This window comes from Heterodontus francisci, chromosome 33, assembly GCF_036365525.1.
Source record: "Heterodontus francisci isolate sHetFra1 chromosome 33, sHetFra1.hap1, whole genome shotgun sequence".
NCBI classification, from domain to species: domain Eukaryota; kingdom Metazoa; phylum Chordata; class Chondrichthyes; order Heterodontiformes; family Heterodontidae; genus Heterodontus; species Heterodontus francisci.
In genome coordinates, this window is record NC_090403.1 from 41,742,768 (window position 1) to 41,886,946 (window position 144,179).

The 144,179-nt window shown below is 43.1% G+C and overlaps 1 protein-coding gene across 3 annotated transcripts; it reads left to right on the forward strand.

The window, feature by feature from the left end:
- The first annotated feature begins 13,595 nt into the window (after positions 1–13,595).
- Positions 13,596–117,100, forward strand: etv4 (ETS variant transcription factor 4). 3 transcript variants are annotated; one of them, XM_068013355.1, is made up of 13 exons: positions 13,596–13,856; positions 30,032–30,144; positions 30,477–30,564; positions 30,675–30,722; positions 35,360–35,413; positions 64,780–64,906; positions 68,689–68,868; positions 70,462–70,715; positions 89,605–89,673; positions 95,589–95,657; positions 101,236–101,405; positions 112,415–112,516; positions 114,087–117,100. In XM_068013355.1, exons 2-13 carry the CDS (start codon positions 30,088–30,090, stop codon positions 114,306–114,308), a joined length of 1,440 nt encoding a protein of 479 aa, XP_067869456.1. In that variant the 5' UTR covers positions 13,596–13,856; positions 30,032–30,087; the 3' UTR covers positions 114,309–117,100. The 3 variants fall into 3 exon arrangements, with proteins under 3 accessions (XP_067869456.1, XP_067869457.1, XP_067869458.1); XM_068013356.1 differs by lacking the exon at positions 89,605–89,673; XM_068013357.1 differs by lacking the exons at positions 13,596–13,856; positions 30,032–30,144; positions 30,477–30,564; ... (3 more) ...; positions 68,689–68,868; positions 70,462–70,715 and adding an exon at positions 71,313–71,705.
- Positions 117,101–144,179: the final 27,079 nt, after the last annotated feature.

Consider the following 144,179-nt stretch of genomic DNA (forward strand, 5'->3'; position numbering starts at 1 on the left):
GGGCGGGCCGCATAGCTTGTTAGTTGTATGAAGGTAGAAATGTAGCCGGATCCCACGTTGAGCCGATACCTGAGGGAGGCAAGCAGGCCGCAGTAATTTTGTGAAGCTAGGATGAGCAGTCCTGCTCCTCCCGGCCCCGTAATAATAAAAGAAAAAGAGGTTTCGGGCCCCCTTGTGCAGCAGCCACCAGTGATCCCTTAAGGGCGACTGGTTAAGCAGTCCACCTATTTGTACTCAAAATGGCAGTCAGGGTCCTAGAAGGATATACAGCAACCTGGTGCATATTTAAATAGCCTCCCATCGAAAACAGGCTAGTGTGCTGTGCTCCCATTTACAGGCCAACCCGAAAATTGCATCAGACAGGCTTGGCATTCATGGAGTTGCCAAGATTACCCACCCTTCTGATTTTGCTCTGCCAGTCCCTTGTTTTCAAAGAAAAATTGGACTTGTAGCAGTTGAAAATCGCTGCCTCATCTTTCTGTGCTCACCTGCATTTAAGACAAAGCTGTATGCATAAAAGGTCCAAAATGTTGAATAATAATAGCTTGTATGGAAACACAATAACAATGATAAAGGAAATGTTGAGTGATCAAAAGTACAATAAAATAGAAGGTATTATGAAACATCACGCATGTATGGAGAATAAAGCCTCAAACCCTACCATTGAACCTGACAATAGGCTAATGAAATGGGCAACAAAGATCGGTCGAAGAAATGAACCTTCAAACAAGGAGAAAAAGTAATTCCCAAATCCCTAAAATAAAGGTAAGTCTCATCTAAGTATAGTGCAGAGATGTGGATTATGAGGCACTCAACGGCACAGTTAATGGTATTTAATAATGTTGGGAGGATATTCTTGTGAGATTGTTATAAGTACCATTTACACTGTGGGATATTTAACATGGTCACAAATACAAATGATGTCTTGAACCACTGAAAAGAATTAATTCAGCAGTGCAAATGGTTGACATTTCAGTCTTTCAAGTGGTTACTTTTATTTGGGTCGCCATGGGATCTTTGCTGATCTATATTAAGTGAATCTGGAATGTCACATTGCTTATTTAAGCCAATGAGTAAGCGTGACACTTGATTCTTTTCTGCTACATAGATTTGTTATGCCAACCTACAGATTTAATGCGCAATGTGCAAAACAAGGGACTCTTAACTTCAAAGATCTGAATGCAAGACTCATAATAGAACAACTATATTAAAAAGAAACTTTCTGAGGTCATAGGTCTTGGGATCTGACTAAAGATCTAACCAGTGAACAGGAACTGACTGCGGAGGAAGCGAATGCTGGCGTCAGGCTGAGAGTGATAGCACAGGAGTAGACTGGCTGGCACTCTGTTACAACATCTAATTGAAATGATATCATGCTGCGTGGCCTGTATTAGGTATTAGACCAGATTACTTTGTAGTTTCATATTGGCCAGTGCAGCATTTTATACAGATTAACAAATTAAAACTTCAAACAATAGAACAAGGGATGAATATTGAACAGTTTGAATTTTACTGATCAGTGTCATTATTTAATGCTGCTTAAAAAGGTCTCAGTCCTACTGCAAAAGTGCACCAAGAAAAATATTCATTTATTCCTTTACTGAGAGGCCAGTGAAATCACAAAATGATTGTTTCCTGTTTTCATTTTATTTGAAAAATGGTTATTTCTGGCATAGCCCCCTTTCCGCTAATCAATCTTCTTCTATTCCTGCGTGCCCCACTTCAAAAATCATTGTGAAGAATTAAGTGCAGCCTCTAGTGGCACCTACTCCTTCAGATTAATCATCTTCAGCAGCTCCTGTTCCTTCATTTTCATAATCATTTTCAAGAATGCAGTCTTGATGAGTTTGACATTGTTTTGCCATATGGGCCTGGGCTTTGGTTGTTCTTTCACATCAAATGACACAGTGCAGGGGTGTGCAGGGAGGCCAGAGTTTGCCAGCTTGACTGGAGCTACATCAGAATAATTAAGCCATTTTGCATTTCAAACAAAATAAGAGAACCAAGCTTGAACGAATACGAGATTGTGCCACATGCACAGTATGATCAACATACAATGCACACAGACTTATTTTTTAAAAATAACTGGACTCGTTTCCAGCTCCAGTAATGGGGAATGCATTCAAAATCTCAGAAACCCAGTGAGATAATGTAGGATTGGTGCAGAAGCAAAATTGTTTTGGTTGTAACTTTCTTTCATGTCATAGAATGTACTGCGTTTAGCCATTGATATTTTTTATACTGCATATTTTTTAATCATTGATTTTTCCCAGCAGTTCGGCCAACATGAAGAAAGTTGCCTCCTTTCTTACTGTCAGACTGACCTGCTATTCAGAAACCTGTCATTGGAAAGCTTCATTTCCTGTGCTGTCCAGGGGGCTCATCTTTCACCACAGCAGTGCTCCTTGAAGACTGCTCCGCTCACGAAAATCACTTTCCCTCCTTCGTTCAAAGGTGCTGGAAGACATTAGGAGGGGAAGCGGCATAAAACCCGGCGACGTTGCAAGCATAGCTCGTCAAAAAGTAATATTACTGGTACCTGTTTTCTGCAGCAAGACAATAAAATCTGAGGATTGCCAGGGACTTCCTGTTGGCAAGCAAAGAAAAACCAACAAGAGCAAAAAAATCCTCTCCACAAACAAACAGAGGTGGTGGTGGAATGTCTTCCATTCCCACCCATCCCGGTCCCAGCTACCCCTGACCATTGCGGGAAATAGATTTCAGGAGCGATGTGGTAGCTTAACTTTCATTGAGTTGTTTCTCAGAAAGATCCATTATTTGAAGAATGCAAAAATCAAAATTTTTAATAATGCAGCTTGCTGACATTGCTGTGGTTTTTGGCAGTTATGCAATTTACATGAAAATATGCAGTGACAGCTTACCATCAACCAGTCTGTCCAGTACTTTATTTACTTTACTGAGCAATGTGATGACAGTCGGTAATTTATTTGCTGATTAATTATCAGAATAGTTAGACGGAGAAATTCAGGAAATAAAATACTTAAACTTTCAAAAGGTAAAGGCAAAATGCTGCAGGTGCTGGAAATCTGAATTATAAATGGAAAATGCTGAAAATACTCAACAGGTCAGGCAGCATCTGTGGAGAGAGAAACAGAGTTAACGTTTCAGATCTTCGACCTTTTGTCAAAACTGGAAAATGTTACAGATGTAACAAGCAGAGATGCAGGAAAGCAGGGAGCGAAGGGTGAAGAGCCAAACAGAAGGTCTGGGGTTAGGGTTAAAGGTTGAGTGATTTAAATGACAAAAGGGATTTTAGTGCAAGGTCAAAGGGGGTGGTTATAGGACTTTCAAAAATGAACCAGATAGATAATTGATAACGAAAGGAGGTTTGCAGGGCAATGGAGAAATAATAGGAGGTGTGAGACTTAGAGGGCACAATTTGCAGATGACATAAAACTTGCAAGACTTCAAGAGGGTATAGACTGGCTGATAGAATGAGCAGACAAATGGCAGATGAAATTTAATGCAGAGAAAGTGAAATGATACATTTTGGTAGGAACAACAAGGAGATGAAATATAAACTGGAGGATACAATTCTAAAGGGGGTGTAGAACAAAGACACCTGGAGGTATTTGTGCACAAATCGTGAAGGTGGCAGAGCAGGTTGAGAAATTGGTTAAAAAGGCATAGGGGATCATAGGTTTTATAAATAGAGACATCGGCTGGAATTTTACGGTAGGCGAACGGGAGCAGGCCACCGATTGAAAAGTTGGTGGCGAACCCGCTTTCGCCCCACCTGGGGATCCAACCCGTATTTTGTGGGACCCTGGGCTTCAATTGGTGTGAGATGGGACTTCCACCTGCTTGAGGTAGGAAGTCCCGCCTAATAGAGCTGCTGGCCAATCAGCGGGCTGGCAGCTCTTAGTTCCAGCAGCGCCACTGGGAGCGGTGGCTACTGCTGGGACTGCAGCCCAGCATGAAGAGAAGATGCCTGGGAGCCGGGAAGGCAGGTAAGTTTTGGTTGCCTCACGGAGGGTAATCGGACAGGCCCCGGTGAGGCAAGGGTGGTCGATTGCGGGGAAGGGGGGAGTGTTGGTGTTGAGGGTGGTTGGGGTAGTGGGGGCGGCCCTCCATTGGGCACAGGGTGCCAGAACATGAGGGCACCCCCCGGGACATTTGAGAGCCGCCAGGTTGTTAGGCGGCTTCTCTTGGCTCCATAACGCCCGCTTGCCATGTGTAAAATCCATGTGGAGGTAGGCGAAGACCCTTAAGTGGTCGTTAAGTGGCCACTTAAAGACCTTGATTGGCCTGGGGTGGATGGGCCGTTTTTCGCTGCCACCGCCCTGCGTAAAGTGGCAGCTTAGGTGGGAGTGAGTCAGGAAGGTCTCCCAGTGCCTCCCGCTCCTTTTTACGCCACCCCCCGCTACCTTCCCACTCATCAGGGTGGCGTAAAATTCCAGCCATAGAGTACAAAAACAAGGAAGTTATGATGAACCTTTATAAAACACTGGTTCAGCCTTAACTAGAGTATTGTGTCCAATTCTGAGCACTGCACTTTAAGAAGGATGTGTAGGCTAGAGAGGGTGCAGGAAAGATTTACGAGAATGGTTTCAGGGATGAGGGACTTCAGTTACGTGGATGGATTGGAGAAACTGGGGCTGTTATCCTTAGAGAAGGTTGAGAGGGTATGTGATAGAGGTGTTCAAAATCATGAGGATCTAGACAGAGTAGATAGACACAAGCTGTTCCCTTTGGCAGAGGGAGCGAGAACCAGAGGACATAGATTTAAGGTGATTGGTAAAAGAACCAAAGACAATATGAGGAAAAATTTGTTTAGGCAGCGAGTGGGTAGGATCTGGAATGCACTGCCTGAGAGTGTAGTGCAGGCATATTCAATTGTGACTTTCAAGAGGGAATTGGAAGAGCACTTGAAGAGGAAAAAAAAATTTGCAGGGTTACGGGGAAAGGGCAGGCTGAATTGCTCTTGAAGAGAGCCAGTGCAGATTCGATGGACCAAATGGTCTCCTTCTGTGCTGTAACCATTCTGTGATTCTATGATTCCAATTGGATAGCTCTTTCATAAAGCTAGTCTCCTTCTGTCCTGTAAGATTCTATGCAGGCGCTGGCATTAAGCCCTTAGCAAAGATTTAAATTTTTAAAGGTACAGTATGCTTTTTTTATTAAACAGATAATTATGATATAGAGGACCTTCCCCAACCCCCCCAATGGTCATTTCATTGCCCAATATTAATAAAACTTGCCTTATTCCTACCCAAACTTTCCTCCCCAACCTTCTAACTTTGGCCCTTCAACCCCTTCCCACCATCCCCACAGCCAATAAAGTGTTTACCCTGCTCCCCTACCCCTCCCACCCTGAAAATGTTATTCCTCCCCCCTTCCTACCAGGTTCTCACCTCGGAACTCCGTATGGAGGTCCAAAGGCGCGTAAGCTGTGTCCGGCAGCCGTAAAATTGGCGAGGGACGGCTGCAGCCTGCAGGTATGCTCATTTACATCTATTTAAGGTTAATTTAAATATTTAGATGAAGGCCCCGCCACCATGTGGCGGGGGTGGGGGGGAGGGGGGGGGGCGCAGTGAGGTCCCCCCGCTGCCGATAATACGCGGCATGCCCTTCATGACTTGGGGGTCTCCCCGCAGAATTTTACCGGCCCCCCCGCCATGATCCAAGGTGTCGAGGGGCCAGTAAGATTCAGCCCTATGACTTGCAACTCTCCCATGGATCAACAAATCATGGAAACTGGTCAATAAGGTGATCAAACAATCTATTTACTACAGTAAGAATAGGCAAGTTTCACAGCAGGCAGAAGCTGGAATATTCCTGTATTCTTAGTAGTATTCTTCAAATCGTTCATAGTAAAAGCAAGAGCAGGAGGGAGCAGAATATAAAAGCATATTGGAGCGCTGGGAGGAAAGAGACTCAAAATAAATTGCCGGCTTGGAAAGATACTTGGAACAATATTTGGGAGTTGAAGAATAGAAACCCAGGAGCACATAGAGGGGACTCAGAGCTACATCATGTGGGTGGCTTAACTACTGTGGGAGGGAAAACTTGGAAATACATTGAGGGGGGAAACCAGGCTTCAGTTTTATTGTAATAGGTAAATGAAAAGCAGTATTTTATTCCTGTGTGCTTCTCTTTAGCTGCATCTATATTGTGCTTGTTTAATTTGGATTCTGAGAGAGTGGTCTCTATGAGTTAGCTCCCAATAGTTACAATATAATGTACAACTCTCTTATGATGGCAACATAATATTTGAACCCCAGTTTTCCTGGAACTATTATTTCACCACCAAGATAAGGAAGCCAGATTCAGTAGTGTAAAGGCTGGTAGCCAGTCCAAAGACGCTGGTCTCCTGAATTCTTACCGAAATAAGTAGCACTATAAAAGGAGTTTCACAGTTTCTACCTGTCTTCTAGCCTTGTGCATGATCCTTATAATCAGTTCCCACCAGTCTGCACTAATTTCCCCTCTATTTGCACTCACTGACTACTCTTTCCCCTCATGGCCATTTCTTACATAACACATTACCGACCAACGGCGTTTGTCAGAACTAGATAATTCCATATCTTCTTACTAAGAAGTAGCCTGAGAAATGCTCTCTTTCTCACAATTGCTGTTATAATTTCAGACTTTTCAAGCTATAGTTAGTCTCCTGAATGCTGACCATCCTTTATTGTTCTGTGCCTCAGGATTCCTATCAGAGTTTCTTTTCCTTTGCATCAATGCTATCCTGGAAGACAGAAAGACAGACTGCCTTGCATTTACATAGCATCTTATCGGGTCTCAGAAACGTTTCAAAGTGCTTCACATAAATTACCTTTGAAGTTCAATCACAGGTTGTTGTTCAGGCAACAAGATCCTACAAGGAGCAATGAGCTGAATGACTGGTTAATCTGTTTTTGGCAGTATTGGTTGTGGGGTGAATGTTGACACCAGAGACCTTCTTTGAATAGTTACATGGGGCCTTTGATGTCCACCTGAGCACGGCCTTAATTTTAATATTTTGTCTGAGGGACAGCACTTCTGAAGTGCAGCACATCATTAGTATTGCACTGAAGTATGGTTGTCCCAGCTGAATAAATAGGAACCTCATATTGTTACCACAATAAATATCTCATCCTCTCTATCTCTCCATGTTTTCTTCCTCCTAACACCACTCCTCCATCATCCACCTTTGTGGGACAACGCTGGCTTGATTCCATTCTGACTTGGAAGGGCGCTAGCTATGAAGAGAGGTTGAGTAGATTAGGATTATTTTCATTAGAAAGACGGAGGTTGAGGGGGGACCTGATTGAGGTGTACAAAATCATGAGAGGTATAGACAGGGTGGATAGCAAGAAGCTTTTTCCCAGAGTGGGGGATTCAATTACAAGGGGACACGAGTTCAAAGTGAAAGGGGAAAAGTTTAGGGGGGATATGCGTGGAAAGTTCTTTACGCAGAGGGTGGTGGGTGCATGGAACGCATTACCAGCGGAGGTGGTAGACGCGGGCACGATAGCGTCTTTTAAGATGTATCTAGACAGATACATGAATGGGCAGGATATAAAGAGATACAGACCCTTAGAAAATAGGCGACAGGTTTAGATAGAGGATTTGGATCGGCGTAGGCTTGGAGGGCCGAAGGGCCTGTTCCTATGCTGTAATTTTCTTTGTTCTTTGTTTGACTTATCCAAAAGTGGTCACTGGATCTCTGGCAATGGCCTTTCCTACGTCCTTCATACTGACATTTCACGGTCTGCCAAGGTCCTAACCTTAGCTCTTATCATCTACATGTTGCAGTTTGGTATCATCTATAGGCATGGGGTTAGCTTTCCAATGTATGCTGATGATACGCAGATCCGCTTCTCCACTACCCACCTCGATCCCTGAACTGCCTCCATGCTGTCAGACTGTTTGCTGAATATTCAGACTTGGATAAGTTACAACTTCCTCCAGCTCAACATGGGGAAGACCGAAGCCTTAAGCTTCAAGCCCTATCACACTCCTTTGCCACAGAATCTATTTCCCTCCCTGTCAATATCTTAGGTTCAATCAGATCATTTGTAATCTAGGGAGGTTAAATTGGATAGCCCTGAAAATGGGCGTGGGGATCGCGATGAGCGATGGACCTGCTCCCGTTGATTGCAATACAGGCAGCATGCTCACTTGGTGCTGTCTGTTCATTTGAATGATCTCCATGTCCAACCAGCTCCAACTGCACTGTTCATTGGTTGGCTGCATCAGCAGGGGACCAATATCATGAGTTGCTAGCACCACTTAAAGGGAGCCTGCACCTCTTATTGAAGAGGTGCATTGTGGTTGGAGCCGGTGCTGGGGTTGTGGTTGAAGAGAATCTGACCTGGACAACAGTGAGGAATGGCACACTAGGGAAAAGAGTGGGCTCCAAGATTTTCGGGCACCGCACTGGAGGTCATGATGGAGGAGATGGAAATGAAGAGCAATGTCCTGTAGGAAGTAAGTCGACCCTCCAGACTCATGGTCAGTGGGAGCAGATAGCCGTGGAGGTCAATGCCTGGAGTCAAGCCCTGAGTACTTGGATGCAGTGCCTCAAAATGTTCAATGACCTCACACGAGTGGTCCAGGCCAGTGAATGCTTCTTCAAATGTCATATCCCCCCAACTGCCCCAGTAGGCCTCAGCCACTGCTCAATCATCACACCTCCATCACTCACCTGCCAAGAATCTCTACCAATCAGTCCTCATACCTAATATTCATATGCTCCACTTTACCCTTACACACTTAACACTGCTGCAAGCCTCACACCTACATCTCACAGCTTGCACAAGATGCTAGCTATTCAACCATGACAGCCAAACCACACAAACAGATTACAGATTAGTGAGGGGATCCCTATGGAAGCACAAACATCTCACACATTGTTCCTCACTGAGGTTCATTAGGAGAATTGCTCCTGAACATCCTGGTCGAATATGACCTCTTGCTAGGAGCCCTTCTCTCCCAACTCCTCCCCCCTCTTCCAGTAGCTTGTTTTGCTCTGCATGCCCTTTGTTCATTCTCCAAGTCATGCTGCATTCCAAGGGGAAATGCCTGCTAATGCACCCATGTCTGGGAGCATCTGGTTTATGCTGAAGCCTTGAACTCAGCAAAAAGTCCTTCAGCACCTTTCACACCACTCCCTATAGACTGTTGCAATTTTAAACAACTATAGAGAGCACTAAACGCTTGTAGAATTGTAGCAACGGCCAGAAGAAATCAACCAGCAACTAACCTGTAAGTAGCTGATGATCTCATAAAATAGCACTGTGGGGCTCCTTCCCGTTGCTGAACACATGTTCAGCTGTGTGAAGTCAAGAGGACTTTGGCTGGAGCATTGAGCTGCAAAATGGCATCACTAGTGTCAAGTCAGAGTTGCATGCTGATTGATGTCATGATCTGCCTGCTCTGCATACTTCTGGTCGACAGTCACTGCTCGCAACCTAGTGCCTCCACCAAAATGGCAACCGGCACAATTCTCCCCACCTGTGTGCACCTGTGCCACGGACAGCCTTTTGGAGCTCTCAGGGCACCCACAGTGCTAAAAATTGCTGCTAATGAGCTCAATGTCTTGCCCTAGGTGTCCTATTCAACTGTGAGCTTAATTTCAGCCTGTCCCATATTAAGTCCTGTTGCCTGTCAACATGTACTCACTGACCTATGGTGGCTCCATATTTCCCAAGTACTAAATTTAAAATACTAATCCTCATTTTTAAATCACTCCACTGTTGTGTCCTACTCAATCTCTGCAATCTCCTCCAGTCAAAACTCTGGCCTCTAATTTTGATCTTTTGTGTGTTCCTCCCCCATCGCCTCAACTTTGATGGTGTATTCCTGAGCTGCCTAGCTCCGAATCTCTGAATTTCCCATCCTAAACCTCTTCACCTCTCTCTCTCTTTCTCTCTCTCAAGCTCATTTAATTATCGTCTCAAAACCTCACTCTTCAACCAAGTTTTTGGTTACCCTTCCTCAACCCCCTTCCCCGTATTTGTTTTCCTTAAAGCTCTCTGTGAAGAGCATTAGGATATTCTTTACAATGCTTTACAAATGCAAGTTGCTGTAGCAGCTTGCACTTGAAGAGTTAATGCTTGCTCTGAGGACATTTCTAACCCCTGAACCCAGCAAAATTATCCTGTGCAATTCCCTGGTCACTGCATTAAAACCAATTCCCTTAAGTATTTTGTTTCAAACGTAAATAACAAAAAATATTTGTCATTTCTGTATCCTAAATGTTACATCTTCAATAGATTTTCTATTAAATCGGTATCAAGGTTAATGTTAGTTGTATGATACAATGTTTATGTATGAATCATGTTTGTTAATATGCTATTCCTCCGTCTATGCCATGTATAGTATTTGTTTCAGTAATGCTGCCACTAAGTGACCATGAAAACACTTTAAAAGCCCGAAAGATTTCTCACAAAGGTATTCTTCACAAATCTGTGTAGGTAGAATGATTCCACGGCAGAATGCTGTACGGCAGCGAGGCCTGGACAACGTGTGTCAGCAAAGAGCGACGTCTCAATTCATTCCATCTTTGCTGCCTCCGAAGAATCCTTGGTATCAGGTGGCAGGACCGTATCTCCAACACAGAAGTCCTCGAGGCGGCCAACATCCCCAGCTTATACACACTACTAAGTCAGCGGCGCTTGAGATGGCTTGGCCATGTGAACCGCATGGAAGATGGCAGGATCCCCAAGGACACATTATACAGCGAGCTCGCCACTGATATCAGACCCACCGGCCGTCCATGTCCCCACTTTAAAGACGCTTGCAAACGCGACATGAAGTCCTGTAACATTGATCACAAGTTGTGGGAGTCAGTTGCCAGTGATCGCCAGAGCTGGCGAGCAGCCATAAAGGCGGGGCTAAAGAGTGGCAAGTCGAAGAGACTTAGCAGTTTGCAGGAAAAAAGACAAAAGCGCAAGGGGAGAGCCAACTGCGAAACAGCCCTGACAACCAATTTTATCTGCAGCACCTGTGGAAGAGTCTGTCACTCTAGAATTGGCCTTTATAGCCACTCCAGGCGCTGCTCCACAAACCACTGACCACCTCCAGGCGCTTATCCATTGTCTCTTGAGACAAGGAGGCCAAAGAAGAAGAAGAAGAAGAATGATTGAAAGGGTTAACAGTCCAACAGCTTATGTATCAAATACTGTCTGTGGAAAATGAGGAGGAGATACATTTGTATGATGCCACTCTTATGTATGCCTGATGCATAAGCATCATATCGTTGGCCTCCTTGTCTCAAGAGACAATGGGTAAGCGCCTGGAGGTGGTCAGTGGTTTGTGAAGCAGCGCCTGGAGTGGCTATAAAGGCCAATTCTAGAGTGACAGACTCTTCCACAGGTGCTGCAGATAAAATTGGTTGTCGGGGCTGTCACACAGTTGGCTCTCTCCTTGCACTTCTGTCTTTTTTCCTGCCAACTGCAAAGTCTCTTCAACTTGCCACTCTTCAGCCCCACCTTTATGCTTGCCCACCAGCTCTGGTGATCGCTGGCAACTGACTCCCACGACTTGTGATCAATGTCACAGGACTTCATGTCGCGTTTGCAGACGTCTTTAAAGCGGAGACAAGGAAAGCCGGTGGGTCTGATACCAGTGGCGAGCTCGCTGTACAATGTGTCTTTGGGGATCCTGCCATCTTCCATGTGGCTCACATGGCCAAGCCATCTCAGGCGCTGCTGGCTCAGTAGGGTGTATATGCTGGGGATGTTGGCTGCCTCGAGGACTTCTGTGTTGGAGATACGGTCCTGCCACCTGATGCCGAGGATTCTCCGCAGGCAGTGAAGATGGAATGAATTGAGACGTCGCTCTTGGCTGACATACGTTGTCCAGGCCTCGCTGCTGTAGAGCAAGGCACTGAGGACTCAGGCTTGATACACTTGGACTTTTGTGTAATAAAAGCAAAATACTGCGGATGCTGGAAATCTGAAATAAAAACAAGAAATGCTGGAATCACTCAGCAGGTCTGGCAGCATCTGTGGAAAGAGAAGCAGAGTTAACGTTTCGGGTCAGTGACCCTTCATCGGAACTGACAAATATTAGAAAAGTCACAGGTTTTAAACAAGTGAGGTGGGGGTGGGGCAAGAGATAACAAAGGAGGTCTAGATTGGACCAGGCCACATAGCTGACCAATAGGTCACGGAGCAAAGGCAAACAATATGTTAATGGTGTGTTGAAAGACAAAGCATTAGTACAGATTAGGTGTAAATACACTGAATATTGAACAGCAGCAAGTGCAAACCTGAAAACAAACAGTGGGTAAGCAAACTGAACAAACAAAGATGAAATGAAATAAATGCAAAAAAAAGATTGTAAAAAATGTAAAAAAGAATGTTAAAAAAGGAAGAAAAAATAACTAAAAATGAAAGTAAAATGGGGGGCTGTCATGCTCTGAAATTATTGAATTCAATGTTCAGTCCGGCAGGCTGTAGTGTGCCTAATCGGTAAATGAGATGCTGTTCCTCGAGCTTGCGTTGATGTTCACTGGAACACTGCAGCAATCCCAGGACAGAGATGTGAGCATGAGAGCAGGGGGGAGTGTTGAAATGGCAAGCAACCGGAAGCTCAGGGTCCTGCTTGCGGACTGAGCGGAGATGTTCCGCAAAGCGATCACCCAGTCTGCGCTTAGTCTCCCCAATGTAGAGGAGACCACACTGTGAGCAGCGAATACAGTATACTACATTGAAAGAAGTACAAGTAAATCGCTGCTTCACCTGAAAGGAGTGTTTGGGGCCTGGGATAGTGAGGAGAGAGGAGGTAAATGGGCAGGTATTACACCTCCTGCGATTGCAGGGGAAGGTGCCCTGGGACGGGGATGAGGTGGTGGGGGTAATGGAGGAGTGGACCAGGGTGTCGCGGAGGGAACGATCCCTTCGGAATGCTGACAGGGGAAGGGAGGGGAAGATGCGACTGGTAGTGGCATCACGCTGGAGGTGGCGGAAATGGCGGTAGTTGTTGCAGTCACCGAGGTCACCCTCGTTCTTATAGAGGGTGATGATATTGGCATCGCGCATGTCCTGTGGTACTGCTCCCTCGTCCCAGCACAGGCAAAGCAGTTTGTACAGTACTGAAAGTATAGCAGGCTTGGCACTCTTGATGATTTCAGGGGTAATGCCGTCCTTCCCCGTCTTTTCCGCTGGCTAGGGAATCAATGGCATAGATGCATATAATTTAAGGCAAGACTTAATCCAAATTTACTCCAGTTTTTCTCTGTAAACAGAGCTCCAGGGTGTATGCATGTTGGGGCTAGATCTGATCCAAAGAGCTTGGGATACCTGTTAACTGAGTAATTAATTAAAGAAACTACAAATTAGAAACTTGGTATAGAAACTCTGTTTTGCAAAATACTGAAGAAATCCCAGTTAGGCCTCCCTAAAAGAAAAAGATTGTTTAATACATTTTGTCTGAGTAAATACTCACTTCCACTGCTTCCAGATTTTATGAATGACCCCTTGAAAGTTTTTTTTTGTGAATGAGAGGCCATGGCAGAGGATCTGAACTATGAATGGAACAGAGCGCCTGGATTCTGATTGGTTCCTGAGCTGGGGGGTGGGTGTTCCATCTTCAGGTAATATAACACCTCGATTCTCACCTCTCATAGGCTGGAATCTTTGTTAATGTCATGTCATTGACTGAGTCAGGTCATTCATTAAAAAAAGGAGAAAAAAAAGAGAAAGAAATCTGAGCCCGTGAAAGAGGAAATGAACCAATCGCCGAATCCCTTGGGCAAACAACTGACTGAAGCAAGAAAAACAAGTCTTTTGAAAGCATCACCGAAGTCGGCTGCACAGACTTATTAAAGGAAAACTTTACATATGCGGCGTTCCGATTGCGGGGATTTATGTTGCATCAGCCAAAACACTTCCATAAATCAGGTGAGATCATACTTTTGGATGAAGTTTAATTTCTTGTTGCAGCAGTTTATTCAGCCCCTCCACCCCCTGACGTTTGGTGCTTATCAAGCGTTGATCTGCTTTGTTTTATTGGTCTGATCCGAGCAAACATGAACCAAGCTGGGCAAGTGACACTGGAATCGCTTAAAGCTGCACCGTCCCAGAAACACACCTAAGAAACGGCGCAGTAAAATCAACTGTTTTTAAAAAAAAAGTAACATTGCATCTTTAACCCTCAGGGCATTTCCAATATTTTTTAAATTAAGGTTGCCCACTGTTGGCATTTTTCACCTTTTTAACAATACTGGAAAAAAAATAATAAATTGTGTGTTTTAGAACCAAGGTTTATGTTTGCAAATACATTGTGAGGAACCAGTTACTAAATCCTCGTCCCACTTACAAGCACATTTAACTTGCTGTAAATTTGATCAAAGCTCAATTATCTTTTTAAGTTGATTTGAGAATTAAAACTATACCAAATGTTCCAATAAAAACCTTATATGTATTTATTTACTTGATTTATAGCTATGGCAAAGCAACTTAAGGTACAGTCAGATATAGTTTTTAGAGTGAAGGAGTTATGTATGGTACTTTTTCATTTCTTGTTTTAAAAAAATATATACCACAAGCTCATTCATACTTTCAAGGCAATTTGATTAATATCTGCTTGGTTTTTAGTCATTAAGTTCTGAACTCATGCAGATGGAAAATACAGATTGCAGATTGTGTTTAAATATAACTTTTAATATTATCCAGCTGTGGTCTGAGTTCAGAATCCAGTGCGTAAAGATTGTGCTCCCAATCAGTAAAAATAAAACTTGTTTATTCGGACAGGAACAGGCCTTTGAGTTGTTTTCGTTCACTGTCTTTGAGGCTGAAGATTATTTTCAATCCTTAACCTTTTATGATTTTGTTACTAAAGACTCGCAGCAGCTTTCAGTCAGGCAAATCACACAGTACTTCTCTTTTTCTCTTCCTCTCTCCTTCTCTCTGACACTTTGTCTGAAGGAATTCTCTTTTTTTAGTTGGGACCTGGATGTCTCAGTAACCAGTAAAAGGGCAGAAAGGAGCAAAAAAATGGGAAATATTAAGGTTCAAATGTTTCACTGAAGTACGGTCAAGGGATGTAAAAAAAATCAGACATAAGCCATAATCATTCTTTTCATCGGCAAGTTTTCTATTTAGAATAGGAAGCATGGGGTAGTAAACCCACAAGTGATGGAAAAGTGAACCCTCATGATGTGAAACAGACTGATTTTTACAGTGGTCTCAGAGGGATCTTAAACAGCCCTGTCTTCAGTAACATAAGCAGTTTTTTTTTTGAAGAGTGCCTGAAAGTGCAGCATAAAGTCCTGTATTTGTATTTGTTGATGTTGTTGTAAGTGCTGATGGTAGCATGAAGTGGTCTCATTGTTTTAACACTGTCATAAAGGACCTTTCAGTGAAAGGTGGTTGGGTGCCAGTTGCTGCATGATAATTATTTTGGATTGACTAGGCTGCATCATTTAGCAGTCAGGAACAAAATGCTAAAATATACGGTAAAAGAAATAGAAATTTGGTGCAATTTTTTTTATCTCACCGTTTTTAGTTGCTACAATTTTCTCCCCTCCAATTTACTTGGAACTACTCAGCTTCTGGTGTCTCATTTAAGTGCTGATTATGCCCATGTATTCTCCATGGTGAATGTCAGCGTATTACTTGAATACTCGGGGTATCAACCCCACTCTTGGCCTCTCCTGTAATCTACACATACATTCTGCCAGCAGGGTATGACGGACAGCCATCAGGAGTGATAACCCTGGTCAATTTTCCTCAATGGTTATAATAGTAATTTCTTTTAGATGAGTTTTGAACATTGGTGGTTTCCTATAAATCCCCTTCCTGCTCGTCAGAAGTATTGATCACCCAGTGATCGCAGTTGGTTGCCTTGTTTGTAAACAGGAATTGCACTTTCTGCAAAATGCTAATTGCGGACAATGTCTAATCCTGCACTTGTACCTCGTGTTCTTCCCACATGTCACAAGAGCATTCAGTTCCTACCAGCCTGCTGAAACAATGGACATTAGAGTCCTATTGTATACAATACTTGGGGAAGGAAAGAAAAGTGCATTGATGTTACTAAATCTAGAAATAGGAAAGTTGACCATATCGCTATAAGTGCCCTGGGATATTTTACTATGTTAAAGATGCTTTATAAATGCAAGTTTTTGTATATTAGCAGGAACATTCTACCTTTTTTTAACTCTCCTTTCCTGAAACTGCTGACATGCTTAGGAATAGTTCCACGGTGCCAGCAGCTTTCTCGTACCTCTCACAAGTGACCATTCTTTATGTGTTAACCTGGACCATGAGTATCCGTGGGCCAATTGACAGTGCAGAGATGCACAGCTGAGTGTGAACCCATTATCAACTGATACCTACATGGATGTACTTTACAGCAAGACCACTAAATCCATATAAAGAGCAGGAACTCTGATTTTTATCCCCTCCCTGGTCCGTGGGCACTGAGGCCAGTTTAACCTCTCCACTGGCTGAGGTCAGCTAACTCAGCATAGACAATAATTACATTGGTAGCTTGTTTATATAGCTCAAAGACACAATTTTGGTGAATTTACTCACTGAACCTTTTTTTAAAAATGGTATAGGACATTGCTTGTAATGTCAATCTGTCAGGACTTCATTAAACTATTGTAAATCTCATACACAATGTAAATACTCCTTAAATTCCTTTTGAATTATGTCTGTGCAAGGGCTGTGTTAGCAGATAACTCAATGTTTCTCCTTTCCATCTTTTAGAACCACATTAGAAAATGCTTTTGACAGATTATGTAAATACAATGCCACTTTTCTCATATATTACTGGCCATGTTAATTAAAGTTTCATATTCATCATTTTACTGTGGAGTTCGGGGAGAGACTTTTCTATGGCTCCTCCATCTCCTTCACTGGCACCTTAAATCGCAGCGAAGTCTGGACACGGTGCTGGAATCTAACTGATGAGGAGTCACAACCTTATTTGACTTTTTTAGCTTAGCATCTAATTGTGTTTTTCAGACTTTCTGGTAAAGTCTATAGGAAACAATGTCTGTGCTGTCTGCAGAACCTTCGAGAATATCACACAGATGTGAGATTGTATTGATTGCATAAAGGAGAAAACAGCAAACCCAAGCTGAATACATAGAGGATAACTGTAAAATCTGCGATGGGTGTTTTTTCCCATGTATGTGAAAGGTCCAAGAATTCATCAGTGAAAGATTTCACATGATTTTTACACAATGTGAACCATTCTCACTGTTCACTGAATTCCATTAAGTATCTACCTGCTTTTTTTATTGACAACAATGGTTTTATTTATTTATTTTGTGGGCAGGTCATCTTTAAAATTGCATTTCTGCAAGTGCAGGCCATTTTAGCCTTGTTCAAGTTCTATGAGCAATGAATATTTTAAGTTTCCATGAGGCCAAGTGATAAAAAAAAACTCAGCACATATACAATAACAATTATTAATATTTTTTGGAAGGGTCAGTTTGAAAAGTTTGCTAAAAAAAATCACCAGAAAATGTTACTTGCAATTATTTTATTTTGAATTAATTTGTCCAAATAGACTTTTTTAACGATACTATTTAAACTTATTTTTGACATCCTTGCTATTCATTGTCAGTGACTATATTCAACCATATGGGGAAAAGCGTCAGGAATTTAGAGAAGAGTTTTACGATGACTGTCACTGCCCATCGATCATCTACATTTACTAAAGTTAATTAACAGAAAAGAACAGCCACCAGGTCTCCAATTCCTGCACCTTTGTATCCAGACTGTACACTCCCTGCTGCCTGTATTCTGATACCTGGAATGATATTCTGTATCTCTCAGCCTTGCATGATAGATTTATTTTCGGCAAGGCCTCTGATTTGTATTTTTCACAGAAAGATGGACAGAGTCATGGAATGTGATCGCAAAACAGCTGTAAAAATGCCACCACCCATGTAATATAAATGAAATCACTGTATAACGATGGTTATAGCTGTTTCAAAAAAGGGACATTTGTGTATAATATACAAACTTAATTAGTTTCTTATCATTTTAGGAGATTTAACAATATTAACACAATAACGTAACAGACTGGAGTCCGCCTTTCTGCAGTAGGTAGATGAGGAGAGGAAGACATATTAATGTCATCTAATCTAGATTTAACAAAACCATTCACATCACTGTGTTAGCAGCAACTTTGTTTTCAGTTATATCCCATGAAGGGCATATTTGTATCAAAGAATGATTAAACAGTAAAATGGAACATTAAAACTTCTCATTTTAATTAGTCTTTAATCTTTATGATTTGTGAGTGTGCCACATAGACACAGAATATAAATTAAGGATCAGAAGATGGTGATTCCGGTGTGGGGAGGAGATCACAGATGCATTTCAGAACCTAGCATCTGAATAAACTTTATTCAGATATATTATTAGCAGACTTTGCGGCACTAAAGGCGTTAACCACTGAAAGCTCATTAACATTGTTTTGCAAGAGAAACAATTAATGCTTCATTATAGGCTCATAAAGTGAATATGCTTTAGTTGAAATGAAGATACTGTTGTATTTTATGCTGAAAAGAGTGGATTTTGTGTTTTAATGCTTTGGAAATGTCAGATATTTCCTAGAATGCAATGTTTTGTGGGCCCCTTAAGAACTTCTGCAATATTAATTTAAGCTATCCTTACAAGAGTTTTGTATGAACTACAACAACAATATCTTTCATTTACATAGCGTTTCCAACACTCACCTGATATTATCACACACTAATGCCCTATCTGCTGGTCAGTCCATTCATTACCTTTTATTACCTTTATCTATTGTCACAACAGACATTCCCACACATTCTATACTACAACAGAGAACGAAAAGCTGTTGAAAATGGTAGCAGTCAGCCAATTTTTATTTATTTTATTTTATTTAGAGATACAGCACTGAAACAGGCCCTTCGGCCCTTCGAGTCTTCAGATTCTTTCTTCGAATGCTGCAGTGCAGTCCTCATAACTGTTGTGCTAATCAAATCACACTATTTTATCAGAAGGCTGTATAAATATGCAAATATATTGAAATGTTTTGCATATTTATAGCTTGTTTTTTTCAGCTTTTGTAAAATAATTAATTAATGTGTTTTGGACAATATCCTCTGGACAAGAGGAGAATAAGTGATATCAATCTTTAGAGGCCTATGAAATCCCACAAGGGAAACTGCACTAAGGGGTTCTGTAGATCCAATAAAAAAGAATGCAATATTCTAATTTATGCTTTTTCTTGCTGCTTTATGCCCAGCAGGCATCCTACCATTTAACTGACAGCAGGCAACAAAGATATAATAATGATTAGTTCCCATCAGTTTCTGATGTTCCTTAAAAAACTCATTTTAAAAAATTGCAATTTTGCAGAAAAATTCTAGTGTCTAATAATAAACATTAAGAGAATTTTACATTTTTCCCCGACCATTTTTTCCAACAAACTTCTCCGCTGCTCTCCTGAAGACATTGACTTCTTGCTAGGGTACAATTGCATGGTTGTCCTCCCATACCTCACCCAAGTGTGAGCCTAAGCAACATTAGCAAACTATTCATTCACAAAAGCCAAGTCATAGCCTGATCCACTCATTTTTCAATATTCACACATGAGCCGTTCTAACAGGTGTGAGTGGATAGTGACCAGGAGTGGCAACTCTACTGGATTATTTCCAACTCCCTAATCCAGTGGCAGTAAAGCCATTTGTAACACCCTCATTGCTGCTGTGCTGAGATCAGCCAATCCAGTACAGATCTGAGATTGAACTGGGGCCTACCAAGTCTGTGAAGTTCAGCTACTCAATGCACTAAGCAGCTGAGTCCTGCGTTTTAAAGGGAGACCGTTATCTCACTGGAAAAGGAAGGGCTGCATTGACCACCCAAACAGGTACTTTGTAAAATTTGAATTCAATGTAACATCTTCACAAATCATTGTCTTTAACACAAGAAGTAAACATAGGGAGGAGATAAGCGATAAAAACATTTTGATTGGTACCAAGCTAGAGACCATGTGACAAAATTTTAACTCGCTCAAAGCCAATTCACTTACACAGAGAAAAAAATCAGGCCCGATCACATTTTGTAGCATGCTTGCGCAGAGCCCTGCCCCACACTCCACCCCAGTAGAGTATCACAAATTGCAACTCTCTGAGTATCTCGAGAGCTTTCTGTAGTTTTCCATTACGTACAGAATAACGGATACCTGAGAGAATCATTATTGTCAGCAGTCTCGCTGAGGACCTCGGTTGATGTCAGAGATTGGCCTAACTATTGTCATGTGAACTCCTTGCTAAGATTACTGCCTAGGAATCCCCCCAGGTATATCTGATATTTTTGATAAATGCGTGACAAAGAGGGTTGGGGACTGGTTTATTTTATTTTTGTTCCTTTTTGTTTTGCTGGTCATGGTGGGCGTTGATGTCCTAATACTCTATCCAGTTGCGGTATGCTGATGTATTTACTGCAAGATTAACGACTGTAACAGAATCACCAGGTTTACTCGTCTTTAACTGCAAACTATTACCAAGAAATAGCAGACTGCTGTATACTATGTATTTTAAAGTCCCCTGTAGAAAAAGACTTCTTAAGTAGAATCCTACAGAAGTGTATAGATACCTTAATTGGATAAATTAATTTGAAATAATACTTTCAGATCTGTCATGGCAGCAAGACAGGAGGTCGCAAGGTGGGAAAAATGTAACAAAATCAAGAAATATTCTTTGCATGCAAACTATTAACAGCAAGTTGCCTGGAAGAGTGGGTATGGCCAGGAGACTGTACTAATTTAAGGATTAGCTAGATAAAGTAATGGAATGATGTTGTGGGTGGTGTTCTGAAAATGAGACCAAATGGTTGAAGGGCCTTCTTCATCCAAGCCTATACCATGAACTTGTGCGCACTCTTTTTTTTAAATAAATCACTTGAGAATTTTTATTTAAATGCTAGCATAACAATATTAAAGAGAGCATCAGCAAGGGAAGCTATTAAATAATGAAAACTGATTACTAAGTTATAGGATTCCCATTACCGTGGAAGCTCCATGGGAATTGGGGAGCATCTTGGGACATTTTGTTATGTTAGAGTTCTATATAAATGTATCTACCATAATAAATGAAACCCTTCCCTCCAATAATGGAAGCTGATGAATAATTGAGTGTCCTGAGATTTTGGTCATGCACAAATACAGTGATATCTTATACAACAATGAAGACAAGTACAATACAAATTACAGAAACTGAATTTAATCTTTCTATCCTGCTATCAGACAGGAGGATATTAGTGCTAATGGGTTGTGCAATGAAGTAAAATCTCACAGAAGGTTTTATCATGCAGATAGTTGGGAAAACAGACAATTGGAGCTCAAACAATGGTGGTTTCATTGTATTTGAACATAGTTTGCAGGTGTTATATTTGTTTGTGATGTGCACAATGAGAAATAACATCTATCCCATTGTGTCATAGAAACCCATTCTCCTGACTGAAACTCCTGAGTTGGAGGTCTTGTACCCACCCAAAAAAAGAACTAGTTGGAACTGGCCTCATGATAGTTGTCCCTGATCAGGGCAAATTTTATGCCATGGTTTACTGAACCTCTGTGGGATCTGGGAGTCTTCTTTTCTGCATCTAGTAATGGCCTCACCCCTCCCTATCTCTGTAATTTCTCCAGCCCCACAAACTTCTGAGATATTTGTGCTTATCTAATTCAGGTCTCTTGAGCCTCCCTAATTTTAATCGCTGGTGGCTGTGCCTTCAGTTGCCTGGGCCCTAAGCTCTGGAATTCCCTCTCTACACTTCTCTGACTCTCAACCTTGCTGTCCTCCTTTAAGAGGCTTCTTAAAACCTACCACTTTGATCAAGCTTTTGATCATTTGACCTAATATCTCCATATGTGGCTCGATTTCAAATCTTGTTTTATAATGCTCCTGTGAAGTGCCTTGGAATGTTTTATTACGCTAAAGGCGCTATACAAATATAAGTTGTTGTTACAATTTCTGCCTTACAGTTCGCCTCTGACAGAGCCCACTCCAGTTTATAGGTTACAATTGCAGATAGCAGACCTCAGGATGCAGTCACATAGCTACTCAGAAAGCAGATCAATGTGGAAAAATTACATCTCCACTCTGGTGTTTCATGTTCCCTTGTGATGGCACACATCAATGGCAAATGTTAGTGTTTGCCCAGAGCCACTCTTACACTGTGTCAACACTACCATTTTACCAGTATGAAATCAGTAGACAGAGGTGGCAGACTTTATTTTGGGGATCAATCACTCCAAAGAAACTTTGTAAATTGTATTGTTCACTTTGCAAAGCACCATTATGTTAAAAAAAGGATTATATTTTATCTGCATGTTTGGCAGTACCACGGCCCAGAGGATTGATACATAACAAGATCATAATAAATATGAAGGAGGAAAGCCATTCAGCCTTACTTAATTTATGCTTCCAGAACGACCCCACAGTACCCCATCATGGCATCTAGCTGTTTCTTGAATAATTACAGTGTTTTCACCCCCACCATCTACCTGGAAGTCCACTCCACATGTTGATCACTTATTGTGCGAAGAACTTCCACACATCCATCCTAATACTAGTTTGAACCTATATTCCTTTAATAATAATTTTTAAAAAAACAAAATACTACGGATGCTGGAATCTGAAATAAAAACAGAAAATGCTGGAAATACTCAGCAGGTCTGGCGGTATCTGTGGAGAGATAAACAAAATTAGCATTTCAGGTCTGTGACCTTTCATCAGAATGTATATTACTTTGTCCCACTTTCAATTTAAAATAAATTAATTTTCTGAATTTACCTTCTAATATTTTTCAAGCCTCTATAGAGTCCCCTCTTTTCAAGGCTGAGAAAGCCATATTTGTCTAGTCTTTCCTCATAACTCAGTCCTCTGAGTCTAGGGATCATTTTCATGACTCCTTTCTGAACTGGCTCCAGGGCCTGCATATCTCCCTTGAGTACTGGATGCTCTAGTCAAAGTGTAGTCTGAACATAGCACTATACAGTTTGAACACGACTTCCTCTGAAATGCTATACTGCTCTATTGGATGAACACTCTATTTACTTTGTTGATCATTGCTGCACATTAGTTGGAGGTGTTGAGCATTGAATCTACTAAAATCCTTAGATCTCTTTTGACACTATTCATAGGGAACTTTTGCCACTGATTTCTTTCTTCCTATGTATAATACTTTATAATTTGACATATTAGATTTTCATTTGCCATTGTTCTGCCCACTTGCATATTTTGCCCGACTCTATTGTAGTTCCTGAGCCGTTTCCTCAGAATCAGCTGCCCCTCATAGTTTGGTGTTATCTTCAAAGTTAACCAATTTGCTTTGAATTTCTGGGCTGAAGTCACTAATGTACATTCAAACATAGGGGTTCCGTCTGTGATCCCTGAGGCACCTCCTCTCACCCCAACATAAGGTCATTAATGAATACCTGCAGCTTTCTGCCCTTCATCTAATTTCTTATCCATTTTCAAACTTTACCCTGAATCTCCCACTGCATTGAGTTTACTAATAGATCAGATACGGATATACATAAGAAAATACAAATTAGGAGCAGAAGTAGGCCATTTGGCCCCTCGAGCCTGCTCCACCATTCAGTAAGATCATGGCTGATCTGTTTCTGACTCAAATTCCACACTCCCATCCACCCCCGATAACCTTTGATTCCCTTGCCTAACAGGAATTTATCTACCTCCGCCTTAAAAATATTCAATGACCCCGCCTCCACCACCTTCTGAGGCAGAGGGTTCCAAAGTCGCACAGCCCTCTGAGAGAAAAAAATTCTCCTCATCTCTGTTCTAAAAGGGCAACTCCTAATTTTAAAACAGTGCCCCCTGGTTCTTGTCTCGCCCACAAGAGGAAACATCCTTTCCACATCTATCTTGTCCAGACCATATACTTCAATCAAATCTCCCCTCGCTCTTCTAAACTCCAGTGAAAACAAGCCTAGTCTGTCCAATCTTCTTAGCTTTTCAGCAAGAACTTTATCAAAAGCTTTTTGGAAGTCTAGCTACACTACATCAAGGGTCTGTGCATGCTCCCCTTGGGATGACGCTTCCTCAAAAAGACTAAAACAGTTGATCATGGAGGATCTTTCCCTACCAATTCCATGTTAGCTGTTGTTTACTAAATTATAATCCAGAGTTAATCTGCAAGTTTACTCCTGATAACCATTTCCATTATTTTTCATGGTAGGGAAGTAAGTCTAACAAGTCTGTAATTGAGTATTGCTTAAATAGAGACATGTTGTTGAAGCTTTTCATCTTGCACTCATCAGGACAACTGCAAGAATACCAATGTAAGGACAAACAACAACTTTATACTGTATATACTGTTGTTGTTATTCACCTTTACATTGGTATTCTTGTGGAATGTCCTGATGAGTACAAGACAAAATGCTTCGACAACATGTCTTTATTTTCAGCAATACTCAAGTTCTGTACTACCAAACGACTATAAGTCTGTGTCTGCTTTGTCACCCTTTTTGAAAATTGGCATAAAATGAGTTTACTTCTAATCTACCAGGACCATGTAAGGTTTCAATGGCTCCTTCGTAATGGCTCTCAATGGCCCATAGATCATCACCTTTATCTGTCTTAGTACTCTGAAATAAATACCACTTATCCAAGGGCAATGGCATTGAGGTAGAAGATCAGCCATGATCTAGTTGAAAGACAGAGCAGACTTGAGGGGCCGAATGGCCTACTCCTGCTCCTATTCCTATGTTCCTATGGAAAGTTATTTGTTTTGGGTACTTTAAGTCTGGCTGGGATCTCCATTTCTTACCCCAAAGTCATTACTTCAATTTCAATTATCATAATTTGGGGAGAACATTTTGCTCATATTTTCCCCAGTGAATACTTGAGAGATAGTAATAATTTAATGAATTAGCTACCTTGTCTCTTTGTTTGGTTTCCACCTGTATGTATTATAAGAATCTTATGTCTTCTCTGACTGCTCTGTACTGAAATAATTTCTTACTATAATGTTTTGCCCTTACAGCTATGTTTAAATCCTGTTTGCTGACCACGCTTGTAAAATATATCTGCATGTTTGTATATTCATCCCAATGAATCGCTTCACCTTGTTGCTCCCTGCCAGATTTTTCAACTTCATTTTTCCTCCTTAGTTCATTTCCATATAATTTGTTAATTGATTTAGGGTCACATTTCTTTAGTTTACACTTGCTGATCCTAGGTATAAATTTACCCTGCATACTGAGCATTATGTCTTTAAAGGTGCTCCACTTGTCCTTTACTGAAGTGTTGAACAATTCTCCTTGCCCCCCTCCCCCATCACCACCTCCAGGAGCCCATCAATTTTCAATTTGAATAAACTATTCTCTCATATCTTTTGAAGTTAGCCTGTTTAAAATCATTTCTGAATCCCTGCTTATTTTGAATTTGATGATTCTGGGTCACAGGTGTCACGACTTCTATTCCCTGTATATCATCTCAGTTACATCATTACCAACTCAAGATGCGTACTGCCTCCTGTGGCTTCCCTGATGCATTAGGCCACAAGGCAATTATGCATTACGTTTACCATCTCTGACTCTGAACCACTTGGGTATTTCAATATATATATATTTGGTTGATTGAATTCCCCCATTAAAATAACTTTCAGCCTTCACATGCTTGTTTACCTTTTTGTAGAGTAAACATATCAGAGGTAATTTTCAACTTACCACTTAGCACAAAACGAGCATTGTGGGTCAGGCACTTGTTATAACAACCGTGTGATTTTCTGGCAGTTTCTATAACTAGTGCCTGATCTGCAATGCCAGTGTTACGCTCTGCTGGTAAATTGAAAATGATTCCATCATGTCTGGATGCCCAGCAACAGTTTACTTTCTGGCGGATTATTTGGCTCATAAAGTGTGATCTTGTCTCCAACCAGCATTCACACATTTTTAAAGACTCTGGGATAGGCAATCTCAGTCCCAAAATGACAATGAGAGCTATCAAATATAATTCTAGAAATACTGTTAGTGATATCAGCATACAAATGCTTAATGCATCCACATGATGTGCCTCTGTGTGCTAACTTAATGATGGGATTAATTTGTTTATTTTAAATGAGTTAACAGATAAAAAAACATACAAACATATTAAATATTCACTAATATCAACAGTAATTCTAGATCATTGATCTTATTGTGTATTTACTGTATTTGTTTATTCTTTATTTTATTTTTACTTTGTTGCTGCTCCAAAGTTCTGTGGATGAATGAAGTATAAATGGGTATTTCACACTCTAGACATCATATGGCTTCTAGTTATGGCCTGGGAACTGTTTTTCAGTTTATTTTCTCTGATATTTTCACAATGTGAATTATTCAGCTGCAGCAACAGAGCAAGATTTTCTACTGTATCTTAATTCTTACCCCTTCACGCAACTCTTCAACCCTAAATAAATGTGTGACAGAGCAAATAGCAAAGTAACAAGTCAAAAATCTGAAAATTGATAATAGTTGCAAAATTCACTGGTAAGCAATATCCTGCTGGCACCTGATGTTATATAGAAGTAGTGCCAGCTGAGAGGCACTCAAACAGAAACTCTAAAATTCTCCATGCTCAGCTCTCCTCAATGGTCAGATTCACTTATACTAAAATGTGCCATCGAAAGCACTCCATTAATCTAAGACCACCTGAAGACATTAATGCATTGAATCCCTCTGTAAGAATTTTCAAGAAGGTCGTTAATCACCCCAGGAGACAGTTGAGAAACAGTTCATGTAGTATGGAAATAAATTTAAATAATTTCACATTGCTAGCACATTTTAAATGAATTAAAATTTATAGATATAATAATACATTGTTTCACCTTGCAACATTTCCCACGTCTGCCCCTCTAGCCCCCACTGCTGTTGAAATGCTCAACCATACCTTTGTCACCTCCAGGCTTGAATGCTTCACCATTTCTCCTCACTGATCTCCTGAGCTCCACTCTACATAAACTCCCAACTCATCAAATTCTAAATTGCTGCAACCTGTCTCTGCAACTTTGTCCATCCCTGTGTGTCAGCTCTTTGCTCTTCCGACTCTGGACTCTGCTGCATCCCCCTGCTCTATTTTCAGTATCAGAGCCTTCAACCAATCTAGCCCTACAATCGGAAACTCTGCCCCTCTAACCACTTACCCCAACCTTCTCAACACTTACCTCCTTTACCGTGCTTTAAGCCAGCTTTCCTCATCATTTTGCTATTATTGCTCAGTGCCTGTTTTTGGTGCTGTGAAGTGCTTTGGGTCGTTTTTGATTTGGGGAAGGATGTTTACAAAGAGATGACAGGTAAAGATTTATAGGGGCCAGGAGGCTTGATTCTTATGACATTGGTTTTGGTTTCACTTTGAACAGTGAGTTGGGATACGGACAATGGTTTGAAAAGACAGTTGGAGGAAACTTGCCAAGAGAGCAACACCCAACTCAGTCTGTTCCAGCTGTTTGAAAAAGCCTGCCAGTTTTCCATCTCTTTAGAAGCTGAGAAACAACTGTAAGAAACTGCCTGAAACCCCTGTTACTGCATTTTCCCTGAAAAGCCTGCCCAAACTGATCTTCAACGTCGTCTGTCAAGAACTGTTCTAGAAAGAACCCAGTGACAGGCGTCTATTTGTATTTGGGACGACAAATCTAAAAGGACATCTGACATAATTTCATATCTTCTCTTTTTTTTTCAAGAATTAGCAAGTATTTTGGTCACGTGTGTTTTTTTTATACTAGAGCGCTAAAGAGTAAATCTCTTTATTTTTTCAATTAACCAGTGTATGTGTGTGTGAGGGGCTAAGGTAAAAAGGGAGCTTTTATATTTCGATCTGTGTGTTTATACTTTGCTACGTTACTGGTTGAGACTTGTTTTATAATAAACTGGTAATTTTATTGTTTATTGAGTGCGATGGGACCTCCTGAGATGTGAACAATGCTGTATTAATGCAAGTTCTGTCATATATATGTATATCTATATACAATGTTTGGTGGGCAAATATGGAAACTTTCTACCATGTGCATGATGGAGTGGTAGCAAGTAGTGACCAAAGTTTATATTTATTTTCAAGAAATGGATATTCTACCAAAGATTGCATCATTGGAACTGACAAAAAGTATTGCTGCAAGAAAAGACGGTTTCAAAGGCGGCGGCCACTGGCAATTTATGTAACTTGTGTCACGTGAAGTATTGTGCAATTGAGTCACAGCAAGTGCCTGTTTCAGAAATAACCCTCAGAAGTCAACTAGTGAGACTCAACCCATACATCTGGTATAAACTGGTCTATTGTTAAAAGGCCCTCCCATGAAATCTTATCTTCAGAGGCCCAAATCAAAATGTACACTGGACATTCCTGTCACCTGTTTATTTCACTTTACTCTTATTGAAGAAACTTTGAGTCTACGTTTGTTGCCATTGTTCCATTTCTACAAGTTAATCCCTCCAAATGTACTGTATCAATGATACCAATGTTATGAGAGTTTAGTGTGTCCCCCCCCCCCCCCCACCCCCCAACCTCCACACTGTTCACAGAAATGTAATTGAATTTAAACTTTTCCAAAGGCTGGCTTTTGGGAGAACTTGTTTTCAAATGCAGGATTAATTTTATAAGTAGAGCACTTCCTTACTTTGAAATGAATCACAGACATTTTGCTAATTCTCCAAATTTAATTATGAGTAAAATAGGTTCCCCAACAGTGGTCACACTGCAGGCTCTAAAATCAAAACAGAAAATACTGCCAACGCTTAGCAGGTGAGTCAGTGTCTGTATAGAGAACAGTTAAGTTACTATTTCAAGTACAGTCCCTTCATGTCCATGACCATAATTCTGTTGCAAATGTGTTAACAAACCAATTAACGTACATTTATATAGCATCTTTCACATCCCCAGGATGACCTAAAATGTTTCACAGCTTTTGAAGTATGGTCATTGTTGTTTTGTCGGAAAATGTGACAGCCAATTTACACACAGAAAGATCCCACTACCACAATGAGATAAATGACCAGTTAATCTATTTTTAGAAGTGTTCATTGAAAGATAAATGTTGACCAGGACATTGGGAGAACTCCCTTGGAACCTTCTGTGTCCTCTGTTTTAATGCCTTGATGGAAAGATGGTACCTCAAGCATGTAGCACTCCCTCATATATATTTACTGTATGTAGACTCAGCCTAGATTATGCACTGAAGTTCTTGGACTGGACTTGAACCCCATGACCTTCTGACTCAACAACAAGAGTGTTACCACCGAGGCAAGCTGCCACAGATTGTTACCTTGATTTTATTGTAATGCAATCGATGGATATATCAATGTATTTAGATACCTAGCAGGGCCTCCACTGAATTTTCTTTCAAATTGTTCCTAAAATGGTGCACTTTTTAACCTCATAGCATGGCTAACATATGCAAACTTCAGGACACGAGCACAAAAATCTAGCCTGACACTCCAGGGCAGTACTGAGGGAGTGCTGCACTGTCGAGGGTGCCGTCTTTTGGATGAGATGTTAAACCAAGGCTCTATTTGCCCTCTCAGGAGGATGCAAAAGATTCTATGGCATTATTTTGAAGAAGATCAGGGGAGTTATCCCTGGTGTCCTGGCCAATAATTATCCCTCAATCAATATCACCAAAAAAAAAACAGATTTTCTGGTAATTATCACATTGTTGCTTGTGGGAGCTTGCTGTGTGCAAATTGACTGCTGGCTTTCCGACAGGAGGACGGTGACTACACTTCAAAAGTAGTGTAAAGTGGACAACTTACATCGTGAAAGGCGCTATGGAAATGCAGGCTTTTTTTTATTTTAACTGATGGTTGCTCAGGCTGCATAATCTAAAATGCGAGCCCAAGAGTTTTTTTTCATTGATCTTTCAATCAAAACGCAGAGCAAAATGTGTCCAATTTCTTAGCCCGTCTTTAAATGGGTGCATGCTTGCTTTAAAAGACTGCGTGTTTCTCTGGGAGACCAGCCGTTCACTTGCCTGCAGGCTGTCTCTTGGATTTTTTTTTGTGAATGAAGCTTATTACTTATGCATGCCTCGCTCGTTCATTCATGATCTCTCTCCCCCCCCCACCTCCGCCCCCACCTCAATCTCCGCAGGCTGATCGAAGCTTCTTGTTGTCAAATCCAGTCTTAATGCTCATAAACGGTTAACAATGGAACACAGGATGGATGGCTACTTGGATCAGCAAGTGCCTTACACATTTTCAAACGTGAGTACAGTCATTCTGAGAAATGGACTGCTACTGTCGAGCTTTGAAAAACAATGGAGCCAAAAGATCTGAACTGTAAAAAAAAGGTGTTTTCTTTTTGCGTCGCGATCTTGTTGAATCTGTATGTTTGGGGGGAAGGGGGGGGGGGGGATAAATCTGTAAAATCATTGAGACATTATTAAAAGTTGTAAATCGATGGCACCAAAGATTGGGAAACTAACAAGAGTCGGTAAGAAATGACGGGGCGATGTTAACTATTTGAATGCATGAATCTGAATTCCAGGTAAAGTTCGCTGAGCGGGTAAACACACTCTGGTTATTTTAACCTGCAGAAAGTGCACGACACTGGGACCTTTGAGCGGGCGGTGACCACCAGAAAGAGGAGATACATCACCAAAGAATTAACTCAGGATTCAGAAGGTATCAACTATATCAGGAAGCTGGCTTTTGCATGAGTATTTAAAACGTGCGCCTCAATAGACTGGGAAAGCTGCACTTTTAAACTTTACTTTTCGTTCTTCCTTTTCTAGATCTCTTCCAGGATTTAAGCCAACTTCAAGAGACTTGGCTTGCAGAAGGTGAGTTTAAAAAAAAAACAGGAATGTTCGTGGGGAATTTTTAATCTTCCCATTCCTTATGTATAGCTAAAAATCTGATATTTGTGGACTTTGTTTTGCTTCATTACTCTATCTTTTTCTTTCCTTCCTCACCTTTCTACTTGCTGCCATTCTATAATAATTTTCTTGCTGATTCATGTCACCTCGTTCAGTCTTTCCAAACATCGGTGAGTTTTGCTTGAGCAGGTCTGTGCTTCGGCCGCTGTGTTTTGTACATGCCCCCGCGTAATGTACAAGCTATCAGAAGGAAACATATCCTGATGTTAAGAGTTACATTTTTATATACTTTTATATTCCAGAGTTAGTTATGTTTCTTGGCTGCTGAAATACTTGAATAAAATAAATTAAAGTAATTGCACAAAGTCTCTGAAACTCCCAACACTTTAATCTTTAGCATCTTCTAAAGGATTTTTGAACCCACTTTTGTGGTGCCAAGATTTTAAAGCCACGAATTTCAAAATACCGACACTACGATTAATGGGAAACATATGCAGAGGTTTTTTTGGGGGGGGGGGGGGCGGGGGAGGGGGTTGCTGTTGAATGAACTTGTGGAAAACACGTGAGTTCAGTCTGGGTCTCTTTTCCGACAGCACGCTAGTCGATGTGTTTTTAAAAAATTCCTCCTACAGTTTGATTTGTGCGTACAGCAATTGCAGAGAATTCCTGAAATCGTTGGAAGTGTCCGTTTGTGTCTGCGCAAGTTCTTAAAAGTGTGTGTGGGTGAGGGATGTCGCTTTGCCTGGATTGTAATCGGAAACCGTCAAAAACAAAAATCAAAAGCTACACCAAATACAAGTTCAGACAACCTCTCCCGCTTAAAAGGAGTTTAATTCTTAAGCTAGTAACCTTTCACATCTAGGTGTCCCTCAGCATTCATTTCTGTATAACTTTGCCTTTGGGTGAATTATTTAAAAATGTATTACTTCTTTCAAAAAGGGAATGAAGCAAATTGCTGGGACAGCCCTTAACGTGAGGTTCTTTCACTGAATATTTGTAATGAAATCAGCTGGTGTCCTACAAGTTTGTTGTTTTTTAAAAATTAAATCTTTATGCACATTTGCCCACTTTCTGCCAAAGATTGGACATATGGTGGTGTTTTCAGTAATGTGGTTGAAGCCCTGTCGATTCTCTTTGCCAAAGGTGGAAAAAAAAACTCCTTGGCATGGATTAAATAATCAAATCTTCCAAATCTGTGTCCAGTTATAGCCTTACAATTGACACAAAAAAATAAACACTTGTGGGGGAAGGTCAGGGGAGTGTGCCCGAGTGGGTAGGGCTTTCAACGAGCCAGCTTGGGCCCAATGAGCCAAATGATCTCCTCCTCCTCCTCCTCCTGTGCTGCAAAATTTGATGACGCTTGGCCTCAGTGCCCAGGTAAGGAGAAAGTCCGTCCAGGAACTCCTGCTGGAAAGCCTGCCTGTGCACGCCAGATGAAGACCGGTTCAGGTTTGGTTCCGATGCCCTTCATGGTCAAACAGCTTGTGGATGCTCATTGGTTTGGCTCCCAGATAAAGAATGGGTGAGACGCTAAAGAATTGCCAGCACCTTTGGAAATACATCTCGACAAGAGCCAGTGCTTTCAGCGCCGGAGGGGAGAAGATATATTTAAACTAGACTTGGATTCCATTCTTGCCTAGTAGAGCTCCTACGGTGCTTGGCTTCTGCTTAGAGATGTACCTCTTGGTATCTCATTTCATTATGCTGTATGTAATAATGCAGGAAACTCCTTAATTCCTATAAAAACAGCAAATGCTAGAAATACGTAGCAGGTCTTTTGGCATCTGAAAACATGGCTGGAGATAAGGGTCTCTATTTAAACTGTTCTGTCTTTTTTTACTCATTGTTAATGGACGTGTTCTGCAATTCAGCATTGTCAATTTTCTTTTAGTTCGGATTTTCAGCATTTTTCCCCAAATTTCCTTTAATTCCTAAGTTTTTCCTCTCCCCAACCCTTTTTCAACATTTTATTTATGCAAGCTGGTTTAATTTATTGATCGAATTGTATATAGTTCTGCAGTATAAAACTGATTTCTTCTATTATTTTGTTTCCATCTAAAGATTTTGTTTGCTCTGTGTGTGTATTCAGTTTCGGTCAGCATAAAAAGCTTGAACATATGATATTACATTGGCTAAAGTACAACAGGACAATGATTTCTATTAAACAGAGGTGTTTTCACTGACCAATTAATAGATTACCATTTGGTAAAACTGAGAAGACTATTAATGTGTATTTTGTATGTGTATACTGCAATGTCAGTTGTTTATCTATTATATACCCTTAGTAACGCCAATTTATTTGGATTGTGTGGGGACAAGTTATAGGTGATTCCACTAGTTAATGGCTAAAGCTCAGACCATTAGAAAGGGATTACAGCTTTAAGAAGGAAGTTAACCTAGACGATCCTGAGCACGCCATGGAGTGGTGTCATCTTCATTGCATTTTAAATAAAAATACTTTGCCAACCTTTTGAATACCAGATTTCCTCAGACCCGCAGAACTCCGGTTCATCTGAAATAACATTTGAGAAGTGCTGAAAAGTAGTGATCTTATTTCTTTTGTCATTTCCAATGGATGGAAAATCACACATAGTGCATCCACATGCACCTAGTGAACAGTTTGTTGCATGTAGACCCCACCGGCAGTGTGGGTCTCATAACATTTCACTCATATTCTCATTTCCATTTAGTGTATATTAAGATATTTCAAAATTTAAAGGCAGATTTCCCAGTTAATTAATTAAAATGGGAGGATTGTCAGGGGAACTGTATTACTGATGTCCGGTCACCCTTGCTCAGTATGCTTCTGGACTGCACCAGACCACCCTTTATGCCAGGCACTCGGAAAATCTGCGAGTCTTCAGAATAAAGATTGCTGTTTCAATACTGAATGGGGGTGACATTGCTCATGCTACGTATGGCTAGCGAGTCCAAATATGTGGCCAAATATTAACACTCACCACTGAGCTAAATATTTCATCAGCTCGAAATCAGTATCTTTATGTTATCATTCCAAAGAGTAACTTCGCAGAGAGTATTTATAAACAGTGACTGCTGTTCTGTTATAAAGTTCCGTGATGGGGTGAGAGAAAATTGTCTATAAGTTAAACATTTATTCCAGGGTTACATGTGAGTATGCACAAGTAGAAAACTGAACTGGAGTCTTGATTTCTGGATACACTCAGTACTGTGTTAGGTTTAAAGAAGATCTCTTCATTTATCCCATATTATCTTAAGTGGATAAATAAGTAGTCATTTGCTTTGAGGAGGGGGGGCACGTTCCATGTAAAATATTTATTGCCTTTCATTTTGCAGTTGCCCTTTTCCCAAAATTCTAGCTATGTGCACTAGTCTTATATCGAATGGCCGCAATACAGCTTCTGGCAGTCTGATACCTGGTCAGAGAGCATATAAAATGCTCATGTCACTGCTCGCTCCTGCCAGGCAGCATCTGCACAATAAACATTGGAGTCCGGCATCCATTTATTTTCTTTAACTGTTGATCAGGAGCTGGAATTTATTCTGCAAACCTAGTAATAACGAGGTGTTCATGGCCGCTGTTGGCTTGTGATGTGAATCGTGTTCTTTAAGCAGCATAAAAAAGGCATCCAGCACTTCAGTGCCTCAGTGAGTAAACACACCACTTATTATCCTAACAAGCCATCTTCTTTGGCCTCCTTATCTCGAGAGACAATGGGTAAGCGCCTGGAGGTGGTCAGTGGTGTGTGGAGCAGCACCTGGAGTGGCTATAAAGGCCAATTCTAGAGTGACAGGCTCTTCCACAGGTGCTGCAGAAAAATTTGTTTGTCGGGGCTGTTACACAGTTGGCTCTCCCCTTGCGCTTTTGCCTTTTTTCCTGCCAACTGCTAAGTCTCTTCGACTCGCCACACTTTAGCCCTGCCTTTATGGCTGCCCGCCAGCTCTGGCGAACGCTGGCAACCGACTCCCACGACTTGTGATCAATGTCACAGGACTTCATGTCGCGTTTGCAGACGTCTATGAAGCGGAGACATGGACGGCCGGTGGTTCTGATACCAGTGGCAAACTCACTGTACAATGTGTCTTTGGGGATCCTGCCATCTTCCATACGGCTCACATGGCCAAGCCATCTCAAGCGCCGCTGACTCAGTAGTGTGTATAAGCTGGGGATGTTGGCCGCCTCGAGGACTTCTGTGTTGGAGATACGGTCCATACAAACTAGGTAAATCCAGTACAATCCCTGCTCTGCCAGAGCACTGAAAATCAGCCTGTGTTGAGGGGCAAGAGTGAATCAACAAAGGATTCCCTCTCCTGATCACTTGTGGCACTTGCTGGAAAGTGTGTGTGTACAAATATTGGCTGATGGCAGAGTCTGTCTTAGTAGTGATCACCCCTTTGCCAAATAGCCTGTCATCACCCCCTGTCTAGAATGGCCATTTCGGCAAAATACACTTGTAGAATCAGACCCCAACAAGAGTTGCCATTGTGCAGTTGGGCCAACTCCCAGCTGTACTGATGTCCTACAGAATAAGCTCCCCATATAACCCGAGTGCTGTTTAGAGTGGGGAAAAAAGGAGCCAATTTTTTACAGTTCTAAAATTTTCCTTCTCTTCATATTCCAGCTCAGGTGCCAGACAGCGATGAGCAGTTTGTACCGGATTATCACTGTGAAAGCTGTAAGTATTTTCTTTCTCACTCTTTGCCATTGAGTGTATTTGGTGACTTGAAAACATCTCTTCAGAAAATGAGTGTTTGAGAATTGGGCTCCACAGAGAGCAAACATATCTTTACATTTACATTGTGAAAACAGCTTCCCTTATCACAACCATAGACCACGTATACAACCATTAATGGGGGGGGGTGGGTGCAGGGGAGAAAAATCAGGACAATTTAGGGGTTTGGAATGAAAGGAAGAGGGAGTATATGTCATGCAAAAGAATTTAGGAAATGGAATATGCTATCATCTTCCACCTCTGCCTCCACCATGGTTCTTCCAAGTCATAAAACCTACATTTTATTGAATCTAGAATGTTGTTGGGATAAGTGACTGGGCTTGTGTACACAATGAAAACTGCACTCCTATGTTGTAAAAAAAACTGTAAATGAAAGTTTCTACAACACCAGGAGCTGCATCTAACATTGAATGAGTGAACTCTGCAACTGTTTTGCAATGTAAATGCATCACAAATGACAAAACGTCAACCAGTCTTTTTCTGCTCAATCAGTTGTTTTCTCCCATCAGGAGGTATTTTTGTCATGTGATCTGCCATATCACCAGTGCCCCTCCCCCATCACTGTCCCATGAAGTGAAAGCAGGCAGCCCGTTGCATTTTATGAATGGGTTGGTTGTAATCTGTAACAGTAAGAGCTGGCTGCAACAGGTCATTATGAGCAGGAAGTGCTTCCATATATGGTCATTAGTTTGTTTTACTGGTGATGAATGGTTGACAGGTCTACAAGTGTCTCTTGCTCGAGATATGACTTGTTGCATAACGTGTGTTGTCAGTAAAAGCTAAAGAGCACAGCCAGATGGATTATATTTACCCTCACAGCTCACTCCCTCTACAGCAAGAGGTTTTCTGTATTGGCAAATCTGTTTTCAAGTAACATTTTGTATTGATTTTTTTTTCTCCAATGTCTCAAAACACCAACACTAATTTGGCACAGGTTTGTGTATTAATACAACACAATTCCACAGCCAATTTGTAAAGAAAATATTTGTTAATTTAAAACTGTTTTGGTATAAATTAACTCACAATAATTTTAGTTTGCCTTTTTGTTAAAAAGCCACTTTGTGTTTTCTCTCTCAAATTTTTCCCCCTCTCTCTTTTTCTCTCTCTCCCTCTCTTCCTCTGCTTTTCACCCTAACCACCTTTCACAGTATACCAAGTGCAGCCTAGGCCACTGCCCACCAGTGATGGTCTGAATCAGCCAAGGAGTTTGCAAAATTGGCCTCTGAACAACATTTTGGGCTGGATTTAACCCCCCACCCCGACATCGGGGGTCGTGGCGGGGCACCCGGAAAATGGCTCCAGGAGATGCCCGCCACAGGCCTTGACACTGGGAAGGCCAGGCCCCATATTGCTGGCAGTGGCGAGGCCTCATGGCAGCTCCACCACCCCCCACCCCCCCTTCCGCCTGGTGGCGGCATCACGATTTGAATATGGAAATGTATTTACACTAATGAATTAAATACTTACCCACTTTGCCCAGCAGTCATGCCATATTGGTGGCGGCGGCCGGCACTACCACGCTTTTGGATCTCCATTCAGAGATCCAAGGCGGAACACTGGTTGGGAGGGGGGAGCAGGTAAGTTTTCAGGACGGGGTGGGGGGTTGGGGGTGGCGCGGGTTTAAACGTTTTCGATTGGTCCAGGGGGTGGTGGGAAGGGGTAAAGTTCATAGTTTATTAACTATGTGGGGGGGATGTCAGGAGCACGAAGTAAGTTTTCTTTTGGGGGGAGGGCAAATAATAAATTTGATGGTAATTGGGAGGGGTGGGGATAACGTTATTTCATTTTTAACACTCATGTAACCTTAAAATTTTAAATTAAACAATCATAGAGTTATACAGCACAGAAACAGGCCCTTTGGCCCATCGTGTCTGTGCTGGCCATCAAGCACCTATCTATTCGAATCCCATTTTCCAGCACTTGGCCCGTAGCCTTGTATGCTATGGTGCTTCAAGTGCTCATCTAAATACTTCTTAAATGTTGTGAGAGTTCCTGCCTCTACCACCCCTTCAGGCAGTGTGTTCCAGATTCCAACCACCCTCTGGGTGAAAACAGTTTTCCTCAAATCCCCTCTAAACCTCCTGCCCCTTACCTTAAATCTATACCCCCTGTTTATTGATCCCTCCGCTCAGGGAAAAAGTTTCTTCCTATCTATCCTATCAATGCCCCTCATAATTTTGTATACCTCAATCAGGTCCCCCTCACATCCTTCTCTGCTCTAAGGGAAACAACACGAGCCTATCCAGTCTCTCTTCATAGCTGAAATGCTCCAGCCCACGCAACATCCTGGTGAATCTCCTCTGCACCCTCTCCAGTGCAATCACATCCTTCCTATAGTGTGACGACCAGAACTGTACACAGTACTCCAGCTGTGGCCTAACAAGCATTTTATACAGCTCCATCATAACCTCCCTACTCTTATATTCTATGCCTCAGCTAATAAAGGCAAGTATCCCTTATGCCTTCCTAACCACATTATCTACCTGTGCTGCTGCCTTCAGTGATCTATGGGCAAGTACACCAAGGTCCCTCTGACCCTCTGTACCTCCTAGGGTCCTACCATCCATTGTATATTCCCTTGCTTTGTTAGTCCTTCCAAAATGTATCACCTTCTCAGGATTAAATTCCATTTGCCACTGCTCTGCCCATCTTACCAGCCCATCTATATCGTCCTGTAATCTAAGGCTTTCCTCCTCACTATTTATGGCACAACCAATTTTCGTGTCATCTGTGAATTTGCTGATTATACCTCCTATATTCACATCTAAATCATTAATGTACAATACAAACAGCAAGGGTCCCAGAACTAATCCCTCCGGTGCACCACAGGCTTCCACTTGCAAAAACAACCCTCGACCATCACCCTCTGCCTCCTGCCACTAAGCCAATTTTGGATCCAATTTGCCAAATTGCCCTGGATCCCTTGGGCTCTTACCTTCTGAATCAATCTCCCATGCGGGACCTTTTCAAAAGCCTTACTGAAGTCTATGGAGACTACATCAACTGCCTTACCCTCATCGACACATCGAGTCACCTCCTCGAAAAATTCAATCAAGTTAGTTAGACACGCCCTCCTCCTGATAAAGCCATGCTGACTATCCCTGATCAATCCCTGCCTCTCAGGTGGAGATTAATCCTGCCCCTCAGAATTTTTTCCAATAGTTTCCCTACCACTGATGTTAGACTCACTGGCCTGTAATTACCTGGTTTTTCCCTACTACGCTTCTTGAATAATGGTACCACATTCGCTGTCCTCCAATCCTCAGGTACCTCTCCTGTGGCCAGAGAGGATTTGAAAATTTGTGTCAGAGACCCTGCTATCTCCTCCCTTGCCTCACATAAAGGCCTGGGATAGATCTCATCTGGGCCTGGGGATTTATCCACTTTTAAGCCTGCTAAAACTGCTAATACTTCCTCCCTTACAATGCTAATTTATTCAAGTATATCACAATCCCCCTCCCTGATCTCTACACCGACATCATCCTTCGCCATAGTAAACACAGATGAAAAGTAATAATTTAAAACCTCACCTATGCCCTCCGGCTCCACACACAGATTGCCACTCTGGTCCCTAATGGGCCCTACTCTTTCCCTGCTTATCATCTTGCTCTTAATATACATATAAAGCACCTTGGGATTTTCCTTTATCTTGCCCGCCAGTGTTTTTTCATGTCCCCTCTTTGCTCTCCTAATTACTTTTTTAAGTACCTCCCGCCCCCTACACTTTCTATACTCCTCTAGTGCCTCTGCTGTTTTCAGCGCTTTGAATCTTCCATAGGCCTCCTTTTTTTCCTGATCCAATCCTCTATATCCCTTGACATCCAGGGTTCCCTGGATTTGTTGGTCCTACTCTTCACCTTTACAGGAACACGTTGGTCCTGAACACACACTATTTCCTTTTTGAATGACTCCCACTGGTCTGATGTAGACTTTCCTACAGGTAGCTGCTCCCAATCCACTCTGGCCAAATCCTGTTTTATCATATTGAAATCGGCCTTCCCCCAATTCAGTACTTTAATTTCCGGTCCCTCTTTGTCCTTTTCCATAACTACCTTATATCTTACAGAGTTATGGTCACTATCCCCAAAATGCTCCCCCACTGACACTTCTATCACTTGTCTGACTTCATTCCCTAGGATTAGGTCCAGTACCGCCCCTTCTCTTGTAGGACTTTCTACCTGCTGGCTCAGAAATCCCTCCTATATGCAGTTTAAGAATTACGCCCCCTTTAAGCCTTTTGCACTAAGACTATCCCTGTTGATGTTGGGGAAGTTGAAATCCCCTATTATTACCCTATTATTTTTACACCTCTTTGAGATTTGTCTACATATCTGCTCCTCTATCTCTTCCTGACTATTTGGAGGCCCGTAGTACACTCCCAGCCTAATGATTGCCCCCTTTTTGTTTTTAAGTTCTAATCATATGGCCTCATTTGCGGAACCTTCTAAGATATCATCCCTCCTTACTGCAGTAATTGACTCCTTGATCAACAGTGCAATACCACCTCCTCTTTTACACCGTCCCCTGTCACACCTGAAGATTCTATAGCCTGGAATATTGAGCTGCCAGTCCTGCCCTTCCCAAAACCATATGTCTCATATTCCCATGTGTTAATCAATGCCCTCAATTTATCTGCCTTACTAGTCAGACTCTTTGTGTTAAAATAGATGCAGTCCAGCCTTGCATTATTCGCTTGTGCCTTAACAGGTCGACATTTGCTCTGCCTTCCAGACTGACTCAGTTTCTCTTCTATATTTGACTGTGCATCAGCCCCTGCTGCACCTCCACTCTGTATCCCATCCCCCTGCCAAATTAGTTTAAACCCCCACCCCCCACAACAGCACTAGCAAACCTCCCAGCAAGAATGTTGATCCTGTTCTGGTTCAGGTGCAACCCGTCCAACTTGTACAGGTCCCTACTTTCGCCAGAAACAGACCCAATGATCCAGAAAACCAAAGCCCTCCCTCCTGCAGCATGTCTTCAGCCATGCATTTATTTGCTCTATCCTCCTATTCCTATACTCACTAGCATGTGGTACCTGGAGTAATCCAGAGATTACAACCTTTGAAGTCCTGCTTTTTAATCTGCTACTAGCTCCCTAAATTCTTGTTGCTGGACCTCATCCCTCTTTCTCCCTGTATAGTTGGTACCAATGTGTACCACGACCTCTGACTGTTCACCCTCCCCCTTCAGAATGTCCTGCAGCCGCTCTGTGACATCCTTGACCCTAGCACCAGGGAGGCAACATACCATCCTGGATCACGTTTGCGGCCGCAGAAACACTTGTCTGTTCCCCTTACGATTGAATCCCCTATCACTATAGCCCTGCCACTCTTCTCCCTTCCCTTCTGTGCAGCAGAGCCACCTATGGTGCCATGAACTTGGCTCTTGATGCTTTCCTCTGAGCCATCTCCCCCAACAATATCCAAAGTGGTATATCTGTTAGAGAGGGAAATGGCCACAGCCCTTAAATGTAAGGGCTGGAAGCCCTTTAAAAATGGTGTTGGCGCCTGCGCAGTGTCGCCAGACGCCATTGCCTGGGACGGAATGCCCGAATGCTCCAGATCATCGGGATGGGGGGGGGGGGGGGTGTGCAGTCCACCCTGGCCATGTAAGCGAGCCACTGCGTTTAATATCGCTGCAGCTCTGCCAAGTAAAGCCTGTGCATTCAGGCCACCATCTTTGAAACTCCAAGCTTGTAAAATGCAGCCCTCTGTCTTGCTATTCTATGCCTGGTAGGAAAGTACCCAGCCTCCACTGAAGTTTTTCCCTGTGGTGTGATCACTGATATTGGGAATTCAGTGAAGCAGAGATTTGGGCCTATGACCTCACTGCATGGTACACAGCACACTGGTGCTCCACTGGCACTGGCATGAAATGGCTTGCCTGCATCAATATTTTTAAGGGGTTGGGTTGTCTTGGAGGTGAGATTGTGAGGTGTCATTCCATAGTTCTTGCTGCAGAAATACTTGTGCAGTAGCCAGATAAGATTTGCTATCAAAAGCTGGTTTAAAACCTGTGCTAGCGTCACCAGTTCCCTACACTCAGGCTCCACATTGCTTACTGGAACCCAAAGTAAACTTGCCAGGTCTACATTTATTGGGCCTTCCTGATGGCCAGCCTTAGTGAATGCAGCTGCATTGGAGCTGCTAGCATGGTCTCATATTAGTATACATGAAGCTAAACAATCTGCTGAGATAATGGGAGCTGCCAACTTACCACCAGCAAATTTTACAATTAATAACATTGCTTTTCAACAGGTAGCCAACAGGTACATCTGATTGTCCATTTGTAAACCTGGATATCAGAAGTATCTTTTGCTCCTTCAATTTATATTTTTTGACAAGTTATGATGACTGATCTTGTGACCCTGATCTTGTTTTGGTCTCCACATTTAAGAAAGGATATACTTGCACTGGAGGCAGTGCAGTGAAAATTTACTAAATTGGTCCCCGGGATGAGAGGGTTGTCCTATGATGAGAGGCTGAGTAAATTGGGCCTATGTTCTCTGGAGTTTAGAAGAATGAGAGGCGATCTAATTGAGACATACAAGATTCTGAAAGGGTAGAGGCTTGAGAGATTGTTCCCTCTGGTCGGGGAATCTAGAACACGGGGACGGTCTCAGGATAAGGGATCAATCATTCAGGACTGAGATGAGGAGAAATTACTTCACTCAAAGGATTGTGAATCTTTGGAATTCTCTCCCCGAGGGTTGTGGATGCTCCATCACTGAATACATTTAAGGCTGGGATAGATAGATTGTTGGTCTCACAGGGAATCAAGGGATCTGGGGAGCGGGAAGGAAAGTGGAATTGAAGCCCAAGTTCAGCCATGATCGTACTGAATGGCAGAGCAGGTTCTGTGGGCCATATGGTCGTCTTCTGCTGCTATTTCTTGTGTTCTTGCGACACTAATTTATTTTTCTCTCTAATATCCTCTCTTCCTCTCCTGAAAGCTCCTTGCTAATATAGTTCTGCAAGCAGTAGGCATTCTCTGGTACCTTGCCCAAGTGACTTATGCTTGTGTACGCCTTCAGAGTGAGCTGCAGGTTATTCGGCTGCAGGGAATATTACACTTAACATTATTCTGATCTTAACGCAACGGTCACAAGTGGACTTCCAGCGGGGGTTATTGGGTGGGAACCAGGACTGATTTTCCCTTTCATGACCCAGGGGCATAATTCTAGCAGCTTTCCGACCACCTGGGGTAGATCAACTAACTCAGTAGACTGGGGATTAAACCTGGAACCTTCCTAATCTATATGGTTCAGTTATTTACTGGAGAACTTGACTAAGCCATCACAAGTTCTGAACTCAAAGCTACATGGATAGCTTCATCAGACCTTGGGAACTTCATTTAAGTGTTTTCACTTTTTGTTGTTCTGTGTTTCTGCACTCATATTGCGATAAACAAAGAAAGTCAGGATTTGGGAATTCTTGTTCTGTTTATCTCTGGCGTTAGTATGTCTGCTAGTATTGTCTTGGCACGGCCTTGTTCTTTTAAACATTGCATACAGATAAAGATGTAATTTTATTGAAAAAAAAAGTAATTAACCTGTACTTAGGGAAGGGACAAGAATATAAAAGGGTCAGGATTCAGCTTTGTGTTCTAAATGGGCGGCACAGTGGCGCAGTGGTTTGCACCGCAGCCCCACAGCTCCAGCGACCCGGGTTCGGTTCTGGGTACTGCCTGTGCGGAGTTTGCACGTTCTCCCTGTGGCCATGTGGGTTTCCTCCCACATGCCAGAGACTGGCAGGTTGATAGGTAAATTGGCCATTGTTTAAAAAAAAATTGCCCCGAGTGTATGTGTGGGGATGTGAGAGGGAAAATGGGATTAACGTAGGATTAGTATAAATGGGTGGTTGATGGTCGGCGCAGACTCGGTGGGCCGAAGGGCCTGTTTCGGTGCTGTATTTCTCTATGAGAATTAATAGATCAGCTTGCTTATAATAGGAAATGGAGGCTATTTTGGAATGGATTGTGCCAAGCAGATGAGATTTAAGGGTAGTTTAAATACAAAGTCTGAGGAAAGATTAGATAGGCTGGAATTGTTTTCATTTGAACAGAGCAGGCTGACGGGTGACTTAAGTGAGGACAGTAACATTATGAGGGGCCTAGATGGAGTAAATAGGGATGATCTATTTACAAATAGAGGCAGAAACTCTCACCACATTTAAAAAGTACTTGGGTGCCTACTTAAAGAGTCATGACCTGTAGGGCTATGGACCTAGTGCAGGAAGGTGGAATTAGGCTGGGTAGCTTCGTCGATTGGCACAGCCAGGATGGGCCAAATAGCCTTCTTCTGTGTGGTAAATTTTCTTTGATTTCAAAGCATGGAATCAACATTTAAATTGGAACTGAAATTTGCCTTTCCTGCCTTGGGGCTCATTTTGGTTTGAATGTGAAACCAGGTCTGTCTAAAGTGGAGCTAAATTTGTGGACTCTGCCTTTTTCTGTTCAAATCGTAATCAATGGAGAAAGGCCACTGGTGATATGACATTGTTGTGTTCTCGGTTCAAAAATGTTGTATTTGTGCTGTTATCCACTGTGTCAATCTTTGTAATGAAAATCAATGTTCTTGCATTCTGTCTGCAATTAACTGGGAGCCAGCTGAGATTTGGTTGGCTGAATTTAAACCAAACTGGCCATTTCCTGATTGAGAAAAATGTCTAATATCGCCAGTGTATGTGTATGTGTGTAAGTGAGAGAGACAGACAAATACAAATACTGCTGCAGTTGTGAAAGAAAACTTGATTTTAAACTCCAGTCATGCTGTTCAGTGCTGTTTTTGCAAATTGTTTGCACAACAATATTGTTCTAAATGGGACAGTCAAGCTGCCCCAACAAACCTGGTAAACTCCGAAACAGTTTAGATTTAGCTATACTTTCTTGAACTTCCCGACAGGAAAAAAGCAGACTCAGTTTGATTCGGTTGTCAAATCTACTTGTAGTCTAAGCATAATTTCCTGCCAGATTATGAATGGTGCTTTTGACTGGACTGAGCCTGAATGGTGTACAAATGCAGCAGTAATAGAAGCAACTCTAATTCAACATTAAATCCTCACTGCCAATGTACCTCAACATTTTTAACTCAACATCTTAATTCATTCAAAACTCCAGTACTGTGTTCCAGATGCATTGCAACGCCAAATTCTGCAGGAGGAAGAAAAAATTAGGAAAGATGCCCACTTATTTACATGGTGCTGGCTTGTAGCTCTTTGTCAACATCCTAATGTGTATATCTGGGGTGTGAGGATGCAAGGCCCATTGAGTCAGAATAAAGGTGGGCAAAACCAATGTTTGCTTCAGGTTACAATGACGCTTTGTTTCAGCATGGTACAATAGGGAGACTTTGGACATGGGGGATGAGTTATTTGAGTCATGTCAAAGGGTTTTATATTTAACTCTGTATCTAATTATGCAATCCGCTCCCCACTTCCTGGGGCTACAAGCCATGTCAAATATGTGATTCCATAATGTCTCCCGCAGTCTCTGTAAAGTTGGCTGTTTACATTATTAAAAGAAGCTGTCCGCAGGATTAGAGAATAATTGTTTATCAGGTCTGTTCTCTTAAACTGCTATTAATTCAGCGAGCCAATAATCACTGCATCAGCACCAATAGAGATTCAGGAAAGCCAGTGAATTAATTGCAGAAATAAATCTAAATATTTTCCCAATGAAAAAGGAACAGAGCAAAGTCTGGAAAAATGGCATATTCTAACCACTTAGCAGCCAATTTTATTTTTGCAAAAACCAACAGGTTTATCAATAACCCAGATTAACATTGTATTTAAACAGCCATTGGTAAATGGGCCAACGTGGCCTCAGTTACTTTAGAAATATTAATGTTTAGATCACTACCATAGACCATTGTGCTGATCACTCTTGAAGAGCGGCGTTGGATTACTGTTGCTTGTCTTGCCTATTTCTTCCCCTCCTTCACACTGATGAATACTGGGTTATGGTCCCAACAACACTGGCAGACCTCTGATTTCTTGCCTAAGTATCCTTTCTTAGTGCCAGCCGAGTGAGCATTCGTAGGTTTTGAGTATGGAAGCCTCATAGTTGAACTCAAATCATTTCCTCACTTGACAATCCACATACATGAAAAGGTGGCTGGAGCAGGAGGCTGTTCCTACCTCCCTTAGCTGAGGGACACCTTGACAGTAATGTTCTACTGCCACCCTTTGCTCAGATCTGTTCACTCAGCGCACACCAAGGACTGAACTGAAGATCTGCTGATGTGTATGAATCTGCATCACATCAGGTGATGCATTTACTGCCTAAAACGGGAGTGATCAGCTTGTTAGGTATGGGCCAAATCCAGCCTGCAAATTCCTTTTATGCGTTCCCAGCTTCTTCTTTTAGTACTTCAGACTATGAAGTTTAAAGAGCTGAAGCTAAAACACTGCAATTTTCAAGTTTCAATCCATCATTAATCACTGCTCCAGCCATTGTGCCCCCACCCTCTAACCTCCCTTAGCATTCTTTGGCCTCTATGTCTCGAGAGACAATGGGTAAGCACCTAAAGGTGGTCAGTGGTTTGTGGAGCAGCGCCTGGAGTGGCTATAAAGGCCAATTCTAGAGTGAAAGATCTTCCACAGGTGCTGCAGATAAAATTGGTTGTCGCGGCTGTTACACAATTGGCTCTCTCCTTGCACTTCAGTCTTTTTTCTTGCCAACGGCACATTGGCACAGTGGTTAGCACTGCAGCCTCACAGCTCCAGTGACCTGGGTTAGGTTCTGGGTACTGCCTGTGCAGAGTTTGCAAGTTCTCCCTGTGACTGCGTGGGTTTCTGCCAGGTGCTCCAGTTTCCTCCCACAGCCAAAGACTTGCAGGTTGATAGGTAAATTGGCCATTGTAAATTGCTCCTAGTGTAGGTAGGTGGTAGGAGAATTGTGGGGATATGGTAGGGAATATGGGATTAATGTAGGATTAGTATAAATGGGTGGTTGATGGTCAGCACAGACTCGGTGGGCCGAAGGGCCTGTTTCAGTGCTGTATCTCTCTATGATTATGAACTGCTAAGTCTCTTTGACTCGCCACTCTTTAGCCCCGCCTTTATGGCTTTCCGCCAGCTCTGGCAATCAGTGGCAACTGACTCCCACGACTTGTGGTCAATGTCACAAGACCTCATGTCGCGTTTGCAGACATCTTTAAAGCGGAGACATGAACAGCTGGTGGGTCTGATACCAGTGACGAGCTCGCTGTACAATGCATCCTTGGGGATCCTGCCATCTTCCATGCAGCTCACATGGCCATCCCTTAGCATTGCTACCATGTATTTCCCCTCTCCCTCTCTCTCTTCAGAAGTCTTTTTAAAGCCCTACTCTTCAAATTTGCTTTTGCCAGCTCCTCATCCTCTTCCCTTTCTCCCTCCTGTTTAGTATCCAGAACCTTATGGAGCGCTTTGTAATGTCTCTTTATGAGTGCGTTAGACAAGCAAGTTGTTGTTTATATGTGTGTGGTTTGATCAGCTAATACTTGCCCAAATGCTCAGCCATTCTGAAGAAGGGTCACTGACCTGAAATGTTAACTCTGCTTCTCTCTCCACGGATGCTGCCAGACCTGCTGAGTATTTCCAGCGTTTCTTGTTTTTATTGCAAATTTCCAGCATCCGCAGTATTTTGCTTTTATTTATGCTCAGCCATTCTGTCTCAGATGATAGATTCCAGTAACTTCCCCACAACTGATGCTAAACTGACAGGTTTACAGTTTTCTTTTTCTAAATCTCCAATCTTAAATAATGGAGCCAAATTTGCAATTTTCCAATACAAAGGCATAATTCCTGAATCTAGAGAGCTTTGGAAAATTGTAACGAACGCATCTGTAATTTCCTCACTTTTTTTTAACCACCCTGAGGTAGAAACCATTGGGTCCTGAAAATTTGTCTATCTTTAGCCCCATTATTTTCTCTATTTATAATTTTTTCACTAGTATTAAATCCACTAAGTTCCTCCCTTTAACTTCGCCAATTTAATTTTTCCCTTGTCAATACCTTTCATTAGAGGCGTAGACCAAAACCCCTGCTTGTGGAGTTTTGCTGACTTTGCTTGTCAAGAGTTTCACCTTTACATTACACGGTTGTTTCTAAAGATATTCTTGAAGGGGGGAAAAGAGCTTCCACTTTATATCCTGTATTGGTATATACTTACAATGTTGCAATTAATTATGCATTAAATTCAGTTACAAGCCCCTATAACTTAGCATGTTGCACATCCTGATTTTTTTTTAAAGACGCCAATATTCTATTATCACAGTCACAGGTGGTACCTTTATTAAGCCTTCAGTCGAATGTTCTCGCACCCACACTTTTTGGGATTTTCTTCTCCTTGCTGCTTTCACATGCGTTCAAGTCCTCTGAAGAAGGAATTTTCCTCTACACAAGATCAGGGGGCAGGTTGTTCAACCTTGCCCGTCTTAGAGCGAAGTCCAAAGTACGGAAAGTCCTCATCAGGGAACTCCTCTTTGCTGACGATGCTGCTTTAACATCTCACACTGAAGAGTGCCTGCAGAGTCTCATCGACAGGTTTGCGGCTGCCTGCAATGAATTTGGCCTAACCATCAGCCTCAAGAAAACGAACATCATGGGGCAGGATGTCAGAAATGCTCCATCCATCAATATTGGCGACCACGCTCTGGATGTGGTTCAAGAGTTCACCTACCTAGGCTAATCTATCACCGGTAACCTGTCTCTAGATGCAGAAATCAACAAGCGCATGGGAAAGGCTTCCACTGCTATGTCCAGACTGGCCAAGAGAGTGTGGGAAAATAGCGCACTGACACGGAACACAAAAGTCCGAGTGTATCAGGCCTGTGTCCTCAGTACCTTGCTCTATGGCAGCGAGGCCTGGACAACATATGTCAGCCAAGAGCGACGTCTCAATTCATTCCATCTTCGCTGCCTCCGGAGAATACTTGGCATCAAGTGGCAGGACCGTACCTCCAACACAGAAGTCCTCGAGGTGGCCAACAACCCCAGCTTGTACACACTACTGAGTCAGCGGCGCTTGAGATGGCTTGGCCATGTGAGCCGCATGGAAGATGGCAGGATCCCCAAAGACACATTGTACAGCAAGCTCGCCACTGGTATCAGACCCACCAGCCGGCATGTCTCCGCTTTAAAGACGTCTGCAAACGTGACATGAAGTCCTGTGACATTGATCACAAGTCGTGGGAGTCAGTTGCCAGCGTTCACCAGAGCTGGCGGGCAGCCATAAAGACAGGGCTAAAATGTGGCAAGTTGAAGAGACTTAGTAGTTGGCAGGAAAAAAAACAGAGGCGCAAGGGGAGAGCCAACTGTGCAACAGCCCCGACAAACAAATTTCTCTGCAGCACCTGTGGAAGAGCCTGTCACTCTAGAATTGGCCTTTATAGCCACTCCAGGTGCTGCTTCACAAACCACTGACCACCTCCAGGCGCGTATCCATTGTCTCTCGAGATAAGGAGGCCCAAAAGAAAGAAAAAAAGAAGTCGAATGTGAAGCACAGTACAATAAATGCTGTTGGTCAGTACAATATTGTAACTGGAATTTGCAATCTTTTGGGGCACGTAGCTTCCCAGAAGCTTTCCTTTCTAAGGATTTTGGCTCCTTTTTTAAGGTTAATATTTAGCAGTGCAGGTAAAACCTTTTATTTGGTTGTGGTTAGCACCGCAGCCTCACAGCTCCAGCGACCCGGGTTCAATTCTGGGTACTGCCTGTGTGGAGTTTGCAAGTTCTCCCTATGTCTGCGTGGGTTTTCGCCGGGTGCTTGGTTTCCTCCCACCACCAGAAGACATGCAGGTTGATAAGTAAATTGGCCATTATAAATTGCCCCTAGTATAGGTAGGTGGTAGGGGAATATAGGAACAGGTGGGGATGTGGTAGGAATATGGGATTAGTGTAGAATTAGTATAAATGGGTGGCTGATGGTCGGCACAGACTCGCTGGGCCGAAGGGCCTGTTTCAGTGCTGTATCTCTAAATAAATAAATACCCCCAAGAGTCATGCTTAAGTCATTGCATACCTGCACAAAAAGGGTGATTCTTTTGGGCCAACCAACCAACATTATCTAAAACGCATTTGTTTGGGTGTGTTTTATTTGTTCATGGGATGTGGGTATTGCTGGCAATATTGCCTGTCCCTAATAAGAAGGGGTGGATGTAGTTTGTTCAGTTTGCCCTAAAGCCTATTTCTGCTACACAAGGGCTGCTGTTCTGTGCATCATTGTATTTTTAATTACGTTACAACTAAATGGCAATTTCAATTTAACATTGCTGGAATTTTTTTTTTATTTGTTTCATGGGATGTGGTTGTTGCTGCCTAAGCCAGCATTTATTGCCCATCCCTAATTGCCCTTGAGAAGGTGGTGGTGAGCTGCCTTCTTGAACCGCTGCAGTCCATGTGGGGTAGATACACAGTGCTTTTAGGAAGAGAGCTCCAGGATTTTGATCCAGCAACAGTGAAGGAATGGCGATATAGTTCCAAGTCAGGATGATGTGTGACTTGAAGGGGAACTTGCAGGTGGTGGTGTTCCCATGCATTTGCTGCCCTTGCCCTGCTAGTTGGTAGAGGTCACGGGTTTGGAAGGTGCTGTCTAAGGAGCCTTGGTGCGTTGCTGCAGTGCATCTTGTAGATGGTACACAGTGCTGCCACTGTACGTCGGTGGTGGAGGGAGTGAATGTTTGTGGATGGGGTGCCAATTAAGCGGGTTGCTTTGTCCTGGTTGGTGTCGAGCATCTTGAGTGTTTTTGGAGCTGCACCCATCCAGGCAAGTGGAGAGAATTCCGTCACACTCCTGACTTGTGCCTTGTCGATGGTGGACAGGCTTTGGGGAGTCAGGAGGTGAGTTACTCGCCGCAGGATTCCTAGCCTCTGACCTGCTCTTGTAGCCACGGTATTTATATGGCTACTCCAGTTCAGTTTCTGGTCAATGGTCGCCCCTAGGATGTTGATAGTGAGGGATCCAGCGATCGTAATGCCATTGAATGTCAAGAGGAGATGGTTAGATTCTCTCTTGTTGGAGATGGTCATTGCCTGGCATTTGTGTGGCATGAATGTTACTTGCCACTTATCAGCCCAAGCCTGGATATTGTCCAGGTCTTGCTGCATTTCTACATGGACTGCTTCAGTATCTGAGGAGTCGCTAATGGTGCTGAACATTGTGCAATCATCAGCGAACATCCCCACTTCTGACCTTATGATTGAAGGAAGGTTATTGATGAAGCAGCTGAAGATGGGTGGGCCTAGGTCACTACCCTGAGAAACTCCTGCAGTGATGTCCTAGAGCTCAGATGATTGACCTCCAACAACCACAGCCATCTTCCTTTGTGCTAGGTATGACTCCAACCAGCAGAGAGTTTTCCCCCTGATTCCCATTGACTCCAGTTTTGCTCGGGTTCTTTGATGCCATACTCGGTCAAATGCTGCCTTGATGTCAAGGGCAGTCACTCTCACCTCACCTCTTGAGTTCAGCTCTTCTGTCCATGTTTGAACCAAGACTGTAATGAGGTCAGGAATTGAGTGGCCCTGGAGGAACCCAAACTGAGCAGGTTATTGCTAAGCAAGTGCCGCTTGACAGCACTGTCGATGACACCTTCCGTTACTTTACTGATGATTGAGAGTAAACTGATGAGGCTTTCGTTGTCTGGGTTGGACTTGTCCTGATTTTTGCGTACAGGACATACCTGGGCAACTTTCCACATTGCCGGGTAGATGCCAGTGTTGTAGCTGTACTGGAACAGCTTGGCTAGGGGCGCGGCAAGTTCTGGAGCACAGGTCTTCATTACTATTGCCAGTATATTGTCAGGGCCTATAGCCTTTGCAGTATCCAGTGTCTTCAGTTGTTTCTTGATATCACGCGGAGTGAATTGAATTGGCTGAAGTCTGGCATCTGTGATGCTGGGGACTTCAGGAGGAGGCTGAGATGGATCATCAACTCAGCACTTCTGGCTGAAGATCGTTGCAAATGCTTCAGCCTTATCTTTCGCACTGATGTACTGGGCTCCCCCATCATTGAGGATGGGGATATTTGTGGAGCCACTTCCTCCAGTTAGTTGTTTAATTGTCCACCACTATTCACAACTGGATGCGACAGGACTGCAGAGCTTAGATCTGACCCAATGGTTATGGAATCGCTTAGCTCTGCCTATCGCATGCTGCTTCCGCAGTTTGGCATGCAGATAGTCCTGTGTTGTAGCTTCACCAGGTTGCCACCTTGTTGGTGCTGCTCCTGGCATGCTCTCCTGCACTCTTCATTGAACCAGGGTTGGTCTCCTGGCCTGATGGTAATGGTAGAATGGGGAATATGCTGGGCCATGAGCTTACAGATTGTGGTTGAGTACAATTCTGCTGCTGCTGATGGTCCACAGCGCCTCATGGATGCCCAGTTTTGCATTTCTAGATCTGTTTGAAGTCAATCCCATTTAGCACGGTGGTAGTGGCACACAACATGATGGAGGATATCCTCGATGTGAAGGCAGGACTTCGTCTCCACAAGGACTGTGTGGTGGTCACTACTACCAATACTGTCATGGAAAGATGCATCTGCAGCAGGCAGATTGTTGAGGACGAGGTCAAATATATTTTTCCCTCTTGTTGGTTCCCTCACCACCTGCCACATACCCAGTCTAGCAGCTATGTCCTTCAGGGCTCGGTCACTAGTGGTGCTACCGAGCCACTCTTGGTGATGGACATTGAAGTCCCCCACCCAGAGTACATTCTATGCCCTTGCCACCCTCAGTGCTTCCTGCAAGTGGTGATCAACATGGAGGAGTATTAATTCATCAGCTGAGGGAGGGCGGTAGGTAGTAATCAGCAGGAAGTTTCCTTGCCCATGTTTGACCTGATGTCATGAGACTTCATGGGGTCCGGAGTCGATGTTGAGGACTCCCAGGGCAACTCCGACCCGCCTGTATACCACTGTGCCGCCACCTCTGCTGGGTCTGTCCTGCCGGTGGGACAGGACATACCCAGGGATGGTGATGGCAGTGTCTGGGACATTGTAAGGTATGATTCCGTGAGTATGACTGTGTCAGGCTGTTGCTTGACTAGTCTGTGGGACAGCTGTCCAAACTTTAGCGCAAGCCCCCAGATGGTATTCAGGAGGCATTTGCAGGGTCGACAGGGCTGGGTTTGCCGTTGTCATTCCCGGTGCCGGGGTCGATGCCGGGTGGTCCGTCCGGTTTCATTCTGTTTTATCGCTGGAATTAAGTGAATTGATATCAGCCTAATCATTCAAATGATTAAAAGAGAAAAAGTTACAAAACAATGGAGCAGGGTTGTCAGCATCTGTAAAATGAAAGACATTATTTTGAGTGTAACCCTTTGTCAGAACTGAAAAATGAGAGAGAAATAAACATTTCAATAACAATTGGGTGTAAAAAAAAAGGAAGGGGGGAAAGGAAGCTTCTGCTAAAGTGTTGACTTATATTTTATCTTGCAGGCCCGACAGTGTGTTCTCTTTCTCTTTATAGATGCAGACAGGCCAGCTGCATATTTGCAGTATTCTTTGCTTTTACTTCACCCTGCCAACTTTTGCAGCTTTTTAAAAAAACTTTTAATACCAATAAACTTGGCAACTTGTTAATCACTTCCTGCCAACTGTGGCTATGAAACTTCAGCTCCTGCTCCCCGTCATCTGATTTAATTCTATTTACTTTTCACTTAAGTTTTTAATGAGTCTTTTTCATTGAAGGGTGCAGTTTTGCAACCAATATACATTTTAACATTAGATGAATGGCTGCTTTTTAAGAAAGCTTATTAATTGCTTGTCTAAATGGGACAACTTAACACCACATTAAACATTAATCAACAGCATTGAAGTACATGACTTTAAATTGTCCTTGTGAGAGATGAGTGATGAAGTAAAGGGCTAACCACCTAATTAGTGCAATTATCGACCAGTATTTTTCAAATGAGTTAATTATAGGTTACAGCAGGCATTCTCAGTGACTCTGTTGAGTGTGAGAAGATGGTGGAAAATTGGTGATGCACCTAACACAATTTACTTTAAGCTGGGAATTTAGAGACCAATTGGGAAATCACTACATCAGTTGAAAATGCAGCATGTGTCTTCTATCTTATTCTTGTGTCAACATTGAAATCTGTATTAATAAAGAGTCATAGCCCACTTATGATCATGCATCAAGTCAGAGATATTCTCTGTATGACTGACTCAGTGGTTTCAATTGACCTCTCTGCATTATCAATTCCCATTTATTACAATGTCATCTCCCTACCTCTCTATCCTCCTCCAGCCCTTTGTGCCAACACATACGCTCTGCTCATCCAACTCTGGTCACCTTTGTATCCTTCTCTGCATCCCCTCCCCTTCCTCCGCTTTGGACTCCACACTCAGTCAGAGCCTTTAGCCTACTTACCCTCAAACTCTGGAGTATCTGTCCCAAGCTGTTTCATCCCTTCACCTTGTTACCTCTCTTCCCTTTTTTAGAAGCCTGCTCAAGAAGCCTGGTCCTCTTGCACATGCCTTCAGTCGCCTCCCCTAACCCTTCTTCTCTCAATACTGCTTGGATTCCAGTTTTGTCTCTAAAGCACCTTGGGTATGTCATTATATTCAAGGTGTTATATGAGTGTCACTTATTGTTGAGTAAGCCTTTTTATAAATTATTGTGAAATTAAGGTGTAGGAACAAAGTGCAGGAAGTTTGAAAAGAATAGGAACGATGACTTTATAAATCAGGGAGTGTGGTTAAGTGTTGCCACGCTTGATCTTTAAAAGCTGTTGGTTTTAGGAAGATCGAAGAAGGCAAGGAGCTCCACAGTTTTAAGATCTGGGGGTGGGAGAGAAAAAGAATGCAATTAGGAAACAGTGGAGTGAGATTTGAAATCGGCAGAGGAGATGATGCAGGAGATGGAAAAGACGGGAAAGCATCATATTTGGGGCTTGGGAGCAAGAACAAAGAAACTTTCAAAGAAGCAATGAGAGCACTGTTCTATCAATTTACAGATAAGAGAGAGATTGATGTCTAGAGATGAGAAGGATTGCCTATCAGATGGCAAGCTTTGCACTGGTCAGGTTTGATCATGTTGGAATGTGTTGAAAAATAGCTCTACATCAGCAAATGACAAGAAAGAAAAACAAATGCCTGAGATCCAGCAGGGAACTGGTTAAAGGTATGAGGTGCTGCAGAGAGAGAGAGCGACAACCAGTTTACAACACAACGTTCCTTTCTTAGTTCGCTGAAGACAAATTATTTCTGACAGCCCCCAGCTGCTAAAAATAAGTCCAATATTCTCAGTCACTTTTATAAGTCATGTAATTTCAGGCAGCTAACCCTTTATTACAGTAGCATTTCTGCACCCACTCACAAAATGTGGCATAGGTAGCCATTTGAAAGTAAGGATGAAGCTAATCATCAAGCATGATGAAAGCATTATCCATCCAATTCATATTGTGTATGCACACAAGGGATTGAAACATCACTCTTTAATCAGAAATTACATTGACATTGGAGTTTTATAGTGAGTACAATGCCATATTAAATGGGAAAACTACTATGTCAATACTGTCCAATCTCTGTAAAGTCATAACTAACCTGGAAAGAAATGAGCTTGTTTAAGAGGTTTTAATGCAGTGGGCAATCTCGGGTCAGGTTTGATGCTTATCCAGACTCATTTGTAAATGTTTTTGTTTCTGATAAAACCCTGTAGAAGGATTTAATACACTACTTCTAGGGCCCACTTAACCTGCCTGTCAAAGGAATTGGAATACAAATTAGTTGCTATTTATTTCTTTCTCCCTCCAAATGTTTCCCTTCATCTCTTGAAGATTTTGGATCAAGCTGGAGTACAGTTCCGTGGGATCCAGCAATACACTTTTCTCAGTTGCCCATTCTTTATATGAGGATTTAGACTGTGCTGGCATACTATTTCACATTATGGACACCACAGCCAAGCTCACTCCCATCCTCATTCAACATTAACTCCTGCAGATATGTATTCCCCTTCCTGTCCAAGGGGCACTAAGGACAACTACAGTGCCCTTATCAACATCCTAGATAAGAGTAGCTAACTTGGCAGGTTCAGACCTGAGCCCTTCCTGATCTATGTGGCTCAGTTCCTCCCTGAGCACTAGATTTACCAAACATCAGAAGAGACCTAAAAAGCATATATGACTTTTTCATAATTTGCAAAGTACAGAATCCTGCAAGTTTTCTTTCTGAAAAGTAATTCTTGGTGTTTATGAAATGTCCAGCTTATCGCTTTTGATGTCAGGCATTTAAAAAAAAGTTTATCCCACCTTAGTATTGTCTTGTAGAGAATTTATAAAGTCTTTATTTGTTCCTACACCAATGACGCAATCAAATTACAACTGTTACAAGTCAAATTAAATGATTCTAATTTTATGTATATTTCATTAAATGCATTCAGTTTGCACCCTCAGTGGCTCAGCTGTACAGACCAGGAAGGTCCCAAGTTTGGTTTCTCCTCTGTTCTTTGATTGCTGATCTCAGCAGCAATGGAAGTCGGTTGGCTTGGCGTGTCAGGTTTAGAGAGGGAACAATCAGCATAGATTTCTTTTTTCTCTTGGTCGCTGTCCATCGACCCCTGCTGAGGGTAGGTCAGACTCACCTGTTATGCTGCCCAGTCAAGTAGCTTGCTGCCACTTCCCATCAAGACACGCAATGTAATTAATGGACAATTGGAATCAGTTATTGCAGCATGCTTGGCATTCATGAACCCATAGCTAGCAAGGGTCAGTGTATGAAGGGAGTTGGGGACTTGGTGGAAAAAAAATGGCAAAGGAAAAATGCATCCAATTAGGTATATATGAAAGTCAACATCAAATAATGAAATTTTATAATTAAAGACTTCATTCTGATGTAGGTTTAATATTTAATTATTTAACACAAAATACTATTGCTACAGTACATGAGGAGAAACTGTTTCTGGTGGCAGAAGGGTTGGTAAACCAAAGGATACAGATTTGAGTTAAATCGCAAAAGAACCAGAAGCAAGAAGAGGAGAATTTATTACACAGCATGTTTATATGATCTGGAATTTGTGACCTGAAAGGATGGTGGACACATATTCAATAATAACTTTCAAAAGGGAATTAAATAAATACTTGAAGGAGAACAATTTGTACAATTATGGGGAAAGAGCAGGAGAATAAGACTAATTGGATAGCTTTATCAAAGAGCCAGCACAAGCATATTGGGCCAAATGGCCTCCTTCTGTGCTGTAGCGTTCTATGATTTCACAGTACCTTGAGAACAATTGTGACTGTAGTCATGCTTCCACCTGACCAGTGGAAATCCCAAGGTGACATGTTAAGTTTTTCTTTTATTCGTTCATGGGATATGGGTGTCGCTGTCTAGGCCAGAATTTATAGTCCATCCTTAATTGCACTTGAGAAGGTGGTGGTGAGCTGCCTTCTTGAACCGCTGAAATCCTTGGGGTGTAGGTACACCAACAGTGCTGTGAGGAAGGGAGTTCCAGGATTTTGACCCAGTGACAGTGAAGGAACGGCAATATAGTTCCAAGTCAGGATGGTGTGTGGCTTGGAGGGGAACTTGCAGGTGCTGGTGTTCCTATGTGTCTGCTGCCCTTGACCTTCCAGGTGGTAGAGGTCGCGGGTTTAGAAGGTGCTGTCTAAGGAGCTTTGGTGTGTTGCTGCAGTGCATCTTGTAGATGGTACACACTGGTGCCACTGTGTGTTGGTGACGAAGGGAGTGAATGTTGAAGGTGGTGGATGGGGTGTCAGTCAAGCGGGCTGCTTTGTCCTGGATGTTGTCAAGTTTCTTGAGTGTTGTTGGAGCTGCACCCATCCAGGCATGTGGACAATATTCCACCACACTCCTGACTTGTGCCTTGTAGATGGTGGACATGCACTGGGGAGACAGGAGGTGAGTTACTTGCCACAGAAAACCAGAGTCTGACCTGCTCTTGTAGGCGCAGTATTTATGTGACTGGTCCAGTTCACTTTCTGGTCAATGGTAACCCCCAGGATGTTGATAGTGGAGGATTCAGCGATGATAATGCCATTGAACATCATGGGGAGATGGTTACATTCTTTCTTGTTGGAAATGGTCATTGCCTTGCATTTGTGTGGCGCGAATGTTACTCGCCACTTATCAGTCCAAGCCTAGATGTTGTCCAGGTCATGCTGCATCTGGACACGGGCTGCTTCAGTATCTGAGGAGTCATGAATAGTGCTGAACATTGCGCAATCATCAGTAAACATCCCCACTTCTGACCTTAAGATGGAGGGAAGGTCATTGATGAAGCAGCTGAAGATGGTTGGGTCTAGGACACTACCCTGAGGAACTCGTGCAGTGGTGTCCTGGGACTGAGTTGATTGACCTCCAACAACCACTACCATCTTCCTTTGTGCTAGGTATGACTCCAATCAGTGGAGATTTTTCCCCCTGATTCCCACTGACTCCAGTTTTGCTAGGGCTCCTTGATGCCATACTCAGTCAAAGGCTGCCTTGATGTCAAGGACAGTCACTCTCACCTCCTCTCATAAAGAAAAGATCAAACTTCCACTTATTTCAAAGAGCTGTCACAGACATGGGCAAAATCGCCCCCTTCTCCGTTCTAGAGTTCTGATTCTGGTTCTGTTCTCTGATTCTATATAGCCCTTTATCAGACCCATAAGATGTCCTAAAATGCTTCACAACCAACGGATTAATTTTTTGAAGTTCAGTTATGTCAGCAGAGGAAACAGCCACTTTGCACGCACAATGTACCACAAACAGCATGTGAATGATTAACCAGATCATCTGTTTTTGGTAGTCTTGGTTGAGGCAGAATTCCTATTTTGTTCTTTGAACAGTGCCATAGGATTGTTTACGTCAACTTGAGCGGACAGACAGGGCCTCATCAAATCTGTTCCAAATATACACGATAGGAAACCCATCACTGAAGGGATCTTCTACCATCTCTTTGTAGGGTAAAGTAAGAAAATGTTTTCTACCATACCCTGTTATTCCCCAATTAACGATCATCACTAACAATTAATATAAGTTGTTACGACCAGATGAGAAGGTCTAGGGGTTCCCTCTCAGCCTTTGCCTGGTTTAACCGTAACAGGCTTTAATTTTAGAAACACTGTGTTTTTAGCTCCCCCTCAGTGAATCCTTGTTCACTGCTCCAATTGTAAGGCAAAGAAATCAATTCAGACAGGTTTTCTTAGATTTTAAACAAGAAAGGTAAAAGTTTATTAATCTTAAACTCTAAACCGGTTACCAACTACGAATATGCGACGCGACCACGCTAGCATGCATACACGATAAACACACGCAGATAGAAACAGAAAAGTAGAAAGGAATAAAGGGGAAAAGTTTGAGGCAATTTCTATTTTAGGTTATTTAGGTTATTTTCTTTATTTGAGGGTTTCTATTTTACTGTCCTTTGAGTTTGCTGTGACATCTTTGGTTGCTGGTCAGACTTGCAATTCGTTGGGGCCCAGTGCACGCTTCAACTTGTTTCGAGGTCGGACTATTTTCTCTCTTGAGGTTTACATGTCTTTCGTGGGTCTGTTGGCTTGGGAGAAAGAGAGAGAAAAAGAGAGGCTTCCTTGCTCCAGGTTCCAGTTCCAACTGCCTTCTGAAATCAAGCTGTCCTGTGGCTAGTTCAAAAAACCTGGACTAGCCAGTTAGTCATATGACCAGCTGGTTTTACCAGTCCTGGCTCTGTGGATTGTATCATATTAACAGGGCCTGGAATGCGTTTTCTTGCCTTCAATGTCTGGTGATTAAAATTCATTTGGGGGTTAATTGGAGCAGGGAATAGTCCTTTGTCTCTCCAAGCACTGTCTGTTAGTATGCAAATGTTTTTCCAGCCAAGTGTCTGGTGATTTTTTTTTTAAACAAGCCCTTCACTCCAGCAACAGTTTAAAATCAATGTTCATATGACAAAATTAACATGCCTCTTTCTTGGCAGGTGGGGGTCTGCATGACAATGTACAGAGACTGCAAACTCTTGTTGCATAAGCCACAAGTTAGAATTAGTTTACAGGTGAATTTAAAAAAATCAAGTACACCTTTCCTCATGCCTCAATTGATAAAGGCATTGAGCATTCAAACCAGTAGGCCTGTGATTATTGCTTGGCTGGCTATGGCACCCAATGTGACTGCATACAGTAGTCTGAACAGCCTGGGTTAGGGAAGGGAATTATATGCCAGTGCTCCTCCTCCTGATCATTTCTTGCCAGTGGCCATTGTGGAAAGTGGTTATACATAGATATCAGGGCAGGATGGGATTAAGCAGGGTTGTGTTCTGTCCCCTTACACAGTCAAATGAGGCTCAATATCTAGCTTCACATATGAAGAATGATTGTTTGGATGAGATGCTGGAGGGTGTCCAGTGGGTCTGTGGAAATATACTGCTCCATGAGTCAGCACCTTCAGGATAGGAGAGGAAAAAATCAGGTGGATAATGTTCCATATCACAATCTACACCATCAGCTGAACACGAGACTGCTCCTTATCCTCTATTACAATGAACAGCTTAGCAGGAAGTATAAGCAAGGCTTATGGCTTCATGTCTGAACCAAGATTGTGTTGGCAATTTGACTTTGTGGGGGACAGCCAAAGATCAATCTTAACTTCATCTGCAACATATATATTTCAGCAAGGCTCATGAATAATAATCAGGACTGGTGGATTTTTTCCCCCTGTCCTGTTAGGAAGCTGAGGACAATTATAGAGGCCCCACCATCACTCAGCTGAGCTGGTGAAACCTGGGGCCTTCCTGGTCTGTGTTATTCAGTACAGTGTTTGCTGCAGTTATTCCTAGAGCCATTAGGTAAACAAATCCATGTAATCATTCTCCCAGTCTTCATAAATACTGCAAATATACTTTGGATATTTACCACATAGCAACTGAATTAATTGTTCACTGTAATAGAGCTTCACAACAAGGTGAAAATATTAGCACACCAAGCTACTAAAAGCCTTTCACTCTCGCACTTCATAGGCTTTGATGTTAGGTGTATTGCATCATACTCTCATCGACAAGATATCCTGCCTTTTGCTACTCCTTTTATGTATGGCTCGCACCTTATAGAGACTGTCTATTTCAAATCTAGTTGCCAGTTAATATTTTGGCGGTCGGGATCCATCTGATTACTGTGAATTGTTACCCTTGATGCTGCCTCACTTCTCGGGATCATGCGACAGCAATGGATGAGGAAGGCCATTTTAATTCATACACCCTACAGTCCCACCACTGCTAACAGGGGCAGAGTGGCTTTCCCCCCTCCCCACCCCAAAAAGGTGCAGGATTCTCACTGAGGGTGGGGGTGGGGGGTGCAGGCACTGATAATACAGCACCATGGAGCCATTCACAGGGACATTCAGGGACTCTCCCAATTACCTGTCTGGCCAGTACTTCCCTGGTTGGTAGCGAACTCTAACTGGAAGATCCTTCACTCTAGAAAGACCATGATATTAAAGTCGAGAGCATCACCAAGCGTACGCATTCACTCTGTGTTAAAGCCTAGTTTAAGTGCAGTTCTGGCCAAATCATGTTACTGAAGCTGAAATTGTACACTGGATGTAAATGCTCTCCAGTGCTTTCCTTGTGCTCTGAGGTGTACGGTAGTAGGAATACTGAGTGTATTCTTGACTGGCTTATTGTGTGACCCCAACAGCAGAGCCTTGGGAGGAAGCAAATCCATCTGTTTATCATTAGGTTTTAAGCCTTTTCCTCTCTAATAACAACCCGAATGATAAATCTAACTAGTCAATATCATTTCTGCACTAAAGTGGAATAGTTACCTCTCTTTTTATTAACTCTCAAAGCCCTAGTCATAGGGTTTGTAGAGCCAGCCATGCATAGTTCCTCTTTATTGAGCAGAGTAACAGGGACAGGCAAATCAATCAGCTACAAATATATTAAACAGATTTGAAATAAGTGAGCAGCCTATTAAACCATGACATCATGTACATTAACATTTACCAGGTAACTGATCAGATAACTAATGTATTTTATTACTTGACACTACTAATCAAAGCTGACTAACTGGTCGATGATCAGAAAGAACATTGGGATAATGAGTAAAACATCTTTTTTTTTGTTGTTTTTTTTTTCATTGCATTTTCTCTCCTGAAAGTAATTCCACCCTGGTATATTGCTTAAATGAATATTAGTTTAGTTTATAGATACAGCACTGAAACAGGCCCTTCGGCCCACCGAGTCTGTGCCGACCATCAACCACCCATTTATACTAATCCTACACTAATTCCATATTCCTACCACATCCCACCTGTCCCTATATTTCCCTACCACCTACCTATGCTAGGGGCAATTTATATAATGGCCAATTTACCTATCAACCTGCAAGTCTTTTGGCTCATCTGTGAGTCTAGGCAGTGAAATTCTGTAAGCCTTTTGAACCATGAAGGACATCACATCCAAGCTTGCTACCATTCTCACCTAATGTCAACAACATCATGCATTTTTCAACAGGAGTCACTGGATAGGAATCAGCAGCGCAGGGTGTTGCCCTCACCAAAATCACCCCCCCTCCCCTCAGCACAGGGGTACTGAAGCCAATTCCAGTGCCCTACCACTGCTCAAGGTGAAATCAGCAAGCTCTATCGAGACTGATGATCAAATCTGGGACCAGCATGGTCGGAATGCCTCTGTACCATACAATATATCCACTAAGGCTGTGATTGTTATTAAAATGGGAGCCAATATCCTCAGCACACTAACGCATTATTTTCATCTGTCTTTCTTCAGATGACATCTAGATTTGTCCCTCCTCACAGCTGCTTGCAAACTTCTTCAGTTGGGAAAATTACCCAGATTGCTAATTTCCAATGACCATTTGACACTACTGCTGTCTGGTGTGGTGCAAACCTAACTGTACCACAGCACTTCCCATTTGTCCTCCTGCGGCCAAAGGATCAGATTCTTGAGCCCCCTTCATCTTCACCAGCACTTGCATGCTATGCATTTCAGTAATTGAAAGCAAAACTTATCACGTATCTCATAACTTCACTGTGAGTTACTTTAAAATAGTAACTGTTATTTAGGTACAGCAACCAGATCCCAGAAGCAGCAATGAGAATAAATGCTCAGTTTTTCTGTTTTTGGTGCTTAAGGACAGAAATTTGACAAGGACACCAGCAGAACTCTTTGCTGTTCATCAAATAATGCCATGGAATCTTTAACATCTGTCAGAAACACTAGAACAGGAAGACGGGGCCTTAGTTTAACTTCTCATTTGCATGTTAGCACCTCTGACAGTGCAGCATTCTCTGACAGTGCAGCATTCCCTCAGTTTTGAAGTATCAGTTTATGATTCTGAGCTTAATTTCCTGGTATGGGGACAGAACCCACAGTCGTCTAACCCAAAGCAAGAGGTCTGCCAACTTAGTTAAGTGACACATACCTTTGAGCTCATTGGTTTACCTATTTCATATTCCAAAGTTAGTAAAATCCTGCAAACAAATGTTCGTAGGTTCTTAAGAGTCAGTGTTTAACACAGTCGTCTTGCAAGCTTACTGTAGATGTGACATAGTGGAAATGATTTCATGTGGGAAATGTAACCAGGAGATCAAGTCATAAATCAAAACGTTAATGGGAATGTGAGACTGTCTATTGCTGTCAGTATTGTAGAATCTACCCTGTAATGTAAACAGGATAAATTGTACAGCACCAGCAGCTGAGGGTACTACAAGACTGAATAATTCTTGAAGCAGTTCCATAGTATAAACACATCAAAATGTAATCTCCATCCCCTTAATAATACACTGCAGATTGAAGTCATGGTAAGTGGGTAAGATAAGGTGCCAAACTGAATTTGGCAGCACTTTTACCTATTCCAGTGTTCATATTGCTGAAAAAAAAGTACAGTAAAATCATGAATACAGACCTAAGAAATTTTGCACTGGAGCTGGGAAGCAGCAGATTGGGATGAGCAGTTGATTGGGATTGCCTGTTGAATTCAGCTGGAAAGGGAACCTCAGTGCACGCATCAGATCATTACCTCCTGGCACACAAAGAGACTCGTGGCAACTGTCAGTGTAAAAAGTCAGGGATTTCCTTTATTTCCCAATCAAAAACCCAATCTTGACGAGGTGAAACTGTAAACAAGACTTGAAAGAAAAAGAAAGATTTGCATTTATATAGCACCTTTCACAACCTCAGGATTTCCCAAAGCAGTTTACAACGAATGAAGTATGTAACTGATATAATGTAAGAAACATGACAGCCAATTTGCACACAGCAAGTTCCCACAAACAGCAATGTGATAATGAGCAGTTTCAGTGATGTTGGTTGAGAGATAAATATTGGACAGAAGACTGGGGACATTCCCCTACTCTTATTCAAAATGGTGCCTTGGGATTGTTTGCATCCATCTGAGAGGGCAGACAAGACCTCATTTAATGTCTCATCCAAAAAAAGGCATCTCCAACAGTGCAGAACTCCCTCAGTACTTCAGTGGAGAGTCAGCCTCAACTTTGCAATCAAGTTTCTGAAGGGGGATTTAAACCCAGAACCTTCTAATTCAAAGTCAAGAGTGTTACCAACTGAGCCACAGCTGACACCCTTGAGCCAGAGGCACAAGAAGGGAGCTACGCAATTGTGCCATCTGAATACCATTTGGATTATTCCAAACTAGTAATTAAATGTTCAAATTATAGCATTGTCCCAGATGCTTAGTCCATTTTCTGTGTCTCATATCATCATGTGCCAGCTCAGATTCCTCAGATGATATTTTTATCCAGTACACGTGTCAATTATTTGGTTAATAAACCAGGGATGTATACTTTGCAGTTTTATGCAGTGCTGTATAATCAGCTCAATAAGCATATTCTATCTGTTTGGAATCAGTGGCCTCTGCTTGAATGGATCTGTAAAATATTCATTTTGAACCAATTATGCATATTCCGTGTCAATTGTGATTCTGAATCATTTCATTCTTTATAATTAACTATAATCAATTAATCAAAACTTTTTGTTTTTCCTCTTGTATAAATACATTTTAGTGTACAGTAACACCCAAAAAATGTTGGTTTCTTATACAAGGGTACGTTGTAAAATTTCAGTCTAAGCTGTGATCAGGAGGCTGTAGTCTTAAAGGGAGTATCTGTGAATATTCACTTTTTGCAGCTCCTGGTTTTAAATATGGACAGGAATAAACTGAATTGTTCATTGGTGCTGAAGCTGGCTTTCGGTTATTCCTTTCTGAGATATATAACAACAGCATTAAGGTTCCCATAGCTACTGGAAGTCATTCATTTAAGGTAATGCTGACACACATCGATCAGAATTCTGCTGAACATATAGAATTAAGAGAATAGAATTCTAAAGACAATTTATAACAGACATTTTTTTTTTCCAACAGTGGCATTTCACAGCCCCACACTGAAGATTAAAAAGGAGCCACAGAGTCCCACTTCTAACCCAAGCTTGTCCTGTCGTCACAAGCAACCGCTTCAGTACAGCAATGGGGAACAGTGCCTTTATGCCAGGTTGGTGTTATGGGTTTGCCACATAAGTTTCAGTAGAATGCTGTGGGGGAAGGGGTTAATGTTCTATGTACACTCTACTAACCACCCCCCTCCCCCCAAAAAAAAATCGATCTTCATCTTTATAGAACAGAGGCTGAAAAAGTAAGCAAAGGAGTACTTTGTGTCATCGTGAAAACGATGACAAGTAGCTTTTAACACAGGCGAATACTCCATACCCACACCTGGCAAATGAAATGAAAGGTTTTTATTTAAACCGCTAAATCCAAACTGTGTCTGATGATGGGGAAGCTGCTGGAAAGGACTTCAATCCATTATCACCATAAGATCCTGCAATTTTATTTTAACATTCATTTATTAAAATGATGTCACTGCTGTTATTTTCTTCTTATGGCAATATCTAAGTAAAAGGCCAAAGTCTATAGTTCAAGACAGCATGAAAGGTGGGATAGAAGACAAGGTAAATAGAGGAGCAGTGGTTAAATAATGACCTGCATATCATTAAAAAAAACTTCAGGATTGCAGAAGGAAAGGAATGATGTTGGAGCAGGAATGAGATGGGGAACCTCCATTAAGTCTGATGTCCTGAATGAATAGACATGATGAGCCGAAGGGCCTGTTTCTGTGCTGTGTGACTCTATAACTCTAATATGTCAGTGGTTTTAGAACTTTTGCATTTGCTTGTCACAACACTGAAGTTAGCAGTATCATGATCTGATTTAACATTGAGACCAATGGGCTCTTTCTGTTTTTCACTTCATTTTCCTACCTTGTATTTGATATCTGATCAGACTGTGTGGAAAATTGGACTCCATAAAGGAAATCAAAAAACAATAAGTGACCTTCTCACAGGCTCTAAATGTAAAATTGCACATCCGCACAAGCGCCTTCTTAATCATTTCCTTGGAATTCATTTCCAGCAGTTGTAACTATTTCTGATATCAGTAGCTTTAAAAATAATTAAAAAGTGTTTTTTTCCCCAAGGAAATGGAACATGCTGATAATTCTATTCTTCACCTGGGGACAATTCATTCTGATAGAAATAGCTGGGGATTAATGCATCAGCTACTTTATTCACATTAATCCGAACAGTTATGGAGTGTGAGCCAGGGTATACCTGCATAACGAGAATAAATAGTTATTGGAATTCCGTCACATGTGGTATTTATTTAGTGTAAAAACTAGTTTAAAGCAGATCTACAAATGGAATCTGGTGGCTACACAAGTGGTGTTTCGGTTGGACTAGGACACTCAAGTTTCAATCTTTGTCTCAACCAACTTTTGCACTGCAGGTCTCCCAATAGATACTGTTTTCCTGACTCGTCCTGGGGCATAGAAAAAATTCAAATTCTTGTTTCATTCAGTGTGCTTCTGAACAGGTTGACCACAGAGTAGCATTGACCACACTTGCGGAGATGTCTGTGGTCTGAAGCATTTCATGTTCCAGAACAGCGATGGTGGAATGGATGCTGTGCAGGAGGGAAAAGAATCGCAGTTAATAAAGTGACAGAGGAAAGTTACAAATGCACAACCACATTCAATGTGTAGATGGGGATCCAGCATCATGTGACACAGACTCCATGCATCATATCTCTCATTGATCAGTGTGACTTGAGCGACAGTAAAATATTTTCTCCAACTGCATAAATGGTAATAAGAGAAACTACACCATGTAAAATTCATATTTTTTAAACCTTAATTCAGCCAAAGTTTGTACCACAAACTATCTACAGCCTTGCTACCTCTCCTGGTTTTGGTATCCTAACTGCTTTGAATATCGAGGCAGAATATTTATCAAGGTCCACATTGTTTCTTCAATAGGATTCACTCATTGTTTTAATAGGAATAGAGAAGATACCGATAAACACATTTAAATTCCCTTATTGATTCCCATATTTTAATTAAATCTTTAGTTTAGTCATTATTTCTTTTTTACATTTTCTCGTATTCCCAGTACTGGAACTCATCATCGACCGAATTTCCATCTGATTTTGATTCAATCCACTACAGGATATATTAGTAATGGATGAATGAGGAATTTTTCATGCATATCATAGCCCATTATTACAGCAAGCCAAAAATTCGAGTCAAGATTAACAACTTCCCATTGATGAGGGCAATAATAGCATGGTAGTGTTTTGCCGGCAGTCCCAGTTATACATGTGTGTGTTGGCTGAAATCCCTATTGTTAAAAGGTTCCAGGCATGTCCGATTACTATTAAGTAGTAACTGTCGGTCCAGTGCATTGGGAAGAGACTACGCCTACTGAAGACTTTCTCCTGTTGCTGGTTCTATGACCCTCTCAAAATCAAGACTCACTAAGCTTCATGCCTCAATACATGTAAACATCACAGATGAAGGACACTGGATAAAGATTATATTTGTCTTTCTTTTATAAATTAAAATGAAGATTTCAGTGTGACACAACTCTATTTGGTCAATCTTTCATCACCTTTAGGCAAGCCAGAAATGATCACTATTTCAGCAATATATGATGCTCTACTGAGAATGCCAACCCTGATTGTAAATTGAGGTGGTCTGTGATCCTGGCTTAGACTTTTGTGCTCCAAATATTGCAATTCTTACAGTAAAAGCAGTAGCAATTGAAATTAACTTTAGTGTCTGGAGCCACTGTATCATAAACAACGGTACCCATTTCTATTATACTCCACATGTCTCAAAAATACTTTACAGGATTGAGAAGAAAAAAATGAGCAGGAAGGAAGACAGAAAAGTTAGAAGGCATGGCTGAATGCATGTTCAAAAAGGCAAGCTTTTAGGAAACTTGTGAAAAGAAAGGATCGGCAAGGCAACTATTTGGGGTGAGAATTCCAATGGTAAAGGTCTCATTAGCAGAGTGGTCACCAAGGATGAAGCAGAAAGAATAGAGAACAAGGAGTAAAATGAGGAACGGAATATGTGTGCAAGGACGTATGACCGGAGGAGATCGCCAAAGTAAGTGGGTCAAGGCCACAGAAGGATTTGAAAGGAAAAACAAGGATGCAAAAGTCAGTTGACTGGAGTAGGAAAGGGGGCGGGGGGAGCCAGTGGAGCAAGGCAAAGATGGGGATGATAGCAGTGAAGGAGTTGCGAGGCTGAGGAACTGAATGAGTTATAACTTGGCAAAGGTGGAGATTGCTGTGAGACTGCAGGTATTAAAGACAGGGATAATGATATTCTCAGCAGAGAGGATGAGGTAGGGTGAAAGTAGATGATGTAGCAGAGGTGGAGAAAATGGTTTTGATAACTGAAGCAAGCCAAATGCAAGGTTGAGCAGTACACCAAGGTCCACACATCTGGAATTAGCATGCATTGGCAGCTAAGGAGACTCTTGGAATCGAGACCAGAAGCATTTATTTGCTAATCAGAGCCCTAGAGGCTTTGCCAACATTGAGCTGGATGAAATTGCAGCTACTCTGGGTCTTAATATTGGGTGTGATTGGAGAGTTTACCTTGGGATCGATAGCGGGGAGGAGGGGAGGCAAGGCAAAGCTGGATGTAATTTGTGTATATGTGGAATCTGGACCCATATTTCTGGATGATGTAATTGAGAGATGCCACATAAATGATGAAGAGGAAGGAACCAAAATAATTATGAGAACAGGAGAAGAAACTATTGGAGATGTAATATCATTTTTGTGACTTCCTGAAGGAATTCCCCAAAAACAAAAACGATTTGCCTTTAAACAAGTGTTGAAAAGTCGCAGGATAGATGTAACAAACAAAAATAGAGATATTAAAGAAATCATTTGGCTAATCAAAACACTTTACACTTCTTTATGTAGTGCCTATGAGAAAAAGCCACATATTGGACTCAACTCCCCAAATCCAGGGACCCCTTCGAATACTCCATTACAGCAGGTCTGCAGTAAATCCACGGTGAACCCCAGAAGGGACCATGGCTTTGTAAATCTCCATACACCCACCCAGTCCATGTCCAATGGCAGATTCCCAATGGAGCACAGGTACAGGTTCAGAAATAACCAATCCTCTTTGTATGTCTATTTAGTTAAATATTTGATTGAAAAAGCAGTTTTACTGCTTCTTGAACAGTTTAATGGTAAAATGCTTCTTCCTATAATGCTGTCAATTTGCGTTCTATTACCATGGCACCGTTTGTTGTATTTTAATTAGCATATCATAATTTGATGTAACATCTGTTCAACACAATGCATTATGTTGTGAATCCAGTAGCAATTATTGGAGATAATTCTGTTGTGTTTGAGCTTGTTTCGGAATTTCCAATATAAAAAATGTCTGATCTTATTATTTTGCTGCTCGTGCCTCTTATTCTTGTTCTTCTTCTGAACTGGGAAAGGTTTGTATTAGTTCAATTTGAGAAAGCCTTGAAGATGTTACACAAAAATCTAATATGGGACTCTTTACTGATCACAGAATGACATGTTATGTTCCCCTCACCCAGTGTTTGCTTGGTTATTGGGTGGAATACCAAAGCTAGAGTGGCAGAGGCAGAGTCATGAGGAAAATCTAATGTTTCTCGGTCAGTCTCTCAGTTAGGTCAGACTTGTTCTTTAGTGAAGAGTAACAATGTTGATGGAAGACTTTATATGCTGACTCTCCCTAGCTTTAGTATGACAGCAGCTCCAGACTGGGTAGTTGAGCAGTAAATTTGTGACCAGCCCAATTGTGTCCTTTTTAAAACCTCAAGAGTAGCTTCTGTAAGATCACAATAGGTATATCAGAGCATCATAACACTTCAAAGATCACCCGAAAAACATTTTCTACTGATCATATATATCTGTGTTGATACAATGCATGTCAAAAGGATCATTGTCCCTCTTATGTGTGACGTTATAGCACATAACTGGATTACTACCTGATTCTTTGCCTCTCCCAGGAGGATGTGGTGGTTACATTGCACTGTGAAGGTATGAGATATGCTCGATAGACCAACTGGTCTTTCCCTATTTATCATTTTCATAATACTTGATATTTTTGAGGAAAATTAGGAAAAAGTACTTAGTGTTCCTTAACATAGCAACAGGAGTGGGCCATTCAACCCCTTTTGCCTGTTCCACTATTCAATTAGATCATGACTGATCGATATCATAATTCCATCTACTTCCCTTGGTTCCATAACCCTGAATACACTTGCCTAACAAAAATTGGCAAAAAAGGTAGGGATCAAGGCGGTGTCGGAGGAAGACAGTCCATGAAAGTATAATTGCACATGGACTCTGGATGGAGTAGGCTTGATGGGCTGAATGGCTTTGGCTTTTGCTTACTCCAGACTTTATGTTCATATAATATTTCCAGGTTCTTGCTTTCATCAAGATAATGAGGTTCATATTTGGGACAACATTAAAAAAACAAATTTGGAGGCTCTTAAAGCAAAGAATGGAGCATATGTAGGAGGGCATATGACCGTAGGAGACTGCTGAAGTAGGGTGGGTCAAAGCCATAGCAGGATTTTAAAGCAACAACAAGGATCCTATAGTCAATTCACTGTGGTGACAAAGGGGGCAGGGGCACGGGCACCAATCTCCAAAATGAGCTATTGTGCTTTATTTAATAGTCGACCTGTCATTTGTCCTCAGCTCACAATTTCAACAGCAGCCTTTGGAGCTTTGCCATCGTTTCCATTCCTCCCAGGGCATGAACAGGGAAGCACCTCTGGGATACCAGCGACAGATGTCTGAGCCCTGTGTGCCATACCCACAGCAAAGCTATAAGCAGGAGTATCACGACCCAATGTATGAGCAGGGAAACCCGATCAGCAGTGGTAGCGCCCAGCGTTTCTCACACTCCATGCTCATCAAGCAAGAACCTCCAGATTATGCATATGACCCAGGTAAGACAATGACTTGTACCAATTGGATGTAGTGGTTTGGCAGAAAAACTTGTTTGACAAATCTAGGCCAGTCCGAGGTAAGTGCAACTGAGGAAGGAAGGTGGCAACTGGCTCAGTGAGCTGAATTCGGCCTTGATACTGAGTATGGAAATATTACTTGTGCCAATGGAAAGCAAGGATCCCTCAACTGGATGTTTCATGACTTTGCTACATTACAACAGTGACTACACTTCTAAAGTGCTTCATTGGCTGTAAAGCACTGCGGAACATCCTGGGGTTGTGAACACCACAATATAAATGCAAGTCTTGTTTGTAAAGTGTGAGTACAGGGAGCTCTGAAAATGGGGATGAGGTTAATTCAAATGACAGTTATAAAAAAAAATTGTGGGAGTTAGCAAATTTGCAGAAAAATGAAGACAGTGAGGGAAGCAGTTTGTATATTTGCCATTAATTAAGACACACTGTTACACAAGAATGCCCAGTTACACAAGAATGCATCCAACCAGTGCTGCTAGGAAACCGAATTCATATTCAAACTGAAGTTGAGAGACCAACCTACCCTGCTTGAAGCTTCTTATAATAGTGTCTCGACCATACAGAAATCCAGCATCGTCACCTGAAGTCAGTTCGAGGACTGACTTACAGGTAGTCCGTTGACATTTCTTCCAATCCCACTGGATGTTCTTAAAGGGATATTTCCACACACACTTTGGCCAGAATTTTCGTTGGGCAGGAGGCCCCATCCGCCGGCTGAAAATTCGGTAGCGAGCCAGCCTCCGACAGGCCTGGGGAACCAGACCGGGATTTTTCACTCCCCAGGCCTTTAATTGGTCTTAGGCGGGAGTTTCACCTCCTTGAGGCAGGAAATCCTGCCTAATGGAGCTGCCGGCCAGCAACTCTTAGTCTCAGCAGCGCTACCGGGAGCGGTGGCCACTACTGGGACTACACCTAGCCATCGCAAGCAAGATGAAGAACGGCCCCAGAAGACAGGTAAGTTTGTAAGACTTTGCCGGGGACAATTGGTTGGGCCCGGTAAGGGAAGTGGGGGGGGGTCAGTTAAGGGGGTGGTGAGAGTTTTGTACGTTGGGGTGGTTGGTGCTGCGGGGGTGGCCCTCCATGCAGCACAGGGTGCCCGATCAGAAGTGCCCCCCACCAGCCCGCAAGAAGGCTGCTGGGTTTCACCAGGCGGGGTTTTTGAGTCTTCTGCCGTCCAGCTGCCGAGGGTAAAATATCTGCGGCGGGAGGAGGCCCTTAAGTGCCAGTTAATTGGCCAATTAAGGGCCTTGATTGGCTTGGGGCGGGGGGACCATTTCTCTCTGCCGTCACCCCACGTAAAATTGCAGAGGGGGTGGGATGGGGTCGGGAACTGCCTCCCCACCTCCCACTCAATTTTATGCCCCCCCCCTCCACCACCACCACCAACCCACTCATTTGGGGGGTGTAAAATTACAGCCTTTTACGCATTTGTTTTGCATCTACAGGTCAATATTTGTACATATGTGCATTAATTTAAAATCCAGCAGGCAGAAACGCTTTAGTGTACAGTACAAACATAAGGAAGATGATTTGGCGTCTAGTCTGCTGTTCAATTACATTGGCATGAATGCAAGTCAGTAGTGGCATGACAGCACCTCAAATGATCAGTTTGAAAAATACCGCCACCAGTGATTTGAGTGGAATGTATTGTACTCTGACATTGTATACTGTAATGCAATATTTCAATAACTAAATAACCTCTACAAAAGAATGCTCTTCAAATATTGTCTGTTTAAAGAGAAAATTAACCTATCTGATATTTAAGCTATTTTCCTCACTCATTTTCTCCTTTTGTGTCTTGAAGGCATTGAGTCCCTCAATATGATAGTTCCCAGTCAGTGGTCTTTATTTATGCGTAACACACAATAGTGAGTGAACGCAGGCTATCTGACTATGAGGACATCACAGTTGAGCCTGACTCCCTCCTCAGCAGGCCCACAAATATACACACACTATCAGTAGCATTTGGGAATAGGAACCCTGGTCAGTATTCCTTTCCTAACCGAGGAGTGGTACAGTCAGTTGTAGCACGGAGATTAACTAACTCATCCCACACGACAGATCAAACTTGGACAACCAGTTACCTTTGAGCGATCAGGACTGTTAAGTAACTCATTCCTAATCCACATTAGTTTATCATTTAATGTAAGCAGTAAAATTGTAGTTCCAAGAGGCTTGCTCAATAACAGTCCCTAAATACCTTGAAGGTGTTATAAGCAACCTGTCTTCAGCTGAAGTGGCTGCAGTTAACTGCTGGCTGCAATCTATAAAACCTATGGAGTGTTTTTGTTTTTTCATTTTATTAGATTTTATGACAACAGGATTTTGGCAAACTGATTACATCAAATCTGTACCTGCATTGATAATTTTCTGACTTTTTGCACAGAGGTTAAAAAGAACACCTAGTTGAGATTTTTTCTCTTGTGCCCAACCACATCTGCATTATGATAGAAATAGAGGGCTGAATTTTATAAGCTGCGATAAAATGGCGGCCCACCATGCAGGCCGCACGCCAAAGAGCAGCCGCAATTCAAATTCAAATTGCGGCTCATTTAAATGGTCAGAGTGGGTCACCTCCCACACCCCCCCCCATCACATGGAGGAGGTGGGCTGCCCATCCCCAGCAATGGTGTCAGCTGTTTGTGCGCAGGAGCTGACGCCATTTTTAGAGGGCTGTCAGCCCTACCGGGACATTTAAATATTTCAAGTGACATTGAATTAAAATCAACACATTTCTTCTGCTCCTCTCCCACCCCCCCACCCATATCAATTAATTATTTGCCCATTCCCCCCCCCCCACAAAACACCTTCGCAATCAGACCTTCCCCCCCAATCTCCAAAACTGCTCAAACTTTAAACTATAACCCTTCCCACCATCCCCTAGACCCATGGGGCTGGATTTACGTCATGTGGACGGGACCTGGCCACCAACATAAAAGTCAGTGGCAAACCCCCTTCCACATAGCCTGGGTTCCATCCCCAGGCTTTAATAGTTCTGAGTCAGGACTTCCTCCCGCTTGAGGGAGGAAGTCCTGCCTCATTGAGTTGCCGGCCAATCATCGGGCCGGCAGCTCTTAGTTTTAGCAGCGCCACCGGGAACAGTGGCCACTGCTGGGACTGCAGCCCAGCCAAGGACATGGAGCCAGGAGTCCAGGTAAGTTGGGTTGCCTCGCTGGGGTTAATTGGTCCTGGCAAGGCAAGGGAGGTTGTGTGGGGGAAGGGAGGTGCCTTGGGTCCTGAGGGTGGTTGGCGAAGCGGGGCGGCCCTCAATCGGGCTTGCCATGGGTAAAATTCCCGTAGAGGCGTGCGAAGGCCCTTAAGTGGCTGTTAATTGGCAACTTAAGGGCCTTGATTGGCCTGGGACGAGCAGCCGATTTTCCTCCCCCCGCCTTAAGTAAAGTGGTGCAGAGACGGGAGCGGATTGGGAAGGCCTCCCGCAACCTCCAGCTCCATTTAACACCACCCCACCCCCACCCGCCCGCCACCATCCGGTTCGCTGGGGTGGTGTAAAATTCCAGCCATGATGTTCATTTGACACCAACACCACCCCCTCACCACCGCACTGAAGAACTTATCTCCTCCTCCCTCCCCACCAGTGTTGCGCCTCGTTTCCCCGGATGGAGATCTGAAGGCACGGCAGTGCTAGCCGCTGGGGTGAAAATTGCGGCAGGACTTCAGGAGGCGACGGGAGACTCATTAATTCAGGTGATTTGATTTATTTAAATGGCCGTCCCGTCACCAAGCAGCGGGGGGTTGGCGCCATAAGGCCTCGCCGCCACCGGCAGTATCAGGCTGGGCCCTGCCATGCGCCGACGTCCGTGATGGGCCTCATCTGGGGCAATCATCATGCCCGCCACTGCCACAGTCGAGGGCTCTATAGAATCCAGCCCAGAGTATGCACCAAGGCTCTGACGCAGGGCAGCAATGCATTGCTGAAGAAGATCCTCCTGATGCTTGTGTATATTTGTACATTGAATGGAGCTCCTGCGAGCACTGCCTGTTGTACCCACCCAAGAGGTTCGATCATTTGTGTCTGGTGCCTTAGCCGATCTTAGTGACAGTAGGGAGAGTACAATAACTGGACTCCATGTTTCTGGACTAGGGAGAGCAAGAGTTACCACCCCTGATCTATTATCTATTGGATCCGTGTTGGAAAGCGTGGATATATGTGCACTGACAGGATCTGGTTTATTTGGGATCCTTCCCTCCATTGTTGAATAGTAATACTCACTTCTAGCTCATGTGAAAAGTGGCCACTGGGGCACGATTCCAAGTCCACAGAACAATTACCCAATGCTGATTGAGGCGGTTGTATGATTGCCTTTAAGAGTGATGTCCCTTTAAGATCTTAGTATGCTAATGAGCTAAGTACCAGGATGCAGTCATGTGACTCAAAGCCAGAGTCACTCTGCAACTGTAACACCCAGAGTAAGGGTCTGTAAATTGTTAGCTCTGTACTGTATAATAGTTTAGCTGTAATAAACCTGTTTTGAGATCTTCAACATAACTGGACTCCAAGCATCTCATTTATGTTGCATCAGACAACATAAAAATAACTCATTGCATGGTGGCAGCTGTGGTGAGAAGGAAAAAAGTCTAAGTTGAAGACCATGGGTAAAACAGCCTTGTAAACAACTTTCCTACAGCCACTGGAGAGAAAGTTCCAAAAAAAATACTGGTCCAAGCATTAAAAAAAAGAATTTACCTCCTGCTGTAGAAGAACAGAGCACAGAACAACAGGATGCAAGTAAATCAGGTGTGTCATTGTTTCGACGGTTGAGGGATACTGCTTTAAAAAAAAGCTTTGAAGTCCTTCAAAAGATCGATTTTTTTCAAAAAAAAAGGGCAAGACCTGATTCCTTTCTCGAGCTGATCGAGGTCGACGGCATTACAGGAGGTGTCCGTTAGAAAAAGCGCGGGAAAACCCAATTATTGCAGAGACTTCATCCACGCAGCCAAAGTTTTTAAAAAACCGTTAAACCACTCGAGTGTGAATAAGATCTTCCATTCACAAAGCCACTGTAAAACAAACCATTACAACCACTTGAGCATCAAGAACATAAACAAACTCTAGCAGCTAGTGAGCAGCTGTGTAAAGAAAACAGGCTAAAGTGCTGGAAGCAAGATAAACACACAGCACTAGCAAACACCTGCTCCTGACAACTAAAGCAGCTAGTATAAATAACAGAGAGTCTCTTAAAGGGGAAATAGTGGAGAGTCATAGAACAAGTCTTAGAGCAAGTTTTAAAGCAAAAGAACAGCAGAAATATAGATACCAAATTTCCTAGTATGAACTGGAAGGCCTTGGAAATCTTATCTGAGTTTCAACTGTTCAAACAAAGATTGCAGTTATTCTTCACAGACCAAATAATTGTAGAAGCAGAAAAACAGGCTGTGAAAATACTAATAGCAGTTGTAAATGAGGGATTACATAGAATCAATACCTCTGGCTTATCTGACGAGGACCAGAAAGATCCCACAAAGAAATGTAAAGTGCTAGAGGATCAGCTCCGATTGAGAGAGAATTTTTGAATTCACCGCCTGGAATTGATGTCCTACAGGCAACAGCCACAGGAATCAATAGATCAGTTTGTCAGCAGATGCCATAGCAAGGGTAACGAATGCGATTTTTCAGAAGCTGAGTTGTCAGACCAAATAATGGAGCTAGTGATTGTGTCAACACCCATTGAAGCATTTCAGAAGGACCTCTTGGGGCAAAAGAAAGGTCATAGCATTAATGCACTGCTGGAAGATGACAGGAAATACAGAGCCATTGTAGCTGGACAACAGCTTGTGCAAGCACTAGATGCTGCCAACAGTATCGACACCATAACCAGGTCGAAAAGAGCCAGCAAGCTGTGTGGTAATTGTGGTTGGTCCCACTTACCGCGAAGTTGTACTGCATTTCAAGACTTATGCAAGGCGTGCAGTGCAAAAGGACACTAGGCCAGCCTATGCAAGAAGTTTGGCTCCAAAGATGCATCCAGAAGTCACGGTAGAACACAACCAAACAGAAAACAAGGCAACTGCAGCAAGGAGAGCACCAGAGACCTGTGTAAATGCAAGCCGATACACGGCGTCCACAGCAAAACAGGCTTGAGATAGGATTCAACGAGAATTAATTCTCAGCCAGAAGACGAACAGGCATTCCACATTGTGAACTTCACACATCATGTTGATGAAGTCAAACAAGTGGAAGCTTTCGCCACTATTAACACCATGTGCCCAAAGAAATCTGGCAAACATACACTCAAGGTTAAGATCGACATTGACGCCGGTGCAAATATCCTACCAGTCCGAATCCTCAAAGATATGTACCGGAGTCATTGGAAATCAATGATACAACCGACAACTGCCAAGTCATCTGCATATAATGGGTCACCCATCTCTTGTAGTGGCACACTGACAATGCAATGCAGCTATGGCAAGTCTGCATGGAAACCACAAACATTCTACCTTGTAGACACGAGCAGACCAGCAGTGGCAGGACTACCGGCGTGTAAGGACCTCAACATTGTGACCATCCAAGAGGTCACCAAGGTACCCATTACGGCAGAAGAGACCAAGGGTACCTGTATTGAGTCACAGTTCCTTCAGGATCTCAGTAATTCCGGTTTGGAGAGTATCAGCCCCTTCTCAGAGATGCCACGCCAAAAGAAGGAAGATCCAAACTCAGATGGTGAAAGTTCTTTGTAAACAGGCAGTGTGTCCTCACGCACCAGCGATTCAGAGGAGATTGACATTGTCACTACTGATAAACAGCACAGTGGCGCAGTAGTTAGCACTACAGCCTCACAGCTCCAGCAACCCGAGTTCAGTTCTGGGTACTGCCTGTGCGGAGTTTGCAAGTTCTCCCTGTGTCTGCGTGGGTTTCCGCTGGGTGCTCCGGTTTCCTCCCACAGCCAAAGACTTGCAGGTTGATAGGTAAATTGGCTGTTGTAAATTGCCCCTAGTGTAAGTAGGTGGTAGGAGAATGGTGGGGATGTGGTAGAGAATATGGGGTTAATGTAGGATTAGTGTAAATGGGTGGTTGTTGGTCGGCACAGACTCGGTGGACCAAAGGGCCTGTTTCAGTGCTGTATCTCTAAATACATAAAAACAAAGACTGCTAGTGGGGAGCTTTGCCAAGGGGAAATCTCCAAGGACTGGAACCTGCTCGCAGACTCTGGCCAGCATCAAACGGTGCAGTCTGGAAACCCAGCAACAGCACAACTATGCCTTGCCTGCACTTCTGCTTTCTAGGAGAACCGCCAGCACCACAACAAGCCAGAACAGACAGTACCGCCATGAGGCCAAGGACTCCTCCCCCAACAAGTCCTCGACCTTGAGCCCCAAGTCTTCAGACACAGGGAATGAGGAGAGGCAATGGACACGCTATGTCCTGAGGAGGCAGAGGAGGAATGAGTTGAAGCATTGTCAGTTGGCTCTTCGAAAGGAAGTGTTGGAACTCTCCAAGAATGACAAGGTCTCAAAAGTGGTCATCTTGAGAAAACCAACAGAGTACGTTCTCAGGCTAAAGGCAGAGCAACAGAAACTGAATGCAGAGAGGGAGAAACTTCAGAAAGAACAGCAACAGATGAGACGCAAACCCCCCGCGCAAGAGTTGTCAAGCCACCAAAATGATATATGGACTTCTGAGCCTCTATATTTGTAAAGTTCATAATCTTTATCCCTGTGTAAATAATTTTGATATCTAATTTTAGATAGTTTTACTTTTAGCATACGAGACTTATCTTTGGAAAGAAGGGGGATGTTGTAGGATTGCCTTTAAGAGTGATGTCCCTTTAAGATCTTAGTATGCTAATGAGTTAAGTACCAGGATGCAGTCATGTGACTCGAATCCAAAGTCACTCTGCAACTGTAACACCCAGAGTAAGGTACTGTAAATAGTTACAAAAACAAGAAATGCTGGAATCACTCAGCAGGTCTGGCAGCATCTGTGGGAAGAGAAGCAGAGTTAACGTTTCGGGTCAGTGACCCTTCTTCGGAACTGACAAATATTAGAAAAGTCACAGATTATAAACAAGTGAGGTGGGGGTGGGGCAAGATATAACAAAGGAGAAGGTGCAGATTGGACCAGGCCACATAGCTGATCAAAAGGTCATGGAGAAAAGGCAAACAATATGTTAATGGTGTGTTGAAAGACAAAGCATTAGTACAGATTAGGTGTGAATACACTGAATATTGAACAGCAGCAAGTGCAAACCTGAAGAAAAACAACCTGAAAAAACAGTGGGTAAGCAAACTGAACAAACTAAGATGAAATGAAATAAATGCAAAAAAAGATTGTAAAAAATGTAAAAAGGAATGTAAAAAAAAGGAAGAAAAAATAACTAAAAATGAAAGTAAAATGGGGGGCTGTCATGCTCTGAAATGATTGAACTCAATGTTCAGTCTGGCAGGCTGTAGTGTGCCTAATCGGTAGATGAGATGCTGTTCCTCGAGCTTGCGTTGATGTTCACTGGAACACTGCAGCAATCCCAGGACAGAGATGTGAGCATGAGAGCAGGGGGGAGTGTTGAAATGGCAAGCAACCGGAAGCTCAGGGTTCTGCTTGCGGACTGAGCGGAGATGTTCCGCAAAGCGGTCACCCAGTCTGCGCTTGGTCTCCCCAATGTAGAGGAGACCACACTGTGAGCAGCGAATACAGTATACTACATTGAAAGAAGTACAAGTAAATCGCTGCTTCACCTGAAAGGAGTGTTTGGGGCCTGGGATAGTGAGGAGAGAGGAGGTAAATGGGCAGGTATTACACCTCCTGCGATTGCAGGGGAAGGTGCCATGGGACGGGGACGAGGTGGTGGGGGTAATCGAGGAGTGGACCAGGGTGTCGCAGAGGGAACGATCCCTTCGGAATGCTGACAGGGGAAGGGAGGGAAAGATGCGACTGGTAGTGGCATCACGCTGGAGGTGGCGAAAATGGCGGAGGATGATCCTTTGGATATGGAGGCTGGTGGGATGAAAAGTGAGGACAAGGGGAACCCTGTCACGGTTCTGGGAGGGAGGGGAAGGGGTAAAATAGTAAATAGTAAACTGTAAATAGTTAGCTCTGTACTGTATAATGGTTTAGCTGTAATAAACTGTTTTTCGAGATCTTCAACATAACTAGACTCCACGTAACTCATTTATGTTGCAACAGACAACTTAAAAGAACTCATTAAGAGACCTACAGTAGCGAATGGGGAGAAATTTTAAAAAATAATAATGGATTTTGTGCTGCAATCCAACTTCATTTGAGGAAACAGCTTTGCTGAAAATTGTACCCTGTGTTTATTTGTAAATGTAAATGTTGGGTGTGGTTGATCTGACTTCCTAATAGAGCAATGTCAAGAAGTGTTGATGTTGGAGACAAGCCTGCCATTACCGCAGGTGCTTTTATAACTTGTGCGTTTCTGTGGCTGTAACATTCAGGATTTGGGAAACAAAAACAGGAAATGGCAAGGAACAGAATTATTACAATAGAAAGTAAGTCTGAAATCTGAGAGGCTGTGTAAAAATACAATACTGCAAGTGATTACATACTGAAGGTAGCTTTTATTTTAAGCAACATGAATAGACTTATAATGTCTTTCCAGGCACCTCTGTAATATGTGTAGAGTGGTACACAGGCTCAATACTGTTGCATATAGAATAACCAGGAAAACAAAATCACGGGGCTCATTGCAGTGGGCTCTATTTTAACGGGCGGCTGCATGGCAATGGGAGCAGCCGGCCCGTCTGGGAACAGCGGCAGGGAAGCTCAACCAGCTTTAGCAGCTGGGCCTCATTAACATGCTGCCTGCTTACTTCCTGCCTGACTGGAGATAGGAGAAAGATAAGTGCCTGGACGGGGGAGAACGAAGGTTATCTTATGGAGCCCTCAGGAGCATATAGAGGATTTATCATAAGATGTTATCCTGCACCTCATCTCTTGCCTTAATAACACAAGAGGTTCAAATGATACCATAAATCCACATACCGCAGTTTGAGCCATCTCCTCAACCCCAAGGTTTGCTATGAAAAACACTCCAGCCTGTTTTTTGGCCATCGTATTTTTGTAAAGATTTTTTGGCTCAAGGTACCTGACAGCCAATTAAGTGTTTTGAACTGCAGTCACTGTTGTAACATAGGGAAACTCAGCAACTAGTTTATGCACAGCAAGCTCCCACAAACAGCAATGAGACAAATGACCAGATAATCTTTTATGAGTGATAGTTGTCAAGGAATAAGTATTGGTCAGGACACTAAGATAAATCCCCTGATCCATAGGAGCTTTTACCTTCACCTGAGGCTAGACAGCACCTCAATTTAACATCTCATCCAAAGGATAATACCTCCTGCAGTACTATGCTGAGATGTGGCTTGAACTCATGATCTTCCTGAGTCGGGGTGAGAGCATGATCCCCAAGCCAAGGCTCATGGCCTTAAATTCTGGTTATGCCACTGAAAATGCAGCGGGATGGGAGCTTATATCCGCCCCAGCCTGGCCCAGTGCTGCCCTTGTCCCAAGTCACAGGGACATGGGGTTATTAAAGGGGTCAGACACACATACAATTACAAAGCACCTGCCCTGGGTAGGCCCAGAATTTCAGAGCAGCATCTTGCCACTCTAAAGGGAGTGACAGCGTTGTCCAAACAGAAAATTGTGCTTATAAAAATGATTTGACTTACAGTTGCCACTCAGAAATCAGCAATGTGGGCCCCAAATCTACCAGTATGTAATCCTGGGAAGAAAAGTGTGATTGCAACGTGTAGAAATATTTTACACAGTGCCAAAGGAGGTTGAACGTGGAGGAAATTCAGGACTGGTATTTTTCAGTTGTCGCTGATAATGCTGTGCAGTGACGTAAGAGCTAAATGTATCTGACTTTAACCAACACAAAACACCATCGGCAACTACGTCACAATCCCTTTTAATACTTCTAACAGTGCCTTGCATGGTCTGTTATGCCCAGTCCATTTGGTTCACAAAGTAACAAAAGGAAGGCTGACAGTGAAATCCGAGGTTTCTGCTGACATAAAACACGCAAACTTTACTCATGTAACCTGTGAAGTCATTAGCCAGGCTGTGCTAAATTGCTGTTTCTAACATCCTGACAGCCAGCTATTCTCTCACCTTTTAGTCTGTAATTTTTTTCAGAATTCTATGTTATCTTGTCTGATAATAAGGGGAAATGTGACTCTGATTTGATTTCTATCCTATGTACTCAAAAGTGGTAGACTTCAAATCCATATGTTGTCAGTTCACAACAAAGCCTCCAGGTTTATGGTTTAAACATATTTCATTTTATGCTTGTTGACAGATTGTGGTTTCATTTCTTGTTCCCTTTGTACTCGTTCACCTTTTAGGGATTGCGTACCATTGTTTTCTGCCAAATTAGCAAGGCCACTTTAATTAGAAAGCCTGTTAACAGACAGCCTGTCTATCTGTTGTTGATGTCCTTCAGGTAATGGAAGCTTGCAGCACTTATCCTCTCCATTGAGCTCTTTTGTTACATTGCCCTCAATGACTGCCCCTCCTCTGGGACCAGCCAGTAGGAGCTTGTTTTTCTGTGAATGGAGGCTGCAGCGTTTCATTCATAAAATGGAGGGTGAAAGACTAGAATTCCCAGATGGAATTTCTGCGGTGTAGTATTTCACCAGACGTTTCCTCTATAAGAGCACATGACTTCACCCGGACTAAATGAGCATGCCCAGTGAAACTGGAGACAGTGCTAAACAGTTCAGCTGCTAAAGACTTGACCAGATGTTAGTTCAGCTACAGCCCAGTGGAGTTGATTTGCCACGGCTTTCCTTTTCAAATAACAGTTTTTTTTTGCTTTCAATTTTCTGCTATTCTCTCCAGAAAGTGCTGACTTTTGCTGGGATGCAATTCCACAGATGGCAGGCAGCCTCTGGCACCAAATCCAAGTGGCTATTCGTTGTACATGAGCTTAAACAGTGTGCTGCTACAGGCTATTCATTCTGGGGAGGCATCACAGCAGACCCTAATCTGCTCACATCTGCTGGTACTGCATGTGCGTGGATAGTAGGAATCACTGGATAGTAATCAGGGGCAGGAACCCCAGGTTGATTTTCCTTCCTTTGCCTAGAGGTACTAAAGACAATTTTTGTACTCCTACAGAGAAACACGTTCGTAGTAGAAAGAGTTTGGGTCAAGAATGGCATGCAGGATTTTAAGGTATTTTCTGTAGGGGAAGATGGAGAGATAATGCATGCCAAAAAGACTTCCTCTCCCCTCCCCTCCTGGTCTATGTTGAGTAACTGAAGTCAGCCGAGCAGTTTGGGTTCTATAACTACTCCTCAGCCTCTGCTGCACTGTGAATCCATGGTGTTGAGTGATAGTAAGATCTGGGTTGGCAGTGGGTTTCTCTACAGTGCAATAGCCTGATGACATTCATTTACCTACATTCACACTGGTGGGTGTAATGGCTTTCGTTTGCTTTTGCATTTACTAATTCATGCACTCAAAGACTCTCAACATGAGTTACTGCCCCCAAGGGAGGGAGCGATAAAACCAGAGATTTCAGCAACGTGCAAGAGGCAGAAGCGACATAGAGAAGACCATAGGGTTGACTTTTTTTCACATTGCTGTCCCCTAATTCAGGCAGGAGTGGGAAGTGTGGCAGATAACCGTTCCTTCGACTCTGGGTGACTGACTACAACTTCTGGAACTTCCCGTTGGAATTCCGCTATATGTTCCTCAGAGCCCCATAACTAACCTTGGATCTTCCCTGCCCCGAGCACTTATCTTGTTCCAGGGACCATAATCTGCCCAAATATTCATAGTCATGTTGAAACTATACATCAATGACAGGAATGTATCATATCAGACATTTTCCATCCACTGCGTCAGCATTCCAGGGACGAAAAAGTGGGACTTCCACAAGAGCGGGCAATCTAGCCCCGTGCATCAAGTTCTGAAGACCTTATGACATTGTCACCCAAGCAGATTCAGTGGCCCAGCAAGCGAGCTTCCAAGCAGGGAAAACTTGGACTCACATTTTCTGTTTAATGTTCCTGCAAAATTTTATTTACAAAAAAAATGCTTTTACGAGTCTTCCCCACCCCCCTCCCGCTTTCCCAATTTACCAAAATAGGACCACTAACAGCTTTTTCTCTCTCTAGGTCAGGGATGGTAAGACCAAGATTAGAACCCTTACTGCAATCCCAAGTAAAATGAGTGAATCGTGCAAATGGAACTCTTCCAGATGCATATTTGGAAGGGGACCGATGGTATAGTTGTGTGATGACTAAGCCACAGTGCTCTATAATTATACTTCAGTACACATTATTCATTGTAATGATCCACAAATTCTCTCTGAAATCTAGCACAGGATTGAATTTTTTGATTTGTGGTCAGTGTTATTCCTTTAGTGGAAAAAAATCATTATGAATGGAGAGCTATTAGAGGGGAATTTCCTATTGTGCAGCCTTTGCATTGAATAGGTTGCCTTTTATGGTCTGAATTTATGGATCCATAAACTGTTTATACACCAGCTTTAGCCTGGACACACACTTGAATTTTCACAGCTTGATTAACCCTTTTGACGACCGGGAGTAGGCTGGAGTATTAATTTTATTAATCGATGTAAATGCATTGGACGCTGTTCAGAGGAGCTTCACTAGATTGATCCTGGAATAAGCAGGTTGTCTTATGAGAAAAGGTTGGACAGACTGGGCTTGTTCTCACTGGCGTTTAGAAGAGTAAGGGAATACTTAATTGAAGTTTGTAAGATCCTGAACGGTCTTGACAAGGTGGATGTGGAAAGGATGTTTCCTCTTGTGAGTGAGTTCAGAATAAGAGGGCACTGTTTTAAAATTAGGGGTCGCCCTTTTAGGACAGTGATGAGAATTTCTTTCTCCGAGGGTTGTGCGACTTTGGAACTCTCTGCCTCAGGTGTTGGTGGAGGCAGGGTCATTGAATATTTTTAAGGCGGAGGTAGATAGATTCTTGTTGGCAAGGGAATCAAAGGTTTTCGGCGGTAGATGGGAGTGTGGAATTTGAGACACAAACAGATCAACCATGATCTTATTGAATGGCGGAGCAGGCTAGAGGGGCCGAATGGCCTATCTCTGCTCTTAATTCGTATGATGTGCTTTAGGTACCTCCAATGGCTCAGTTGGGATGTGCGTGGCCATAAGTGTAACTGAGCCTCAAGACTGGCAAGGCCGGAGGTTTGATCACTGGTCTGTGCTGAGAGCTGATGTCAATCAGGAACAGCAGTAGATGTGCACAATTGGTTTCAGTGTCACTCAGAAATAAATTAGTTACATGCAGCGAATTGAGCTTTTTAAAAGGACATGCTAAATGCAACCCTGAATGGCTTAGTGAGCAAATGCACCATGTGTTGTGCTGAGCCCTACTGACGGCCAGTTTTCAGTTGAGTACTGAGTTAAGCAAGCTTATCTGGGGCAGTAAGCAATGGGTTATAATTGACCTCAGGAGGGGGTGACAAAGATTTAGTTCCTGATTGTGATCCATTGAAGGCCACTGGAACAATTTTTTAAAATTCTTTCATAACATGTGGCCATTCCTGCAGGACAGCATTTGTTGCCCATGCCCATCCCTAATTGTCCTTGACAGGTTGCTAGGCCATTTCAGAGGGCAGTTAAGAGTCGCTCACATTGCTGTGGGTCTGGAGTCACATGTAGGCCAGACCAGGTAAGGACAGCAGATTTCCTTCCCTAATGGACATTAGTGAACCAGATGGGTTTTTATGCCAATCGATGAAAGTTTCATGGTACCATTACTGAGACGAGCTTTCAATTCCAGATTTTTTTTTTTTGATTGCAAAGGTTGCACCATGGGAAATTCCCTTCTAATAGCTCTCCATTCATAATGATTTTTCTTCCACTAAAGGAATGACACTGACCACAAATCAAAAAGTTCAACCCTGTGCTAGATTTCAGAGAGAAATTGTGGATCATTACTGAAGTACAAATATAGAGCACTGTGGCTTAGTCATCACACAACTATACCATCAGTCCCCTTCCAAATATGCATCTGGAAGAGTTCCATTTGCACGATTCACTCATTTTACGTGGGATTGCAGTACAGGTTCCAATCTTGGTCTTTCCATCCCTGACCTAGGGAGGGGAAAAAGCTGTTAATGTTTCTATTTTGGTAAATTGGGTAAGTGGGAGGGGTTGCGGAAGCCTCGCAAAAGCATTTTTTTAAATAACATTTTGCAGGAACATTCAACAGAAAATGTGAGTCCAAGTTTTCCCTGATTGGAAGCTTGCTTGTTGGGCCACCGAGTCTTCTTGGGTGACAATGTCATAAGGTCTTCAGAACTTGATGCACGGGGCTAGATTGCCCGCTCTTGTGGAAGTCCCACTTTTCCATCCCCTGCAATGCTGACGCTGTGAATGGAAAATGTCTGATATGATACATTCCTATCATTGATGTATAGTTTCAACATGACTGTGACTAGTTGGGCAGACTATGGTCCCTGGAACAAGGTAACTGCTCGGGGCAGGGAATATCCAAGGTTAGTTATGGGGCTCTGAGGAACATATAGCAGAATTCCAGTGGGAAGTTTCAGAAGTTGTGGTCGGTCACCCAGAGCCAAAGGAACGGCTATCTGCCGCACTTCCCACCCCTGCTTGAATTAGGGTGACGGCAATGTGAAAAAAAATTAACTCTGTGGTCTCCTCTATGTCACTTATGCCTCTTGCATGTTGCTGAAGTCTCAGGACTGCATTTTTACCCTTCCAGTTTTATCACTCCCTATCCTTGGGGGCAGTAACTCATGCTGAGAGTCTGTGAGTGCATGAATTAGTAAATGCAAAAGCAAAAGAAAGCCATTACTCCCACCAATGTGAATGTCGGTAAATGAATAACATCAGGCTATTGCACTGTAGAGAAACCCACTGCCTACCCAGATCTTACTATCACTCAGCACCATGGAATCATGATGCAGCAGAGGCCACTGGAAAATACTTAGAAGCAACAAATCTGCCTGATTTTATTTTTGTCTTCAGCCCTGAAATGTTGAGAGTAGTTATAGAACCCAAACTACTTGGCTGACATCAGTTACCTCAACACAGACCAAGAGGGGCGGGGATAAAAACAGAAAGTGCTGGAAATACTCAGCAGGTCAGGCAGCATCTGTGGAGAGAGAAGCAGAGTTAACATTTCAGGTCTGTGACCTTTCATCAGAACTGGCAAAGATTAAAAAAGAATTAGGTTTTAAGCAAGTGAAGGGGGTGGGGGTAGTTTGGTGGGGAAGAGAACAAAAGGAAAGGTGTGTGATAGGGCAGAGGGAAGGAGAAATTAAGTAACAAAGATGTCATGGGACAAAGGCAAAGACAGAATTAATGCTGGTGGTGAAAGACAAAGCATTAGCCAGAGAGCGTATTAATGGCAGAGTAATGAGCAGCTCTGTCCAAAAGCACATGAAAAACAGGCACGTGTTTAAAAATAAAATAAAATAAAATGAGAAAAAAAAGAAAAATATTTTAAAAAGGCTAGTCATGCTCTGAAGTTATTGAACTCAATGTTCAGTCTGCAAGGCTGTAGAGTGCCTAATTGAAAGATCAGATGCTGCTCCTTAAGCTTGCGTGATGTTCACTGGAACACTGCAGCAAGCCAAGGACAGAAATGTGGGAATGAGAACAGAGGGGGCAGGTGTTGAAATGGCTAGCAACCGGAAGCTTGTGCTCATGCTCTCGGACTGAGCAGAGGTGGTCGCACAGTGGTCACCCAATCTACGTTTGGTCTCCCCAGTGTAGAGGAGACTGCATTGTGAGCAGTGAATAAAGTATACTAAATTCAAACAAGTACAAGTAAATTGCTGCTTCACCTGGAAGGAGTGTTTGGGGCCTTGGATGGTGAGGAGAGAGGGGGTAAAAGGGCAGGTATTGCACCTCCTGCAATTGCATGGGAAAGTGCCGTGGGAAGGGGATGAGGTGTTGGGGTGTTGGAGGAGTGAACCAGGGTGTCGAGGAGGGAACAGTCCCTTCAGATTGCTGACAGGGGAGGGGAAGGGAAGATGTGTTTGGTGGTGGCATCATACTGGAGGTGGCAGAAATGGCAGAAGATGATCCTTTGGATGTGGAGGCTGGTGGGGTGGAAAGTGAGGACAAGGGGAACCCTGTTGCGGTTCTGGGAGGGGGCGGAAGGGGTGAGGGCAGAAGTGCGAGAAATGGGTCGGACACAGTTGAGGGTCCTGTCAACCACAGTGGGGGGGATTCCTCGATTGAGGAAAAAGGAAGACATGTCAGAAGCGCTGTCATGGAAGGTTGCATTTTCAGAACAAATGTGTCGGAGGTGGAGAAACTGGAGGGGAGGGGACATCTTTTTGGCATGAGTTATCTTCCCCTACAGAAAATGCCTTAGAATCCTGCATGTCATCCCCCACCCAGACTTTTTATACTACAATTATGATTCTGTGTAGGAGTACAAAAATTGTCTTTAGTAACCCTATGCGAAGGAAGGAAAATAAACCTGGGATTCCTGCACCTGATTGCTATCCAGTGACTCCTGCTGGATCTGCATGTGCATGGATAGTAGATGAGAGCAGAGTTGGGCTCTGCTGTGTGATGCCTCCTGAGCATGGTCACCATTACTGATCTTTGGTTTTTATTCCAGATTTTTATTTAATTCTCTGAATTTAAATTGCCCAGCTGCCGAGGTGGGATTTGAACTTATGTCTCCAGATCATTAGTCCAAATCCCTGGATTATTAGTCCAGTAACACTCACTATGCTACCACACCCCGGGAGTCCATCAGTTTATGGTTACTTTTTTTATGGTTATTTTGTTCAAACTTCATTCTCTTTGTCTGTATTCTGGTTTTTATGTGATTGGGTTTACAGCACCTTTCAAAAATTAAGCATGTCCCAAAACACTTCTCAACCTATGAAGTACATGGCAGCAAGGTCCCACAAACAGCAATGAGATAATGGCCAGATAACTTGTTTCAACTTTTAGTTGAGGGATACATTTTGGCCAGGACACTGGGAGAACTTCCCTACTATTCTTCATATAGTGTCATGGGATCTTTTACGTCCATTGAGAGAGAAGACGGGACCTTAATTTGACTGTCGTCTGAAAAATGGAAACTCCAATAGTGCAGTCCCTTCCACCAGAGTGTCAGCCTAGGGCTTGAAGCTATGACTTCCTGACTTGGACTAAGAGTGCTACCACTGAACTAATATTAACAAATTGATCATTGAAGCATTTGTTATTCTAATTCAAGAATTTTAACATTTAAAAAAAATCAGCTTTCATACTTAATTCTGAACTGGTACTTACAGGAAACCAATTTAAAAATGGCTAATGGTGAAGTCAAAACTGTTTTTATTTATTCAGGCAATACAAATACTTTTTTCTCCTGCTGCCCTTTTTTTTCTACCAACTTTCACCCCTCCTGCTTCCTGAAGGTGTTGATTCTGATGGGTTAACATTGCACTAGCTATCTGTGCCAGGGGCCCTTTGGCATTCTTCACATGTGAGCCTAAATAGTGAGTGATTACAAGCTATTCATTCTGATGAAGCAGCACAGCACAATCCTGACAACCACACCAATGCATTTTCAGCTGGGATCAGCTTGATCTCAAATTGATCTCACTGTATTATGGAGCTTTTTAATAAGGGTGCAATTATATATAGTATACAATGCAATTTACACCTCACGTCTTTGTACTGCTTTTATGTCAATGATAGATTGTCCTTTTGCTGATGTTTGACGCGACATTTATACTGCTTAAGATTGATATGAATTAATAGCTACAATAGTGTCTACTTTGAGATGCAGCATATTGATCAATCTGTTAAAGTAGACAGACTTAAAGTTACTCATGCTCATGCTATACTGGTGAAACTGCAGGCATTCACTATAACCAGTAATGCTTTCCCTTTCCCCTAGATATTCCTGGCTGTCCTTCCATGTACATGCCTAATGAAGGTTATCCAACTCAGTCCAACAACCTGGAAGGTAAAATCATAGACTCAGCAGAATGACAGTTCTGTCAGGATACTAACTTCTCAAAATCAGAATAGCCATTTCACGGATGAGCAACGTACCAGTCTGTGAATTGTGTCTAATATCTAGTGCATGTGCATGTGTGTGAGATATTTATACTGGGACCAGCAGCGCAATGAACATTTCTAGTCTTGTACATTCCTATCTTTCCCTTTTAAAGCATCTGCTTGTATTAATTTTATTTTATTCAACAGTACATCCTGTTTTGTCTCTTGGAGAGTGATTAATTTTTTAAACATCTAACACAGGTGCATTGTTCAAGTAGGTGCTAGTTTAAATATACAATTTAATAAAGTTGCATGTCTTTCAGCTGATTGGCATGGGTGAAGGAATGGAATGCAATTTACTTGTGAAACTAATAGACACAGGTGTGGTGAATCATCTGACTAGCTATCAGTTCATTCATAAGGTTTCTTTTTGAGTTTTTTGATTGGCTGCAAACTATTCAGGAAATCAAGGCAATTAGGGATGAGCAATTAGCTGGCCTTGCCAGTGACGCCCACATCCCATGAATGAATAATTTAAAAAAATCATGATTCTGTGTTGAAGATGTACAATAACTTCTGTAACAAATCAAGTGAAGAAGTGCAAGAGTTTCCAATCTTCTCCCCTCCCATTTTGAAGGTGTTGCCTCACCTACCTAATGGCCAAGCGATTGATCTTCCAGTGTCAACTCAAAAAGTGAGTGTTGGCGGTATTGCTTGTTCGCCTCCATGGCCCAGACTCAATGAGGACAATTATACCATCCATACGCTATTCTAGCAGAGATCAGCTAATGCTGTATTGCCGTTGTGCAGTTCATTTCTGCATGAACAGTGCATTTACCAACTGAGCTATTGGGAAGCACATGAACGTACATTATGGAGATTGTTAATGTTGAACAGTAGATTCAGTACATCTCCTTACATCTGCCAGCTTTTCTCAACTTGCAATAGAATAACTCTTCACTCTGCACTCAGCACTCATCTGAGCATTAACTACAAAAGGATGGAGTCTCCTTGGAGAACTAGCACACAGAATCACTGATGTTTTCTGGTCAGGGGCCGCTATTTACTGCATTAGGCATTACTATGTGAATGCTTGGCATCAGGTGACAGGACCGTATCTCCAACACAGAAGTCCTCAAGGCAGCCAACATCCCCAGCTTATACACACTACTGAGTCAGCGGCGCTTGAGATGGCTTGGCCATGTGAGCCGTATGGAAGATGGCAGGATCCCCAAAGACACATTGTACAGCGAGCTCGCCACTGGTATCAGACCCACCGGCCGTCCATGTCTCCGCTTCATAGACGTCTGCAAACGTGACATGAAATCCTGTGACATTGATCACAAGTCATGGGAGTCAGTTGCCAGCATTCGCCAGAGCTGGCGGGCAGCCATAAAGGTGGGGCTAAAATGTGGCGAGTCGAAGAGACTTAGCAGTTGGCAGGAAAAAAGACAAAAGCGCAAGGGGAGAGCCAACTGTGTAACAGCCCCGACAAACAAATTTTTCTGCAGCACCTGTGGAAGAGCCTGTCACTCTAGAATTGGCCTTTATAGCCACTCCAGGTGCTGCTCCACACACCACTGACCACCTCCAGGTGCTTGCCCATTGTCTCTCGAGACAAGGAGGCCAAAGAAGAAGAAGATGTGAATTAGTCACATCAAAAAACATTGTGGAGCATAGCTGATGACCAGCCTATAAAAATGCCATGATCCAAGGCTTTCCTTGGCTTGTGGGACCTGAAAGTCATCTCGCTCTGTGGCAACTGGGGTTTAGACAGTGGCCTTTTGCCACTGCAGTTCAATTGAAATCAAGCCCACACTGATAGAATGAAAGTGAAGTGGACCTTGGGCAGTTTGAACCCAGTTCCTGCCAGTTAGCCCACAGCACAACATGACCCTCAATCTGGTACCGATTGGCACAAAATCATTAACCTTACACAGAGTGTGAGCTTGGACTGTTCAAAAAAATAGCTCTGGTGCTGTGTTAAAGGCACATTGTTGGTAGAGTGGCAAGATTGCATCACTGTGCAGCTGGCTGACGCTAGCACTGGATGCCAAAATAGGCAGAAGTGCTCCACTTGACCGCGCAGACAATCCTACAATTCATTTTTTTGATCAAAAATCAGTATCCGAGCAACCACACAGTACTAGCTGAGGAAGTGGGAAGAGGCAGAGTAACTACCCAAATGCAGCAATACTGGACACATTTTCAGTGCTAACACTACAATCTTTCCATCAGCCAAGATTTTAGAGACTCCATCAGTGATCTGTTAAAGCCTGTTATAGTGCTACCTTCATTACCTTTTCTAATGGAGTGGCCCCCGCCACCCCCCCCCCCCCCCCCCCACCCTCCCATAGATAATTGCTGATTCATCAAAAGTCCCCAAACTTGGTCTTGTGCGAATGGTACAGCAATAATCTAGGCACATGAATGAAGTCATGTATAATACAAAAAACAGATTGAATTTAATCTTTCAGTTGTCAGGTTCGTTTATGTCAGCACACGCTGTCCCTCAGAGGGCTCAGACTGCAAAAATTCTGGTGGGTAAAATAAAGTAAACAGATGATCAAGCTTCCACTGTATATCATTTTTTTTGAACATTGTGGCTGACAGATTTTGTTTGGTTTACCCAAAAGCCTATTTGCTTACAGATTAGATCAATGATAACCTGTATATTGGTTAATATTTATAACTGGGCCATTTATGTGCCTATTAAAAATGAAGAACTTCATTTTTGGAAGCAATATTTAATGATTTGTAAGAAAGCAACATGGTTTCATGTATTTGGGGAATTTAGAGAGGGTGACGTCTTTAAAAATATAAAGAAACAGGATATTCCACAGAAATTATCAACTAACTAGGTACCTGAGAATTTGTGTGTGTAATGACTGTGAGGTTGGGTGGATTGTTCACCCATTTTGAAAACTGGGTCTATCCAGATCAGATCTGTGGTATTAGGGTAACTGGAGGGGGTCAACTACAAAAGAAACAAATATTACAGAAGAACGGGAGGAAAGTTATCCATCCCACTGAATTACCTCTTAGTTTTTATTGTGCATTTGAAGTGTGTATATAATGGCTGTTTATTACCACATTGGGACAAATTAGGATCGTGAAATTGCTCAGCCTAACAGCACAAAAGAAAACTGACAAAAATTGACAATTTATCATTACTTTAGTTGTCTCAACACTTTGAATTAATTGACAACTTCCTGCCAGCTTTAACTGTTTAACTGAAGAAATGAATTTTATAAAATACAGGGAATAAAGAACAATATTCTTTGCGGTTGTTTTTAATGAAGGTACTGCATCATCTTTAGACCACTGGAGAAACAGCTGATGGTCGTGGGCCAGAGGGTAGCACCTTCCAAATCATTTCCCCTTTACTGAGTCTTATCCGCATGACCCTGAACGACCTCTGTTAAGCTGCTGCTAATATACCAAGGGAGCAGCCAATTTCCTGCCTCAGGCCCTGGCTACCTTTCCCACATTCTGCTGTTACAACCCTCCCTGAACTTCCACCTCCAAAGCTGCCACTTCCCTTCCCAAGAGGGTCGCTGCTTCCTTTCCAATGCTGGCGTTAACCTTCCTGAACCTGCAGTTTCTCTCGCCTGCCCCAAGCCACCTCACCCACAGGTCCAAGCTTCCTGTCCATTAATCAACTCCTGCAGCAATTTTTATCTTGCTACCTGAAATTTCCTTCTGTGGCCTAAATCCAAATCCTTCTCACTTGCACAGATACCAGATGGTAAGTTGCTATTCATCAGAAGAAGGGGGAAGATAAGTTGGGTGATTTTTTAGAACCAACTGGAGATCCAAAATCCATGGTTGATTGACCGGACTATCTAAAATTTGCCAAGAATTAAAGCACCAGCTTCTTGCAATCTCATCTAAATGTAGCAGGCTTTTAGAATTTATCTCCAACATTCTTGTAATGTTTTATTTGGCCATGTCCAATTGATTGCGGTTAAACTGTTGATTTATATAAGTGCAAGTTGCTAGTTTAGGTATAGTAACTGAGCTCATTAGGCAATCGCCTTGTTTATGAATAGCACAGGTTCTTTACGATTACAATAGAAAATGTCACTTGATATATTTTTTGACAAATGTGATGAATTAAACCAACAGGCTGAAAACATTATTAACAAGTGTGGCCAGAGGTGCTGTCCTTTGAATGAGAAATTAAAATTTCCTACTCAACAGGATGTTTAAAAAAAAGCCCGTCGCCGGAAGTTCAAGAGGAAGCAGTGGCCATGCCCACGGGCTGGAAAGACAGGGATGAGCCCGCCTTAGCCGGCCCTGGAAGTCACGACTGCATTTTGCATGGCTCGGGCAATTAATTACCTGCAATTGTGACTTCTGCCCCCCTGAGGCAGAAAGTCCCGCCTCCAAGAGCTGCTGGCCAATCAGAGGTCTGGCAGCTCTTCAGCCGCAGCAGTCCCACCGGGGGCGGTGGCCATTGCTGGGACTGCATACATCAAGAAGAGGCACTATGGACAGCGGCCTCGGAAGCAGCTAAGTGGGGTTGGAGCTCACTGGGGCCAATCCGCCATGCCCTTGCGAGTGGCTGGGGTGGGGAGTCAATTGAGAGGGCGGGGGTTTGGTGTTCCAATAGGGGGCCTCCAGAACAAGGAACATAATCTTAAAATTAGTGTTAGGCATTTTAGGAGTTAAATCAAAAAGCATTTCTTCATGCAAAGGGTAGTGAAAATCTGGAACTCTCCCCAAAAGGTGATGGATGTTGGTTCAATTGAAATTTTCTAGGCTGAGATCAATATATTTTTGTTGCCTAAGAGTAGCAAGGAATATCGAACAAAGGCAAATAAATAGAATTGAGGTAGAGATGAACCATGATCTAATTGACAGCAGGACTGGCTTGAAGGACTGAACGGCTTACTCCTGTTCCTAAAGGTACAGTGCTTGATTTGGCAATTAGCACAGATATCTAATGGGCAGAGTCAGGTCTTCTATGCTCCACTCATAAATTCAGATATTATAAAAGTAGAGTTCTTTGTACCTCAAGTCTCATTTAGAATGATAGAATTTTACAACACAAGAGGTGCCCATTCAGCCCAGCTGGCCTATTCTCTGGAATCATTTTGGTTGATTGCCCTGCTCTCTCCCCATACCCTTTTACATTTCTCTTTTTACAGAAGTGCTGATGGAAAATAATTGCAATTTCAAAATAAATCTTAATGAAAAAAAGATCATGAATGTAACTAACCACTGCAATTGTTAAGCAAATATAAAGGATATAGTTACCAAAGTCAACATGTGGACTGCAAATCTAAAGTTAAGCCACTACACGTGTGACTTATTCTGAAGTGGACATGAAACAATTATAACATTACAGATCTTCTGATGTCCATTGTTAGGGTACAGCTCAATCTGAACAGAGGCAATTTACATCCTCAAAAGAGTTCAGCAATTCAGGCCCCCTCATTTAAAAAGAATTGTTGGCCCTGCGGTCAAATTAGATCCCCCTTAAAAATGTAAATGTATCAAGAGGAACGTTGCCAAGATTCTAAGAATTTCTTCATAAAGCCCCATCTATCTCTATCCCCTGGAAATGTTGTTGTTACTGAGCAGTGCAATCAACACTTCAAAGTTAAGCATTACATCTTCTTGAACACTACAAGAAGTGATTACTACAGTTGAATTCTATTGCATTACAGCATAAATCACTGACTCAAAAGTCAATATAACTTCACTCCACCATTGTTATGCATCTATCCTCACCACTTCTCTTCCATCTTCAGTCACTCACTGAGATTAATTTTTCACCAATCAGCTTTTATCATTCAAATCAGGTGCAGTTGGCAAGGCATTGGATTGAGGCAAGCAATAATAACATTGATAATTGTGCTCTTTACATTCCAGGCTTTTCATATGAGAAACAGCTGAGACCTTACAGCGACGATGTCTCTGTGGTTCCTGACAAACTTGAAGGTTAGGACTTTAACTGTATCACAATGGCTGAATGGTACACCAATTTTTCAATAAACTGAAAATCAAAAACTCTGGTTTATGGTGTGAAATGTTTAAGTTTTATTCTATTTTCAATAGCATTTATTTTTCTAATATTCATTAAACATGCAGAATTTGAAGAAACAAAGCAACTCTCCAGGTTGCCCAATTTCTACTGGAGGCTGTGGTGTTAAATGCATAACTTTCCATGACGTGTACTGTTTTCACAGTACATGAACAATGTTAACATCAACTGTTCATTCATTCAATTCCTCAATAGTTTTGGACTGTTGGTTTCTAGTCCTACAGGTGTAGGGTTGAAAACCAGGGTGCGCTTTTAGAATGGTTCAGTTTTCATTGCCCAACCGTTTGCCAGTTGTGCCTTCAGCCATCATGGCCCTAAGGCTCTGGAATTCCATTGTTAAACCTCTCTGCCTCTCTACCTCTCTTTCCTCCTTTAAAACATTCCTTAAAACCTACCTCTTTGACCAAACTTTTGGTTACCAGTCCTAACATCTCCTTATGTGGCTTGGTGTCAAATTTTTGTTTGATAATCGCACCTGTGAAGTGCCTTGGGACATTTTACTGTGATAAAGGCGCTGTATAAATACAAGTTGTCGTTCAAACATACAATCTTAATTTATGCTGCTCAATCTCACTGTTTTCCACTCAAGGAAAAGCATTTAATTGAAACATATACGCAGAGCTCCACTCACTGGCCTCCAATGGCTAGTGAAATTTCCAATTTAGAGATGAGCCAAAAGACTATCTGGGTTCTGGTTAACTTCAATTTTCATTTCAAAGTTGACTCAGTACCAAGTGCTGTCATACTGTGAAGCTGGAGTGGTGCGAGACTACCTTTTGGAGATGGTCTCACACTTGATGCTGAATTGATGCCAGTTTGGCTGCAAATACATTGTGATTCCTGTGTCATTACAAATGTTGCTTTGTGAGAATGCAAAATGTGCAGAATAACTGCACAATAAGCAGGGCCAAATTTCCATTTTCATTACTGGAGATTTTGAGATTTTTGCTGTTTTGAGTATCACAGCACTTCAGTCTATTCTGAAAACCATAAACCAGTGCATTAACAAGTTCTTTTCCGTGCAACCTCTTCTACTGATCTTGAATATGAAGTGCTTTTGAGCTGTAGTATCCTGACGCGTCTGGATCTGATTGAAATTGTGGGGGGATAAAACAAGCATACCATATAACTGATTGGGATGCCCTTTGGTTACAGAAAAAATCCTGGTAGTTTATCTTGGATATCTCAGCACACTGTGCCTTACTTTGATTAATAAAGAGCAGTAGACTGTGCTTCTTCAATTAAGGAAAAGCAATACCTCCAATGACCACATGATCAGTTGTTGTTTGGACACAGCCTGAATATTCAACTGTGCTTTTGAAAACATTTTCATAATAGGAAATCTGTCAGTTTAAAAAAAAATATCTTTTAGTCTTGCATCGAGCAGACATCCATCACACTTGATGTCAGACATCCAAAGTACCCATCGCACTTTCACCTGATCAGTTCAAATGTCATAATCATAAAACAGTATCCTTGACCAAATAATCTAAAAAATATTTTAAAAGAGGAATAATACAGTAATTCCTGCTGTTTACTTTCTGACCTCGCTAACCGGTTCTCATCCAAAGAGACGAGGTACAGATTTACAAACAGCTGGTGATTTAGAGAAACCTCCCTCTGTGACTTCAGCTGACCTCAGAATGTGCTTACTTAGACCACAAGAAATCAGTTAGTACTTTCTAAACATTTTGGGGTAAATTTTTTGACTTACTTAATTATTCTTTGCCCCACCCACTTAACAAGCACAGATAGATTTGCTAATAGGGATCCTCCCAACTGATGTGTTTGGAACAGGAGGGTGGCCCACGAAGAAATGCCAAGCTGGTCAGGCTGTCTAAGAGCTGCTGCTTGCCCTCCTGCCAGCACCTACATTTCCCTCAACTGCAGAGTGAGACCTTGGTTTGGCAGACAGTGTGCTGATGGAGGCTTGTCTTCCCAAAGGAAGCTGCACCAGCAGACCCCAGTGACCTCACTATGAAATGTGAATGGCTACCCAGCTGCTTTGCTGGCAGTTTCTTCAGAAACAGCCCAATTACACAACGTACTTCTTTACATGGTACTGGAAGAAAGCATGCCAGAGTGATCAAGAGCCAGTATTACCTGATTTGTCACACCCACCATGCATTCTCATCAGGTTCTGGTACAATTACCTGATAGGAACCTGGGGACTTGTCTTCTTAGGATTCGGGTCAGCAGGGAGGCTAATGCAAAGGTATACCATCACCTCCAAAAACTTCAAAGCACAGGGCTGACACATGCAGGAGCAGTCACAGTCAACTATGGTGTAAAACTTGGATACATCCCCTTGCAAAGCTGACCTCTGGGAGTGGCACTGAAGGCAACCCTCTTTGCAAGCACCACCTCATCTTAAGCAGCTATTAAACAAGGGTTGGGTGCTGGGATGCTCCATCACTTGCAGACCCTTGCCTGCACCTAGAGTTCCCTTTACCTTGGTTCCCTTGGTCTGTTCCTTTAGCAGTGGCAAAGGCTGGTATTGGGCTGAGATGTCTTTTATGTTTTTACCTCCCCCCCACCCATTGTGACACTCCCCTTTTCATTGTCTTTTAAATGTACTGTACACACAATTCTCATTTCCTACCTCATGAGGGGTAATTTTCATCTTCACCATTTGGGCAGTAAACTGGCAGAAATAAATAAAACTCGACAGGTTCTATAAAGGGCAGGTGATCCACTCCACAAATTTACCATCCAAGGGCAAAGGTGAAAGAAAATTACCTTCACTAGTGCCTTCCCTAGACTGACCAAGTTTGCACCTTCTCATTTGAATGCAAATGAGTATAGATCAAAGAATCAAGTGCCATTTGCACCTGACTTTTCAGGTGGGATCATCTCCAGTTCTAAACCAAAAAAAAATCATCTACAAGTCACCCGAAATGGTGTTCAGCCACAATGGAACAGGAGGGAGTAAAAGTTATAGCGACAATGTCAATATTTTCCCTCCTTGTCTGAACATCCCACACAATGGCCAACTAGGGAACTATGACAAGCAAGTCTGAATGTGCTGTTGCCCTGGAACAGAAATCCTTCTTGAATTTGAGGTCTATAGTAAGATTCTTGCATCACATCCACAAACAATAAAGACTACAAGAATTTTCCCGTTTCTCCAGAATGCACTGCAATAACAGTGTTCCACGTGTACACTGAGCTTTGAAACATCAAATATAATTTGTGGGAATGAATGAATAGCCCAGACTAGTGATTTCATCCAGTTCAAACACTGCAAAGACAGCCAATGCAATCATACCCTTAATTGGCTCAGCTTGATAAGCTGCCTACCATAAGCTCAAAATCAAGTTGTCATATTTCAGTTCATGTCATTGTCAAAGGAGTAGGAAGGTAAAGGAGACAATACAGATATTAATTTATCTTTACTTAGCTCAGTTACACCATACAATCAATTTTGGTGAAAGGGAAGGGAGATTGCCATGGAAGTTGATTTTTAACCTTGGCACCATCATCCCTAAAAGTTGTGAGTGATCCAAGTAGAAGTTGTTAATACAGCTCTTTCACAAACCAAGCTGTACCTAGTTATTCCTGGCTGGGCACATTTCCTTTAATGTACTCAAGTGGATTTTCCATTGGAAACAGTGGCTCAGCCTGACTCCAGTGGGAATGGAGTTTATTACCAATTGCTGAATGCAGTCCAGCACAGGAGCCTCACAATGAAGTGTGAACATAGCTATTGTGTTGTGTAATATTCAGCTTTTTTCCCCAGCACGTTATTTCACATGACCTATGAGGGAAGTGCTTGTTTCAGACTTCCTCTAGGCCTCTGTTGGTCAGTTTATTGCATCAAACCATCAACGTGCAGTCTGCTTTTGTCTGTTTCTTTGCTTCTGATGCTTTAATATTAAAGTGAAAGGTTTAAAACCCAAATATTTAATGAATAATTTACTTCCCCACCACCACCTTCTTGATGCTAGGAGGTGTTTGAATTTGATGATGAAAAGATGGTAAAAATTCTTCCTAAGCTTCTACACACTCTTGTTTCTGCACCCTCACCATATTGAAATTAAGACTCATCTCACTTTCTCCTACTCTAACCTATACTTTCCCTGGATTTCAAAATGATGGAATTCCACATTTCCTTCAGTGTTGCTTCCCTATTACAGCTGTCAAACTTTAAAAAAAAGAAGCTTGCCATCACCAAAGCACTACTTCTTGATTGATCTAATCTCTAACCTATATTTTCCATGATAAACATCCTCTCTGTCTGACTGTGGTGCACTATTCCAGTTGCCTTGACTTTGCTGTAGTTTTTAACATGGTTCACCATCTATCCTCCTCTGCTGCCTCTCCTGTTGTCCAACTCAGTGGGACTGCCCTTGCATGGCTCCGTGCTACCTGCTCCAACGCAGCCACTGCATCTCTGGTGATGGCTTCTCTTTCCAACCCTACAGTCTGCTCTGGAGGTCAGTTTGCATTCCTGTGTTGGTGGCACCCAACATATACGAACATACGAATTAAGAGCAGGAGTAGGCCACTCGGCCATTCAATAAGTTCATGGCTGAACTGATTACACCACGTTTTCACTACCCCAAATAACCTTCCACCCTCTTGCTTATCAAAAATCTATCTACCTCTGCCCTAAAAATATTCAAAGACTCTGCTTCCACTGCCTTTTGAGGAAGAGAATTCCAAAGACTCACGACCCTCTGAGAGAAAAAATTTCTCCTCATCTCTGTCTTAAATGAGCGACCCCTTATTTTTAAACAGTGACCCCTAGTTCTAGATTCCCCCACAAGAGGAAACATCCTTTCCACAGCCACCCTGTCAAGACCTCTCAGGATCTTATATGTTCCAATCACGTCACCTCTTCTAAATTCCAGCTGGTACAAGCCTAGCCTGTCCAATCTTTCCTCGTAAGACAACCTGCCCATTCCAGGTATTAGTCTAATAAACCTTTTCTATACTGCCTCCAATGCATTTACATCCTTTCTTAAATAAGGAGACCAGTACTAGCTCATCCACCACGAATATGAATCTGTCTTGGAAGAATTGCAACTTCCTTCAACTGAACATCGGGAAGAACAAAACTGTGTTTTTTAATCACCTTCTCCTGCCTGGGCTTCTCCTTCAGGCTGAACAGAAGGGTGTTTGTTCAATGCTGAGCTAAGCTGCATGCCCCACATCCTCTCCGTCTCTAACACTAATCCCTTTGGTTCCAACATCAGCTCCAGGACAGCTGTAACCCCCTTTCCCTAAACCTCAAAACTGTGGAACCACTTGCAACTCTCAATGTTCCTTCTCTCCTATAATCTACAAAGTTTAAAAAAAAGCCCAAGCTTAATGTCACCTAATCATAACTACTTAATGCATCTCATGCTGTCTTGTGTTCTTTTCAACCATTGTCTGTTCTGCTGTATGGGCGTTTGCCTGATATAATTCTGTTAATTTGTTTGGTCGTTTCACCCAGCAAGGTGAATTTAGTATTTTGTTTTCATTTGGCAGGTGACATCAAGCAGGAGATCAATACATATCGCGAGGGTCCTTTATACCAGCGCCGGGGGTCTCTCCAGCTGTGGCAGTTCCTAGTTGCACTCCTGGATGATCCAGCTAACTCTAACTTCATTGCTTGGACAGGTCGAGGCATGGAATTCAAACTTGTTGAACCAGAAGAGGTTAGAAAATAGTTGAATTTTGTTTCTTGTAAAATGGCTAATACATTTTTCCCAGGCATTGCTCATAGGCTAAGGAATGAAAGTCTGGAACCTGTTGGGAGGAGGCAGCTGAGACAGACTGGGTATCAAGCAGCAGCATGAGACCAGGGAGTGGCTGCTGCTGCAAAGGGAAGCATGATATGGAATGAAGGGCAAGCAAGAGTTGAGCCCATCACACAGATTGGGAGCTCTGGATAACGAGAAAAAGGATAGTGGGATGCCTGAGGAGGGAGAGGCAGGAAGTGTAGGTGGTGGAGTTGGCAATGGGTTTCCAGGTGATCGTCAGACAAATTATGACTTGCCTCTTTCTTTTCATGTGTTTGTCGGGCTATATCTAGAAAACAAACAGCTTGATTTTAATGTAGAAAAATATCCAAAAATGCTTCAGAGAAATCTAATTTTATAAAATGGATGCTGAACCAAAGAAGGAGCTGTTAAGGTTTACCAAACCTTGGTCAGAAAAGTGGGTTTTGAAGAGGCTCAAAGCAGGAGAGCGCTGGAAAGACAGAGAGGTTTAGGAAGGGGGTTTCAGAGTATCAGTCCTATGGAGCTAAAGATGCAGTCACCAAAAATGGGCCAAAGGGGTGAGGGGGATGCACAAGGACACTGAGTCAGAGGAATGAGAGTCGGGGGAGGGGTTGGGGGTAGGGTCTGCAAAGTTGGAAAGGGTGTAAAGGTCTGGGAAAAAGGTGAGGAGCATTGGAAGGAGCAAATGTGATATGCGAGGACTCTGGGAAAGGGATAGCAGGGTCTGATAGGAAAAAGAAAGACTTGCATCTATATAGAACCTTTCACGACCACCAGACATCCCAATGTGCTTTAAGCCAATGACATTCTTTTGAAGTGTAATCACTGTTGTAATGTAGGAAACACTGCAGCCAGTTTGCACACAGCGAGCTCCAACAAACAGCAATGTAGTAATGACCAGATAATTTGTTTTTGTGATGTTGATTGAGGGATAAATATTGACCAGGACACCGGGATAACTCCCCTACTCTTCTTTGAAATAGTGCCATGGGTTCTTTAAGGTCCACCTGAAAGAGCAGATGGGACCTTGGTTTAACATCCCGTCCAAAAGGCAGCACCTCCAACAGTGCAGCACACCCTCAGTGTTGCACTGGAGCATCAGCCGTGATTTTTGTGCTCAAGTCCTAGAGTGGGACTTGAACCCACAACCTCACAAGTGAAAGTGTTACCAACTGAGCCATAGTTGACACTGAGGAGGGGAAGGGTCGTCTGGGTATGGCAACAGGGAGAGTGTTAGAGAGTAGGAGTGGAAAGGGGAGGTCCCAGCATATTAGAGAGGCTGCTAGGCATGGTAGGGATGGGATGTGTCGGTACTGGGATGGCACGGGAGCAGTTTTACGGAGTTCTGTTGCCAAAAGTACAATGATAAAATGTTTTCCAACAATAGGTCAAGCCAGTAGGGGGGAGGCATGAGTGCTTAGCAGGGAGTAGAAGTAGAGGGAGTCAGTTGGAAAGAGTTTGGGATTTAATAAATTATGTGTGTTTGAATTGGGGAGTGAGGAGGGGTACAGTATTGGTGGGGTGGAGTGGGGAACGGAATTTCTTCAACATATTTCTCCAACATGACCTGAGGTGTCCACCATTTGAGGTGTACAAAATCATGAGAGGTATAGACAGGGTGGATAGCAAGAAGCTTTTTCCCAGAGTGGGGGATTCAATTACAAGGGGACACGAGTTCAAAGTGAAAGGGGAAAAGTTTAGGGGGGATATGCGTGGAAAGTTCTTTACGCAGAGGGTGGTGGGTGCATGGAACGCATTGCCAGCGGAGGTGGTAGACGCGGGCACGATAGCGTCTTTTAAGATGTATCTAGACAGATACATGAGTGGGCAGGAAGTAAAGAGATACAGACCCTTAGAAAATAGGTGACAGGTTTAGATAGAGGATTTGGATCGGCGTAGGCTTGGAGGGCCGAAGGGCCTGTTCCTGTGCTGTAATTTTCTTTGTTCTTTGTTCTTTGTATGACCTGGGTGAAACTATTATTCAAAACACATCCCAAGATGGAAACCTTTCAACAAATCCCTGCTCCCCCACCAATACTTCCTGTCCAGCATGGTGCCCCTCCTTTGCTTTGACCAGAACCCACCCTGCCTGGATTGGACCCTGACCCGCAACCTCAAAGCTTGAAGGCCTGTGCTGCATTTCTGGCTATTGCCAGGAACCAGCTTAAAATAGTTCAAGTTTGCTTTCAGTGCTTTTAAGCAATTGCTGAGAATACCATTTTTGGGCTCTGGGTGGGATCCTCGGTGCTTGAGGTTGGGGTCTGATTGTGTTTACAGGAGAGGAGCAGTATTGATAGGAAAGAGCAGCAGCTGTGAGAGAGTTTAAGTATGACAGAAAAGCATGGAAGAGAGACAAGGTGGAAAAACTGACAGAAGTAGATGCAGCAGGCACTGTTACAGGAGGTAAGTGTGCACAGGAAAGTGTACATTGGCAAAACTTTTAAATAAAACAGATATAGATTGGAAAAAAAATACACATTTGAAAGAAATAATAAAGAAACAGTTAGATGAGGCCTGACAAAGCTGAGTTGCCTAATGCCTGTCTATGTATCACTGTACATTAGGGACTTTAAACAGCCATAACATGTCATCTGAGTTGATAACTTTACAGTGAGTGGTTAGATCATTCCAAATAAAAATTCCAAAAGCCAGTCTGTGGTAATAATGTTGGGTTACACAACAGCTTAGTTAAGGAAAGGTGCCTGTTGAAGGAAGGTGTAATCACGAGAATGATACAATTGAAGAAGGCCATTCGGCCTGTCCTTGTTTATCCATCCCGAAAGAGCCTAATAGTGTTCTCCCCCACCCCTACAGCTACCAGCTGTTTCATAAATTACTCCAGAGTTTTTAACCTCCTCCAACCTCCTCTGTTTCAGATGGTGATCTTTGTTTGGGAGAGAGATATCTCTATCACTCTCAAAAAAAAACCTCTAGTTTGAATTTCAAACTATTTAATTTTCAAGTATGATTAAAAGAAAGTATTTTTTAAAAGTTTACCATTGACTTTTGCTCTGTTATGATGTCACCCTGCAAAAGAACCAAAACAGGTTCCAGGAGAGAGCCATTGTAACCAGCTTAGCACTCAATAATGAATCAATTACAATGAAAAACACACCATCAGCTAAAATAGCGACTGAGATAATGCAACAATGTCATATATCTCACATATATCATTGGCCTGAATCTCAAATAGTTGAGCACAATCTTGATTATAGAGGAAGAATGTTTAAACTAAATATTTAACTACAGTCTAAAGAGCAGTCGTATAAAAGTCAGTTTTTATGCAAAAGACTTGCTGGCATTAAATTCTAAATCATAGATTACACCTGTGCTGCTCTTGCCTACATAGACACCCTTTTACTCATTAAGGCCATGTGGTTCCACCTCCAAAACATTGCCTGATTCCACCCCTGCCTCAGCTCATATACTGCTGAAACCCTCACCTATGCCTTTGTTACCTCTAGACTTGACTTGACTTCCAATGCACGCCTACCTCTCCCACATTCTACCCTCCATAAACTTGAAGTCATCCAAAACTCTGCTGCCCATGTCCTAAGTCTCGTTCACTCATCACCCCTGTGCTTGCTGGCGTACATTGGCTGCCAGTTAAGCAATGCCTCTGTTTTAAAATTCTCATCCTTGTTTTCAAATCCATTCCATGGCCTCACCCCCTCCCTATCTCTGTAATCTCCTCCAGCCCCGCAACCTTCCAAGATATCTGCGATGCTCTAATTTTAGCCTCTTGAACATCCCCAATTTTAATTGCTCTACCATTGGTGGCCATGCCTTCAGCTGCCTAGGCCCTATGCTCTGGAATACCTTCCCTAAACCTCTCGACTTCTCTTTCCTCCTTTAAGACGCTCCTTAAAATCTACTTCTTTGACCACGCTTTTGGTGATTTGCCCTAATATGTCCTTATGTGGCTCAGTGTTGAATTTTGTTTTATAATGCTCCTGTGAAGCACCTTGGGATGTTTTATTATATTAAAGCTACTATATAAATACAAGGTGTTGGTGTTGTAGCTTGCGTTTCAAGGCAAGTCCAAAATCAATTGAAATCTGTTCCGGATGCTTAGTATAAACAATTGAGGGTGAACCTTACAAAATGGCACCTGCTAGGCATGAATCTTGGGAATTTGTCTGCACATTCCTCAGATTTTCCATCCATTATGCCCAAATTCCCAATTTGCACTCCCAGTAATTGAGGCTGTTCACTGGAAGGGCAGTTTTCTAATCCATTTCCATTGTACACTGAGAAACGTGTATAGAAACTGATGATTCTTGGAAGGACTGTAAAAAAACAAGAGTTAGCTTCAGTTTAATTTAAGGAAAAGTGAGGGGATGGGGTCGAAATCTTCTCAGGTTGCCCACCTTGTAGATCCACACGTTATAGTGAACCTTCGATTACATGTCGCCATTATCCATACTTAAGTTTAGCACTTGCCTCTGTAGCTGGGGTGCCCTTTGCATGGAGTCAGTGGAGGTTTATTGATTGATTCTTTGATGTGTCCCATCACCCAGAGTTGCAGGTGGGTGCACTGGGGAAAATCTGTGAGCCAGATCAGCTGATGGATCAACTGTCGCAGCACTGTCTGATTTTGCTGGTAGGAACAACAAAGCTGAGTGCTGTCCGTGGAGCTTTGAGTCTGGTGGTTGGGGACAGGCAGTGAATTCAGTCAGAGCAGAAATCAGCAGTGCAATTTGGAGACTTGATTACCTGCCAGTTTCCATTAAAAACTGACAATGCAGCTGATTTTGCCGTCTTGGGATTTGTGTGCAACAGTGCCAGTTTTCCCAGCAGTGCTGTTTAATGCACAGGTACACTGATTAAAACAGGACAATTGAAAGGTACTTTTGCAAAGTTTCATTATAAACGGTAGACGTGCCAAGACTGCAATTTGGTTAGCTGGCTTTCCATTTGATTTATAATACCCATTATAATGTAATATTTCAAATAAATTTCTTGAGGACAAGGGGAGAACACGGAGATATCTGAAACGGTTGTTAATGAATGTAAATTTGAGTTATACAGCAGGAGCTTTCAGATCATGAAATAAAATACACAGTCAAATTCTGATAAATGATTCCATTTAAGTAGTTTGTCAAGAAATGTTCTGCTCAGATCAGGACTGCCTATATAAAATAAGCACAGATGAAACCCATTAATTAGTCACAATCCTCCTAAATCTGCATGCCCAGTCTTTGGCTTCCTCTCCTGACTATTGCTCACTGTTTGGAGTGTAGTTCCGCAAGATGCTCACAGCCCTCCAGTACATCATCCACGTGGGCATTTACAGCCTAAACAGTGAGTGTCAGCATGATTTTCTGTTTCTTTACTGTTAATGCTATGCAATTCCTTGTGCTGGTAATTTGGGCCTTTCCCAATAAGTCCACTCAAGAAAGCAGCATTTTCTAACCTATGATAATTCACTGAGTTTGCGGCACTTGCTAGGAGCTAAATAATAGCAGGGTGTGGGAAGCAGTGGAGGTGGGACTGGAATTAGTTACAGTTCTCAATCCTAATATCTATCTAGCGATCTCTGCTGTCAAGCCTAGGTCAGTGGGCATTAGCCAATGACATGTTTGGGTGCCAAAGATAGATTTGGGCTTGGCTATGATACTTAAACATTGGACAGCCTGCAACACTTACTCAAAGAATGGCCACTCAATAGCTGGCAGATTCTCCCAAGGCCTCTGCTTGTGTTACTGTCAGAGTGGCTGCTGAAGAGCACAAATGAGAGGCTTAGTGACGATGTTCCCTTTGAATGTTGTCTTCTGTTTTCCTGTGGGCAAAGTGTTGGGTCTCCACTCTGCCACACCAGCCCAGTTGAGTACAGTAACTCAACAGAGCGGAAGATTAACCCGCACTGCACTGCTCTGTGACAAAGGCATCACCGTCATTTAGCACATTAACTAACCCCTGAGCAGTTGTGATTTACGGGCTCCTTCTTCTCCTTTGCCAAGATTTCTCCCTTCCGCTGCCTTCCAAAGGTGTTGGCACTTGCTGGTATCTCACCAAAGTGGCCATTGTGTGATCCTAGACTGTGGGCGTTAGCAGGCTATTCTTCTGTGTGCATACACCATCCTATCTACACTCATGTACCTTCTGGGTAGTAGTCACTGGATACCAATATGAAGTGGGAATTCTCATGGAATTTCATTTCTCTCTAGCTCACGGCTTCAGAATAGCACCCTTACTGAGATGAACTGTCCTTGCGCAGATGAGCAATTGGACCCGGTTCCTTCCTGGCTTGTTTGTCTCAGTATCACACCTACGTACAGCTGTTAAAAGGTCTGCCTTTACACCTACGTCCCGGGACCCACCCATTGTGCATGATGAGCTAGCTTTCTTCCAGGCTATGCATCACTTTTATTTGCTGACATGGAAATGGCATCATTCTCTACCCAGGGCCAGGTGCTGACAGTTGAAAAATCATATCAGTTTATTGCTTTGATGTAAATGTTAAGACCAGTGACATGGCCATTAGTGTCAATGTGTAATTGATGACTCCATTTAACTAAGTTACTCTCCCTTGTTGCTCAAAGCTTCCAGAGAGCATCATACATTCGGGGGCATATTGTTAAACTAAGACTTGGTAGTATGTTGGTTAATGCAGTAAAATGGTTTAACTTTTGGAACATCTAAATTTGTACTGTCTTTCTAGGGGACAGCAGTAACTAATTTACTTTTATTTAATGCTGCACACAGATAGAGGTGAATGATAATTCTGATCGCTGCTTCTCTAGCATTATTCACCCGGCTGTACACCTGTAATGTAACCAACGACATTGCAAATTGTTCATTGTAGCTGTGAGAAATATTAATGGCCCTGTGGTCAAATCTGAAGAATGGCCCCTTGACCGAGGTATTGATGGCTATAGGCACCCATCAAACTGTACCCCAAGACCAGATGGAAGCAAGGAATAAAATGTGAAACAAAAACTTATGCTTGAAGACATCGTCCCAGTTCTTTGCATGCAGTGAGTACTAACTATTGCCTTCACTTGACCTTCACTTGACCTTGGCATTGAATTGCTGCTTCTGTTACTAACTACTGAGCAATTCTCCTGCCATCCCTTCTATTGTAATTCTTTCCCATGCCAATATTCTCCCTTGCTCTCAACTCCTTACGAGGCTCTGGTTCCACAGGTGTTGATTGCTATCCAGTATCTTATCCAAGTGATCACTCTTCATGGGTGAGCCTTGGTGATGAGGGTCGGCAGGCTATTCTACAGTGGAACCCACACTTCCAGTAGGCACCACTGGATACCAATATGCAATCAGCTGATTTGCTTTTCTCTCTTTAACCCAGCAGCACTGATCTACTATCCTTAACAGATCAGCTTACAGCTGCAGCCCTTTTGCTACTTTCCTACGGAAGCTCTGTTAATGTGTCCTGCCATGTTAATATTGTCAGGAAAACCCTGTGTGCCAAATCGGACATATCAATTTCATCAGTTGGAAACTTACTGTAGACTTTTAGTGGAAAAATCCTACAAGTTATTTTTTTAAAAACTAGCAGCCAAGATGGCCACTGCAATTTACAATTGAAATACCAGGAGTTTGGAGTGGAGACAGAAAGTCTAACAGAAGCTCAGCCAGAACAATGGCTTGCTGTAAGTGATTGAATTACCTAGAATGGCTTGATTAGCATGGCTGTCAAGGCCATTCCCACGCATTGACTTTGAAAGAGCCAACGCCCTCCAAGTGTGGATGGACACCCTGGGGCATCATATGAAGATTCCAGAAAAAAACTCATTGGAAACAAAGGGGATTGATAGAACCTTGTGACTGCCAGCTCATCTCTGAGGAAACTAAGTTTTGTGACAAAGACAGCAGACAAGCAGTAACTGAGGGTACAGCAACAAAGACAGCAGCTGCTCGCCCAGTCTCTCTCTCTCTCTCTCTCTCTCTCTCTCTCCCCCATCACCAACCCCACCCCCCACCCCCCACAGAAAATATCAAGAAATGAACTCGCTGTGACTGTGGGACCCCCTCCAAGCCTACAGATCGCTACACAGCCAGCAACCAGGGGAAGAGAATCAACAACCAATTCTGCCTTCAGGAGCCCTGAGCAAAACAAACCAAGCACAGTGCACTTGGACCAGTGAGGACTTCAAGTCTACAGCTTCAGCTGAGGACTACTGGACTTACAGACTGCATTTAAGTTCCATTTATTCTGGACTTTAATCCAACCACCAAATCTGTTTCCCTCTGTAATCTATTTGTGTGTGTGTGAATGTGTAGCATATTTTTAGTATTTTAAATCAGGTTAGAGTGTTAATTGTAATAAACTTACCTCTTTCTTGTTTAACCTCAAGAAAACCTGTCCGATTGGTTCTTTGCAATCATGTTAGAGGAGTGAGGTAAAACACTCACTGAGGTGGTAAGCATAAACACTGTTTTTAAAAAAAGGAGTAAACCCTGTTAAAATCAAACTTGAGGAAGAGTGAAAGGGAAGCCCGAGACCCCCTCCTCTCCTGGCCGTAACTATATTGTATGTGACACATTCGACAATTTGTCCTCCAATCGACTATCTTTTTGCACCAGATTCACATTCGTATCTTGCCGTGTCAGCTGTCACTTGGTTGGTAGCACTCTTTTCTCTGAGTCAGAAGGTTGTGGCTTCAAGTCCCACTGCAGGACTTGAGCACAAAATCAAGGCTGACATTGCAGTGCAGTACTGCACTGTCGGAGGTGCCACTTTTTGGATGAGAACTTAAACCAAGGCCCTGTCTGCCCTCTCAGGTGACATAAATAATTCCATGGCACTATTTTGAAGAAGAGCAGGGGAGTTTTCCCTGGTGTCCTGGCCAATGTTTATCCCTCAATCAACATCACTAAAACAGATTATCTGGTCAATATAACATTGTGGGAAATTGCTGTGTGCAAATTAGCTGCGACTTTTCCTACATTACAACAGTGACTACACTTCAAAAAAGTTCTTCAGTAGCAGCAAAGTGCTTTGGGAGGTCCTGTGGTCATGAAAGGCACTATATAAATGCAAGTCTTTCTTTTGTGCTGGCCACCCATGCTTTGAATAGCCATGGTTTTAACAGTTAGTTGATTCTTTGATCTCCAGATCATATCCAGATTTGTTAATTTCTGCACAAGTATTGTTACATTAAGAATATTCATCTGTTCCATATGGAAAATATTCTCAAAGTAATTTGGACCCATAAACCCATGGTCATGTGGATAGTTGTGTAGGCCACGCCACAAGCAGATATTTCTCCTAAGTGACTGTAGTGTAATACTCTAATTATGCTATGATGCTATGAAAGTGAGGGCAACACTTATTGTCTAAAGTTTTTAGGTGGGTACCCATCTCAGCAGAGGTGCAACAATAGTACCAAGTGAATCTACTTTTTTTTTTAAATCTGCAAATGTTGGAAACCTGAAAGAAAACAAAAAATGCTGGAAATTCACAGCAAGTACATCAACGTCTGTAAAGAAAAAATGTAAGTTAACATTTCGAGTTGGACTCTTCATCAGAACAGATGTTCTGAGAAATGGTCGACATCCAAAGTGTAATGTGAATGTAGACAGATGCTTTAGTTCCTATAGCTTGTTGCTAGGCCCCAGGTGATCTGGGGGAGACGGTGGCGTGGCGGTGATGTCACTGAACTAGTAATCCAGCGGCCCAGGCTAATGCCCCGAGGACATGGGCTCAAATCCCACCACTGCGGCTGGTGGAATTTAAATTCAATTAATTAATTTTTAAAAATCTAGCATTGAAAGCTAGTCTCAGTAATGGTGCCATGAAACTATCATTGATTGTTGTAAAAACTCATGTGATTCACCTTTAGGGAAGGAAATCTGCTGTCCTTACCTGATCTGGCCTTCATGTGACTCCAGATCCACAGCAATGTGGTTGACTCTTAACTGCCCTCTGAAATGGCCTAGCAAGCCACTCCGCTGTCAAGGGCAATTAGGGATGGGCAACAAATGCTGGCCTTGCCAGCGATGCCCATGTCCCATGAAAGAATAATAAAAAAAATCTACTTTGTTGCCTTACTTAATGAGTCTGAGAAAAAGAGTGTTTGACGACAAAGACCTCAAACCTAGCATCAAGGCAGTGCGACCTGCCCTCCTGTATGCGTCGGAAACATAGACCCTGTACAGCAGACATCTCAAAGCCCTGGAGAGATATCATCAGTGGTGCCTCTGCAAGATCCTGCAAATTCAGTGGCAAGACAGGCACGCCAATATCAGTGTCCTCCCTCAGGCCAACATCCCCAATATCGAGACACTGGTCATGGCTAGTCAGTTACGTTGGGTGGGCCACATCGTCCGCATGCCTGACACAAGACTCCCAAAACAAGCTTTCTACTCCGAGCTCCATCATGGCAAGAGGCTACCAGGAGGGCAGAGGAAACGCTACAGGAATGTCCTTAAAACCTCCCTGAAAAAATTTGACATCTCCACCAATTCATGGGAATCTCTTGCCCGAGACCACCCAAAATGGAAAGGAAGCATCCGCGACAGTGCCAGCCAGTTAGAACAACGTCGACATGCTCAGGCAGCGACCAAGTGCAAACAGCGGAAGGAGCATTCAGAATTTCGAGCATCCCATTCACTCGCCTCACCAAACATCACTTACCCCACCTGTGGCAAAGTTTGATGCTCCAGATTTGGACTATTCAGTCACCTAAGTACCCACAACCCTGGAGTGGAAGAAAGTCATCATCGTTCCCGAGGGACTGCCTAAGAAGAAGAATGGCAGCACTTTAGTGTTGCTGAGGAGGAGGTAATTAAACCGACACTAACTTCCGAGTCACAAAATAGTACTGCAGAGTGAAACTATTATGAAATCTTGAGCTCATTGTTCACATAACAATAGGACAATTCTGATACTACCCCAGACATAATTTGATAGCAAAAACTAGAATCATTCATTCTTTACAGATGCATTGAACCAATGATTTTCTTTTATTTTACAGGTGGCAAGGCTTTGGGGAATGCAGAAGAACAGACCAGCCATGAACTATGATAAACTTAGCCGTTCCCTTCGCTACTATTATGAGAAGGGGATCATGCAAAAGGTTAGTTTAATACAATTATTAAAGTGAGTATTTTAATGATGAAATTCCTTGATTATTGTGACTAGTGTCTGCATCAAAACTGTCAAATCTGTCAGTTTTCTTTTTTATTGATTAAATATTTAAGACCCAATATATAGCCCTAAAAATAAAATTTCTAACATAAAATATTCACAAAAATAGTTCTATCTATAAACTTAAACTTAATCATTCTTACCTGCCCGATCCCCTAACCCTTCCACAACTAGCATGACAGGCCTCTTAACTTCCTGCTCCCTGCCAGCCAGCTACCTTTCTGCCTTTGGAGATCTCCTGACACCAATCCTCATTTCTGACTGCAACACATTCTGTTGCTCATCACCGAACTACACTGCAATCCCCAGGGGCCAAATCATGGGCAGGCTCCAATCCATACACAAGTGGCTTTGCAGCCCAGTGGGTCATGACTTTCAGTTTAATCTCCCATTCCATAATTGAGTCAGGTTCAGCAAGGCTCATCTGGGATTCTGTGTCAGGGTACAGCAGGATTGCCAAGTGATCCATCTTGTCGGAGTGGGGTAGAGTGGGAAAGAGCAAAAAGGACAAGGAGGGCAGTCAGGATAAATACCTCTGGGAGAAGGCAAAGCTTTAGTCGTGATCTTAAGAAAACAAGCGTGTTCTTCTGCCCCTTGAACTCCAGAGTTCAAAGTGTTCATATTATGGGACCAGAGTGCCAAGTGTCTTTACCTGGCTGAACTGCATAGTCTCTTGCAGTTTTTAACCTGTCCTTCTGGAGTTCTTTGTCAACCAGTTTACCTAATAGTTGCCTAAGTTCAAGGAAAGAAAGTGGCAAGAATAGGCAAAGATGAGAAGTCAGATGGAGGAAAAAAATGGTGAAATAAGAACTGTATACAGTTTGTAGAAAATTGTTAATATGGAAAATCTTTATTTTCTATATTTACCATGGACTCCTATTTAGTGGAAGCTGGATTGAGACTGCTTCCTAACTGCATCACTAATGATTTTTGTTGATGGGGAAAGGATAGAGTAAAATATTTTCCACTCAATTCTCTGGCCCAGGAACTGTGCTCAAGTGCAAACGTGTTGCAGCCTATTGTGGAGGTCCTTTCTACTCTAGATTTCCTCTAAGCATTGCCTTCTAGTAAGTAACCTGGTTTAAAATTGAGCCAGGTTAGATCCCTGCTCTGTGCAGTTATCTGATCTCATCTGAGCCACTATAATTGCCTTAGAATTTCTGTGCTAGACAGGGGTGTAATTAGCCAGAGTTTCACTCCTGTTCACTACCCAGTGATGCACCTGGAAAGTGCACATTTGTGTAGAAATTGGCTGAGGACAGGAGCAGGCTTTCTGTGATGCCTGCCACGGTCAAATGACCTGGCAAAGCTGGTGTCTAAGCTCACGCATGAAAGTGGCTGCTGGCAATCATGGAACATTGATTTTGTGATGAACCCCATCAAGGGAGAAAACTTGCAAACAAAGCCGGCATCAAGCTCTGAGGTGAACATTGCTATTGTCCTTGTATAGAACAGATAAATGTCCTCCAGTGTACTCCAATGGCCTTTGCTCTTTGCAGGTGGCTGGCGAGCGATACGTGTACAAGTTTGTCTGTGAACCTGAAGCGCTCTTCTCTTTGGCATTCCCTGACAATCAGCGGCCACTGCTGAAGTCTGAATTTGATCGGCACGTGAACGAAGAAGATACTGTACCCCTGTCTCACCTGGATGAGAATACTGCCTACATGCCAGACACTGGCTGCATCAATTCACAGCACTATAACAAAGGATACATGTATTGATCAATAACAAGGAGAGCATTTGGTTTTTAATTTCTCTAATTGCACTGCAATAACTATTAGAAACTGGTAGTAATTATAAGTTAGAATCTGTTGCTTCAAACGTGCATATATCAAATAACTGGGGATATAAAGTCATAGTGTATATGATTTTAGAAGATTGATTTGTCTGTTTCTTTCTTGCATAAATCTCACCCACTACATATACACATTGTGCAAATTACTTTCGTAGTTTGAGGTTTTTTTTAGCTCTCATTTGTCCCTAAAAAGCAGCAAATTGATTAAGACACTATCCCATTAAATATTCTTGCTTGTTCTTTTCAAAATGTTTTTTTAAAAAAAGACTATTTTATGTTTGTTATGTTGAGTTTCATTATGCAAGTGTTCTTGTGATATCTGCCAGAACAATTTCGGAAATCTATACAACATTCAAAGGCGTGTCACTGCCGAATGAGCTGACACTCTTTATTTTCTCACTTCCATCTGTTTCCCCCCCACCCCCCCCCCCCCCCTTTGCAGTGGGAGCATCTTTATTGTCACTTTAACTTTTAAGATTCTTGTTTAATCGGTGTTAATTAGAGCCTTTTGTAGGGTTGGTTTTAGATTTAGGATCTCCTATTATTCTGTCAGTGGCAGTTCTCCTGCCATATACCGTTTAAAACATTTGTATGTTCGTATGTATTTGAGTGCAGCAGACACTTGGTTGGTAAACAAATGTTGCACTCCCCAAAAATCTAAAATTTAGACTCCCACCAGAGGAAACAGATTTTAGAGAGGAATCCATTATTCTGTAAATGTTCAAAGGGAAGGGGAAATCTTCTTTGGAGATGCAGTCTGATCCTCATAATGCAGAGTGGTAGCTGGGCTAAAAAATTGAATTTGTCCAATAATTTGAATGTGAATTACAGCAAAGTAGAAAGTCAGTGCTGAAAAAATGAAAATCAGATAATCTGAATTAAATTACTTTGGATCAAGCGGAGCAGACTGTAATGGAAAAATCGGAAATGGGAAGCTGAACTCAACATTTACTTGTAAAACTGGGGCATTGCTTTGCTCCATAGCTAGAGAGCAGAAAAGCAACTTATGGCGGCCTATTAACTGGACTAACTCAGTGGTGTAAGTATGAGAGAAATTCCACATAACACTCCATGCATGAAATTCGAAGGCACTAAATCATTTCCTATGAAATAGAAGTCCAGGTCCAGACATCATCTTGAATCGAGTATCCAGTCCATGCATGTTCTCAGTGATCAGCGGAATGACTGTCAGTTTGCTTCACTTCACATTAAAAAAAACTTTCAGTGTGAGTCAAATCTTTGAGATATAAACACCTTTTTAAACTGGGGAAACACAGTTTTTTTGAATTGTGATGATCCTGTTTCAGGATCAAACGGCTTGCGGTATAAATATCGGGCATTTGTAATTTTGTATAATCCACAGAAATTCTGGGGAGAGTACCTGAGGTTTGCCTTAGAATTCTGTTCCATAGATTGTGGCTTTGTCAGTGGTGTTTAGGGATCACTATATAGCTGTACAGTTAGATGTGTTACGGTTACACACATTAAGCATAGTGTTAGAGATATGGAAATAAATAATGATGAGCGGCGGATTATTGAAAGTTAAACTGCAGATCCACTCGCTACGGGCAACATGGAACTGTGCTCTGATTTTAGGGATTTGATGAAATCCAGCTAAACCAAAACCTTGATATCTGTATTCTAAATGAACATTTTAAAAAGTGCATTATGTATCTAATTCCTAGTGAGCACAGGCCCACAACGCAAAACTGGCACAAAATTTGGCACTAATTAACAATCTCCGAGCGCCGAATGGATGGCTAGTGTGGGAAATGGGAACAATAGCTTTGAGATTGGATTGTCCCCCATTGTTGGAGCAGAATGGAGGGAGCTTTACTCAGTATGCAACAAAGAGTTGATGTTGACACTGGGAGTCCGATACAGATAGTATTTCATTCCTCTCAGATCCCTTACCTCACTGAATTCCTGGTTGTGTTGGATGTGTTCATTCCCATTTGTTAGCTTGTGCCTTCCATTTTGCCCACATAGCCAGCTCAAGCTGAGCTTTTATTTGGTTGAACCCAAATCCGTCCGCTTGCCCTTCTGTGCTTGTAGGTTGTGAAGTCCTGGGGTAACATTGCTCAGTGAAGTGTCTCTCACAGATTATTTATGCCACACTCTCTGTATCATTGCTAAATTGTTCCAGTTTGTGCCCCATGAGGGAAATAAACTACTTGTGAAATTGAGAAGAACAGCATGAAGACAGGATAATACACAGCACACAGTGATGCAACAGGTTGTAAATAAGCTGAGAGCAAAAGCATGAGGTGCAAAGCTGCAGCGGTCTCTGAGTGTTACCAGAAAATAAGGAGTAAACACTCTGCCAGCCAGTTTTATTTAGAGTCTGTACCAGGATAGAAGCTTTTGTTTCAACCTTTAATTTACTCGCACATAATGGGCTGGATTTTACCGAGCTCCCGACGTCGGGCTCCATAGCGGGGCGGCTGGAAGATCGTTCTGGCAGAGGCCTGCCATGGACCCCAATGCCGGGAGGGCCAGGCCCGATCCTCCCAGCGGCGGCGATGCTCCGTGGCGGCCCCCACCCCCGGCCACTAGGCGACGGGACCTGTATCTAAATATGTAAATGAATAAAATGAATGCATTAACATGCACTTACTTGGGATCTAACCTGGGCCCGCCGCGATCTTCTGAGTGGTGGCTGGCATTCCCGCGCCGAGAATTCCCCATCTGGGGAAAGCAGGCCTGACATGGGTTGGGGGGGTGGAATTAAGATTTTTAGTGTGGGTGGGGGGGGGAGCAGGGTCAAATAATCATCATCAGTGTAGGGGATGGTGGGAAGGGGTGAACTGCAAACTTTGTACAGTTTGGGGGTGAAGGTCATATGTGTTGGGGGTTTAGAGGAAGGGCAGATACTTAATTTAAGTGTTATTGAGGGGTGGGAAAGGGGCATTAGAATTTTATTCCGTACATTTTGGGGAGGGTATCTCTTTAAAAATTTAAATTTGCTGGCATGGCTGACTTTAAAAATGTCGCCTGCGCACAGGCAGCTGACGCCATTATCGCCATCGGACATCTCGTCCCCCCTCCACGAGATTGGGGGGTGCGGGTCGACCCGGGTATTTAAATGAGCCGCCGCCCGTGAGATCGTGGCGGCTCTGCGGTGTGCGGCCTGCACATGCAGGCTGCTATTTTTTTCCGCCCCAGCTGCCAGAAGCAGCGGTGGGCTCTTAAAATCCAACCCAACGGGTTTTCTAAGCAGTGTAGCTGCTGCTGCTGCTGCTGCTGGTAGCTACTCCTACCGAGAGATCTGCTGTCATGGTGTGTCACGCTCATCTATCTTGCACCATCCTCACACATGCACTGTAGCTTGTCTGCAGCTGCTCTGTGATGTCCATCATCCAAATATGCCTAGGTCACCCCCTCTTTCGACTACCATCCACTTTGCCCTCTGGAAGAGATCTCTGTAGCTTTTCTGCTCAGATCAAATGGCAGAAATACAGACATTTTCTTTTCTGGATGTCACTTTTTAGAGTTCTTTTTGCTCTTGCAATTTCAAGCAACTCTTCATTTGTCTTATGGTTTGGATAAGGAATTTTAAGCATATGTCTTAGCATCCACATTTCAAAGGCCTCTATTTTATTCCACAGATCCTTACTTCTTGTCCAGGTTTCTGAGGCATAAAGGAAAGTGGATAGAATGTAGCATCTTATGAGTTTATGCCTTGTTAAAAGCTTTCTTGTTGTTAACACATCCTTCAACTTCACAAAATTTACTTCCGGCTATCTCTAACCTTCTTCTGACTTTAGCATTGCATCGACCATCTGCTGTTATCATTTGTCCTTAATGGACAAACATATCTACTTGTTCCAGTGTGACACTGGAGTGTCAGTGCATGCAGTGTAGAGGTGGTGTAATATCAGTGAAGTGGTGATTAAGCTGTGTGTGGAGTACTGGTAGCTATAGGGCATAGGAACGGTTAGAGCCACCTCTCATGTTGAGCAAAGTTCATAGCAATATGTAAATTATTCATGATGCATTTTAGATTGACAACTCCAAACATAGCAATATACTAATCACTTTTGGCTTGTTACACAGTGACCACATTAGTTGCAAGATGGTCAGTTGTTGCTTTTGTCCTGTTTTCAGGAGGCTCCCGGCTAGTCTGAAGGAAACAAGGCGAATGTGGTCACAGTCTTTTAAGGATAGTCATAAGCCATAACTTTTGCTAATATTTGTAGGGATGAGAGCTTTACAAAGGGAGCATGGTATTTAGAATGCACGGTTAAAGAATCCTGCTCCCCAAGGTACATTGCCACTATAGGCAAGTTCTAAGCATGTTGCACCTGAATTATGCAAGTTTGGGACAATCAATAGCTTTAAGATTTCCATTTAAAAAATACATAAATTAGTGTTTGAACCAGTTTTCCTTTATTTTGAGGTCAAGGCCGAGGCTGCTTACTTTGATGTTCCTGGCATCCTGTAGCCAGCAAAGTGAGCAAATAGGTTGCATACTGCCACTGTGAGTGCAATGTCATTGTATTCTATGAAAATGGGCGTTTTATTTTACATTAAATGTTATAGTGTTACTGTAATCTTAGCTGAAGTGCACTTCTGTTGGAAGATGATCTCAGCTAGTTTATCCTGGATAGGCCAGCTGAAGGTTGATGCCAAGGAGTGGATGTACATAATCAAAAGGAGAAACAAAGGAGAACTGAGTTTAAAATACTGTCACGATTTTCTAGATTTTTTTTTTTGCCACTGAAAGCATTGACTGTTGGGTTACGATTCGATGGCTCCTGGTCTCCACTGTGGCAATTCTTCATGTGTGAGTCTAGACAGTGAGTGTTGGGCAACCCATTTAACTCTATGGGAGCATCAGAGCTGAGTGTGATCAGGTACACACACACACACACGTGGGTCACTGATAGCTAGTGTCATTCATTGCTCCTGGATGCTAACATCAGCACTAACTGAGAATCAAACCTGGCATCTTGTGGTCGCTATGGTTCAGTTAAATACTTCCTTTGCCAACTCAGGCATTGGGAGAGCTATCTCCTGTTTTTTTTTTAACAGATAAATGACAGTACAGTGTTTTGATGGAAAACAAACCACAGGTAACCTTGGAATGTAATACCCACAGTGACTTTGCAGATGCACTGTATGATGTGGTTTGTTTTTCAATAACTAACTGTTAGAGGGTCTTTATCCAGCATGTAGCGAATGCTTTATATAGAATCAGATGGTAGATCCAACAGGGACTTGTGAAAGAAATAAATCAGCAGAGCTGGGATACAAACCCAAGTTAACAGCATCTGCCAGACTGCTGAACACTAAACCTCCGAGTCAGGTCAGATCTTGTGGCTCTTGTCCAGGACACAAAGTTGTAAAATTCACATTCAACTGAACAGTTGGGTCACAGGCATCTGAGAAGTCTCTTTTCCACCACACCTTTCGCAATGTCCCAATGAATTAACTTTCAGAAAGCTCCATGATGGCTCGACAGGTTTATGGATTAAGTAGCTGAACTATTCAGATCCAGTTTTAATCCCCGATTTGTGCTGGGTTTGCTAATCTCAGCCAGAGTGCTCGTGGCCAAGCACAGAAGCTTCTTCCCCAATGGGGTGGGGAGAAGGGGGAGGGAAAAAAATAGGCCAGAGTCCCCCATCTCTCATTGTTTCCAGTGGTTCTGGTGGAAGTGTATGTGTAGATAGATTATGCTCTGCTGTCTTAGCTCTACAGTTGAATAGTTTGCTGCAACATGCGGTCAAAGCTCACACGTGAATAAGGACACTCAGCACCTATGGAACTGTGCCTCAGCAAGGAATCAATACCTTCAGGAAGGATGAAAGCAAATTGGCAAGAAAAAATATTTTTTCCACAAGTTTACATTAAGCAAAAGCCATTTTCTAAACATTAATTAAGGATAATGGCAGCAATCAGTCGCTATGTAGCATTGTATATATTGCAGACATCAGTCTCAATTCTCACAGTTTGTACAGCTGTTATAAGAAACAGGGCATTTAAAACAAATTAAAGTGCCTTTTAAAGGGAATGATTGGTGTTGAAGGTGAGAGCTATCCTTTGACCACTGGCATCTAAGCTCTCCTTTTACTCATGGGTCCTGGACATCCCATAATGATAGGTTAAAATCCTCTCTGCTTACTCGTACACAAAATGAGCCTCAATCTTTTAGCTAATCAGCAGAGTTCACAGGCGAACGATTTCACTCACAAGGACCATCGCAGTGGGCAACATAACAAACATGGTGGTGAAGCCGTGAGAGTTGTTCTGAGGATGAAGCTAAGGTACAGCACCTAGTGGGAGCTCTGAGTCACATCAACCTGTGCAGTACCTCAATATGGAGTGCTTGTTGCTGACATTTGAGCGCAGAGAGGAAAGTAACTGTTCCCCAGCACTGTCATCCCCACCCGATTAAATCAATCTGAAAGGTCTGTTATGCAGATTTAAGTTGGCACAGTTTAATAATAGTGTGAGCCTAAGATATACTGTACCGTTATTTCTTTTACTGAGTAGATTAAGATAAAGTGATCGTGCAAATGTAAATAATGTAATCTCATTTTTTCAAGGATTTTTGCATAAAATAGTTGAACGATGAATTGACTAAAACTATGAATGTGGTAGTTGCCATTCATTTGTAAATGAATATTAATCAATAAATTGAAATCATATACACTGTCAGTCATTACCAAATCTACTAGTTTTTAAAGGGACTTTTACAACCATCTCAGTTTTCCACTGATTCAAAACACTGATTTATTAATCAGCTATTTTGGGGGATTATATTGTTCTTAATTGCAACTCAGAAACAATTCAAAGCACTTCACATGCAATAAAGTCATTTGAAATGCAGGGACTGTTGGTATGAAGGCAAACAGGCAAGATCTTTTAAAATGGCAATAAAATGAATAACCAGTTAATCTGGGGGAAATGTTGCCCATAATATGTGGGAGTGTTTCCTGCTCGTCAAATAACGAAATGCCCGTCCAAATCAACGGAATAGGCAGACAGGCCTTATCTCTGAAACTAAGAACCTCTAAATATTCCCGAATGTTTGTGGGTGCTACTGAATTATAGCTAAAATTGTCAGTTTGAAATCTTTTTTATGTATGAATTTTTATATATGCATTCGCAGGATATGGGTGTCGTTGGCCAGGCCAGCAGTTGTTGCCTAACCTGATACAACTGAGTGGCTTGCTAGGCCATTTAAGAAGGGAGTTAGGATCTACCATATTGCTGTGGGTCTGGAGTCACATATAGGCCAGAATGGATAAGGACAGCAGATTTCCTTCCCTGAAGGACATTAGTGAACCAGATGGGATTATATGATAATCCAATAGTTTCATGGTCGCCAATACTGATGTGAGTTTTTTTATTCCAGATTTATTTAATTAATTAAATTTAACATCCCCCTGATACCACTGTGGGATTTGAACCCATGGGCTAAATTTTCAGTTGCAGAAGGCGGCGAGCAGGGGTGTGCTCGCGCATTGAAAATTGCGTTCCTGGACGGCGTCACTGGATCCCGATGCCTCCAGAGCCCGATGCAATTTTCAAAGGAAGCAGGAAACTGGGAACCCGCTCGCCTCCAATAAACTCCTTGAGGAGCTTGTTAACGAGCCAAGGAGGACCAGGAGGCGATTTTCAAATCGGAAATCACCAAACCCAAACAGTCTGGAGTACATTCGTGCACAGCTGTTGGGTTCAATGCAGAGAGGTTCAAAAATGTTTTTTTGAAAAAGAACAAAAAATTTTGCCGCCCAGGGTTTCACTGTGAGATCGGATGCAGTACCATTTGCCTGACCATTTGGCCGATTCTCTGAGCGTTGAGGCTTCTGGCCCTCCGGCTTCCTGCCTCCTCTCTTGTGCAAGGCTGCAGCAGGCCCCGTCATGTCTTTGAGGCTCCTGTTCCAACAGACATCTCCCGGCTCCTTGCAGAGCCCAGCACTATGAATTGGGTTTCGAGCTCAATTAGGGCGTCTACATTTGAAGATTGCATTCATGAGCGACGCAGACACAGCGCGAGGTTGGGACACAGAAATTATCCAGATGTTGGATTCCCGACACCAATTTAAAAATCAAGCCCCATGTCTCTGGATCATGAGTGCAGAAACCTAACCACAATGCTACTGTACTCTGTATATATTAATGTTGGCAATGTTGCTCAACCCTTCTTAATGGTGATACTTTTAGTCTGGTAAAGTTCAAATCACCAGTGTCAGCATTTTTGTTAGGATTCTTTTTCATTTTTCATTCTTTTTCATTGAATCATTTTTCCGTCTCTTCTTTCTTTCTATCTCATTTTTTATTTCCCTTTCAAGCTTTTCAATAATTTTGTTTTTCTTTGCTGCTGTTTTTCTTCCCCCTGCCCATCTCCTGGAGATTTCCTCGCTTGTATGTGTTGGCATCAAAGATGCCAGCTGCCCTCTGCAGCCATTGTTCATATGTGAACTTAGTAGGTGCTGGTAGGCTATTTGACCGTGACAAGCATCACAGTTGACTATTCCAATGCTCTCCTGGCCGGCCTGCCATCTCCCACCCTCTATAAACTTGAATTTATCCAAAACTGCTGCTCATTGCCTAACTCACACCAAGTCGCATTCGCTCATCAGCCATGTGCTCACTGACCTATATTGGCTTTCAATCCAGCAACATCTCAATTTTAAAATTCTTTTTTTTTACCATATCCCTCCATAGCCTCGCCCCTCCCTATCCCTGAACCTCCTCCAGACCTACAACACTGAGAGATCTTTACGCTCGTCCAGCTCTAGCCTCTTGCGCATTCCAAATTTTAACACTCCACCATTGGCATTCATGCTGTTAGCTGCCTAGGCCCTAAGCTCTGTATTACCTCCCTAAACCTCTCTGCTTCTCTACCTCTCATTAAAGACTGGCGACCCGACTAGACCCGACGACATGTGTCGGGTTCGGGTCGGGTCAGCTCTATATTCCGAATCCAGCATTCGGGTTCGGGTCGGGTTGGGCTGGACAGTGCTGTCTCCGGAACTCACGGGATCGGGCTCACCCATGATTCCCCACAACTCCATCTGCAGGAATAGCCTGCTGCTGGAATGGATGAACAGGATCACAAGTATTACCATTTGGACAAGGTAGAGCACAAATAACATGTTTGATATCATTAAATTTATTGCAATATTCGTGTCGGGTTGGGTCGGGCACCAAAAAAAATTAAAGGACTTGGGCCGGCTCGGGTTCGGCTTGGCTGTGGTCAGGTCGGGCCTGGGTCAGGGTTCAATTTTATACCCGAGCAGGGCCTTTACCTCTCACCCTTCAAGATGCTCCTTAAAACCTACCTCTCTGACCAAGCTTTTGGTCATCTGTCCTGATATCTCCTTACAAAACTTGGTGTCAAATTTCGTTTGATAATGCTTCTGTGAAGTGCCTTGGGACATTTAACAACATTAAAGGTGCTTTATAAATTACAGTTGTAGTTTTGAGTCTTCACTTTGCATCCACAAGCACAAAGACAAGGTGGCAGGACAATAATTTGGAGCGGAGACCCTAATTTTGTTTTCACGTTTCGCATCCCTAGGAACCACAGGCTTATCGTAGAGCCCCTAACACAGCTTAAGCTGATACCAACTTAGTCAACAGAAACCAGTGACCAAACATGCTCTGAAAGGTTCATTCCCACACCTAGCAGTACATTTACCTCCAGAGGCACTGGAGTTAACATAAACCAATGTTTAACAACATTTCGACTCTGAAAAGTCCTTGACCTGCTCGATTGGCTAAGACTTTATCTGCTGAGAACATTAGGAGCTATCCCATGGTCCCAAGCGGTGCATGCTGGGAAATAGTCAGCCCAAATTATTCTAAGCACCTTTGATTTCCCAAAATGCAGACCCTTTGGGAATCTGCCCTGTTATCGTCATGATTTAAATTACCTCAAAGTACAGTTCAAAATGTTTAAATACAGCAATAATTAACCTGTTCCTTTAAAAAAAACAGACAATTAAGGGCAAATATATTCCTTTTCCAAAAAGTAATCATTAGCTTAATCCAGAGGAAGTATGTGGACACATTTAACATCCCATATTATTTTGCGTTGACGTTTTGGTTGGACAGTCACTGCTTTCAATAAAGGAAATATTGTTTGAGTCCATATCCACATAATGATAGATTTTCAAAGTCAATTTTCAGTAATTTGTTACAGATTATATTACTGGATGCGTGAGCTGGAAAGAGTTCAGACTCCAATTTAAGGGCCAGTGTTCCTGTCTGTGGCTCTGTACGTGTCTAAATTGGCCTGAGCAGTTCCACAACACACATTTTTATGGACCAAATCAAATGAGTTTCAGTGCATTCCACATGGCTGGCTTTCAGGATAAACTTAAGTAAATTGATTTCTCATTGGAGACTGGAAGCTCAGATATTTTTGTGTGGCAGCCAGAATCAAACAGAGTCTACTACAATTTTTACAGTGGCAACATTCAAAAAAAACTTTAAGCTGCAGAGTTAAGTTTGAGAGCTTTGCTTCATGGATAGTTATAGAGCTATAGAGTCACTGCAGAACAGAAGGAGGCCATTTGGCCCATCAAGTCCATGCCAGCTCTCTGTGGAGCAATCCAATCAGTCCCATTGCTCCACTCTATCCCCATAGCCCTGCAAGTTTATTTCCTGCACATGACCATCCAATTTCCTTTTGAAATCATTCATCATCTTCCACCACCCTTGTAGGCAGTGAGTTCTAGGCCATTACCACTCGCTGCATAAAAAAGTTCTTCCTCACATTCCCCCCTGCATCTCTTGCCCAAAACCTTCAATCTGTGTCCCCCTAATCCTTGTACCATCAGCTAATGGGAACACCTTGTCTTTGTCTATCTTATCTAAACCTGTCATAATCTTGTACACCTCTATTAAATCTCCCCTCAATCTTCTTTGTTCCAAGGAGAACAACCCTAGCTTTTATAACCTAATCTTATAGCTAAAATTCTCCATCCCTGGAACCAACCATTCTGGTAAATCTCCTCTGCACCCTCTCATGGGCTTTCACATCCTTCCTAAAGTGTGGTGACCAGAATTGGATGTAATACCTAACCAGAGCTTTATACAGGTTTAGTATAACTTCTCTGCTTTTGTACTAAATACCTCTATTTATGAAGCCCAAGATCCCACATGCTTCACTAATACTCTCTCAATCTGTCCTGCCACCTTCAAAGATCTATGCACATGCACCCCCAGGTCCCTCTGTCCCTCTACATACTTTAAAATTGTGCCATTTAGTCTATAGTGCCTCTCCCTATCCCTTCTGCCAAAATGCATCACCTTACACTTCTCTGTATTAAATTCCACCTGCCACTTGTCTTCCCATTCTGCAAGCCTACCTATGTCCTGTTGCAGTCGATTTGTATCATCCTCACTGTCTGCCAAGCCTCTAAGTTTGGTATCATTGGCAAATTTTGAAATTTTACTCTATATTCTAATATCCAAGTCATTTATCTATATCAAAAAAGCAATCGTCCTAGCACTGAACCTTGGGGAACACCGCTGTCTACCATCCTCTACTCTGAAAAACAGCCATTTACTATGACTTGCTGTTTTATGTCCTTAAGCCAATTTTATTATCCAAGTTGACACTGACCCTCCTATTCCATGAGCCTCAAATTTGTTAACCAGTCGTTTATGTGGTATTTTGTCAAACGCCTTCTTAAAATGCATATAGACAACATCCATTGCTTTTCCTTCATCCAAACTCTGTTACTTCATCAAAAAATTCAATTAGATTAGTCCGGCACGAACTGACTGGCCTGCAGTTACTCGGAATGTCCTTACACCATTTCTTCAATAAGAAACATTCAATTAGATTACAGTCTTGGAAAAAATTACCTTGCAGGTCAAAAACTGCACTGAGGCCTTTTCAGGTGTCCAGTGCAGCCTGCTGTTATTTGGAGTTTGGCATTTTGAATTATCTCAAAGATACAACCTAGATTACTTTCTCTTCCCCCTAAGAAGAGGCTGACTCATAATGGTGTTTGTTTCCATGGTCTTTTTCTACCTCAACATCACTGGATTTTCTTCATGAATGAGCCCAGAGAGTAAATGTTATATCATTTAATCAAGCGGCACTTCACAACCAGGTATCAGATATTTTCCTTTCCTAGCCCAGGAGTGTCATGGTCAATAGTAACACCCCTACCACTGAGTCCAGTAAGGCCGAAATTAGCTAACTTACCAGAGTAGAGGGATTGAATTTGGGACTTTCCTAGTTTATTCCACAGTGGGGAGTGTACTTACCAACTGAGCTATTGAAGCAACTCGTCTGCTGCTGAAACCCTCATCAATGCCTTTGTTACCTCTAGATTTGACCATTCCAACATACTCCTGACCAGTCTACCACTTTCTACCCTTCGTAAACTTAAGGTCATTCAATACTCTGTTGCCCATGTCCTAATTCACACCAAGTCCCTTTCACCCATATACCCTTCTGGTTCCTGAGCTATATTGGCTCCCGGTTAATCAATGTCTCAATTTTAAAATTCTCATCATCATTTTCAAATCCCTCCACAGCCTCAGCCCCTGCCTATCTCTGTAATCTCTTCCAGCCACACAACCCTCCAAGATATCTGCATTCCTGTAATTCTGGCCTCTTGAGCATCCCCGATTTTAATCATTCTACAATTGATGGCTGTACCTTCAGCTGCCTAGTTCCTAAGCTCTGGAATTCTCTCCCTAAGCCTCTCCATCTCTCTTCCCTCCTTGCAAAAGCTCCTTAAAACCCACCTCTTTTTCCAGCTTTTGGTCATCTGCCCTAATATCTCCTTATTTGGCTCAGTGTCAAATTTTGCTTTATAACCACTCTGTGAAATGCTTTGGGATATTTCATTACGTTAAAGTCACTATATAAATACAAATTGTTGGCATAACCAAAGGAAGGACTTCAGAGCTACCATATAGAATCTTCAATGAATTAGAATTAGAATTAGAATTAGAACATTACAGCGCAGTACAGGCCCTTCGGCCCTCGATGTTGCGCCGACCTGTGAAACCATCTGACCTACACTATTCCATTTTCATCCATATGTCTATCCAATGACCACTTAAATGCCCTTAAAGCTGGCGAGTCTGCTACTGTTGCAGGCAGGGCATTCCACGCCCCTACTACTCTCTGAGTAAAGAAACTACCTCTGACATTTGTCCTATATCTATCACCCCTCAACTTAAAGCTATGTCCCCTCGTGTTTGCCATCACCATCCGAGGAAAAAGACTCTCACTATCCACCCTATCTAACCCTCTGATTATCTTATATGTCTCTATTAAGTCACCTTTCCTCCTCCTTCTCTCCAACGAAAACAACCTCAAGTCCCTCAGCCTTTCCTCGTAAGACCTTCCCTCGATACCAGGCAACATCCTAGTAAATCTCCTCTGCACCCCTTCCATAGCTTCCACATCCTTCCTATAATGCGGTGACCAGAACTGCACGCAATACTCCAGGTGCGGTTTCACCAGAGTTTTGTATAGCTGCAGCATGACCTCGTGGCTCCGAAACTCGATCCCCCTACTAATAAAAGCTAACACACCATATGCCTTCTTAACTGCCCTATTAACCTGGGTAGCAACCTTCAGGGATTTATGCACCTGGACACCAAGATCTCTCTGTTCATCTACACTACCAAGAATCTTCCCATTAGCCCAGTACTCTGCATTCCTGTTACTCCTTCCAAAGTGAATCACCTCGCACTTTTCCGCATTAAACTCCATTTGCCATCTCTCAGCCCAGCTCTGCAGCCTATCTATGTCCCTCTGTACCCTACAACATCCTTCGGCACTATCCACAACTCCACCGACCTTAGTGTCATCCGCAAATTTACTAACCCACCCTTCTACACCCTCTTCCAGGTCATTTATAAAAATGACAAACAGCAGTGGCCCCAAAACAGATCCTTGCGGTACACCACTAGTAACTAAACTCCAGGATGAACATTTGCCATCAACCACCACCCTCTGTCTTCTTTCAGCTAGCCAATTTCTGATCCAAAGCTCTAAATCACCTTCAACCCCATACTTCCGTATTTTCTGCAATAGCCTACCATGGGGAACCTTATCAAACGCCTTACTGAAATCCATATACACCACATCCACTGCTTTACCCTCATCCACCTGTTTGGTCATCTTCTCGAAAAACTCAATAAGGTTTGTGAGGCACGACCTACCCGTCACAAAACCGTGCTGACTATCGCTAATGAACTTATTCTTTTCAAGATGATTATAAATCCTGTCTCTTATAACCTTTTCCAACATTTTACCCACAACCGAAGTAAGGCTCACAGGTCTATAATTACCAGGGCTGTCTCTACTCCCCTTCTTGAACAAGGGGACAACATTTGCTATCCTCCAGTCTTCCAGCACTATTCCTGTCGACAATGATGACATAAAGATCAAGGACAAAGGTTCTGCAATCTCCTCCCTAGCTTCCCAGAGAATCCTAGAATAAATCCCATCTGGCCAAGGGGACTTATCTATTTTCACACTTTCCAAAATTGATAACACCTCCTCCTTGTGAACCTCAATCCCATCTAGCCTAGTAGCCTAAATCTCAGTATTCTCCTCGACAACATTTTCTTTCTCTACTGTAAATACTGACGCAAAATATTCATTTAACGCTTCCCCTATCTCCTCTGATTCCACACACAACTTCCCACTACTATCCTTGATTGGCCCTAATCTAACTCTAGTCATTCTTTTATTCCTGATATACCTATAGAAAGCCTTAGGGCTTTCACTGATCCTATCCACCAATGACTTCTCGTGTCCTCTCCTTGCTCTTCTTAGCTCTCCCTTTAGATCCTTCCTGGCTAGCTTGTAACTCTCAAGCGCCCTAACTGAGCCTTCACGTCTCATCCTAACATAAGCCTTCTTCTTCCTCTTGACAAGCGCTTCAACTTCTTTAGTAAACCACGGCTCCCTCGCTCGACAACTTCCTCCCTGCCTCACAGGTACATACTTATCAAGGACACGCAGTAGCTGCTCCTTGAATAAGCTCCACATTTCGATTGTTCCCATCCCCTGCAGTTTCCATCCCCATCCTACGCATCCTAAATCTTGCCTAATCGCATCATAATTTCCTTTCCCCCAGCTATAATTTTTGCCCTGCGGTATATACCTGTCCCTGCCCATCGCTAAGGTAAACCTAACCGAATTGTGATCACTATCACCAAAGTGCTCACCTACATCTAAATCTAACACCTGGCCGGGTTCATTACCCAGTACCAAATCCAATGTGGCATCGCCCCTGGTTGGCTTGTCTACATACTGTGTCAGAAAACCCTCCTGCACACACTGGACAAAAACTGACCCATCTAAAGTACTCGAACTATAGCATGTCCAGTCAATATTTGGAAAGTTAAAGTCCCCCATAACAACTACCCTGTTACTCTCACCCCTGTCGAGAATCATCTTCGCTATCCTTTCCTCTACATCTCTGGAACTATTTGGAGGTCTATAAAAGACTCCCAACAGGGTGACCTCACCTCTCCTGTTTCTAACCTTGGCCCATACTACCTCAGTAGACGAGTCCTCAAACGTCCTTTCTGTCGCTGTAATACTCTCCTTGATTAACAATGCCACACCCCCCCCCCCCCCCCCTCTTTTACCATCTTCTCTGTTCTTACTGAAACATCTAAATCCCGGAACCTGCAACATCCATTCCTGCCCCTGCTCTACCCATGTCTCCGAGTCAGACAACAATTCCCAGTCAGACAACAGGAAACGAGGTTCAACATCCACTGTCCCCTTTTATGATGGCAGTGGGAGGTACTTCATAATGTTACAGGAAAAGAGAAGTCAATGGGCTGGATTTTATGGGCCCCCCTAAGACATGGTTAGAAACAGGGGGCCCATAGAATTGTGACGGGAGGTGGGGAACGGAGGGCCCAGCGTCAAGCGATTTTGCCGGGGGTGGGATAGGCCAACAGTGGCCTTCCCACCCAGAGGTCAATTAACGGCTACTCAAGGGCCTCTTTCCCCCCATCGCTGGGATTTAACCAGCAACGGGGGAGAGGGGGTGCCTTGTAATACGGTCTTGCGGGGGGCCAGGGCGGTGTGGGGGGGTCCCTCCTCCATGGGCAAACTGTGGCCAGCAAAACCTTCAACTCCCTGGACTCTCTTGCACTTCACGCCTACCTCACCAGAGCCTTCTGGACTGGCCCTGGAAAAGCCCACCTCAATTAACTGCGATCCGGGTCTCCAGCGCTGGGCCTGGGGATCCAAGGCCTCTGCAGTACCAGCAGTAGCCACTGCTCTTGGAACGGTGTCTGGCTGAATACAGGTGTTGGAAATGTGAGAATGTGCAGCACATGATTTTCCATCCATTATTAAGATTAATGATTGGAAAATTGTGGGCAGCACGAGCCCAAATTCCTGACATATGATCCCACTGGATGAAGCTCCCCATCAGTGCAAAGTGGTACAGGAGCAAATTTTCAGTTATAGCAGGCATTGGAAGGGAGGCATGTAGCGTGTGCCTGCCAGATGTCACCAGTGAGAGTCTTGGCCAATTTTTATGGTCCAACCTCATGACCATTCAATCAGTGAGGTGCTCATGCATTTCAACCAGCTTGCCGAGTGGAGAGGACCATAAATTTAGCATCCCCACCAGAGGGCCAGTCCAGGGTTAGTCTCCTGGCCCCACAGAAATCATTTACAAGCCTTTTCTTCTCACTTTTCTGAGCAGCCCCTTAAGAACCACTGCTTAGGTTGCTTAGTGTCAAATACCAATGGAGAGAGTCTGTGCCACACGTGCTACATCCTTGGTACCTGAAAATTGCATTGGAGTCCCATTGATATCATAAGATCCAGATTTTCACAGGCTAACAAGGCGCCCAATGTTTTCAGTAGGTGCCTGGGTTGCCCATATCAGAGACTCTATCAAAATGGCAGCATCCCAGTGCCAGCAGGAAGAGGCCAGAAAGTGCTGTGCCAACATGATTTTTAACACACTATCGCTTTATTCCCACTACACAGTAAAGCCAATAATCAGAGTGGATGGAAATCAAATAGGATTCCTGCTCCTGAATGCTATTCAGGAAGAAAAGGAGTCAGGCACCATTCTGGTCCGGGGCAATATCTGTTGGCTGCTTGCATTTGCTTTCAGCACTGCCTCAGTTTATAATGATGGCCTGGTAGGGAAAATAAAGCCAGCAATAGCTTATGACATTTGGAATGCCATCAAACATTCAGGTTTTTCCTGAAATCACATGCTTACAAGGATAAACAGGGGCCAAATTATGGATGAATTTGTTGCCATAAACAAAATAAAAGCAGTTGACTTCAGTATTACTCCAAGGCATAGTGCTTAGAATAAACATCAATTTAACAGCACACATCAAAAAAAAACTACTTGAGTGCAGAGTTCTGATTTTATTAAATCTTATTGTCAAAAATTGACTGCTCCCCTCGATTGATATAAATTGCTCCACTGGTACCACCTGGGTCCTGGGTTTCAAAACTTTCGAACATTATCATTTCTACAAGTTATTCATTAGTTATTAAAATGCAGCAAACCGGATGTCAATAGTTTCGGGCAAGCTGGCAAGTGTTGCAAGAAACTCAAGTGTCTGATTTAGGGCTGTGAATCATACTTTTCACCCAGCATTGCTGCCTTAGAATATTGACTATATGGGCCTTTAAAAGTTTATGAAGTAAAGCACTGCTGTTCTTTTTGGGAGCGATTTTCTGTGTGTCCACTATCTTTTCTCATGAAAGTCACCCAGCAGTGGCATTTAGAAGTTAAACCATTAAATCAGCCATTGGACACCATAATCACAGCTACACACCTAAGGCAGCAGGGAAAAAGCCACTTTATCCCTATTAAACCAGTTCTCCTGATGTGCTGAATGGAAAAATCACAGAATAGTGTCATAAAACCAGGGCCTACTGCACCTTTATTTTGTAGGTACGGCATCACGTGTGCCCCCTGTTCAACCATGAGTTCAACCAACAAACTTTCTCTGGGCAATGAGATCTTCACGATCCTCAGTAACGCCAGTCTCATCAACAGGTAAGGACACAAGTGAAGGGGGGGTGGGATTTTAACTCGGAGGAGTGTGGGTTTGGGTGTGCGTGGGGAGTTAAATCGGACAAAAATGCGAGTGTGTTGGGAAGCCGGCTCCAACCCACTGACTTCCACGTTTAACTCGAGCGTGTTAGGCTGGTTGCACACAACCGCCTCGGGAGAGGTGAGTTGCTTAGTAACATATGCCAGTCGCTCATTTGGAGCAATGTTTCTTTTAAGTTTAATGTTGCATCCATGGGTTTCCTGGGCTGCCTGAAACTTGCCAGTGAAAGCAAGGTGAAAACAAACCGCCAATTGAGGAGGCTGATTGAACCTCGCGGACATCCTGCAATAAATACACTTCTACTTTCTTACCTACTAGTGGGAAAGGGTTTGTTCACAGTATTTTTGCTGAAAGATTTACTTTCAACACTTTGGAGGGTTTCTGAAACATATTAGTGGATGGTTGAACAGTCCCTTGGCTGCCTTAGATTGGACATAAGCCAATGAAAAATATGACAGCAGCCGCCTGCTGTTGAGAGGCCTGCAGCTGGAGGACAGAGAGGGGAGCAACAGAGGGGTACAACTCACAGGAGGCACTATCCACGAGACACAGGGTGTACATGCAGAGGCTGCATTTCTTTGAAATGTCCTGATCAGCAGTGTCTCAGATGGCTCAGGTTGTCACATCAGGTGATGGCAGCCTCCTAGAAGAAAACCTGCTCCCTGCTGGACCTGGTGGTCACACATTAACAGCAGCTGTCAAAGTCACTGCCACCCTCAACTTTTTTGTTTCTAGACCCTTCCAGGTCTCTGCTGGAGACGTAGCCAAGATTTTTCAGTCGGTATCCCACAAATACAGAGGACTGGTGAAGTGTTGTTTGCCAAGGAAGGCAATTATGGGAACTTCACCTGCAATTACACCATTCAGAATGAGCAGATGCTTGGGTTTGTGTCTCTGGCTGGCTTACCACAGGTACAAAGCATCATTGACCGCACACAAACGGCAGTCTGGGCACCCCCAGATCGCCCTGGAGTGCTCATCAACCGCCAAGGGCCTCCACTCCATCAATGTGCAGCTGGCATGCAACCACAAGAAGATATTTCTTCAGGTGCGAGCTAGATTCCCAGAAAGCTGCCATGATGTTTTCATCCAGCTTCTTTTCTTCAATGGTTCCCACGGTACAGCATCTATGTCCTGCTGAGCAGAGCTTGAGAGGGATGTGCCCTTCCAATATGGACTCCGCACAGCTGTCCCTTCCACCAGTGTTTGCTTTTGCTCAATTGTGAAGTGTGAGTTACCAGATGAAATCCAATTATCTGTCTAACTGGTCCCACTGAAGTGTGAGTATCTGAGCTGATGCATGGTAAGCATGTCCTGTGGTGGTGCACCCTCAGCACATAAGATCCCCCCTAAGGATTCAATGGCCATGAAGTCCACGGACTCCAGCTGCATATGTAAAGGCCCTGTCGGAGATAAAAGATATGAATTAGAACTGGCAAGATATGAAAGCTGCTGTTGAAATGACTGAGATAAAAACAAGAAATGCTGGAAATACTCAGCAGGTCGGGCAGCATCTGTGGAGAGAGAAGCAGAGTTAACATTTCACGTCAGTGACCCTTCTTCAGAACTAGCAATTATTAGAAATGTAAAAGGTTATAAGCAAATAAAGCAGGGGTGGGGCAAGAGATAACAAAGGAGAAGGTGTAAATAGGAACAAGGTTACAGAATAGCTGACCAGAAGGTCGTGGAGCAAAGGCAAACAATATGTTAATGGTGTGTTGAAAGACAAAGCAGATAAGGTACAGATAGGGTGTTACTGGACTGAAAATTGAACAGCCGCAAGTACAAACATGAAAAAAAAGTGGGTAAGCAAACTGAACTATGAAATAAAATAAACACAAAAAATATATATATAAAAAAGGAAAAAGAAAAAATAACTAAAAATAAAAGTAAAATGGGGGCCCGTCATGCTCTGAAATTATTGAACTCAATGTTCAGTCCGGCAGACTGTAGTGTGCCTAATCGGTAAATGAGATGCTGTTCCTCGAGCTTGCGTTGATATTCACTGGAACACTGCAGCAATCCCAGAACAGAGATGTGAGCATGAGAGCAGGGAGGAGTGTTGAAATGGCAAGCAACAAGAAATGCTGGAAATACTCAGCAGGTCTGGCAGCATCTGTGGAGAGAGAAGCAGAGTTAATGTTTCAGGTCAGTGACCCTTCTTCAGAACTAGCAAATATTAGAAATGTAAAAGGCTATAAGCAAGTAAAGCGGGGGTGGGGCAAGAGATAACAAAGGAGAAGGTGTAGATAGGACAAGGTTACAGAATACCTGACCAGAAGGTCGTGGAGCAAAGACAAACAATATGTTAACAGTGTGTTGAAAGAGAATAAATGAAACAAGAAATGCTGGAAAACTCAGCAGGTCTGGCAGCATCTGTGGAGAGAGAAGCAGAATTAACGTTTCAGGTCAGTGACCCAGAGAATAAATGAAACAAGAAATGCTGGAAATACTCAGCAGGTCTGGCAGCATCTGTGGAGAGAGAAGCAGAATTAACGTTTCAGGTCAGTGACCCAATATGACTGAGTGTTGTAAGCCATGTATGTGCATTGTATTTGATTTTGTCACCTGGAAGCTGTGGGGTCCCCATCTTCAATGCCCAGGGATGCAAAGATGCTACTGATCTTCGACACTTCCTCCTCTGCAGTTGCCAACTGTGTGATCTGTGGGGGTCTACATCTGTTCTCTCCCTTTCCTTTGTGTTTTTTGCGTTCTTTTCTCCTGCAACAGGGTAAAGAGCAGACCTATGAGTGACTGCAATGGTGTATGTTTATCTGATGGATGGAGTGTATTTGGTCAGGGAAAGGCATCAAATTGCATAAGGATGAGGGTGAGTGGAGCGGTGGACGGATAGATGAGGGGATGTGAGTGCATAAAAAGAGGATGGATTCGCTGAATCCAGGAGCGTGGCACAATGTTCCTGATGCTCACCTCCTGGGCCACCCTCAGCCACACCCTCGGTTTTTGGCAGCAGGTTTCTTTCTGCATTGCTGTGGAAGAGTAACCCTCTCTGGCTTCTTACTGATCCCAGCAGCACGTTCAATGGAGGCGTCATTGAAGTGGGAAGCAGCCTTCGAGCCTCCTGAATCCATATTTCATCTTCTGTTGTTTGCAACTCCCACGTCCTCCGAATTCCATCTTTAGATTGACCCTTTATATACTGGAGTTGAGATTGTTTGTCTTGTGGGACCTGAACACGCCCGCTGCTGCGCAATCGACACCAACCGCGGAAGTGAAATGATAATGAGGTGGCTGTGTTGAAATGCCCCTGACAGAAGCACTGAACTTACTTCCGGGTTTCCCAAGCAATATCACACTCCCATCCCGCTCCCAATGCATCTCTAAGTTATTACTGGGGTCAAGATCTCAGTTACACAACATCTCCTACACTCTCAAAAAGTTTGTCTCCACACAGTGCCTAATAAAATAGCCCGGGCAAGAGTTAATGAAGCTCACTTCAATGTGGTAAAGGGTTATGAGTGACAGGCAGACTAATCCTTTTTTCTACTCGGCCAGTAATATATTCTGCACCATGACAGCACTCCGAACCAATTGGGTTCCAGAGGCAATGATCACGAGGCCACTTCCCTTTCCGAGGGTTTTTGCACAAGATTAGAATTATTAGAATCCAACATGCGCTAGTTTGCTGTAATTCTGCACTTGATTCTTTATTTAATGTATCCCTCCTACTGCTGTAGGTCATCAATCCGTTGTGTCAACAGTCTGCTGTAATACACACTCACATATTTCAGGGTTTTATTTTCCAATTTTCTCCCAAGGGTGTTGATTCTTGCAGACATCCATTTCCAGAAGTGTGGATGGCTTTCCAGTACTTTATCCAAGAGGCCACTTTTCAGCATACCCCAACCAATCCTGTTTTCACCATATATTTACAATGCGCACACTCCCAACAGTCACAGGAACGGAAGTCCTGGCTATATCCCCTCTAGCCCAAAGGCATTGAGGTCATATGTAGCCACCCAACTGCTGGTTCAGCTGAGTTTCACAAATCCTGCTTAAAGGGTGAATGAAATCCAGGACCTTCTGATCTGTAGGGCTCAGTGCTCAAGGGAACTTGGCCTTTACCTGCTATTATAATCGTTCTGTTTCTCTGCAATACAGCAAAGAAATCAGATATATTGGCAAGACATCCAAAATTCAGATTCAGTACCTATTTTTTCTACACAACTGTGCAATAAACTGTGTGAAAGGTCAACAACTGCCTTGTCTCCTGCGTTATTTTCCACTTTAACTGAAAACAAAGTACATTTTAAATTTTGTTTAATATCACTAATCAGGTGTTACTTTTTGCCGATCATTCAGTTTAGACCTTCGGAATGTTGCCGATTCATATTTAATCAATTGGCTCTGTTCCCCTGGACTCAAACAACAACCAAAGCAGAAGGTAGAGAAAGACAAAAAAAAAAATCATGGAGGAAAATGTCAAGTCTAAAGGGAAAGTGCATTCTACTGAATTGTCCATTAATGAAACAGCTCTTGTCACTACAGCATCTGGAGAATTTCCACATTCTCGGGTGTCAATTGGTAGGTAACATGCACCAACACAATTGCCAGGTAATGATCATCTCAAACAAGAGAAAGGCCAGCCATCTCCCATGACCTTCGTCACTGAGCCCCAGACCATCAACATTTTCACCATTGATCTGAAACTGAACTGAACCAGGTATATCAACATGATGGCTACAAAAGCAGTGCAATAGCTGAAAACTCTGATCAGTGGCTCACCTCTGACCACTCAAACCCTGTGCACCATCTACAAGGCGAGTGCCCTGCCACAGGAACCAATATACACCCTCTTCATCACCAGTGCACTGTGGTTGCAGTATATCTACAGGATGCACTACAGTAAATCACCAAGGTTATTTTAAAAGAACCTCACTCTCCTACAACCTCTACCACCAAGAAGAACAAGAGTAGGAATGTCTTGCGAACATCAGCACCTCCCAGTTTCACATCATCCTGACATGGACACATATACATTTCTTCATCATCACTGGACCTATATCCTGGAATTTTGAACCCAACATCATCATGCCAGCAACATCACTAAAAGGACTGTAGCTTTCAAGGAGAAGGCCTACCAGCACCTTCTCAGGAAAATTGGCATGTGCAATAAATATAACCTTGCCAGCAACATCCATATCCCAAGAACAAATGTTTTTTAAAAATCCTGAATAAGACTACTAGAGATACGTGACACCGCTCTGCGGCGGTGCACTTTGAACTCGGCGGCCTTAAGACATGGAAGTGCTGCTGCACAGGCCCTACCATATTACGCATGGGGGCTGATTTAAATATAGGGAGCGGAACGGCCGCCCCCAATGAAGTAGAGGGGGTGGCAGCTGCGTCCCCGGCAACGGTGTCCGGTGCCACCACCAAGGCGCCGGCACCAATTTTAAAGGGCTTCAAGCCCTTCAGTAATATTTCAATATTTAAAGGCCTCGGTCTCCAGGAAATAACAATAAAATTTTATTTCCACTCTAAATTCCATCTCCCACCCCCCAATGGGTAATTTATATACAAATTGCCCTCTCCCCCCATAATAAACTTGTTTTGGTCTCCCGAACCTTCCCCCCTGAAATTTGTTCCCTTTGACCCTCAACCCCTTCCCACCATCCCCACAGCCAATAAAAATTGGTTTCCCCGCGCCCCCACCCATCCCGCCCTGAAAATTTTATTGCTCCCCCTCCCCACCAGGTTCTTGCCTTGGAATTCCACCTGCAGGTAGGTTCATTTAAATCTAATTTGAATTTGAATATTTAGATGAAGGCCCTGCCGCCAGGCGGCGGGGGATAGGTGGGGTGGCGGGGGCCGCACTGAGGTCTCCCCACCACCAGTAATATGCAGCGGGCCCTTCTCAACATTGGGGGTGGAGACAGGCCCCACCCCCACCCCCGCCGCAACTCATGGCGTCAAGGGGCTGGTAAAATTCAGCCCAGCATGTTCAATCCTTGATCTATTTTGAGTCAATTCCTACAGGGAGCTGTAATTAACCTCTGCTTCCCTGGGTTAGACATGGTAAGGTGCCTTTATAATTTTACCCCAACGGAAGTCATATCTTGAAAAAGGTACAACAAATTAAAGAGGAAAAATATATAGTGATATCTTTAAACTTAGCGACACCTCTTCAATTAAGAATTGAAGATTAGAATAAAGGCCAACTACCCGACCCGAACCCGACGGGACCCAACGACATTATGTCGGGTTCGGGTCGGGTCGGGTCGGGTCGAGTCGGTTCACTCTTCCAGGTCCGGCTTTCGAGCTCAGGTCAGGTCGGGCCACGGCTGGGTTGGATACACATGGCAAGAAGTGTTAAAAGTAAAAAACCTACCTGAGCTGGGAGTCCTGGACGTCAAAGAGGGAAACTCGGAGTCTGTGCAGTGAGCGTTTCTATGATGTCATCACACTCATGCTGCAGCTTCCTGAAGATTTGGAGTCGCAAGGTAAGTAAGGGAACATTCCGGGTGGTCGGGTCGGGCTCGGGTCGGGTGGGGCTCAGGTCGGGTCGGGTTGGGCGCTGGTAAAAAAATGGAGGGACTCGGGACGCGTCGGGCTTGGGTCCGATGTGGTTCTGTCGGATTCGGGTCGGGTTTTGTTTTTATGACCTGAACAGGCCTTTAGGTTAGAAGCAGCTAACATTGTGTGCAGAATTTCTGCTGCTGTGGCATTATGAAGCCTTATCCACTGGTGTTATGAATGGGAAGCCTACCCAGAATGCGCCGTCTTCATTCATGATACTAAGAGGAGTTCTGTACAAACTGGTTACTCACAGGCTGACTATAATCAACCATTTCAAAATGGAAAACAGCACAAGAGGTTACTGGAAATCAGTGATTGCTAATGACCCATGAAAGCAACAAGAAAAGTTGAAAAAGGTCTTCAATACTTTAAGCTCTAAATTATATTGTAAGATGGACCTGGTTTCTGGCATGTGGTCCCATTCATTTAAAAACCACAAGACTGTCCTAAAAGACTGGTATTTATTACAGAGTTACTTTTTGATATATGCGCTGAGCACACTTGAGTAGGCTGCCTTTCTTCCCCGTTGAGCTTTATTATTAGAGATAAGGGCAAGTTCAACCATGTGAAGTAGGCAGGATAAGTATGGGAGGAGTGGATCACTAGATGATTACTTTGAACAATGACTGAATATTCAAATAGACTGCAAATAAAGACAGTTCAGGGCAGATCAGGGAGTAGGAGCGGTGAGTAATTTTTATCCTTTGTTCTCACTCACACCACATTTACTTCCCTCTACAGCATTTCCAGTTATGACTTCCCTTCCCATCCCTGCCCCATTATCGCCGAGGATCTTTCCTAGCTTCCCTTCTCTTCCTCATCTACCTGCTGCCCATTAGCAGACATGGGGTTAGCTTCTGCATATATACTGGAAAAATCAAGCTCCATCTGTCCGCTGCCTCTCTCGACCCATCCACTGCTTGTGTTGTCAGACTGGTTGTCTGACATCTAGGGCTGAATTTCTGTCACCTAGGTGGGAAACAGGAGTTGAGCTCGGTTTGTGTCAGAAACCCGCTTCTGGTGGGAAACGGATTAAAGTTAAGATTTTCATGTGGGTACGCCCTTAATTGATATGGAGATGGTTTCCTGTCCACTTACAGCCAGTGGGTTGGAAACGGAGGTGGGTCAGATGAAGTGATGGACTGACTTAGACCCCCCCACGACAGCCATCATCGAGGCTGCTGGTTGTCTTAAGGGAGAGATCTGCTGATTGTGCTAAAGCCTTCCACTGCACCAGAGGGAAGCGAGATGTAACAGGACAGCTGGAGGCCTGGCACCTAGGGCAGGGCTGCCCCTCACTTCATCAATGCCGGCCTGGATCTAATGCTAGAGGCTACAAGGTAGAGGAAGGAGGTCCTCTTCCCAAAGGGTGGCAGGAGGAGGCCACCTCGTCGTGCAGCAGGGCACCTCTCTGTTCTGGGTCATCTCCCTTCCCTTCCTCTGCCTCCTCCTCTCGCACCTCTTGTTCCTGCTCCTCCCCCAATGAACTGTCTGCTTTCAGGGCCTCACTATCATCAAGGTTCACACTTCTCTGTGGGGCTATGCTATGGAGCACACAGCAGACCACCACAATGACAGAGACCCTTGCAGGAGGGTATTGGAGGGTACCATCTGACTGATCCAGACACCAGAACCACATCCTCAGAATCCCAATGGCCTGCTCAGCAGTTATCCTACTGAGCAGGTGGCTTTGGTTGTATTGCCTCTGTGCCCCTGTCAGGGCTTCCATAAAGGGGTGAGTAGCCATGTCTTCAAGGGATATCCCTTGTCCCCTAGGATCCATCCATGCACTTTGGGAGTTGGAATGAAGATCTGTGGCACCCTGGAGGATGAAGGATTCATGGCAACTTGCAGGAAAGTGAGCACACATGTGCAGGAAGTTCTTGTTGTGGTCGCAGACCAGCTGAACATTGAGGGAGTGGAAGCCCTTCCTGTTGATAAATCTGAGTGGCTGGTCACTGGGTGCCTTGATGCCACATGAGTGCAATCGATGAGTCCCTGCACCTAAGGGATTCCAGCGATGGTGGCAATGCCCAATGCCCTCTATCCCTGCGAGGCCGCATCTCTCGTGAGATGAACATACTGTCCAGCCTTGGCAAAGAGGGCGTCAGTGACCTGTGAGACGCAGTGTTGTGCGGCTGTTTGCGTGATCCTTGGAATGAGCCAGAAGAGAAGGTCAAGGCCATAGTGAATTTGACAACTACTGGCAGAGCACGGCAAGCAGTGCTGCGAGGTGGGAGGTCTTCAGCTATGAGGGCACAGATGTCTTGGACCATCTGCCTGGAGAGAGGCAGTCTCCTGCAGCACTGGGTCTCGGTCATCTCCAGGTAGCTCCGTCTTCAGCGGTAGATCCTGTGCTGAGGGTTGGCTTCCATTGCCTTCTTGCTCCTCTTGCCATCCTGCTGTTCAGGACTCCGCCCTTCCTGTAGAAGGTGTTGCCCATCATCCCTATTGGGTCCAAAATCTGACAGTCATGCCCCCATTTCCAGCTGCAGCCTTCCTTCTGGGCAGGTGGCCATCCAATTGTCCTTGCCAGCCTTGCCGCCTGCTCTTCTGCCCCAGTGATGCCGGGGGAGCAGGGGCGTTGCTGACCCCGTTCAATGTCCAGTCACTGGGTGCTCACTCACACTGCCAGCTGCTCATCACCAAAGGCACCTCTGCACCAAGTGCGGAGTACCCCTTTGCCCAGCTGACCCTCTTATGGGCCAGGTGGGTGATGCCCTGGGGGAGCCAGGATTGGATCCCCACTCTTTACTTTACAGATACAGCACTGAAACAGGCCCTTCGGCCCACCGAGTCTGTGCTGACCAACAACCACCCATTTATACTAACCCTACAGTAATCCCATATTCCCTACCACCTACCTACACTAGGGGCAATTTACAACGGCCAATTTACCTATCACCTGCAAGTCTTTGGCTGTGGGAGGAAACCGGAGCACCCAACAAAAACCCACGCGGTCACAGGGAGAACTTGCAAACTCCGCACAGGCAGTACCCAGAATTGAACCCGGTTCCCTGGAGCTGTGAGGCTGCAGTGCTAACCACTGCACCACTGTGCCGCCCATTTAACTGCCTCCTTTCAGCTGATCTGTTTCTGAAGGCACAGGAAACTTGTGCCCCTTTAAAAATCTCCACATCCAGCCTTTTAAACAACTTTAATTGGCCCCACTTGGGAGGAGAGAAGAATTCCCATCCCCTCCTCCTCGGTGAACATTGCAGGCACCTGGAACAGCGTCCTGTAATTGACACGTCACCTGGTGCCAGTATTTTCAGGGCCCTCCCCACCTCCATCCTCACCTTCAGCAGAGCCATGAAAATTCAGCTCCTAGTCTTAGATAAGTCTCAATTTCCTCCAGCTAAACATTGGGATGATCAAGGCCCCGACTACAAACTTCATACTCTTGACATCAATTTCTTCTCGGTCTTTGGACACGAGTTCAGGATGTTTTATTTTACCCCAAGCTGAGCTTCTTACCTTTTCTTTTCCATCATAAAGAATATTTACTATCACCTCTACCCCTGTCAGCCCATCTGCTGCTGGAAGCTTCTTCCACCCATGTCTTTGTCACCTTCAGACAGAAGTATTCCAATGCTCTCCTGGTTGGCCTCCTATCTACTACCCTCTATAAACTTCAATTCATCCAAAACTCTGTTGTCCACATCCTATCCCACACCAAATTACTGTCACCCATCAACCATGTTCTCACTGATCTAAATTGGCTCCCATTCCCACAACACCTCCATCTTAAAGTTCTCAAGCTGGTGTTTAAATGTAAATGAAACTGCTGCTATGTTGATAACATCCTCCTGACCTACAATCCCAAATTCTCCATTCCTCTGAATTTGACCTCAAGTGCACCCTGTCTCCCTTCTCTCTATCATTGACCCATATCTTCAACAAGCTAGGCTCTACGATCTGGATTTTCACCCTAAACCCCTCTACCTCTCCAGCTTTCTGTCCTCCTTGAAGACCCTCTTTGAAAACACCTCTTTCAGCAAGCTTGTGCACATCCATTCTAATATCTCCAGCTTTGGCTTGGTGTCTATTTTCTGATTACAACACTGTGAAGCTCTTCTGGATATTTTTGTATGTTAAAGATGCTTTATAAGTGCAAGTTGTTAGTTTGCCTTTTTTTTTTCTTGGACACTTTTTGCCATTCCTACGCTTTTTTGTTTAGCTGGTTTTCCCTCAATCTTTCTCACTTATATATATTTTCCTACATTTCTATTTTTAAAACAAGTCATTGTCTCCCTTCCCTAGCCTCCATTTCCTCTTTGTCTTCATTATTCTTTCCTGCTTTTATTGTTTTGTAATTTTTGTTGATCATAATAACATTACAAAAGTGCATAAGAAATGTGAGCGTGAGTGGGTCATATGGCCCCTCGCGATTGCTCTGCCATTCAATACAATCATGGTTGGACTTTTGCTTCAACTCTATTTTTCCGCTGCTCCCCATATTGCTTCATCCCTAAGAGATCAAAAATCTGTCTATCCCAGCCTTGTTTGCAATCAACGATGGAGCATCTATAACCCTCTAAGGCAGAGAATTCCAAAGATTCACAACTCATTGAGTGAAGAAATTTCTCCTCATCTCAGTCCTAAATGATCAATCTCTTATCCTAAGGCGGTGCCCCCATGTTCTAGGTTGGTAGGTAAATTGGCCATTATAAATTGCCCCTAGTATAGGTAGGTGGTAGGGAAATATAGGGACAGGTGGGGATGTGGTAGGAATATGGGATTAGTGTAGGATTAGTATAAGTGGGTGGTTGATGGTCGGCACAGACTCGGTGGGCCGAAGGGCCTGTTTCAGTGCTGTATCTCTAAACTAAACTAAACTACGTTACGAGCCTAGGGGAAACAACTTCTCAGTGTCTACCCTGTCAAGCCCCTTCAGAATCTTGCATGTTTCAATGAGATCACCTCTCAATCTTCTAAACTCCAGACAGCATCAGCCCAATTTACTCAGCCTCTCATCATAGGACAACCCTCTCATCCCAGGAACCAATCATGGGAGCCTTTGCAGTACCACCTCCAAGGCAAGTGTATATAAAGCTTAGACCAGAGCAGCGGCAGTCAGTACTCCAGTTGTGGTCTCTCCAAAGCCCTATATAATTGTAGCAAAACTTCCTGTTCTTGTACTCCAGTCCCCTTGCAATAAAGACCAACATATCATTTGCCTTCCTAATTGCTTGCTGTA

Bases quoted from the DNA above. Each gene is read 5' to 3' on its own strand.
- etv4 (XM_068013355.1), top strand. From the start codon at position 30,088: ATGGAACACAGGATGGATGGCTACTTGGATCAGCAAGTGCCTTACACA. The intron at 30,723-35,359 runs GTGAGTTTAAAA...TTCATATTCCAG, and splicing joins AGAGACTTGGCTTGCAGAAG to CTCAGGTGCCAGACAGCGAT. The intron at 112,517-114,086 runs GTTAGTTTAATA...TGCTCTTTGCAG, and splicing joins AGAAGGGGATCATGCAAAAG to GTGGCTGGCGAGCGATACGT.